Source organism: Pteronotus mesoamericanus, unplaced genomic scaffold (assembly GCF_021234165.1).
Source record: "Pteronotus mesoamericanus isolate MK-2021 breed Mesoamerican mustached bat unplaced genomic scaffold, CSHL_Meso_final contig_78, whole genome shotgun sequence".
Taxonomy (NCBI): Eukaryota; Metazoa; Chordata; class Mammalia; order Chiroptera; family Mormoopidae; genus Pteronotus; species Pteronotus mesoamericanus.
In genome coordinates, this window is record NW_026555258.1 from 5,930,935 (window position 1) to 6,052,830 (window position 121,896).

Here is a 121,896-nt window from a genome sequence, read left to right on the forward strand (position 1 = left end):
TGCAACCCAGGCACGCGCCCTGACTGGGAATAGAACTGGCAGCCTTTCAGTCCACAGGCCGGCGCTCTATCCACTGAGCCACACCAGCTGGGGCTAAAGTCCCACTTTAAGCCCCAAAAGTGGCTTTGCCTTCCTCTGGGACCAGGAATATACTTAGAACAGGCAAGTGTATCATCATAATAATGAGCTGACATTTGTCTCTATCTTTACCATCATCAAACCGGCCTTTATATCTATGATCCCCTTGTGAAGTGGCCGCAGAGGTGTTAGTGTACCTACTTTAGAGATGCAGAAGCTGAGGCCTGGTGAGGTGGAGCCCCCAGACCAGCCTCCTGTATCCTTCTGCACACCCTACTGAGCTTTCTCTGTGCAGCCACAGGATAAAAAAACACACAGAAAACCATAGCCATCACCATGTTATCAACATCTTGATATTCTCTGCCATATCCCATCAGTCCCTCCTTTGAGTACCTCAGCAGGAGCCGTGGGACTCATCTGGGGATGGGCTGGCCAGCAGGAGGGACCAACATTAGTCACACAAAGACATTCCTGTGTGGGTGAGACTGGGCTGGGGATGCTGCCGGGGGTGGTGGGGGCTGATTAAGAGACAAGCATCAAGTGGGTGGCTCAGGCGTGTGACTGGAGGGGCGGCGGGGCTGTCCCGGAGCCCTCCAGCCTGCTTGTGATCAGCCAAGAAGCCTGTGTTCAAAGTGATTACTCCCCTACCCCGGCCCAGAACCTTGTGGTCCCCACCCCAACCCCTACAGGCACGATCTGAGCCCCTAACAAGCCAGGATGTAGAAGAGCCTTAAGATGGCAAGCAGAACGAGCTCCTCCCTGGCAAACCAGCTGGGCAGGTCTGCAGGTGCCAGGGAGGAGGGTGGAGCAGCAGGTCAGCGCCAGCCCAGGAACTGGGCTGACAAATGTCTGAGCCTGGAAAAGGCCCTGGGGAGAAGCCAGAGGAAATCCACCTGGGTTTGATTTAGAGCTGGCTCTGAGGGGCTGATCGGTCTGGAAATGGGTTTAAAGATGACTGGTTTGGAGGAAGGATTTGCTCAGATGTTATTACTGGTGTTTAAAAACAATTGTGTCAATTATGAAAGACTACTGACCAGAGAGGCCCGGTCTTAAGAACACCTGGGTTGCTCATTAAAAAGACAGGCTTGCAAAATCAGGATCCCTCCAGAGGGGTTAGGGACCCAGATCTTTATCTTTATAAGCCCTTTCATGTAATTGTGATACTCAGAGGTTTAGAAACTATTTCCGGGTCTTTAAAGACCACATCCAGCCCTGGCTGGTGTGGCTCAGTGGATTGAACGCTGTCCTGGGAACCGAAAGGTCACTCACCAGTTTGATTCCCAGTCAGGGCACAGGCCTGAGTTGCAGACCAGGTCCCCAGTTGGGAGTGTGAAAGAGGCAACCAATTGATGTTTCTCCCCTTCTCTTTCTCCCTCCCCACCCCTCTCTGAAAACAGATAAAATATTAAATAAATAAAGAGTATATCCTTGGAACCTTCAATCTCTGAGTCTGCCACTCAGCTGTGTTTCTTTGGGAAAGTGACTTAACCACTCTGAACTTCATTTCCTTCATCTGGAAAATGGGGATAACGATATCCCTCTCAGGGCTGCCATTAGGAACACATGCAACAGTCACACCAAGCCCAAGGCTTGGGGCCTGGCACAGGGCATATGCTCAGCTGCTAGGACTACTATTGCAGTTGAGATCCTTTGGCATTTTGGGATGAATACAAGGAACTGAAGGAGCTAAAGGTCAGGAGAGGATCTGTTCCTGCTCATAGTTCCTGACGTTGGGAATGAGAGACTCAGTGAGAAGAGAGCAAAGCCTCTTATTCGAAGAAATTAGGAGACAAGAGCCAAGGTCAAGCCCAAGGCCAAAGCTGAGGCTGTTCATTCCTGGCCATTGGCTTGGCTGTAGGTCAAGGGCCTTGGGCAGATACGACTTGTAATAAGCACAGCAGGGATTTTTGGTTAAGACATTGGGTTTATTAAGGGTTCTTAATTTGGTTAAGGGCTCAGGGAGCTTTGGGTTCAAGCTCTGATTCCTTTCATTGACACATGACCTTGGGTAAGAGACTAGAGGACAAGCCTCTGCTGTGGAGGCGGGACAATGCACCAGCAGCCAGGCTCAGGAATTTGGAAATGTGACCTTGAGCAAGTGGCTCCACTTCTCTGAGCTTCAGTTTGGGGACACTGGGCTGGGGACGCTGGAGAGTACCTCGCCTAGCCACACTGGCTCACAGTTTTGTAACTGTTATTACTACCATCAAACCCTTCTCCGGGGAAACCTTTGCTTGGAATTGGGTCCCTGGCCTGGCCTTCCTCTCTCTCCGTCCCTGAGGTGTCCTCTTTTTCTGAGCAAAGCAAAAGTGGGGTGTAATCGGGTGACTCTACCTTGGTGAGGTCAGGCTACCCGCAAATAACCCTTCTCGGTTTCCAGGGATGAGTACGTGGGCTATATTGCCTTAGTGGTTTGAATTTCTGTATGTGCCAGGTGATAGATATCTTCAGGTCTCGTTTACACTGTATGCGGTCAAACAAATTGCACACTTGCAGTATCAGAGTTACCCTGGATACTATCAGGCAGGCCCCGAGAAACGTCACTATTGCATCTCACAATCAGTTGGCTTCTTACTGCCCCGGGTGGGTGGAGGGTTTTTGAGAAAACCGTCTCTCCTCTCTGGGGCGCTGGGAGAATCTAGTCTGTGGCTAGCGGTTTGGCAGGCCAGGACTTTCCCAGCAAGACCCTCCCCGGGTAGCTTCGTGGCAGTGGCTCATCTCCGAGCACACACTGCCCCCTTGAGGTCACCTCCACCATGACACGTGGGAGAGGGGACCTTGCACAACGAGGAAGTGGATCCAGATGATGCTTTCCTTCCAAACATCCCATTTAGTGCCGTAAAATTGGCCCCAAATGAAAAGGGTCTTTGGGGCACTGGCAGCGTATTCGTTTTCAACTTGAGAATCTGGAATCTACCCGAGTGCCATTTGTTGCACCTCAGGGCAACCCCCAGAGGACACAGCCACATGACATCTTCGGACTCTTGGTTATCTGTGATTTGTAAAGAGATGAAGGGCTTAGGGAACAATCGACAAGTGTGCTTGCTTTCTAGTGGGATTAGGGTTGAGGACAAGGTTAGAATTAAGCAGAGTAACTAGTACAGAGTTGAGGGAAAGGTATTTTGCCACAAATTTTGATATTAGATACCAAAAAGGGGGTGGGAGGAATAAAGAAAATAAAAGAAAGCATTAGTTACAGGAAGGTCAGGATTAACCATCTAGCTTGAGAACTCAGCGGGTTGAGAGGTGCTGTGGTGGAGGCGTGGAGGCGTGGGTCCCACACCCGCTATATGGCCAACGGTGTAACAGCATCGAGTGCTCCATAGACATATGGGAAAGGAAAAGACCATCAATAACCCTACCCTCTTCCATAAGCATTACTATTACTTTGGCCCACTCCCTTTTATTTTTTCCCCTGCATGTCAGCCTTTCATGTCTTTATTGGATTTAATACCTTTATTGGATTTTTTAAATCATAAAGAGTTAAATGATCAAACACGTAAGTTGTAGAACATAAAAACCACCTCCCTCCCCCTAAGAAGACTGGTCCAAAACGCAGAGCTGGGGTACAATTATAGATGAGGGGTGCTCCTTTCCTGATCACTTTCCAACTGAGAATGAGGAACTGAACCCCTTCACATGCTGGGCCACCCAGTCTTCGTCTGGGCCTTCGCAAATGCCACGTGCCCTCCTCGAAGACTGTCCCACGTGCTCGTCTGGCTGACTCCTAATGTGCCGACATTGATGTCTCTTCTTCAGGGAGTTTCCCCAACATCCCCAGTTGCTTAGGTGCCACTCAGATGGGTTCCTATAACCCCATGGCAGCCTTTGATCAAACTGCATTGTCACTTCTTGGCTCCCTGACTCCCTGCTGGCAGGTGAGCAGGGCCCCAGAGCCTGTGGCTCCCCAACTCCTGGCACTGGCTTTTTGTGAGGACAGAGGCAAGCCAAGCCCACTGTCTATGGGGAGGAAACGGGGTGAGGCGGGGGAACCTGAGGAAGGGATTCACGTCTCCTGGGGTTTCCTCCCTCCAAGCCTGGCTGTTCCCTCTCCTCTTCTTCCTCCACTACAAAATGATGTGACCCAGGGAGTTGAGAGGAGAGCGGGTCAGAAGAGGCAACAACTGTGTGGGGCCTAAGGAATGTGAGAACCTCAGGAGGCCACTCCGGTACTGGCTCCATCTCTAGTTAACTCTCACCCAAGCCCGGAGGCGACAGGATCAGGGCCACATTCAGTGGGGCAAGTACCGAGTACGTGAGGGGCCGGTGGGATGGGCATCATTCGAGATAGATGACGGTCTTGTCCTCAGAGGCTGCTTGGTCTGGTAAGAGTCCAGGGCAAGGCCTCATGGTGTAGGGTCCACGTCAGAAGCCTGAGGTCAGGAGCCAGAAGTGCCTGGGCTGTTGTCCCGGCTCTGGGCTCTGCCACTGTGTGACTTTGACAAGTTGCTTTGACTCTCTGAACCTCAGTTTCCTTACCTGCCAAATGGGGACAATAGAACCTATGAAAACCTGGTGACATTATGATATGGAAGTTTAAGAAAGAGCCAGCCCCGGGACCGGTGTGGTTGGGTTGGTTGGGCATAATCCTACAAAGCGAAAAGGTCCACCAGTTCGATTCCCAGTCAGGGCACATGCCTGGGTTGTGGGCCTGGTCCCTGGTTGGGGGCGTGTGAGAGGCAACAGATTGATGTTTGTCTCCATCTCAAAAAATAAATTTTGAAAAAGAAATGGCCAGAAAAGCCTCCGAATAACACAGGCAGGCTTTCCTGGTGAACCTGGAAGGGCATACAGAGGTGGCCGTGACTGCAGCCTGGAACAGGACCAGAGCGCTGCAGAGGAGGGGTTGCTCTTCAGCGCCAAAGGCAGCAGGACACACCGTCCTCAGGCGCTGGGGCCTGTGCTGTTGTTCACCAAGCCCTTGCAGCGCCCTCTGGAGGTGGCTGCTCTTGGCTGAGACAGCAACAGGTGCCCATCAAATACCCGCGGGTTCACTCTCATTTCCCAGCCTCCCTCAGTCAGTTTGGGCCACAGGACTGGTTCTGGACATTTATCTGTGAGCAAAAGTGACGTCTGCTGATTTGGGGTCAGTTCAGGGTGAGCTGGAGATGTGTCTTCTCCATCTTTTCTCCTGCTCTGCGTTCCAGAGGTGAAGCTCCGAAACCGGAGGGCTACCAGAGCCTCATTGGACTTTGTGAGACCAAGAAACCTTTCCTGAGGTCGGCCATGAGAACTGGGGGCATCTGTTGAAGGAGCTGATGTTGACGGATGCCTACAGTGCTGCTGTATGATTTCCACCTAGAGAGGCCAAGGCAGATGCGCACGGCCGCACGGCTTACAAGTGGGCAGAGCTGGAACTCAATCACACCCAGGCCGGACTCTCACGGCTGGTTTTTAGAAACTAGTCTTACTTTACCTCATGACAGCCTGACCCCAAGGGCTGCTGTCACATCTGCAATTTTATGAGAATGTCCAGCAGGACAGGGCCAGAGGGGCAGCTGGAATAGTGAGAATCCTTAGCAAGTCTGGTGTGAGGGAGGGATTGAGCAGAAAGGACAAAGGACTCGTGGACATGGAGAGCTGTGTGGTGACTGCTGGTGGGAGGCGGGTACAAGGGCACTAAATGGTAGTGGAAAAACACAACAACCAAGTCCGGTGTGAACCCTGCCATTCTGGATTGCACTGAGCAGTTGCTCCATCCGGTTTCGCGCCCGCCAGCGATGGTTGGTCATGATGAGCAACGCCCAGGGAAGAGGTGACAGCTCATCCTTGCTTGGCAGAGGTTACAACTGGGGACCAGAACTGCACTCTGTAGATGGATTTACAAGGGAAGAATTCCTCCCAACGTTGCTCTTTTTACTCTCAGCTCTTACCCGTTTGTCCCCCAACCCAGAAAGGCAGTGCTGCAAACCGTCAACTTCAGAGTTAGACTTGGGCTCAGATCCCTGCTCTGCTACTTACTGGCTATGTGACCTCGGGCAAGTCACTTTGCTTCTCTGAGCCTCCATTTCCTCATCTGAAAATTGGGGATAGCAAAACTAAATCCCCATAGGATGGAACTTAGCATTAGAGATCGTGGATGTAAAGCACTTAGCACAGCCCCTGGCCCATGCAAGGCTGTTGTAACAAAGCTAGGCTCTGTCCCAGGAGAGATGGGGGCTGTCAGAGGGGAGCGAATCAGCGCACAGATTCACGTCAAGATCGTTCCGCTCTGGCTGGTGTGGTTCAGTGGATTGAGCGCTGGCCTATGAACTGAAGGTCGCCAGTTCAATTCCCACTCAGGGCACATGCCTGGGTGGCAGGCTAGGTCCCCAGCTGGGGGCGTGAGAGAGGCAAAGGACTGATGGATGTCTTGTATACCAATGTTTCTCTCTCTTTCTCCCTCCCTTTCCTTCTCTCTAAAAATAAATAAAATCTAAAAAATTTAAAAAAAAAAGATTGTTCACATGTTTACTCACAAATAGGAGCATATACACATACACAGGTGTCCCTCTGGGACATCTTGGGAGTCTGGGAGCTGGGCACACACCTTCCTCCTGACTCAGCGCGGGCTCTGTACAGAAGGGCTCCTGTCTGGCTCAAAAGTCTGCGGTACGCTGGGTGGGCTCTCACAGCTTCTCTGCCCACATCCGGCCGCCCCCGCGGGCCGCTGACAGGGGGCTGTGGGTCTTTGCTCAGTCACTCATGTCCAGGCCGAACTCTGGATACAACTCTTTGGTGGTGACTCCTCGGATCACGGCTGAAAGGAAGGATGACTGTCCAGCGGCAGGAGTGGGAGAAGGGCCAAATCCCTGGCCACTCACCTTCCTCCTGCTCCCCTAGTTGCCAAGGTAACCCTCCTGCGACTCCTGCCTAGCTCCCCCAAAACTAGACTCACTGAACCCTCAGCCAGCTTTGCAGAGGAGTCAGACGGAGCTCCCCTCGCATCCTGTCTCCACACAGAGCGGCTGGAGTCTCGCCTGCTGAAGGCAGACGTGCACATCAACGTGGTGTCCAGCACCTGCTGAAAACCTGGACTCCTCCACCTGGCTCAGGTGCCATGCCCTGGCCATTTGGTGGCACTACTCCCGCTCCCTCAAAGGCTTCCCTCTCTGCCCACGGAGAGGGCTCTTTTCCGAGGCCCCTTCTGGCCACCTCCCCTCCGCTCTACCTGCCACCCTGTTCTGCCCTCAACATTCTCCATCTTTGCTCTTTGATTCCTTCATAGCACTTGACACTTTTTTTAATTCCTTCGTTCATGTTCTTGAGGTTCCCTCCCCCAACCCAACACGGAAACAGAAGTCACATGAAAACAGAGCCCTTCAAGTGTCTGGTTCTCCAAAGTGTCCACATGCCTTGTAGAGCAGCAGAGGGCAGGTGCTCAGTAAATATTCACTGAACAAGTGAAGGTGGGCAGGCTGCCCACTCACGCCCCACAGCCTGGAAAGACAGGTCTCAGGCTGGGGTCTAACAAACAAGAGCTCATGCCCCAACCACCAGGATATGGACACCCCACATGCCTTTCCTTCGGGGCCCTGCTCAGCCTCCTCTCTTTGTCCACCTCTATTTCCCTCCTCCTGTTTCCTCCTTCCCTCCTTTGGGGCCCATTTCTCACTGGATCACAGAGGAGCCCTCCTGGCCGGGGAGCCCTGGGCGCTCACAGACAGTTCTGCAGCAAGTGATAAAGCCCACGCACAAGTGGACAGACAGTCCTAGCTCTGAACACTGTCGTCAACGGTCAGGGGCCGCTGACCATCCGTGTCCACCAATCCGAGCCAGGTGGTGTAGCTGAGGGCCATGACACAACTCCTCACCTGCCAGGCGGGCTGTCCGAGCCAGCCCAGACACACAGGGGCTGGGCCTTGGCTAAGTCCTCTGCAGAGCGAGACTGGGTTCAAGGAGGGACAAAATACCCCTTTAAGCCACACAGAGTCACCCTTGCACTTTCTGCTTCTGTAGCAAGTCAGTCCCTTGAGGCAAGGACATGTCTCACTCAGTCTGAATTGGCTCTGGAAGACTGGGAGCCTAGTTTTCGGTCCAGCAGGTGGGCGAGCCCAGGGTCAAACCTGCCTGTAGCCTCAAAGCAGGCTCTACCCACAAGGGGAAAAAAACAAAAAACAAAAACCTTGACTCAGGGAAGAGCTGTACAGCTACTTTGCTAGGTGCCATGAAGGGCAGGGGCATTCGGGGAGCGGGGCAGCTGAGCAGGGAGGGGGGCTGGCAAGTTAGAAGGCTCAGGAGCAAAATCCGACCACTCCTGGGAAACAGGGACGCCTTCTAAGCCCTGCCTGCTCCTCCGGAGCCCCGCTGCTCACCTAGTTTGCCCAGCAGCATCTGGCCCACGTCTTTGATGTCATTATACTCGTGGAGCTGGGAGATGTGGTCCTCCAGTTCATCCACGCTGTAGCCTCTGGGGTAAGGGGTGGAGGGAGAGAGAGAGAGAGCTGATGAGGATCCAAGGTTCAGAGAGTAACAAGGCAGCACTAAGGCCTACTAGGTGCTCAGCACTGGGGACAGATGGCAAAAGAGACCCTGTCCATTAAAGCTCAAAGTAGTAGGGGATTGGTCCCTGGTAAATGCTCCCCGCACACTTAGCCACGGGTTCCAAACACACTGGTACTATGTGACCCTGGCCACAGCTGAGGGACTCACAGATGGGCACAAGAGTGGCCAGTCAGATCCCCTCAAATATGAAATGCACATTTAAAAGTTGCTCAGTCTTGCCCTGGCTGGCGTGGCTCAGTGGATTGAGCACTGGCCTGAAAACCAAAGAGTTGCCAGTACGATTCCCAGTCAGGGCACATGCCTGGGTTGTGGGCCACGTCCCCAGGAAGGGGTGCACAAGAGGCAACCACACATTGATGTTTCTCTTCCTCTCTTTCTCCCTCCTTTCCCTTTCTCTAATAATAAGTAAATGAAATCTTTAAAATAAAATAAAAGTTGCTCAGTCTGCCAAAGGGTTGCTGGTTTGATTCCCGGTCAGGGTACATGCCTAGGTTGCGGGCTGGGTCCCCCGTGGGGGCGTGTGAGAGGCAAACTGATTGATGTGTCTCTCTCACATTGATGTTTCTCTCCCTCTCTTTTTTCTTCCCTTCCCCTTTCTGCAAAAGTAAAGTTAAAAAAACAAACAAACAGCTGCTCAGCCTGTGCTGTGTGGCTGGAGCACGGGGCATGGGAAGCCCAGGAGCTGTGGAAGAACAGCTTCCCCCAGGCACTGAAAACCCTGCCTCCAGAGAGGAATGGAGTCCGGGTGCAGGCAGAAGCCAAGGCAGAGAATGTGCGCCCCTGAGAGCAATCACCTCCATTCCTGAAAGCTTTCCGGTTCCTACTTCCTGGTGCTCCCAAGCCTGAGCACGCTCTACCCGGGGGAGGCTGCTGCGGCACCCTGAATCCAACGGTGCCTTCCCGTGTGTATGCTGAGCTAGGATGACTGGGTTGCAGTTACTGGGCACAAATTATCTCAAGTATGCTGAGGAACCCAACAAGACTTACTCAGATATTAACTGGGAGATCTCCTTCTCCAGCAGGTCCCTCTTTTCCTTCAGCTTCTGAATGTCAAGGTGCGAAGAATCCTCACTGGCCCCATCAGCCTGGCCAGACTTGGAAGATGGTCGCTGAGTGGCACAAAAAGTCACTAGCTGGACTGACCAGTTATCCACAGTTCAGGACCTACAAGTTGTCCCCAAAGAGGCGCTCCCTGCTTCTGCTTTGCAGTGCAAGTAGACACCACCCAACCCCAAATAAGACTACCCGTATTTTGCCATGTATAATGCACATTTTTTTTGCCCAAATTTTTGAGGGAAAAACATGGATGTGTATTATACATGGATAGTACATGAGATACCTTGTATCTGTTCTTGTGTTTTGTAATTATGTTACATAAAATTTCTTGTACCATAATGCTTAAAAATAAATGCTAAAATTCCTTTATAATACAAAAACAAGTACCTAAATATGTTAATTAAAAGATTAAAACAAAAGGTTTTTTTCCTGAATGTTTGAGCCAAAAACATGGGTGCTCATTAAACACGGGAGCACATTATACATGGCAAACTACGGTATCTTTCTCAGCTTCCCTTGGAATTTGATGTGGCCCTATAACTAAGTTCTGGCAAGTGGAACTTAATCAGAAATGCTGAACACTATGCCTGGGAAGTGTCCTTCCAGGGAGAGGCAGGCCTTTCTCTGGCCTCCCTCCTTCCTGCCAGCTGGAATATGGAAGTAACGGGGACTGCACAGTGTCTTGGATGATGAGGTAGAAGCCATGCTGAAGATGTAGCGGAACAAGATGGAGACATGGGTCCCCCAATAACTGTTTAAGCCACCGTTATTCCGGGTTTTCTTTCACTCCCAACCAAACCCAATCCTAACTAAAAGGCCTCTCCTGGCCCCCAATGTGACCCCAGAGAATCTGTCTCAGATCTATATGGATTGTTAAGTCAGCGATGTCACTGTGTTTATAATCTCATTGGATAACAAAGTCTTTTCTTTGGGCTACAGTTCATGTTTGCCGTTTCTGCTCCCAAAAGCTGCAAAGGCCAGTCCCTGGCACACTGCTTATCTTCAGGAAATGTGTGTTGGATCAACAGCCTACACGTGATGCAAGAAAGGACCAGGGAAGACGTGGTTCCTATTCTTTGGATGGGACGTATAACCAGTCAGTCATCAAAAAGCGAGCAGTCACTGTCTGCCAGGCCCTGGCAAAGGCTCCGGGGTTCAGCAGTGGAGAAGACAGCAAGCCTGGTTCTTTGCCTTCGCGAACAGAGAGCCAGTCCCAAATATAAAACACCGACAACGGTGCTCTCCAGAGGCCTTCACTTAAAGCTCTACTCACAGGTCATACTTCATCGGAAAGGCCTTCTCTGACCACCCCATTTAAAGGGTCCCTCCTCGACCACTCCCCTCCCCTTTCTCCTGATGTTTTACGACATCTATCACCACCTGACATGTGATACCTTTCACTGACAATATTATTGTCATTGTGAGGCTTATACCACCAGAGTGTAAACTCCACGAGGGCAGGTACTTTGTTGTGTTTACTGCTGATGACACTGTGTCAACTACAGAACCTGGCACATAGGAGGTAGGCACTCAACAAAATTGGTCAAATGAATGAGTGAATGACAGGTTAGTAATCAACAAACTACAAGTCTGCAAAGTGCTTTGAAGTGGAAGTACAGCGTGCTAAGGGGGTGTCTAGCAGGGTCACCGGACGGAGCCAGAAGTGAGGCTTCTCGGAGGAAGCTCCATTCTAAAGGACATGTAGACATCAGCTGGTCAAAAAGCAGAAAGAAAAGTATTCCGGACAGGAGACAGGAGACCCAAATGCCCTAAGGCAGGAGACTGCGCGTGTGTTTGAGGGAACCAGGGTGGTCTCTCCGTGGGTGGGATGGGTGGGGGAGGGGCAGTGGTGCTGACAGGAAGGAGGACAGACAGAGCCCGCTTGGGGTGCCACTGACAAGGACAGGCCACTGCTTCTTCTTGGAAGCTTGGCGGACACGAGGCAAAAAAGGGGGAAGGACTGAGAAATGACCTAGAGTTTTTCAGAAGAATAAGGTTGGCTGGGGGTGGGTCAGCTGCTCAAGGGACGGAGAGGGGGCGGGGAGCAGCAGCGACATAGGGGGGAGGGCAAGAGTGGGGAGGGGTGCACAGGCATACTCACAGGGGATCGGAAGGCCCCGCGGCAACTTTTGGAAAGTCCTGGTTGAGTCCTGGAGAGGAATCCGAGGGAAAAAAGGCTGAGTGGACCTAGAGTCCGATCCCGGAGAGGAGGGAACTGTGGGAGGAGGGTTGGGAAGTAGGAGCGGCGGGGACTGGATCCGGTCGGGAAGGGGCACCTATGCTCCCGGGATCAGGGTAGAAACCCTCGAGGAAGGGAAGACACCGATAGGATGGAGTTTGTGGAGGAACGGCTCGAGGTCTCCAGAGGTAAACTCTGGGACGAGAAAGTCTGGGGCAGAGCTATGGGGAGTCAGGAAAGGGACTGTGAAGGGATGCACTTTCCCCTTGCTGTTCGCTCCTCGCCCACCTCCTGAGCCCTGGGGTCCGCGGCCCCCGTATCGGGGGGCTATGCAGTGCTGGAGGGTCCAGGGTGGGGGCAGGAGAGCGGCCTCTCAGGTCCACCAGATAACCAGGATCCTGCGATGGAGACCAGGAGCAGTCAGTCGCACAGCAAACTGCGCGCGCACCCAGCGAGGTCGGGCTCCGCCCCCAGATGGGCGGAGACAGCTTTCACTGTGGATGGCTCCGCCTGTTCCTTCAGGCTCGCAGCAGCGTGGCCACGCCGTTTCTCACTTTCATCTTTCTTATAGACCAATGGAATTGAAGGATTAAGGCCACGCCCACAGAACTGCTGCCTATAATCGCCCTCGACCCTCCTTTTCTGGCTTAGTCGCAAAGATGCGTGGTGGCTGCCGGAAGCAATTCCGAGGTGGTTTCCGGGATCGCGGTGATGTGGCCCCCCTGCACCCCTCCCCTTCCCGAGATGTCGGAAGAAGTCCGACAGAAAAAATTGGCCGAGGCCAGGAAAAAGGTAAAACGTGCCGAGTCGCGGCTCCCTGACTTAGCCCAAGGCCCCTCGACGGCCGGACGGTGGCCAGAGTCTGTGCTGCTTCTGAGGCTCACGGGGCGAGTCCCTCAGCGCCCCTTGGCGTCCCCCTCCCCAAAGTCGTCTCACCGGCCCCGCCCCCCCAACCCCGCCGGTAGCCCAGCCCCCGCCCTCGCTCGTAGCTCCCGGGTGACTTTGGATCCCAGGGTTCCCCACTCCAGGCTCGGCCCCCGCTTTCTGCCTCCCAGAACTGGACCTCCTGGGCTCCATGGGCTCCCTGGGCACCCTGGGCTCCCTCTCCAAGGACCTGGGTCCGGGCCCTGCGCTCCCTTCCCCCACCGCGGAGCGGCGACTCGGGCGTCGGTTGGGAGGAGTGGAATGCAGTTATGTCACAATCCCCCTCGAAACTGTCATTACCCGGCGTTCGAGTTTACGACCTAGTCCCCTAATGTTTTCATCCGCTTTCCGGTTCTGTGGTCATGGCGCAAATTTCCTGCTCAAAGGGGACTCGGGACTATGGGACTTAGGTTGGAGAGGTTTCCGGCTTTCTTATCCTAGAGTCTACCCCGTCCATAGACACTGACAGCGTAAAAAGCCTACATTCACTAGCGATCCCAAAACATTCACCACATCTCTGGTGTCAATGAGGAGAATGTGCTTTGTTTAGTTTAGTTTTCTCCCAGGTTTCTACTCTCCAGAGAGACTTTGAAATTTTTAATCTGAATTCTCTAACTCATGTTCTAATTCTCTGTGGCTCTGGGACCAGGTTGGCCTCAGTCAGTGCCCTTTGGAGTGAGATCTGCATTCCCTCTGTGGAGCAGATCCGGGGAAATTGCACTTCACAGCTGGCAGTCGGCCTCTAGTCATCACCGCAGCACGGGTGGCTCTGAGTGAGGATAAATACGGGACTGAAGCCTCAGTTTTCCTGGATTCTCTTGGGAGAGAAAATGCCGTTTATGTTAGTGTGCTTCAGGGTGACACTGACATAGATTTGTAAGGTTATAATAGATTTCTCTCTGAAATGGTACTTGGGCTGTCTTTTTTCTGTTACCATCCCAGATTCACTAGGGATGTGCTTTCACTGCCATTTGGCCACACCGATGTAAAAGTTTGGGTAGTAGCGGTGTGCATCTCTAACAGACGTGTAAAAAAGGACCCTTATGTCTGATCACTTCAATGTTTACCACCTCGACTTCTGGTTTTGTCCCCTGGCAGCTACTGATTTATGGCATAACCTCCAGAACTCAGAGTCAGAATACTGAGTTTAAATTGCATTATTGCCTTTTTTTAAAAAAAAACTGTTATCAGTCCATCTCTGCAGTCATTAAGTCAGAATTACAATACCTTGTAGGCTTGTTGTGGCATTTAATAAGATGGCAAATGTGAGTATTTTGTGAACTATAGTGTAGGGTGTGAATACAGGGGTTTGTAGTTGTCCCGAGTCTCACTGCTTTTCCCCTTTGCAGCTGAGAGAATTCCAGCAGCAGCGAGGCATTAGTGTTCCTGCAGGAGCTAAGAAGAAAAAGAAGAATAAAAATGGCAGTAGTCCCGAGACAACCACTTCTGATGGTTGTCACTCGCCTGAGGATGTGAGTCTTGACCAGCCAGGCCTGGGGGATGGGGGTGCTCAAGGGGCAGTAGAGGCTTAGAGATTAAGATTGTGGAAGAAATGTCAAGTACTGGTTAAGAATTCAGAATTTGACTTCTCAATTCTGCCTTTCCCTCTGCTAGGGGTACGGTTTGGGGCAAATTGTTTAAGCCATTTGGGTCTCTGTTTCCACATCAGGAAAATCAGAGTAATATTGTCTTGCATTTAGGAAGTTTAAATGACGTTTTTATATTAATTCCTAAGTACAGGGCATGGTGTGGAGTAAACATCCAATAAAGAGCAGCTGCTATTGCACTTACTGCTGGGGGCTTTTGCCTCATCCCCAGCCTCCGGGGGGGGGGGGAGCAGGCTGTGAGAGCAGCCCCCCGCTTGCCCTCAGCTCTCCCTTGAGGAAGCACCCACAGAGCCCCAGGGTGTGATGAGGAGAGCCCCAGGCACTGGACTGGGAGTTTTGAGTCCATCTCTGGGCAACCTCAGGAAAATCATTTCCTCCCAGGGGGCCTCAGTTTCCTCATCTGTAAAAGGATATTGTTGGATCACATCAGTATCTTTCAAACTTATTTTTAGCTGTAATCCCTTTTGTTCAAGCAAACCTTTGCTCTGAAGTCTGGTTTTACTTATTTTTATTTTTTTTTTCATTTTTAAAAATTTTATTTATTTTTAGAGAGAGGGGAAGGAAGGGAGAAAGACGGAGAGAAACATCAATGCGTGGTTGCCTCTCATGCACCCCTTACTGGGGATGTGGCCCGCAACCCAGGCATGTGCCCTGGCTGAGGATCGAACCAGCAACTCTTAGGTTCTCAGGCCGGCGCTCAATCCACGGAGCCACACCAGCCAGGCCTGAAGTCTGGTTTTTAAAATGGAGGTGGGGGTCTGGAGCCCTGCCAGATTCATCCCTGGCACCTTGGGATCTAAGGAACGTATGTAGAGTTTGCACTGCCTAGGGGACTGCTCCATCTGCTCATTTGCGTTGATTTCTGCCTGTGGCAAGGCAGCAAGTGGCTGTTGGGAAAGATGGCCTAGGCCATGGTATTGATCCCCTTCTCTCTTCTCTAGCATTTAATTTCCCTGAACCCCTCTCTTCTTCCTTCCTTGACTCTCTTGCCTCTCTCTAAGCCACTTTTCTCTTCCCCCCCCGCCCTTGTTTTTCCCTTTTCGCTTCCTGTAGATTCAGGACATTCTGAAGGTGCTGGTGTCCGACCTTAACCGTTCCAATGGGGTAGCGCTCTCCCCATTGGACAATCGGAAGGTGAGACAGCGCCGAGACCCCTCTCTGGCTTGTTCTCTCCCAGCTGTGCATGTCCCGAGGCTTCTCTGGTTTGGGGGGTGCTTTGCCTCTGGCTTATTTTACGTTGCTATCAATAACCCTCGTCCTGTTCATGTCTGCTTCTTCACCTGCTTGGTTGATTGGGTTTATTTTTCTTCCCCCACATCTTTGATCATCTTGGAGAAGGTGAGATGCACTTTGAGGGTTAAAGGTAATTTGGGAACAGCTTCCAGAGCAGGTGTGTTGGATTTGGGCTTTTTGAACCTCAAGCTTGGATGTCCAGTAGACTCTCAGACTAGGAGAGATTAAATAAAACCAAACCTTCAGGTCTTGCCCTGTGGGCATCAGTCCCCAAAAGATGTATAGACCACAGAGCAGTTTATGATTTTTTTTTTTAAAGCTTAGAACCGAGGTCCTTGATTCAGTTAAGTGTGGGAAACTATTTTTTTTAAAGGTTTTATTTACTTATTTTTAGAGAGAGGGGAGGAAGGGAGAAAAACATCAGTATGTGGTTGCCTGTCACACTCCCCCTACTGGGGACCTGGCCTGCCACCCAGGCCTGTGCCCTGACTGGGAATTGAACCGACAATGCTTTGGTTCGCAGGCCGGCACTCAGTCCACTGAGCCACACCAGCCAGGGCCAATTTATGATTTTATAAATTAATTAATTTTGGTTTGGGAGTCAGCTACCTAGGGTTAAGAGAAGGGGAATAAAAATCAAATATGGACACTCAACCCTATTCAGTGTACCTGTGACATCAGAGACACTTGGGTGGGCCTCAGAGAAAAGTGGGGACCCAGACAGAATGTCCCCTGAAAGTGGCAGTCCCCGCTGGAAGAGGCAAGATAGAATGCAGCAACATTCCATGGGTGCCACTGAGGGAGAAGTTGGTTTTCAATGGATTTGAGGTTGGAGGGGGTGGCATTTGAGGCCAATTTGAAGATCAGAGGTACGTAACACCCATCCATCTGGAGAGAGGGGAGAATGGGAGTTCCAGGCCGAGGGCGCGGTCCAGGTAACGGCACTGTCTGGAAAGGCGGGGAGCCTGGCGTTCACCGGGACAGGAGGTGACGTCCTCCGGACATGATGTTGGCACTTCCTCCTTAATTGGCTTCCTTGGGGGACATCTGCCAGGCCGGAGGAGGAGGGCTGAAATGGGCCCAGACGGAGTTGGAGGTGGGGAGGGGGGTTGGGCGGGTGCTGCTGGCTGGTATTCGAGAGCACATCAGTCATCAGAACTGCTCACACCCAGCCGGTCCGGTGTCTCCAGCTGTGACTCACCTGGTTGGCTCGAGCAGCACAGGGAGAGCAGCGCAGGACTCCCGGAGCTGGGTATTCACGCCAACGGCCTGTGCCTGCGTCCCTCTGCCCTTCTGCAAATGAAGGCACGGGTTCCCATGGCCCCTACTTGTTGTTTTTTAAGTCCTCTTTTTACAAGTATCGGTTTCCCACTTAAGTTTTCTACTCCAGTAATGCAGGCCTCTGATTGCAGTATCCTGGGCAGAAGTATAGCATTTCCAGAAGTGGGGAGTAATGGAAAAATAAAAAAGCTTTTTAATGGAATGGGGCATTAATGGAATGGGGAGTGGACAATGTTTTTTAAAAACTCCACACTTAGCTACAGGACTTAAAATTATGAAATAATTGGTTTGCTCACCAAATAGTCATGTTATATATAAGTTCTTAGAAAAAATACTTTGTTTCCCCTTCTGAGTTTTTTTTGTGCCTAATGCTAGGGAATCGTTGGGAATCCAAGATGCCAGGGTGCCCGCCTCCCCTCAGAGTCTTGCGCAGCCAGCTCGGAATCCCTGCTCTTACCTATGGAGTCAGTTGCACAGGTTGGCAGGGCAACACCAGGTTCTGGGGCCAAAGCTCACAGCGTGAACAGTAATGCAAATAACTTGACCCAGCCGCAGCTCCCCCAGGTTCTGCAGCACTTGCTCTAAAGAGGGTGAAAGATTGGGATTTTCAGAGGCCAAAGCTGAGGGTTCCAAAGAGCAGGCGGCCCTCTCTGCACCCCAGAAGGGTGCAGCCTCTCCCTCCAGGCCTCAGCTTGACTGGACATGCCACGGCTCCCCAGCACTTTCCCTTGTCTAGCTTCAGTTTGTAACCCGTTTTCCCCATCTCTTTGCTCATCTAGTCTGTTAGACATTAGCTCTCTAGAGCCAGAGGCTTGGGTTGAGCCTCAGCCTGGAGAGAGGCTGGGTGGGGCGCTGGTCAAGCAAGCGGGTCCAGTTGGGGTAGACAGAGCAGCTTCCCTATGGCTCCTGGTCCTCGGTCCAAGGCTGTTCTCCAGGAAGCCCACGGTCAAAGGGTGGATATCTTACTCTGGCTTCTCAGGTGGTTTCTTGGCTGGATAGTTGTTTTGGAGCTAGGAGGTTGGGGTGGGGTTACTTTTTACCTCCAGGAACAGGGAGAGGTTACTACTTGGGCAACTTCTTTCCCAGAAATGACCTGAGTCAGGCCAACACAGCCAGTGACTGCAGGGAGGACGGAAGGGAGGAGAGGAGAGTGAGTGGAAAGAGGCAGAGAGCCGTGCTGACCACATCTGCGTCTTCATCGCCACACCCTCTGCCCAGCGGGGGCCCGTGGGGGGTGTCACCCAGGGCACAGACCGGCTTTGTGGAAGGACAGAGCCTCCCTCCCCCTTGACTTGGCACATCTTCCTTCCCCTGCTGTGGCTGCCGCAGGTCAGATCCTGCTACTGTCTTTTGCTGGGCTCCGGGGAGAACAAGGCCCCTTGGCCTCTTGTATTCCTGAAGGAGGTCTTGCAGTCCTGCTTGGAGCTCTGGCCGGCCGGAAGGCTGCAGCGGGGCCCGAGCCCTGGGCGAGCCATAGCCACGCCCCGGAGTGGCTCCCAGCATGTGTGACTGTCACTCTGACTGCAGCAACACCTGTCCCACCTGCTCTGCACCCCTGCGCCAATGGTAGGGAGAGGCCTTTCCCACATGTCCCCCTAAGCCCCTCTCTTCTCTGTGACAGGCGCCCAAAGACCATGCCGCTCCTGCAGCACTGCCTTCTGGTGACACCATGTCACCCGGCAGCGTCCTTTCCCCCAGCGCTGCTTCATCGACTCAGGTCTGTGTCTGTTCCCCCATTGCCCACTGCCCTACTCACCGTTTACCCTCCTCCTCTCCAGAGGCCTGGGCCCACTATGGAGCCCCGCGGTGTTCAGGCGGCTTGGCCCTTCCTGAGGACTGGGGTGGGGGAGGCCAAAGCCAGGTTGTTCCTTAAGTTTTGGGCAGAGAGAAGGTTGTCAAACTGACCTTGACTTACCTTGCCCCTGGGTTGTTCTCACTTTGTGTATTTCTTCCCAAACAGAACTATGATCCCGAAAGTGGTCCTTTTGTTCTGTCTGAAAGCACGTGAGTGTCTCCTGCGGGGGCAGCGGTCCCTAGGCTGAGGGGGTTGGGCGGGCCACTGCCCGTGACCCCTTCTTTTCCATCAAGCCTCCTGTAGCCCTGACTCCTGTGTCCATCCCCAGATTCTCATCCACCGAGAGCCTGCGTCAGCTTTCCCAGCAGCTCAACGGTCTCGTGTGTGAGGTACCCAGGAATCGGAGCCCAGAAGGGGCGGGAGCGGGGAGGTAAACATGATAGAAACTGAGACGGAGGTCCCCAGGAGGAAGGGAAGATGCTGGGAGCAGTCGAGCCAGCTGGGTAATGCTTAGCTAGTCGTTCCTTCTCTGAGTCTCCTCTTTGAAGCTGTGCACACCAAGGAGGTGGACCATGAGGTTGGTTACATCATTTTATCCTGCCGCAGAGAGCACAGAGTGACGAGGGGTACGCGGGAGGGGTGGGGCACCGGGGGGTGGGTAAGAACCAGGAAAGGAGGAGGAGGCCAACTTGTGCAGAAAAGAAGATTTCGCTAGTTGATGGGGAAGACAGGAAGTTGGTGGCTTAGGCCTGGAGGGACAGGGGGCCTCTCCATGTGAGCTCTTTCTTCTCTCCTAGTCTGCGTCCTTCGTCAATGGGGAGGGACTAGCGTCTTCTGCTAATATAAAGGCTCTGGAGGTGAGTGGCCCTGGACTGTAGCCCAGGGACCCTGCAGGCCAGCCCCCCACCCCAGCAGAGGGGGCTGGGTGCCCTGCGGCCAGCTGAGACAGCCCAGATACCCCCCAACCCTAATGTTTGCTCTCTTTACCTCTCCCCCATCCCTCCTCCAACCCTTCCTCCTCTCTGCATGCGCCTCAGAGCCGGTACCAAGAGCTCTCTCTAGCCCTGGATTCCAGCAATCTAACAAACAAACAACTCAGTAGCGAGATAGAGGAATTGGTAAGAGTCCGGGGGGCAGGGGTCCCCTGATTCCATGCTGCCACCCTGGGGCTCTGAAGAAAGGGGCTGGGGCCCCTGGGGCCAAGGGAGAACGGGGTGCCCGGGGGCCTAGATCTCAGCTGGAGGGACCCCAGCGTGCGGAGCATGTGGCATGGCTCTTTCCGTGGCTGCCCTCTTTGCCTGCTCTGTCCTCCCGACCCCCTGCTTGCCGGGTCCCCTCCACTCGCCTGGTGGCGCTGTTGCCCCTAGGCTGTGGGGAAGCGCCAGCTTGACTGTTGTGTTCTGGCCTGACCCTGCCTCTGACTTGCTCTGTCTTTGACCTTGAACCAGTCACTTCTCTCTGGACTTCATGAGGAGGTAGAATTAGAGGGTGTCCAAGGTCCCTTTTAGCTCAAAAAAATCAAAGGTTTAAAGGTCCTTTTCATTCCTACATGTCTGCTGCCGTATGGTGTGTGCTCAGTAAATATCTGTTGAATGAATGAACGCTTCCAAATCATGAGCTGGCAGAAGGGCGGTCTTTCCCTTCCCAAACCCCATTTCTAGAGGTCTTTGTCCTCCACGGGAATCCGGATGGAGACACTCATGTCTGTAGCGGGGAGCAAAACCACCCTAGACTCGAAAGTCTCTTTGCTTGGGAGCTTTGAACTTTTCCCTTTAAAACCCATTCCTGGGGGGAGGGGAGTGGGCGGAGGTGGAAGAGAGTATGGGGGGATAAATGGTGAAACAGTGATGGGAAAAAACTAACTAAATAATAAATGTGATTGATATGTTGCCCTTAAAAAATAGTACCCACCCCTGGTCCCTGTCCACCCCTCCTGGGTCTGGGGCGTGCAGAGCAGGGGATAACCTCAGCCACTTGCCTTTGACTCCACAGAAACGACAGAACCAGGAAATTGCGGATCAACTGGAAAAAGTAACGTGATGTCTTTGTCTGCTCACACAGGGCTGAGGGTTTGGGGGAGGACTCAGGCAGAAAGGCCCATCCTTGGCTTGCCTGCTCCCCGCCTGGGGAAATAAAGGCCCCTCCCCATTGATGATCTTCCTCTCCACGAACCGGCCCCTGGCCCCGCCCCTGCCACCAGCCTGGTCTCACTGGTGGGCCACTCACTGGGCCATTGGTGGCATTCTGGGGCATGTTTTTGCTGTTTCATTTCTTCCTTCTCCCAGTAAGAGAGATTTCCTCTCTCCCCCAACAGGAGAAGCAGGAATATAAGCAAAAGTTTGCGAAGGAGCAGGGGGCCCTGAGAGAGCAGTTACAGGTAAGGGTACCGTAGGGTGTGCCCACTTGTTCCCTGGATGTTTCTTCTCTTGTTTTCAAGCACCTGTTTGGCTTTTCTCCCAAAGGTTCATATCCAGACCATAGGGATTCTAGTGTCTGAGAAGACGGAATTACAGACAGCCCTGGCCCATACGCAGCAAGCAGCCCGGCAAAAAACAGGTGGGAACGTAGGCGCCCTGTCACCCCCCAGCCTGGCGCGCGTCGGGCCTTCCGCGGCATTCCTCCTCTGGACCCTGTCATTCCAGGGGAGGCGGAGGATCTCGCTGGTCTCCTGCAGTCTTCGCAGCAGCGCGTGGGAGACCTGGAGCGGACGCTGTGTGCTGTCTCCACACAGCAGAAGCAGGCGGACAGGGTAAGCGCAGCATCTGCCCTCCGGGGCGAGTGAGCCTCAGGGTCCCCTCTTTGGGTTGGAGGGAGTGTCTGCTGCCCGCAAGGCAGCACAGCCATTTCTCATTGCTTTAAAATTGTGTGGCGGTTAGGAGCAGCCTGGGAACAAGTCGGTGGCTGTGGGCGGCGGGGTGTGCTGTCCAGAGCCAGCGCTGGGTGTAGAGCCCGGAGCCTATGGGCCAGCCCTGCCCTTGACTGGTGATGGGCCTCGGCCAACTGCTGGGCGTTTGTGGGGCCAAGGTACAGAACAGTATTGTTAACATTTATCCTGCGTGTAGAAGGGGGAGAAGTATGTGTGTGTGAGAGAGGGAGAAAGAGAGAAAGAGAGAAGCCACGTCTGAAAGGATTCATAAAAACCCAGGGTTGAGGAACAGAGTGGCTGGGAGACATGTCATTTCTGTGCCTTCTAAATTCAGGACTATGTCAGTGTATCATCTATTCAAAAATATGAATGAAAAAGTACAATAAAAATGTAATCCCCCCCCCTTATATTATGCTCCCACCCCAGGAAGAAAATGCTGTTAAGGAATCAGACAGACCTGAGTGTTCAGCCATAGCTCTAAGTGATTTTAAGCAAGCAACTTAACCTCTCATGCTCCGTGGCGTTCACCTATAAAACGGAGATGATAATATAACTCCGTCCTGTGGTGATGGGAAGGAGTCAAAGGGTTAGCGTGGCGCCTGGCAGAGCGCTCAGTAAAAGCTCAAGAGTGATGAGGCCCTGGCCCGTGTGGCTCCGTTGGGTGGAGCGTTGTCACTGACTGAAAGGCTGTGCGTTGGATCCCTAGTCAGGGCACGCGCCTAGGTTGCGTTTTGAGTCCTAGTCAAGATGCGCGCAGTCCCCGGTCTGGGTCTGGGTCTGGGTGCGTGCGGGAGGCAACTGACTGATGCTTCTCTCTGGCATTGAGGTCTCTCTCTCTAGAGTCCAATGAAAAAATGTCTTCAGGTGAGGATTAAAAAAAAAAATTTTCAAGGGATGATGATAATAGTAGTAATGATAGCAGCAGTGCCTGCTCTCCTGGGCCTCTGGCAGCCAGCTGTGGATTAGACCCCTCTACCTGCCTCTTCCAGCCTAGCTGAGTGAGTCCTTACTAAAAGCAAACGAGAACATGGGCTTGGCAGTGCTGTGGGAAAAATGGGCAGTCGGGGTGAGAGAGTGCTGCTGTCGCTGTCGCTGCCGTGGCTCTGCCAGCTCACCTGCTGCCCGCCCAGCGCTGACCTCACCTCTCTGTGTTTGCAGTACAACAAAGAACTAATCAAAAATCGTGATGCCCTGAAGCTGGAGCTCTACAAGAGCAAGTAGGATGGGGGTGGGGGAGGGCCGGGGCCTAGGGCCGGGTGTGTGCTGGGAAGTGGGAGGGGTGCAGGCGGCATGGTGAGGAGGTCGCCCAGGTTTGGACACGTGCAGAGGAGGCGCCGGTCCCTGCTGTGCTGACTCATGCTTGACCTCACGCAACTCATGTCCTCTTTGGCCTGTCACTTGTGACTCTTGGTCCTGGGGTCCTTTCCACTGCCCGTAGTCTGTGGTGTTATGGCGAGGGCGGTGGGTTGACCATCAAAGCGATCCTTCCTGTTCTTTATTCATGCCTTTCTCCACTGCCTCTGGCCACAGCAAAACCAATGAAGACCTGAAGCAGGAGAACTCGGAACTGCAGGAGAAGCTACGGGTCCTGGTGACGGACAAGGACGCTGTGCAGCTGAGGGTGGACGAGCTGCAGAAGAAGCTGGAGATGTCAGAGCTCCTGTTGCAGCAGGTGAGGGCCAGGGTCCAGGCTCTCTGGGGCCACTGTGGGTGACACCCTCAGCCAGGAGCTGCCCAATTTGGATCATTGTTCTGTTCCTGCCATAGAATCCTCTAGATTTTGATAAAAATCTACAACTTGGGGCCCTGCCCAGAACTGTGGAATCAGAATCTCAGGGAGAGGACTCTTTCAGTTTTGTTTTTCAAAGCGTCCTGGTTGAGAACCGTTGTTTCATAGATGACATTTATCAGGCTGGCCCATGAGGTTGGTTTCCTTCCTCTGCAGGGGCCAAGCCACCAGGGCGCCAAGGGGCCTGGGCCAGAGAGCTCTTCCTCTTCAGTTTTCCTTCACACTGAGCAGTTCTCTGCCTTCGTGGACTTAACTTCCTTCCGCGGGGTTTTCTTTCCTCCAGAAGAACACGGGAAAAGTCCTAACTCTGGCCCATGACAGACCTTCACATCCTTTGAAAGGGGGAGTGTGTGAGTCCCCTGTCCTTCCTAGGATCTCTTCTGAGCTAAGCAGCCCCAGATCCTTCAAGCGTTTCTCACACTGTCACTTGCCTGATTTCTCTGTCCTGGATGAGACCTGCTTGTCAGGGTTCCTCTGTGATCAGGACCCCAGAGTGAAACACGAGGCTCCAAATTCGGTCTGGCCTGGGCGGCAAATGGATCTCAGAAGGCCCCTCTGCACCTTCCCCTCCTCCACCCCCCAGGGCACCCTTTGCGCCTGTTCCTGAGATAGGCAGTCTAATCGTTTGCGCCTGTCCCCAAGATAGGCAGTCTAATCAGTGGCCTCCTGGAGATCTAAGAAGTTAGAGCTGAAGGTGCTCTGAAGCTCAGATGGCTACTTACACTTTTGACCCGGTCACTCCATTTTGAGGACCGTAGCCATCGGAAAGGTCCACAGTAAGGGTGTGGCGGGAGTATGCTGTGTTTACACACTATACTGGATGACTCTGCAGCCATAACAGAAATTAAATACAGCCTATATCCAATGAAGTGAAAATAAGTTGCAGAGCCCTATATGACAGGACCTTAGGACAGTGCGACAGTAATGTGTACGAATTAAACATGTTTGCATATGTGTAGAAAGGGTCTGGAAGGACACACACCAGATTGGTAGGATTGGGGGACTAGAGGAGGGTTGGGAGGACTTTGAACACTCATTGTTTGAATAGTTTACAAGGACTACTTAGTAAATGTAAACACCGTGGACAAGGTACTGACAATATCAGGGTAGAGTTCTTTTTTGACCCAGAGTTGCATGTTGATCCTAGTCTGAACTGACCCTTTTGCGGGGAGCACTGTATGGCACCGCCGGGGCTCCCCAGGGCTAACTGCATTGTTTACCATTCAGTTTTCTAGTCAGTCTGAAACCCCTGGTAGCAAGGAGCAGCTACAGCGGGCCCTGGAGGAGCGGGCCCAGCTAGAGGCGCGTGTGGAGCAGGTGAGGCACCGTGGAGGGAGGGGTGTGAGCGAAGGATGACCCCAGGTGACCAGGGGCAGGTGAGGCCCGGTGCCAGCCCCTGCTCACTTCCGCACCCGCTCTGCAGCTGAAGGATTTGCTGAAGCAGCTGCAGGTGGAGAGAGACCAGTATGCAGAGAATCTGAAAGAAGAGAATGCCATTTGGCAACAGAAGATGCAGCAGATGTCAGAGCAGGTGAGGTGTGACCTTCGGCTCCCCCACTTACAGGTCACTTGCTCTTTCTGGCCATCTGTAAATGGCAATCACGTCATGTGCCGTGTGCAGCCAGAGGTGGATGTGTGTGTTTTGGAGGTGGGGGTAGAGAGGGAGACGGTTGCTTGGCCATTCCTCCATCCCCGCTACCCCTGCATGCTTTGGCCAGATGTGCAAGCTGAGGGAGGAGAAGGAGCACAGCCTGGGTCAGGTGCAGGAGCTGGAGGCCAGCCTGGCGGAACTGAGGAGCCAGCTAGGTAAGGAGGCTGGGTGGATGGGTGGGCACCAGGGCAAAGGGAAAGAGGCCTGTACCAGGAGTGGGCAAGGCTTGCGGTCTCCCTGAGCCTCGGTGTCCCCGTGTGGAAAAAAGGGGTGGACTGCCCACTGTCAATGGCCCAGGGTTGTCTTGAGCATAAAGATGTAAAGAACTCTATTTGAAAGTGTCTTGTGAGACCGAACATCATATGAGGGTGAGGAATTATTAGCCAGGAAGCCAAGATGTGGGGATAGGAGGCCGAGTTAAGAGCGATGGGCTAAGAGGATCATTTTTTTTGAGACTACAGAGGCAGGAGGTCCTTACTGTATGCGTCCTTTCTCAGCTGTCCCCCCACCCCAGGAGCCCCTGGCTGGGCCCTCAGAGGTGGAACAGCAGCTACAAGCCAAAGCAGAGCAGCTGCAACAGGAACTGGAGGTCCTGGCAGGGCAGCTGCGGGCCCAGATTCAGGACAATGAAAGTTTGAGTCGCCTGAATCAGGAGCAGGGGCAACGACTGCTGGAGCTGGAGCAGGAGGCCGAGCGCTGGGGGGAGCAGGCAGAGATGCGCAAGCAGATCCTGGAGGACATGCAGAGCGACCGCACCACCATCAGCCGCGCGCTCTCCCAGAACCGCGAGCTCAAGGAGCAGCTGGCTGAGCTGCAGGATGGCTTCGTCAGGCTGGTGCGCGGCCCTGCCTGTCCAGCTCCCTTGCTGAGTCCTTTGGTGCAGGGCAAGACACCTAGAACCTTGGGGCCTTTGTTTTCCCACCTTTAAAATGGGGTGGTGTGGTGCATACATGAAATGGAGCCAATGAAGGCGTCCTGTGACCCACAGGGCCCACACTGATGAATGTGGGCGGAGGGGGCATTTTTCTACCCGCCCTGAGCTGTAATCTGGTGTCTGCAGCTACACTGGGGGGTCACTGATTGCTTCTCTCCGTCCAGACCAACGAGAATGTAGAGCTCACCAGCACACTTCAGACGGAGCAGTATGTGAAGAAGGAGCTGGCCAAGAAGCTGGGCCAGCTGCAGGAGAAGCTGGGGGAGCTGAAGGAGACGGTAACCCTGCCCCGGCTGGGAAGGGCTCTGAGCCAGGCACTGGCCCTGGGGAGCGGGGCGCTTGGGCACAGCTGCACTGGGTGCCAGGGCCAGAGCAGAGGCAGCGCCAGCGTGGGGAGGCAGGTGACCCCAGAGTTCTTCAGAGCCTGTGACTACTTGTTGCACCCTGCTCCCTGTCCTTTTATATATTTGTTTATTTTTTAAAAAAGATTTATTTTTAGAGGGGAAGGGAGAGAGAGAAACATCGATGTGCGAGAGAAACATCGATTTGTTGCCTCTCGCATGCCCCCAACTGGGGATGTGGCCCGCAACCCAGGCATGTGTCCTGACTGGGAATCAAGTGGTGACCTTTCAGTTCACAGGCCGGCACTCAACCCACTGAGCCCACCAGCCAGGGCTGCCCTGTGACCTTTAGAGGTGGGTAGCCCTGTGCTGTAGGTCATCATGGCCAACAGAGGCACTGCACTCGATTAGAGGGGAAGCGATGTGAACGGTGGATGGCGGGCGGCTCATTGCTGTCAGCCCTGTCTTCTAACCTCAGCCTGCTAGTCACTATTCACATCGCATCTCTAAGCCTCCGTTTCCTTAACTTAAAAGGGAGATTAGTGTTTCCCTCGTAGAGGTGTTGAGGATTAAATGAGAGTCATGCATATAAAGCATCAGGCCTTTAGTGTGCACTTAGCAGATGCTGGTTGGCACTCTCTGCTTTTGCACAAGTCTGTGGCCTGAAGTTGAAATAGAAGGAGGGTTGTCATGAGGTGTGAGGCTGGGTGAAGCGGCATGTGTTTACAGACTAGGAAGGCAGTTGCTGGGGCTCTGGAGGGAGGAAGCCAGGGGGGTGGGCCAGCAGCTGTGCCCCTCAGTGTGTGGCCTTTTTTTTTCTTTAAATAAGTTAAATTTTTTTTTTAATTAATTTGAAAAAGAGAGAGAAACATTGATTTGTTGTTCTACTTAATATGTGCCCCAACCAGGGATCCAACCCACACCCTTGGTGTATTGGGACGACGCTCTACCCAACTGAGCCACCCAACCAGAGCTCAGCACCTACAGTAGGCACAGGGATCTTTGCCTGATCTTAGGCTATGGGCTCAGAATCAGGGAGCAATGGGCTCAGAATCTGGAAGCAAGCCACTACTTGCCCTCACTCCCAGGGTCTTCCTGCAGGTGGAGCTGAAGAGCCAAGAGGCCCAGAGCCTGCAGCAGCAGCGGGACCAGTACCTGAACTACCTGCAGCAGTACGCGGCTGCCTATCAGCAGCTGACCTTTGACAAAGATGTGCTGCAGAAGCAGGTCCTGCTGCATTCTCAGCTCATGGAGCAGCAGCAGCAAGAGGAAGCTCAGAGCAAGGAGGAGGCCAACATGGCCCGCCAAGAGTTGCAGGAGACCCAGGTGAGTTGGAATGCTGGGCCCTGGGACCCGCCTGGGAAGGCCTGCAACTTGTGTCCCTTCTCACGCTCTTTCCTGGCCCCTTAGGGGCTCCTGGAAGCTGTCAACCAACAGAACCAGCAGCTACAGGCCCAGCTGAGCCTCATGGCTCTGCCTGGGGAAGGTAATTGGAACTGCCCAGAGGGAGAGGACAAGAGCCCAAGGAGAAGGGGGACTTTTAGCAGCGTAGAATTGAGTTAGAGACCTTTATTTAGGACAGCAAGTCATCTTCTGGGGACTGGGTTGCACAGTGAGGTGAGGCGGAGCTGCGCCCGAGCTGTCTTCCTGGGCTGCTCCACCTCCCTTGTGGGGTTGTCTGAAGACCCTTCCACTGCCCCCAGCAGGAGATGAGCTGGACGGAGAGGAGAAGGATGAGGAGGCTCCCCGGCCAAAGCTGACCGTGCCAGAGGACCTTGACAGCCGAGAGGCCATGGTGAGCTGACCTCCCTGCCCTCCCCTGCCTGCCTTACTGCCTCCGTCTGAGGTCCTTCCCAGACACCCTGCTTACTTCGCGGTTCCTGCCCTCTAACTTCCCTTTATCCCCAATCTCCCCTGGGAGCCAATGGTCAGATACCACGCCATCCTTGAACCACAGGCGTGTCCACAGAGGCCCCATGCGGGGGGCTCCTCTCAGCCTCCATGCCTCCCGCCTGTCCTGAGTGTCCCCCACAAGAGTACACCCAAACCTCTTGTGAGCAGGTGGCGTTTTTAAACACGGCCTTAGCCAGTGCTGAGGAGGAGCAGGCACAGCTGCGCAGGGAGCTGAAGAAGCAGAAGCTACGCTGCCAGCGCCTGGCTCACCTGGCAACCCCATCTCAACACAAGCTGGAGGAGGGGACCCCAGTCTCGGCCACCAGGGGGGACAGCATGCCTGCAGAGAACCACCAGGCCCTCCAGGTGGCCATGGACAAGCTGCAGGTGGGTGTGTGGGGCCCCCTCCCGCCCCCCTTGGGCCAGGAAGAGTGGGGATGGGTGGGGCAGGCAGCTACTGACGCTGCTTTTTGGCTGCAGAGCCGCTTCACAGAGGTCATGCAAGAGAATGTGGACCTGAAGGAGCGGATTGAGGAGCTGGAGCATCGCTGCATTCAGCTCTCTGGAGAGACAGATACTATTGGTGAGCAGGAAGGACAGCGCAGGGGGTGCTGAATAGTGGGTGGGGAGCCCCAGCAGCTGAGCCCTGTCTACTGCCTGCCCTCCCCCTGGCTCCTGGCAGGAGACTACATCACCCTTTACCAGAATCAGAGGGCAGTACTGAAGGAGCGCCACCGGGAAAAGGAGGAGTACATCAGCCGGCTGGCTAAGGACAAGGAGGACATGAAGGTAGGAGCCCCGACCATCTCTGCTGGCGGGGCCAGGGGTCGGGGGGGTGGCTGCTGAGTGCCTGTCTCTCCAGGTGAAGCTCCTGGAGTTGCAGGAGCTGGTGGTACGCCTGGTGGGCGAGCGTAACGAATTGTATGGCAAGTTTCTGGGGGCTGCACAGAACCCTGCCGGAGAGCCCACTACAGCCGCCCCAGCCCCTCAGGCAGCTGGAGCTGCTCACAGCCAGGGTGGTGAGTAGAACTGCCGAGGCAGGGGTGGGGGTGGGGCAGGGGGCGGCGCAGAGCTCACACATCACTCAGAGCCCTGCCTTTCTCTCTCCAAAGATCTTCTAGAGGTGAGCCTTGCCGACAACATGGAGCTGGGCCCGGCTACACTGGAGAACTCCACCGCACAGCAAATCATGCAGCTGCTGTGCGAGATGCAGAGCTGCCAGGAGTACCCGGGCTTGAGCAAAAACCCCTGCATCCCCTTTTTCTACCGGGCCGATAACAACACCGGGGTGAAGATCATGGTGATCTAATAACCTGACACTACTCTGGAGAAGTGGCGTGGGGGCTCTGCCCCACTCAGTCCCCCTGCACCCTGTCCTTGTCGCTCCTATTATTATTATAATACAAGAATAAACTTATTTATTGATTACATAGGACAGAGTAAGGAGGTGGGGATGGGGCTGATTCAACTCTATTTGTTTTATTTCAGAATAAATGGATTTAGCCATACTGTGTGGTCTTGTGCGTTCCCATTTCCGGTCCCTGGGTCCTGGGTCCTGTGCCTCGGGCACAGAGCAGGAAGCGGGTCCTGCCAGCAGAGGGCAGGCCTCTGCGTTGTGTGGAACCCCAGCATGTCTGAGTGTGTCCAGTGGGGCTGTCAGAGATCTGAGTCTCACCTACAGGCTGCTTGGTAAAGCCTGGGGAACCCCAAGGGGTTGGCCACAGGGCTTTGAGGGACAGTCTTGCTCTGATTGACAGCCTCCTGATTTAATCCTGGGCAGGAAAAGCAGGGTGCCAGCAGCCAGGAGTGGACTTTCAGGCCAGGTGGTTTCCATGTCATGGCCCTGCCCTCTGGTGGCCTGTTCTGTCCCTCCACAGTGCCAGCCCACACCCTACATCCGCCCTCCAGGCTGGGATGGTGCTCCTGCCCCCTAGTGGCCAGAGCAGGATTCACAGGATGAGGACCCTCCAGGTGCTTTCCCAGGAGGCCTTGGAAAGCAGGGGGCCTTGTTTCACCGTTCCTTACAGGACTCTAGCAGTGGCCGGGCTCTTCACCCACCCCTGCACCCCAGGGGTTGAACCATCTCTCCGTGAGGGGCACAGAGAACACAAGCCAGCAGAGCACACACTGTTCCCCATCGTCCAGAAATGGGTTTTATTCTCAGCCAAGAGACAGCAAGACTGGTAGTGGTCGGAGAACCACGCAGCCGCCAGTACAGCACCCCCGCACACGAGGGGGGAGGGATGGGAAGGTGGCAGAAGGGGGCTGGCTGTCCACAGGCTGGCATGACAGGGAAGCTCATCAGAGGTGGCACGCTTTGGAGGAGGATGGCAGGGTGACAGTGTTTCCTTGTCGGTGGGCCACAGGACTCCTCAGAGACAAGCACGGTAATTCCCAGCACAAGGGCTGAGGCTGTGGCAGCCATATATATTTGTGTGTGCGTGTGTGTGTGCGCGCGTGTGTGTATATATATATGTATATATATATAAGTATTTATAGATATTTATAGAACAGGGTAGGAGAAATACCACAGAGGGGCACAAGTTTCACCAACGTCACGCTGGGTGTGTCAGCTCACCACTACAATAGACTAAGTCACAGATGAATGGGGGAGGCTTTGGGAGCCACTGTCAAGTCACAGAACAGCCGTCCAGGCAGGCTTGGAAAGGGAAGTCTCCGAGGAATAGAAGGGATCTGGTTAGAGGTCGAAGGGGGGCCTGGGGCTCTCAGGACGGGATGGACTTGCCTGACCCGATCGGCTGGCAGTTGGAGAGGAAGCAGAGAGAGAACAGGAGAGAGGAGGGAGAGAGCTGGTAAGGCAAGGGCAGCTGAGCCCAGCAGGGGTGCGAGGGTAGGCAGGGGAAGAAGATGCAGGTGAGGGTGTGGGCGAGGGTTCTAGAGGACAGACAAGAAAGCGAAGGTGGGAGGGAGGAGCTGCAGGTGGGCGGGGCCAGAGCTTCATGGGGGTCTGGGGTGGGGGGTCTGGGCTGGAGGCTGGGGTGGCCCTTCCCCGCCACACACACTGGCCTCTCACACACCATCAGGCAGTGCACCCACAGCTCCAGACACATGATCAGCCCCTCTGGCTTCCCCCTTCTATGGCCCCCCTATCTTTCAACCCACTGGCCCAGGCCACTGCTAGCCTCAGAGAGCATGGGGCCGTGAGCCCCATGCAACAGCCACCAGGCCTGATGGAAAAGACAGGAGCGAGAACACTGTTTGAACCAGGAGGGCAAAGCTAAAAGGACGGCTGGAGGGAGCCCTGGAGGCCCCTCTGGGTGGGCAGAAGGCCCAGGAGCCCTCTGAAGGGACCCTGGGGAGGCAGGGAGGACAGGCAGCTGGATGCCAGTGGCCACAGGCTTATAAGTCTAAGAGGGGAGCCTCAGCTGGTCGGGGGACCGCAGGTCGTGTAGGTGAGGCAGGGCCCTTCCTGCTGGGGAAAAGCAGAAGAACGAGAGTCAGCGGCAGGGGCAGAGTGGGTTCACCTGGCGAGATCTGCAGCTCAGCCGGGATGCAACTCGGAGAAGCTGACTTGCCCGGGGCAGCAGCAGACACTGTCATCCCCTTGGCTAAAAAGTGTAGGCCACCCCTAGGAGCAACAGGCCCAGGTCTATGAGCCTGTAGGCTGGCTGTGGCGCTTCGTGTGGGGCTGAGAGCACTGCCTTCCACGGTGCACTAGTGGGCGTGATGGAACCAAGGTGACAGGGGAAGGGGCTGTGGGACCCTGCCTCGCCTGTGAGGTATATTCTGGGGTGAGGGTGTGGGTGGGACCCTCAGGCTTTCTGAAATCATCAAACGATGAGAGCCTTTGCTCCAGATCGCTGCTCAGTGGAGGTGGGACTCTGACCTCCTCGGCCCTATGGTGAGTTCGGTTCCTAGAGCCCCTAGGCTGCAAGCTGACTGTCCTGCCCGAGCAGTGCAGCTCAGGTTGAGGAATGAGTATGGCACCCCCAGGGTGAAGTTCCAGGGCCTCTGGCTGCCTTAGTCCAGTGCCACACAGAGCTCTCTCCAAACTCCCTGCCCCTACACCATAGACCACGGGCCCTCTGCCCTCTGACAGCTCTGGAGAGCACCCATGTCTCCCAGCTTGGGTGCGGAGCCTGTCCCAAAAGCTCCCCAGGCTCAACCATGGAGATCTTGAGAAGTGGCACTGAGTCCCGAGGCTCACTGAGAAGGGAGGTGACAGAGCCAGCTGGCAGCAAGGACAGAAAGAGGACAGAATAAGTCTGGAGCTGCAGAAGGGAGAGGGAGGAGAGCCTGGCTCTGAGGTCCTAGGTGCGCCCCCCAGTGTGGAGCTGGTGCAGCAGGGGCAGACACACCTTTCATGCAGCAGGCTGAGAGGCAAGTACCTACCGTGGCTGACGCTCCTCAGGGGTCACTGATAGTGATTCTGAAAGACAGCACGAAATCAACATGGCAGTTCACTCACACGGACAGGGCAGGCCTGGGGCTGGGGGACGGGGACACGCACACGCACACGCACACGTCCGGGCGTGCACACACAGGCTGTGAGGGCCCGTGGCCCCGCATGCACACACTGACACACATGCCCACAAACAACACGCATACACCTCCCCCACTCCCCACTGCCCAGCACCCCCGCTGGCTGGCACGTGCAGCACGGATCTGGGGCATGCAGCCACTAGGCACACTGAAGCACACGCGTGGCCTGAATCACAACACAGAAGCTTGCCCGCATACAGGAGCATTTGCACCAGCTCCCTGCACACTCATGCCTGGCGTGCTCAGAGGGCCACCTGCAAATCTCCATGAGAAACAGGTTTTGCTTTCTTAGGGTCCAGCTGTCATTTTTCTGCCCAAGAGCCATCCGTAGCTCCCTACTGCGGGCTTTGAGGGTTCTCCAACCTGTGCCACCGTACCTAGGGCAACCTTTGCTTATTCTTCCTCGTTCTACCTGCACTCTGCTCCGGCCAGCGGCTCTCCTTAATGCATCCCTCACCAAACCTTTGCCCACACTGCCGCTCTGGACCCGAATGCCTCCCAGCTCCTCACCACCTGAGCCTCGTCTCAATTAGCACCAGACTCACTAAAGTCAAGCTGTCCCCAGACTGCTCTCTTCCCCATGGCAGGGCCATGAGCTGCCAAGTGTTTCCTGTGTGTTAGCAAAACTGGAGTTAGAGCAGGTATCAAGTCTTGAAGTTCCCATATGTCAGACCTCAGCACAGATCTGGGCATGGCAAAGACTCTTAAGAATCTGAACTCACGTTGGAAGTTAGCCAAGTGCTCCTAGAGCCCCATTTCCAGCTAATGTGGCATTCCTCTAGCCACTGTCTCCCTTGATCCCCACACCAACCCTGAGAAGAAGGCAGAATGTTAATTACCATTTGGTAGATGGGAAACTGAGGCTCTGCAAGGGAAAGTGACTTGCCTAAAGGGCAGGGTGAACCAGAACTTCTGAACTCTGGAACAGTGCTCTTGATCAACACCATGCTGCCTGCTTTACCCCACCTGCTTTGGCCACCAGGTCACCATGCAGCAAGTCCCGTCTCTGCTTCATTTTGGGTTCATGGAGGCTAGACCCATGGCCCTACCCTTCAGCCATCTGGAAACATGAATAGATGCTATTGGTCTGATGTGTCCTTCCTCAGAGAATATGTCCAGTAGGAACAGGGCAGACAGTTAGATATCAGAGTGATCTTCCTTAAAAGAGGGTCATGGATCAAGAAGGCAAAGCCAGGGGATGAAGTAGAATCCTTTTCCCTGGAAATCTCTGGGAAAGGGGCAGCCTTCAATCCCTCCTGCCCCACCCCACCCCCATGTGGGCCCCGGACAGGTAGGGCCAGAGGCAGGGGAAAGAAAGGAAGAGAGCCATCAGACTGCCCCATGGCTCCCAGGCCCTTTCCCAGCTGCTGCCTGTCCTCCCCCTTGCCTGGGTGCCATTCTTACACTCTCACACCTGTGTGCACGCCCACACACACATCACACACCTTCCTGGTCACAGTCACCGCCTGGCCTCTGTCCTGTGGGTCAGAGGCGGGACATTCTTCTGGGACAGCTCAAAAGAGTCAGGCCTGGGAAGTGGGGACATCAGGGTAGCCCTGAGCGTAAGTGAGCAAAATGTACACATCCGAAGAGCATTTGGATTCAGATCCTCTGACCTAAGGTAGGCTCCCTAGGGACTGGGTGAGAGTAGAGGACAAACAGAGAAGGGGAAAGGAGGAATGCAATGTGAGGGAAGAGTGGAAAAGGAGGGAAGCGCCATGCAAGTGCTTGAAAGAAAGGGACAGGTAGAATGAGCCCCACGCCCCACCCCCCAAGAAACGACCACCTCCGGGACTCAGCGCTCCCTGGGGAGCAGGCTCCGCCAGCCCTCGGCCACACCTCCCGTGGTTCTGGCACCCACGAGAGCCTTCAATGAAGACGGCCGGCTCTGGCGGCGAGGGCCGATGCTGCAGAATCCAGCCCCATCTCCCTCCCGGCCACGCCCGCCCGTTGGTCTCTTCCGCCGCTTTCAGCATCTACTCACCTGGGAACCCCAGGCGGGGCACGGTTGGGGCGCGAGGGCACCTGAGGGGGAGGGCCGAAGGGATCAGGGGAAGCCCCCGGCCTGGAGGGCACGGGGGGCGCCGCCCCCAGGGCGGACCCAGCAGGCGGAGGCCCAGGAGCAGGGCCCCGCGACCCGGGCCGGGCTGGGGGCACGGCGGGGGCTCGGCGCTGCGGCGTTGGGCTGGACGTGGGTGACCTGCGAACGACAGGGCGCGGAGGACAAGGCGAGGAGAGAGATGAGCGGCTCCGCCCCACTCTGAAGCCCCGCCCATCCAAGCACAGGCCACGCCCAAGAGCGCAAAGCCCCGCCCCAGATGATTGCCGGAGCTTAAGCCACGCCCCCAGTGGCTCCCACGTTCCAGCTCTACCAAGCTCCGCAGCCAGCGCTCCATGGCAAGCCCCGCCCAGCGACAAGCCCCGCCCTCTCTAAGATCCGCCCCTCGCTCCAAGTGGGAGCGGCCCCGGTGACGCGGGCGCGCCACTGCCCGGTCCCGGCCCTCCTCCCACGGGCCCCGGACTGGGGGGCTTTGGGGCCGTGGGGGCCGGCCCTGGTACCTGCGTCCAGCCGGTACACTCTGCACCTGCAGCCAGGAGTCGTCCACGGGAGGGGGCATGGGCGTGCTGACGGTGGTCGTGTTGATGTCGCCGATGATGCTGAGCGCCTCCTTCAGTGCGTGGTACATGCGCAGCATCTCGTCCCGCCTCTGTGCTTGCTCCGCTGACTCCTCCATCAGTGTGTTCTGGTCCCCGCACGAGTACAGGTTGGCCAGCAGCTCCGAGAAGATGAATTCCTTGGTCTGCGTGCCAGCAGGTGAAGAGAGGAGAGGGGTGGGACCTGACGCCTGTCTGCCTGCTCCACCCTCGGGGCCCTGCTAGGACCGTGCGCTGGGCTGGAAGCATTGGGGGGCGGGAGGATTTACCTAAACTCGGGTATCTCCTCTGCCCCCGCCCAACCCCTGCCCCTTGCCCTTATCTCAGATGGTCCAAGAGGAAAAGTGACCTCTACAAGGTCACGGCTGAGAAGTACACTCAGGGAACTCCCATACATCTAGGACACCCCCTTCCTCAGCTTTTTTCAGCCTCACTTTCCTCATCTGTAAAATGTATTAGTTAAACCCTTTCCAAGGACTTGCATGCTCCCCTGGACCAAAATAAGGAAGAGAGTTTACAATTTTCTGAGCCCTCTAGTAACAGGTTGTGAATATGTGCCTGGATTGGGGGAGATGTGAGTCTCCCTGTGCGGGGAAGGAGTGGGTTACCTGGCCTAGACTCTGGGACATTCATGGAGAGATGCTGAGGTTTATTTTATTTTATTTTTTATGCCATAGGCCTATTTTATTTATTTGTTATTCAAATATATGTTGAGCACCTCCTATGTGCCAGGCACTGTGTTGTTATACACTTTATATTCATTTACTCTTCAACTCTATTGTTATCCATATTTTACATATAAGGAAACAGGCCTCAGAGAGGGTAGTTTGTTTGCTTAAAGTCACACAGGGAATTTGTGGCAAAGCCAGGATTCAAACAGTAGTAGTGGTTCTGTGGACTGTGTATTTCAAAACACGATTTGGTGTTCTTGAAAAATGCAGATTCCTAGCCCCTTTTGTAAAATTTTCAAGCATGTTTGGAACAACTTGAGTATGTGAATCTACGAAATCATATATAAAAGTCACATTATACGTTTTTCTACTAGATGGTTCTGGTGTGGACGCATTTCTCTCTCCCTAGACCTGGTCCCACTGGCCTGGCTCATGCTTCCCCCAGGCCAACCTGGCTGCCCACCTCCTCGGTCCCACAAGAGCACCTGCCAGCCCCTCCCCCATGGGGGTGCACTCACATTGTTAATCATGAGGTGCATGATAGTCTTAGGCATAAGGTCCCGCACAGTCTTGTTGACGATGGCCATGTATGAGTCTACCAGGTTCCGGATGGTCTCCACCTGCCGCTCCAGCTGCGGGTCCATGGAGTGCATGAAGCTGTCTGAGCCATTCTCCTCGGTCTCGCTGGCCTACCATTGGGAACAGAGGGCATCAGCATGGCTGGGCCCTTGAAGCCAGGTTCTAGGCATCAGCCCCTTCCCCCCCAGGGTACTTGGAACACTGAGGCAACTGGCCTGAACACCTGGACACCAGCCCCCCCCCATATGCTCTGGGTCTCTGGGTTCTGCTCATCCCAGGACCTCTCAGGATCCCAGACCCTTGTTTAATCTTGTCTCTGATTCTAGGGCCTAGAATTTGCCTCTGTTTCCCAGTCAATAAATTAGGAAAGGACATCACTAAGGTCCTTTCTTGATTCTAAGGACCTGGCTAGAGGTGGTGCCAGGCTGAACATGCATGGCAGAAGGCGAGGGAGGGGCACACTCACTTTCTCCTTGTCCTGGGAGGCCCACACCAAGATCATCGAGGTCACCGCACCAGCATTGCCACCGCAGCCGGCACCAGCAGGCAGAGCCGAAGCAGATACACAGAGGAAAAGGGGAGGGATTGAGTGAACCCGGAGCACTGCACCCCAACTCTAAGGCAGCTCCAGACACTGCCACAGTGGAAGAGGAGCGAAAAGAGGAGGCAGTCACAAGAAACCACCATCATATGACAGGGATGCCGCAAATGCCACCTCTGGCAGAGAAGTGGACACAAGGCTGCTACTGGAAGATGGGAGGAAGGCCTAACTCTGATCTGGCCCCAGCACAGGGAGGGGGAGGCGGTCTATTACTTTTCAGCTCAGTGAGGGCTCAGAAACATGGCAAGAGTTGGTGTCACTGAGGATGGGACCCCAGATCCCTACTATAAGCAGTGTGCCCCTCCCCTCCCTGCCCTGCCACTCACCCCAACACGCTCGGGGTACACTCCAGCCCTCAGGAAGGACGCCTTCCAGCTATCCACCTCCTCCTGTGTCTCGCAGGCCAGTTCCAGCTGCCGATAATCCTTGTAGACATTCCTGCAAGATGCGGCAGGTGGTGAAGGGAGATGGGGCTGGGGTAAAACCCCTTGACCTTGGTGGTGAAGGGCACGCATGGACTGGAGTCATCATGCTGGGGGCCAGTACTGGCTTTCTCGTGTCCTAGCTGGGTGACCCTGGGCAAGTCCCTTCCTCTCTCTAAGCTTCAGTTTCCTCATCTGGAAGGTAGGTTAACAATAATAATTTCTGCCTCCTAGGTCATTGCGAGAATTCAGTGAAATGAGCAGTAAAATGCTCAGTCAGAAGGGGACTGAGCCCTCATACGAGGGCATCCGCAACAGTACAGCCCCCAGCGTGGGTCTCAGCCCTGCTGGCTCCTGCCCTGGCTCTCTGGGGACTCCTTTGATGGTGGCTATACTGAACCCTCATCTCTGCCTGGTGCTCCCACTGGCCCCCCTGGGCACTTACCAACATGAGAAGGGGACCAGGCCTGACTGGGGCTCTCTTTTGTCCCCAGTGCCTGGCAGAATGTCTTATGCAGGGCAGGCACTAACCAAGTGACTGTGGAAAGACAGGAGGGGAGGGGGAGGCAGGAAGGGAGGAAGGAGGAGAGAGGGAGGGAGGGCGGGCGGCCAGAAAGAGCTTGACGTGATGCTGAGCACGGAGGAGGGGCTCTGTAAGTATTTGTCAAATGAATGACTTGTGGGGCTTGGGCAGGGCCCTCTCCTTTCTGAATCTGTGGGCCCCGCTTCTCCTCGGGGCATGGTGGTTTGGGGCTTGCAGGGTCTGGGGCCCCAGAGCCCTGGTTGGGGAGCAGGCAGGCACCTCTGTTCCGTGTTAAAGAGGGCGAAGATATGCTTGCTCGACATGAAGCCCTTCTCTACGTCTCGCAGCTTCAGGTTGTCCACAGACAGCATGTATTTCTTCTCTTTCTCCTGTGGGCAGAGCCATGGGTAAGGTTGGCACTGTTCTCTGCTACGCCTCACTCCCTAAGAGTGCTCCACATGGGGGGCACCTGGGGCTCTGGAGCCTCACAGTAGCCCTGGGCTTCTGGTACCAGCCCCTTTGCCCTGAGCAGGCGCTGGACCTGCTGGGCACCTCTGCGTACCTGCCAGAGCCTTCGAGCCCAGGGTGGCAAGGCTGAGGGTGGTTCCCACATCCTGCCCCAAGAAAGCCCTGGAGGCAAGCCAGGCCAGCCCCAGCCCAGCCCCAGCCCAGGGACCCACCCCCATCTCAACTCCCCACCCTGGAGCCTCTCTCGCCCCTGGCCTGGCTGCTGGGCCTGCTTTGGATAAGCCTCTGACTTCATTTCCTGATTATAGAGACAGGAAGGGGGGCCACCAGCTCCTCGGCTTCAAAGGGCTGGCTCAGCCCACTCCCCCAGACGCCCATGTGTTAGCAATCAGCACGTAGCACAGGCCTGGAGATGGTGAGTCTGTGTGCAAATGTGTGGTTGTGTGTGTGCAAACACATACAAGCCCAAACACATATCCTGTCACTGTTGTATGTGTGTGTGCCCATGACTCTTTGTTGCATAGATGTGTGAGTGTGAACACGCATCTCTGAGGAGGTGCTCAGCACAGCCTGGCACCCACATGAGCATGTCCGTGTGCCCATGAGGCTGTATGCACACTTGTAGATATGTGTGGCAATCGTAAATGTCTATGTGTCTGCGCGAAAGTGCCTGCGGCACACGGACTGTGGGTTCGCATGTTTACGGGCATACAGTTGTATGTAATGGGCTGGATATGGTTAGTTTATCTGTAGTTGTCTGGGAGGGGCTATGTGTATCTGTGGATGGGCATGTGGGTGCCAGGCCTGCGTGCTCACGTGTGAGCCTGGTGTGGGCCGACAAGCCTGTGTCAAGGGGAGGGGCTCAGAGATTTTGGGAGGAGGGACCCCAGGATGGGGCTCTGGGAGGGGGGAGAGGTTCCTGCTGTGTGTAGCTCATTCGCCCGCCCAGTGCCACAGGACCCACGCTGGGGAGGGGAGGGGTGGTCTGTGTGGGTCTTGGGGACTCAGGACGTGGGTAGGTGCCTCACCCACATCTCAGGTCGGGGGGCTGGGTTTAGAAGAACCCTGCTCCCTGTCCTGGCATCATCCTGCCCACCTCCCTCTGCCCCCTGCACCCGCCTGGCCTGTCCAGCCACATAAAGCCCCCTTTATGCCAGGCGAGTGGCCGGGTGGCCGGGAGCCCCGGAGGGCGGCTGGGGGAGGAGAGGAGGAAGTTGCACATGAGGCCAGGGAACATCTGGAAGCGTTCGAGGGAGGCCCTGCTGCCACCGCCCTGCGCTCTGGGGTTGGACACTAAGCAGGAGTGGCCTCCTCCCCCCAGCCCTCCCTTCCTGCTGGCCGGCCCCCTCCCCAGGCCCCTCCCTCCCAGCACAGCTCCTGCTCACCCCTGCCACGTCAAAGGAGGCAGAAGGGGAGCCGGGAGCAGAGAAGGGACCTGGGGCTGGCTGGGCTGGGGATGGGGGCCTTGGATCTCCAGGAGACGGGCCGAAACTCCCACCCGATGACAGACACTGCCGTCCGGATGGACCAGAGGACACGTCCACTCCGTCTACCCAGTGTTTAGACTATCTGTTCAGGACTCCCAAATTGTACAGTAGTCTGCACATTGGTTAGGCTGGCTGGGTTAGACCCTCGGCGCCGCTGGAGAGCTGGACCGACATCCGCCACCCCAGAGCTGGAGCCTGGAGCTGGGGCAGGGGGCATGGGGGGCTCAGGGTGGGCCGGGAGGAGGTGCAGAGGGATGGGGGTGCCACCCTGCCTGAGATGGGGTGGGGGTGCTGATGGGTGGGGAGAGAAGACCGAGAAGACGGGGGCGGTTAATGAGGGCTGGGGATGTGGGTGGCTGTCTGTCTAGAGGGTCACCCCAATCCCAAAGACCCGAAGGCTGGCGGCTGGGGGGAGCCCGGGGACGGATTACACTCTCCCTCATCTGGGACCAGCTCCATGTCCCCAGATGTTCTAGTGCAAAATTCCACTCACACACCCCCCACGCACCGCCTCACCCCGACACATACACTCCACGACTCGGGCACACGCACCCCCAAACCCGCACTTTGAACCACACACCCGTGCCCCAAGCACACACGCACACCGCGAGCGCACACACGAGTGAGCATACCCCACCCCACCCCCTCCCAGAGGGACGCTGCTCCTCTCCCATCTCACGCCCTACATACATATTCTCAAATATTGCGCACACACACCTTCCTTCCTCAAGCCACCCCCCCCCACACACACAATGACATACTGAGCACGGCACACACGTCCGGTCATGATTCAGGCACACAGTCTGCCCCCAAATGCACACGAGACGCTCCTATATGGAACATACCTAGATGCTTACAGCCGCACGCTCTCCCGCAAAACACCCCCACACAGGCCTCACGCCTCCCCACCTCCCAGCACTCGCTCCCACACCCACGCCCACTCCCCAGTACACTCAGGCCCGGCGTCCCCTCAGCTCAACTCCAATGTACACACAAAGCCCAAAAGCGACGGCCCCCCCGCCGCCCCAGGCACGAGGTGAGGGGCCCCTCGCAGATACGCTCCCCCCTCACCCGCAGTGTAGTCAGCCAGCCCCGGGTCACACTGGACCTTAGGGGGCCCACAGTGGGCACCCCCCAGCTGTGGGGAGTGTCTAGGGAGCCGGCTGAGTGACAGCGCAGGAAGCAAACCCCCCTCAGCCGCCTGCCACGCCACCTCACACTCCATCCCTTGCAGGGGCCCCTGTGCGCAGGGAGAGGCCAGGCCGGAGGTAATGAGGTCCAGATGGCTTGGCGCCCCTGCCAGTGACGACAGAGGGCCCAGCCCAAGGTGGGGACGGGGGCCTGCCCAGGGCGACTTGTAGGGGGCAGAGATCAAGGCGGTGGCGGGGGGCCGCGGGGAGACCAAAATCCCCGGGCCCCACCTTGAGCCCTACTTCCTCATTGAGAGGTGAGAGCGCCCTCTCCCCCAAGAGCGCCCTGAGGAAGAAGAGGGTCCCTTCCCCCATACTGTGGCCAGCTGGAGTTCATTACCACAAGCCCCCCCAGCCCTCCCCGCTCTCTCTGGTCACCTCTGGAATCCAGATGTAGAAGCCAAATACTCATTCTTAAAGGAGACCAGCAGCCAGGGAGGGAGGTGGCGGGGCAGGAAGGGGGTCTATGTGCCCCGCTGGGCAGGGAGGAGTTTTGAGTGGCGTCTCTGTGGGACCCCATCACTTCTGGCCCCTCAGGCTGGGGGCTCCCTGAACATCTCCCTTGGACTGCTGGGGTCCGGGGGACTGGGGTGCAGGGGTTAACAGGGTGTCTGGCGGCTGGACTCTGTGTGTCATGGGCCTGTGGGGGCCACAGAAGAGGCGGCACGCCCTAGAGCAGGAAAACAGGAAGGCCATGGGGCTGGCGGGGCGGGGGCGTCCCGCACCCTTGCCCACCCTCTCCATGGCGCTCAGCCCCAAGCTCCGTGCCCAGCCAAGCCACCTTCCCTATCCAGCTTGGACGAACCCCCAGGACTGCCCACCCTGATCTCTGCGGCCCACCTCTACCCAAGGACCTTTGATGGGATTTAAAAAAAAAACCGACCCTATTGGGTGGTTCAGTCCACACCAAGCCAGCGGTAGGGCCTGAGCCTGACACTGGCCATCAGCCAACTTCCTTGATGACCTTTACTCACCTCGTCGTCCTTGTACCAGGACAGATTCTCGGCAGTTAGCACAAACCAATACTCCTTGGAGCCCCCCTTCATAATGCCGATGTTGTTGATGGTCAGCCAGCCCTTCCGGATGACCTGAGGGGGGAGGGGGCAGCAGGTCAGTGGGCAGAGGCCCGGCTTCCCTGTGGAGGATGGGGTAGGCAAGGAGAGGCACTAGAAAGCTTCCTGCTCCCCACATTCTTGGAGGCCTGGCTGGTCGCGGGGGGGGCACCAGACCTGCCCTGGTTTGAACCACAAGTGAACAGGTGGGAAGATAGAGGAAGGCAGAAATCAGCTCAGAACAAAGAGCCTTCTAACAGTCAGAGCCGTCCGAGTAGGGAACTGGTGGCTGTGGTAGGGGATGAGCTCCCCGCCACTAAGAGTGTGCAAGGAGAGCTTAGGTGGCCAGTAGGGCAAGACAGCTCTGAGCATCTTTTCAGCTTCACATCTAATTTGTTCTAAGTCTTGTCTCTGACCTCGGGGACTTTGCACATGCTGCCGTTGCCTCTGCCTAAAAAGCACTTCCATTCCTGGTTGCCTGGCAAATTCCTACTCACCCTCTGGGTATTGGCTCAAAAGTCACATTCTCAGGCAGCCCCTCCCTACCTCCCATAAAAGTCAGGACTCCCATTATAACCTTTTATCACTCTCTTAAGTCTTCTATGACAATGACTGGTATTTTGAATTAATGTGTGTATGTATGTGTCTGTTCATGTCAGGCTCTCTTTGCTAAATTGTAAAACTCTCTCGCTCACCGTATCCTGGCACCTTGCAGAGTGCTCAACAGTCAGTACGTGATCAGTAAATATATATGGCATGCACACACAATGCTACAATAGCGGGGTTCGAAGGATCTTTGGCCCCAGACCCTGGACACAGGTGGGGTCGTAGGGAGTGGGGGCAGGGAAATCTTAGAGTAAGAGGCAAAGGTCTCCTTTCTCAGTAGGAAGACGCTGTCCCCAGGCCTGCCTTGAGCCGTCACTATAGACCAGGACCCTTGGATTGAACTCCAAGGGCGGACCGCCGCCCAGACCCTGCTGGTGGGCCAGGCAAAGAGGGTAAGGGAGCTGCTCCTTCTGCCTCCCTTGGCCCTGACCTCCCTGCTTCTCCTCTGGCATCCAGAGAAGACCCAAGGAGCCTGGGGCCAGGCCTGCTTCTGAGGCCCTAGAAGCCCCTTTAACCCTCTCTGGCTTCCCCGAGAACATCGAGGAGAACCTGCCACATGGCGGATCAGCAGCTGAGCCATGAACAGGGACACGACAGCCGGTGCCCTGTGGCCCCTCTCCCACCCTGTCCAGTCTAGCGAAGCTTCCTTCAGTTTCTTGTCACTGCCTTTGGAATCGCGTCCAAATGCCACGCCCTGGCGCTCCGTTTCTCAGCATCTGACCAGCAGGCCTAGCCAGCCTGCTGCTTGCCCTGATCTGCAGCCTTTGCCCTCCCTTGGCCACCCCCAGCCCTGCCCTCCTCCCTGCACATCCAAAGCCCCTCCAGAGCCCCTCCCACTGCCCGACTCCCACTCTGCCTGGCCCATGCCTGCAGGCCTAGGTCTCCAAGGTGCAGGGCCCGGGTCTGGCTCTTGCCCAGGGGCCAGTACGGTATAGGCACCAGTGAGTGTTTGCTGAACCAAACTGCCCTGGGATACTCCACTCATTAATTACTTTATTCTACCGAGCACCTACTGTGTGCCAGGCAAGTTTAACAACATGCTTCTTTCTCATCCACCGATCCACCAGATATTTAAGGAGTACCCACTTGGTACCAGGCCCCGGCCAGGCGTTTTCACCCACCCCAGCCCACACGGTCTGCCTCTGGCTGAAGTAATGCTTAGCTCCTGCACACTGATGGACAGGGTGGTGGGGCTCTGCCTGCGGCTAGGCCTTGCCTCTGGCCTGAGGGCACGAGCGCACAGCCTGGGGCTGGTGTGTGCGAGCAGCTCAGGCCAAAGGGTACCCTCTTGCCCCTCCCCACTACGATGAGGCCCTTCCTCCCCCGCACTGCACAAGCCAAGAGCCCCCGTCCTGGTACTCACCAGAATCTCATCCTGTAAAGAGGTAACCATAGCAACCACGAGAAGCATTGGGAGAGAGGAGAGAGGGTTACTGAGGCAGAGTGGGAGGCTTGTGGCTGGCGGCTGGCAGGCTCCCTGGCCCCCGTGGACCCTTCCCCTTGGGGGAGGGGGCTCTCAGAGCTTGGCGTCCATCCGGCACCCTTCATCCCTTGGGCTGGGGCAGCGGGGCTCACTCACCTGGTTCCCTGAAGTCTTCTTCTTGTTCATCTGGTTGCTCCTCTGCTGAGCACTAAAGGGGAGAGAGGGGAGAGTCTCAGAGCTTCTCTTTTCAAGAGGCCCAGCTCCATGGCCCCTGCTGAGTGGGCACCAAACCCAGAAGGTTAACCCCGGCCTGGGTCTCTCTTTCTCTCTCTCTCTCTCTCTCTCTCTCTCACATACACACATACACACAAGGCGTCACCTTCTCTGCCTCGGGAGCACTCACTTGGCAAAGCCTATGAAGTCCTCATGGTTGGTGTTCATGTAAGCGAGCTCAATATCGATGAGGAGCATGACCTAAAGGACACACAGGTCAGGAGGCAGGTGGGAAACATGCCACAGAGTTTTAAAATGTATGAAATACTTACCGCACATATAGGATCCATAACAAAATTAATCCACAATCTATAGTAAATGAATATATATATACACATACGAGTATCTGTAATAAATGAAGAGTTCCTACCCAAGAAACACAAATCAAAATAGTCAAAGAACATGAACAGGTCCATAGAAGAAATGCATATAACCAATAGGATACATAGCTCACCCTCATTAATAAAGAAATGGAAAGTTAAAACCACGAGACCCTTTTAAACCTACCAATTTAGTACCAGACATTGATAATGACCAGTATGGGCATGATTGTGAGAAGGTAAATTCTCTCATATACTATTGGTGGAAGTGCAACTTAGTATCAAATTCTTGGAGGGCAATTTGGTAATATTCAACAACATTAAAATGCACATATTTACTTCTAGAACTATATTGCACAAACTCATCGAGGGAGCAAAGGTACATGTACCAGGGTGTTTGGTGTGGTGTGGTTTGTAAGAGAGAAAAACTGGGAGCAAGCCAATGGCCATCAAAAGGTGAAATAGACGATGGTATGTAAACCATAAAGCTGTTCAAACAAGGAGGACAGTTTCTAGGTTCTGGCCGGGAAGATCCTCTGTGCAAGTGTCTGAGAGCGAGGGCGTTCCTAACCGAGTGGCGCTGAGAGCTGCGTTCCTGACGCAGCCTGCAGGCGTCAGACCCAGGGCCTGCTGCTTCCTGTGAGCCAGGCCTGTCCTCACCGAGCCTCAGGCCCCACAGAGGAACTGCTCCTGCCTCACCGCAGCGGGGAAGACACAATGGGATGCGGCAGGTGGCCTGCGCAAGGTGAGCACCTAATAGGCGCTTGACCGGTGTTAGAGCCTACAATTATCTTCAGAAAAGAAAGCCATGACACACATGTGGCAGGAATGCGGTTCTCCAAGGTTAAGGTGGAATCTGGGACCTGTGTGTGTCAAGGAAAAATGCCTGGACGGGGAAATGGGGGCAAGGAAGGGTGGAGGGACGCTTATTTGTCATTTAATCACATCTATCCTGATTGAATATTTTATTGATACTTATCACTTTTGTAATTAAAAAGAGATCAGTAAGAATTTTTAAAGATTTTCTTTAGTTATTTTTAGGGGAGGGAGGGAGAAAGAGAGGGAGAGGATTGAACTGGCAACATTTTGCATTGTGGGATGACACCTAACCAAGTGAGCCACACCGGTCAGGGGGAGGTCAGTGAGAGTTCACAAGCAACATCAAACGCAAAAATGTGAGTGACTGGGGACAGCACAATTGTGGCAAAGGGATGTGGAAGGACAGAAATTGGGAAGTGGTAGCCAGAGATGGGCCTGGACGGAAGGGTCTGCGAGCTTCACGCGGGCTGTGAGGAGGCCGCCATCTCTGCCCCGCCCCCCGCAGGGCCAGCAGTCAGCCAGGTGTTTGTGATGCAGAGGAGTGAACGAATGAATATTGATTAATGACTACATAAAAGGAAGAGGCGTGGCTATGACAGGTGTAGGTGACCCAGAGAAAGAGCAGATAGGGAGACAGGCCCAAAGAGAGGCGACCAGAGGATAGACAGCTAGGAAGTTGAGAAGCAGGTGGTGGGGACGTAAAATGGTGCGGCTGCCTTGGAAATCAGTGTGGTGGTTATTCAAAAAATCACCAGACAGCCCTAGCCAGCGTGGCTCAGTTGGTGGGAGCATCATCCCACAGACTGAAGGGTCATGGGTTAGATTCTGGGTCAGGGCACATGTCTGGATTTTGGGTTCAGTCCCCAGTCAGGGTGTGTGCGAGAGGCAACAGATTGATGTCTCTCTCTCACATCGACGTTTCTCTCTCCTTCCCTCTCTCTCGAAAAATCAATTAAAAAAGATTACCATACACAGAATTACACAGAATTACCATATGACCCAGCAATTGCATTTCTAGGTACATACACATAAGAATTGAAAGCAGGGTCTCAAGCTGATACTTGTACACCTCTGTTTACAAGAGAATTATCTGTAATAGCCAAAAGGTGGAAACAACCCAAATGGATAAAATGTGGTATATGCACACATTGGAATATTATTCAGCCTTAAAAAGGAAATGCTGACACATGCTACAACATGGATGAACTTGACAATATTATGCTAAGTGAAATAAGCCAGACACAAAAGGACAGATGTTGTACGCTATCACTTATATGAGGCCCCTGGAAGTGTCACATGCATAGAAACAGGAAGCAGAATGGTGGGTCCCAGAGGTTAGGGGAAAGGGGAATGGGGTGTTAGTATTTAATGGGGACGGAATTTCCTTTTGGGAAGATGAAAAGTTCTGGAAATGGATGGCAGCGAGGATTGCATAGCCATGTGAATGTATTTAATACCACAGAGCTGCGTGCTAAATTTTATGAGAGATATATATATATATATATACGAATTTTCCCACAATAAAAGAGAGAAGCAGAGATTTGGTACGAGGACAGAATGCATGAGGGAGAACACAGATGAGACAAAATGGGAAGAAGGAAGGAAGCCCAGGGACCGCCAAAAGCCTCGGGCACAGGGGTCCTGGGCTCACCTGCTCCTTGGTGCGACCCTCTCGCTCCCGGATGTGGGTGGTCACGATCCGTTCCATCTCCTCTCGCAGCCGGGGGTACTGCTGGAGCTGGGGAAGGGCCGGAGGGGAGAGAGCCACGTACACAGGGGGCACGGGCAGGAAACACCCCAACCCCCCCAGAGCCCAGCGATCCAGGAGCGTTGGGGGGAGGCACCCACAGAATGCCCGAGGGGTGAGGGGCAAAGAGACCTGGGGTCCCAGGAAGCTGATGGCACCCAGCCATGGCCACCCCTTTCCTCCAAGAATGGCTCCCAAATGGCAATTCAAGGGTCTCCTGGTTCCAGCCCTTCTTCACTGTCCTATCTAGGCAACCAGGGGTGGGAGGGCGGTCCCGCGGGCAGAAATGCCACGGGAATCCGCTTGCTCCTTGGCGCCGGCTCCGGTGACAGCCATCTTGGAAACGGACATTCCACCGAGGCCTTGGCTTGGCGGCCTGCTAGCTCCCAAAGCGCTCCCTGACCCTCAGGGCTCCCCCTTGCCCAAAGGCTTGGAGGGACAGTCAGGCGGGGATTCTCTATCCAGGAAGAATCTGGGGAGGGCAGGGCCCAAGGTGCCAATTGGCCTCCTGAATCAGGCTGGGGACAGGCAATGCTCCTTGTCAGAGCTGCGAGGCAGGGGAACCAGCAATCACACAAAGGACATGCAGGAGCCACAGACGCGGGCATGCAAGGGCACGGGGGCGGGGCATGCAGAGCGGGGGGTGCCAGCAGCATGAGCAGGACCCCGCGGGGGCCTGGCAGGGCCCCTGGCCCTCTCGGTAGAGTCCACCCGGTTTTGTCCCTCTCAGCAGGCTGGAGGCTGGCACCGTCATCTCCAGCCATGTCGGCCTGGCTCCGGGCTGGCCAGCCAACCTGTCCCTACCCCACTGCTTTTGCGTCAGGAGCTCAGCAGTACCCACTTTCTCCCAGTTTTTAATCAATTGAGGCCGAAGGGAAAGTTGCCCCAAGCTTTCGCCCTCTGCCTGTGAACTCTGCTCTCTGCTCAGCTGGACTCTGGTCTAGGCCCAGGTTGACCAACTCTCTTTCATGTCACTGTTGGATGTCACCTCCATCCGAAAGCCTGCCCTAACCACCCAGGAACTGGTACTGGGGGCCTCCCTGTCACATTCCCGCAGCAAACTGTATTCTCATGGCCCTGAAGGCGGGGGCAGGGCCAGGCGCACCACCAGTGCTCAGAGAGGGCACGCTGAAGGGGTGAGGGGAGGAATGAAGGATGGATGTCTTTGCCCTCCTTGCCAAGGCTCCCGTGCCCTCGGACCCGCCATCCAGCAACAACTCAGGGAGGGAGACTCGCTGAGCTGCTGAGGGTGGGAGCCCACCCACAGGAACGTCCAGTCCTGCTGGCCTGCACTCGCCTCTCAGTGGCCGCATGGGAACCCAATGGGGCAAAGCTAGAACCGCTCTTTGTCCCTGGGCCAGGCCACTCGGGAGGGTGCCCCTACGTGGGAAGAGAGCTGCAGGTTAGCATGACTAGGTCACAGGTACTGATTCTGAGGGCAAGATGGAGGCCAAGGAGATGGGGTGGGGACGCTGGGAGAGGAAGGAGGATGGGGAAGGAAGCGGCGCCCTGGAGGCCAGCCCAGGGAGGCAGACGTGAGAGGTGTTGCGTCCTCCCACCCCACCTGTCCGGTGCCTGATGCGGCCAAGGCCAGAGGACCTGGGTGGGGGGCGGTCTGAGACCAGGGGCTTAAAAACAAACCCAAGGCGGGGGGCCCCTGGACCCTGCTGCCCCATGAGGCTCAAGGAGTGGTTCCCATCCCTTCTCAAAGGAAGTCTCCAAGTTGGAGCTGAGATTCAGGACTGAGTCACCCTCACCAGAAGGCCTCCTCTGAGGTGGTCCCAAGTGGTCCCAAGTGTTCCCTCGGAGGGCGGGGTTGCAGGAGAGGTTGGGGGGGCGAGGAGGGAGGAGGAGGGAGCAATTTGCCAAAGAGCATGACCAGCTCTCCCACTAACCGCCTGGTTGTTACATTCGTCAAGTTTTCCACGTGTCATGCACGGCAGGGCAGCCTCAGCCCCTTTGAGAAATTCTCTATTCCTTTTGAGCATCTTTTTCCATTGTGTTGGCCTCTGAGCATTCCCAGGACTTTTAGCCAGTTTTTAAAATGGAACTTTTCTCTCACAAGCCTTGGCTGGAGCCCACGAGTTAGTGTTCAGGCACAGGCCCTGGAGTCTCATGGCTCTGGGTTCAAAGCCAGCCCCTTTCCTGCCGACACTCCTTAGAAAAGTGGCTGGACCTCTCTGAGCCTGTTTCTCCATGTGGAAAATGTGCTAGTAATGGCGCCCACCCTCTGAGGGTTTTTGAGAGGACTGAGCAGCATACCACGTGCCTGACCGAACGCCAGATTTTGTTCAGAGAGGAAAACTAACCCTAGCAGTCCTAGGAATAATTACAGTTGACTATTTTTCAAACCTCTGGCAGGAGCAGGACACTTAGAACATTTGGGGAGGGCAAAAAAAAAAAAAAAAAGTGGACAAAGATAGGTGAATTTTGCCATGTAAAGAAAAAATATTTAGTATCCATGAAATAAACCAAAAGGCAAACCTATTTTTAAAATTAACTTTGGCGATTTCCTTTTGAAATTTTTTGTTGATTTTTTTTTTTTTTTGTGATCTGCTCACAAAAGTCATATAGACTCACCATAAAAAATTTGAAAGTGATTAAAACTTGTGCAATAAAATGGAAAAATTGCTATGTTCTTGCCCTCTCTTAAAGTAATAGTTAACATTTTGGGGGGTATGTCTTTGGAATGTTATCATTCATATATATTTTCCCTCTAAGTACAACACATTCTTTTCTGAGACCTGCTTTTTTCTTTTTCCACAGTATGTTGTGAAGGGAGATGTGAAGGGAAAGAAACATGCCTTGCCCTTTAAGCAGCTGTAGGCATACCCTGTTTTATTTGTCGATGTATATTTATTGTCGATGTTGCATTTTTTACAAATTGAAGGTGAGGCCCTCCACCAGCAGAAAGATTGACTCTCTGAAGGCTCAGATGATGGTTAGCATTTTTTAGCAATAACGCATTTTTAAGTTAAGGTATGCACATTGCTTCTTTTAGACAAAATGCTATTGTACACTTAACAGACTGCAATACAGTATAAATATAACTTATGTGCAGGGGAAACCAAAAAAGTTTGTGTGACTCACTTTATTGTGATTCCTTTTACTGAGGAGGTCTGGGACCAAACCCATAATATCTCCAAGGTGTGACTGTATAGTTTTCAATTGTCTGTGTAATACTTTATATGATCAGTCTCCTCTTGATGGACATATGGGTTGTTTCCAAAATTTTACCATTTATAATAATTACTTCTTTCTATTGGGACTTCAATTCAGCCAAGTGTTCTGTGATGTTTAAATGTTTCTATCTAGTAACTGGTCTTCTGGGAACCTATCCTAAGGAAATAATCCTAAAGAAAATCTTTCTACACAAAGATGTTCATTGCCAGATTATTTAAAGTATTGAAAAGCTGGGGGCAATTTAAATTCACCAATAAGAAAACAGTTAAGTCAACCATGGTGAATCTACCAAATAGAATATTACGCAACCATTAAAAATGATTATGTAGACTATGTAATACTTCTCTAAAAATGCCTATTGGTAATAACTACGTATGGTGCCAGGTGGGCACTAGGCTTATTGGAAGGATCATTTCATAAATTACATAAATGTCTAAGCAGTATGCTGTATACCCAAAACCGATATAAAATAATATTGAATGCCAACTGTACTTGACGAAAAAAGAAAAATTAAAATCCACATTACTAAGAGATAAAGCAGGATGATAATACATTCATGTGTGATTACATAACAGAATAAACAAATCTATGTGTAGGGAAAAGGTTTGGAGAAATCTAAGTTGGTGAACACTTCTCGCTGGGCAATCTTTGCCTAGGATTCGCGATGCAGTGGGATCATGACTCAGGGGTCCCAATACTGGGGAATGGGGGAGTCCAGCCCGGCTTTTATCCCACCTGGAATAGGCACTGAGTGGATGCTAATTTGCTCAGTCTGTCCCCATTCGACACAGAAGTGGGCAAAAGGGAGGCAGGGGTGCGAAAGGGGTGCACGTGACTAACTGAGCTTGAGCCACGAACACTGCTACTTATTTGAAACAGGAAGTTAAGGCAGGTGTGCCCCCACCTCTCCAGCACAGGGAGTTTTTTCAAATACAGGTGAGGCTGGGCTCTTCCCCAGAGGCTGGTTCATCCTGCTTGGAGGGGGACAGCCTTTGAATCCTGGAAAGGATCCCCCAGGCACCTGGTGCGCATGCACTAGTCTGGGACGTACTCCTTCAGACAACCTGGCTCAAAATCCTCAGAATGCCCAAAAGTAGACAAGTACGAAAAAGGCATCTAAAAGGTCACAGATGATTCAGAAAAGAGGCTGACCCTGCCAAATGAGTATGGATTAATGTAAAATGAATAATCCAATATGCTTTTAGGCAAATTGGTTCTGAGGCACTAGGATAGCTCCCCCATCCCAGGAGGCCCCGATCCCAGATGTCTTCCCTCAGCCTCCCTCATCTAAAATGCACTCCGCTTTTCTTCACTGAGACTCAGTTTTGCCATCTGTAAAATGGGACTGTACTACCACCTCCCAGGGTTGTTGAGATATGTCAGACAACAAGGGCAAGCACCCAGCCTAGTGCTTGGCATACAGGAGCGGCCTGCTCCTTGTCGTCATTGTCATCATTGTTACTATTATTGGTGGAAGGGGCCACTGCGCTGAGCAGAAAAAGTCTTCTGGCAGAGATGGAGGCCTGAAGGGCTTGTGAGTGGAAGCAGGCCCAGGGTTATAAACTGGCGCAGAACTTCAGGGCCAGGAATCACCTGGCTGCATGGGTGTCCACGTGGGTGGACGAGAGGCTGCCAGGCCTGCTCAGCAGACAGTTCTGCCCACGGGAGGCCACGGCCATGAGGAGGGGACGGCCAGGCCCAGCCCCACCCAGGTGGCCGCCATACCTTTTCACTACACTTTCTGATGGTAGACGTGAGCTCACTGACTACCATGTCCACACACTTGATACTGGGCTCTTTGAGCTTCTGCACCTGCTTTTTCACTGTGGCTTCAAAAGCGAGGTCAGGTGTGAAGAGGCCCGTCCTGCACCCAGGGAGGAGGAGGGGACAAGGGGAGGGGTAGCCACAGGTGGGCGGGTGGGTGGGGAGAAGGAGGGCAGTAAAAGCCAAGCAGGGCCAGGGCCGGGGCGGAGGATGGCACAGGCATGGGGTAAGAGAGAGAGACACCGACACAGAGAGAGAGAGAACAGAAGACAATGTGAGCATGGGACCGGCCCTCCCTGCCGCCACCCGGGGCTGGCACCTCCCGGGGGCTGCCGAGCGCCGCCCAGATTCTGCGGGTATGAGGGGGTGCTCCTGAAAGACCAAACCCTCTGCTCCGTACAAGGCCCCTTACTGAGTTCAGATCTTCGCCCCAGGGCCTGGCCCCTCACTCCTCAGCTACACTGGGCCTGCCCTCTCTTTTCCAATGCCATCTGTGTCGCCGCCTTGGGTCCTCCTGAGAGGCTGACCCAGGCCAGAGCACCACCCACCCATTCTGTTCAGTTCTAGGTTTCCCAGCACCTCCTGCATCCACTTCACCCTGACTCCAGAGCCCAGCGCGACGCCCTGCTTCCGCCAGCCAGCGCTGCCCGCTGCACTGCGCAGCTGCAGGGGGCTCCCCGCCACGGACCCGCAGTGCAGAGGATGCCTCCCTCAGTCGCAGGGTCGCCGCCCGACCTCCGCTCTCCGGCGCCCTGCTCTACTCCTGCCCTCCATTCCTCCTCAAGGGACATCCTTTGCCTTTCCTCCAAAGGGCTCTGGGGGATCAGCTCGGAAAGACAGAAGAGAGAGAAGAGGAAAGACATGAAGAGTGGCGGTGGTGATAGAGAGGGGCCGGGCGGCAGTGGGGAGCGGAAAGGAAGGGAGGCTGGGGGTGGGATCAAATGAGCACTGGACTTGGAGTCCAAAGCCCTGGCGTTCAGTAACAGCTCTGCCACCTCGTAGCTAACAGGACCTTGGAAAAGTCACTTGATCTCCTGAGCCTCAGTGTTCCTGCTGTGAAATCCGCGCCATCCTCCCTGCCCTGCCCTCCTTGGGTGGCTCTGTGAGGCTCAGATGACAGAGCAGACGGAAGAGGGCGCTGTCTCTGGAAGGACATGTGGATGAGGGGGCAGGGGAAGGCCCCGGGTGGGGGTCCTGGGTGGGGGCGGTGTGAGAATGTGGAGGATGGGGGGCAGCGGGAGTCGGGGTCCCTGCCTGACCTGCATCCTCTGCACCTCTCTGGACATCCAGCCCCCTACAGCAACACCCAAGGAGGTCCTGTTCCTCACCTGTCCCAGGGCCCAGGCTTCCCCAAGACCTCTCCCTGGATCCCCAAAGATGACCCAACTCCGAAGGCGGAGGGTCCCCTCAAGCCCGATTCTCCCTGAGCTGGCAAAGCTCTTGGTGGGCTCTCCGGGCAAATAGCCACCATCCTCCCTGTCTTACCAGCATCTAGTCCCTTGGTGTCGTGGGCCTGGGGGCCAGGGGGGTGGATGAGGCCCCCTCAGAGAGTTCCCCTCTCCTGGTCTGTGGTGGCCTGCCTCTCCCACCCCGCTGAGGTCTGTACATGCTACCGGGGAGACAGTGGGGGGGGGCATGGGAAGGGGCGCCTGTCAGCAGTGCAGGAGCGGGGCGGGGGAGCGGGCTGGCCGGGCCGCCGGGTTACCTTCTTGGTGCACTGTCTAACGGTGCTGATTAGCTCCGAGATAACCATGTCCACACACTTGAGACATGGTTCTCGGATCTTCTTCACCTGCTTTTTCACAATGGTCTCAAAGGCCATGTCTGGGGTAAAGAGCCCCGTTCTGAACGCCCGGAGCGGGAGAAGGGCAGTGTCACAGGCCAGCGCCCGCCCACGCCCCTGAGCTCTGCCCTCGGGGTCGTCCCCCTACCCCTCTCTGGGCTCCAGGGTCCCCATCTGAAGAACGAGCAGGGACTCTAAGGACAAGGAAGGACTTTCAATCATTGCTCTTTGGCGATGGTCTAAGGCAAGGTCTGCTTACCTGCCTTTATGCCTTACTTCCTCTTAAGATTCTGTTCACACTAAAGGTTCTATGGCCAAAAATGGTTTGAAAAGTGCTGACCTGGGATCTCTTTAAGAGCCTTTCCAGGAATAAAGCATTTTATCTTAAGACTAGAAGAGATTTTTTTCCCTGTGCCTTGGCCAATGCAGTTATCGGTCTATAAATTCCATGCCAAACCCTGGAACTGAACCTGCATCAAAGCAGGGGCATTTTGGTCGCTGCCTGGCATATAGCAGGTGCTGTAAATTTTCTTGCTGAAAGAACACACGGTATAGATTTGGGTCCCTGAAGCAAGTCTAAGCTTTTAAGAACAGCCTATTTCTTAGTCCCCCTTCCTGTTCCACAGGCCTTGGGGTTGGCTAGAAGGTGAGAAGTGGGGTAGAATGGACCCACTTAGGGATACTGGGACTGTGGAGGGTCTAGAAGGTCTGGAGGGTAGAGATGGGATGGGGACAGCCCAAAGCTGTCCCCACCCCATCATGAAAGGACACAGACCAATACCAGGATGCTCCGCCCCAGGCCCTACCCAGTGGTTGGGACAGCTTTGTGCAGCCACCTGGGTAGAACTGAGGGAGCTCTCACCATAGAGATGGGCAGGGAGCCCAGGCCCAGAGGGCGCTACCTGGCCACCTGTGTCCTGCCCAGCTCGTCCAGCCTCCAGGCCCTGACGGCAGGGCCAGCAAAGGAGGGTAGCAGGCTGCAGGGAGGGGGGCGGCTCAGGCCTCCCATCCACCTTCCCCAGCAGGAGCCTGTGTGAAGTGGGAGCCAGAAAGTCGGGGTTGAGGGGACTGGGGACCACGGCTCTTGGTCTTTCCTGAGGGAGGCTCACTGCTTCACTCCCTGTGCCTCTGCACCAGACCCCCTGCCTTCTGCGGCTGGGCCCCCTCCCCGGTCCCAATACGTGCCTGATGCCATGGATATTCTTGATGGCATAGCTGATCTCCCTTCGGAGTTCCTTCTCGTCAAACTCCATCTGTGGAGAGGGAGAGGTGGCCAGTCAGGGCCTGCCCCTCTATCTGGGACGTCACGATGGGCCCGCCCACTCCCAGGGCTGTGTAGACACAGGCGCTGAGGAGTGCATCGGAGAGTCCTGGGGGCGCGGGTGTGTGGTCCTGAGCCCTGCTACCCCCCGGGAGCCTGTCCTACCTTGACCAGCTCAAATGGGAAGCGCTCATGGAAGATGCGGTTGATGCGGGCTCCCCCTGACAGCTCATAGGTGTCGATCTGGTCCCCTGAGCCCTCAATGCGCTTCTCAAAGTCCACGGCGAACTGCTGGACCATCCTGAGGGGAGAGTGGTGTGGCCTGAGGGGCTGCAGCAGCCCCACGGAGGGGACCGGGGGGAGCCCTGAGCTGAGAGGCTGGGGGAGGCGCAGCTCAGGGACAGGGAGTTGAGAGTAGGGGAGACCCTCACTGCAGCAGGGCCTTGGTCTTGCGCGCTGGGTCGTCAGGACGGAAGTTCTTGTACTCCTCCACCTCCTTCTCGATGGACAGCAGCTGGCTCTGCAGCTTGTTCCGCAGCCCCGGCAGTGTGTCCCGGATGTGGTTCGTCAGTTGCTGGGGGTGGTCGGGGCCAGACAAGGGTTAAGGCCATGGTCATAAGTGAGAAACCCCAAATGCCCACAGGGCTAGGCAGGGACCAGGGTGCCAGGGAGGCTGCGGACATGGTGAGGGGGAGAGCTGAAGAGGGCAGCCACAGCCCTGCCCACCGGAACAAAGGCTGCCTGAGGGCAGGGCCCGGCACACAGCAGGTCCTCACGGAGGTGTATCAATTGAATTAATGAGTGACTAACTCAATTTGCAAAGGAGCCAGAAATCTAGATTTTTATTTGAAATTACCCGAGTTTTAACTAATACTTTTAGACACCACGAGGGCAGCACAGAACACATCAGAGGCAGGGGCGACTGGCAGGCTGTGCCCTCCTCAAGTCCCGGGGCTCACTCCGGGGCCTGCACAGTATCTCTCTGAATCTTCACAGAGACCCGGTGAAATAGGGTCACCATCATCGCCATTTTACAGATACAGGGACAGAGGCTCAGAGAGCTGGACGCTGTCTCAGTGGGTGAGTGACAAAGTTGGGATTGGAACCCAGGTCTGTGTCCTTAAGACTCCCAAATCCTGTTCCACGCCACATTGCGTCCCCTACTGCCTGCCTTCTGTCAACACACACACACACACACATACGCGCGCGCACGCACACACGCACACCCCTCAGTTTCTGAAGCCCCAGCCCAGATGGAGAACACCCTAGGGGAGCCGCTGGGGTCGCTGTCCCTATCTCCCCACTTCGGAAGGAACCAGGGTCTTCAGCCGAACACACGCCAGTCCTGGTCTCCAAACCCAAGCGCTTGCTGGTGCCACCCGCCACACAAGATCTTGGTCTTCTCTCCATCCAGGGGGGTTCCAGGGCTCCCCTCGGAGGCCCCAGGCAGGGAGAGGTTCATCTGCGCAATGGGGGTGCTAACCGCTGCTGGTCGCCCTCACACAGACGCTTAAATGATCCTGTTCTCATGCTGGTTTTCCCAGCCTTCTCCCGGCCCGAGCCCCTACCTGGTTGAGGACCTTCTGCAGGTACGGTGTGCCCATGCGGTCAGCCAAGTGGCGGTAGGATGGGTGGGACAGGAAGAACTTGCGTTCAGCAGCTAAGGCAGCCGTGATGTCCTTTTTGCCGTCGATGTCCTTCTGGCTCCGGTTCACCACCCCAATGTAGCCTGTGGATGGGGTCAAAGTCAGGGCCAACCCCTTGTGGGGGGCAGGGGTAAAGGGAAAGGACAGTGCAGCGAGTTGCAGGAGTGGCCTGGCTACCTCTGCGCAGGGGGAGCAGCTTGTTCTCCAGCACATCGCGGGCGTCCGTGCCCTCATCCATCAGGTCCAGCTTGGTGATGACGCCGATGGTGCGCTGACCTGCAGGGCGGCAATACGGGGGTGGGCCCGTGCCCCCTACCGCCATCCTGCCGCCCCATCTCCCCGCTACCTGTCACCCACTGCCTGCCCCATTCCTTCGCCACAGAGTGGCCAAAATGATTTGTAATATTTTTTTTTTCTGAAAGAATTTATTTATTTACTTTTAGAGAGCAGGGGAGGGAGGGGGAAAGAGAGGAGAGAATCATCGGATGGGTTGCTTCTCAGACACGCCCCAACAGGGGAGCGGGCCCACAACGCAGGCTTGCGCCACGCCCCGAATCGAACCGGCGGCGGCCTTTCGGTTTGCCAGACGATGCTCAACCAACTGAGCCACGCCGATCGAGGCCAAAATGCTTTTTAAAGGCATAAATCGGATCCCACCCTCCAGTGGCTCTCCCTTACACTGTGAATAGAAGATCCCCAGAGCCTTGAGCTGTCGCTGGCTGTCGGTGGGAACTTACCCTGGGGGTCTACCTCCTTGGCGATCTTGAGGGCATCGGAGTTGGCCAGGTCGGAGTTAGCCGGGGACACGGCCAGGATGAGACAGTTCTCCTTGGTGACGAACTGCATAAGCATGTCCCTGATCTGGAACTCGATGTCGGGAGGTTGGTCTCCCACTGGGACTTTGGTCATTCCGGGCAGGTCCACCAGGGTCAGGTTCAGCACTGGACAGGGAGGATAGAGGGCGGGCCCAAGAGGCGGATTCAGAGGCTTACGCCGAATCCCCGAGGGAGCTGGGCCGCCGGTGGGCGGGGTTAGGGAAAGGCACTGGGTTCCAGCTGCAGCACTTTGAAGGCGTGGCCGGGATGGGCGGAGTCACGGGAGGGTAAGGCTTGGGGTAAGATGCTCAAAGGACAGGTCGCCATGGGGGCGGACTCTGCTGGAGGGGCGGCGCCAGAAAAGGGGTGTGGTCAAGAAATTGGTACTAAGGGGCGGGGCTAAACTAGGGAGGCCCGAACCCGGAGGCCCGGAACGCAGCCTAGTCTCCTCACCGTGCGGCGAGTAGACGCGGAGGTTGATGGGCACCGGCGAGATGCCTTTGTTGGTGCCTGTGACCCGGTCAGTCTCAGCCTCGATCTCCAGGCGCACCTCCTCGAAGTCGGTGAATTTCTTCCCCTTGCAATGCAGGAACTCGGCATATTCTGCTCCCAAAGCGGGGGATGGGGGGTGGTGGGGTGAAGGTGGAGAAGAGGGGGGGAGTAAGCCCGGAACCCACCTGGGTCCCATCTGCCACCGGGAATAGAACCCCATCCCAAACACTGCCTTCTCCTTCACCCCCGCAACAATGCCACCTCTCATCACGGATATCATCATTTTTATTCTCACTGTCCAGATGGGGAAGGAGGCCCAAAAAAGGGGAAGCCCCGCCCAAAGTCACGCAGCAACTAGTTCAGCCGCTGTGCTGGATCTCTCCTTGGGGATGGGGTGAGAGGCTTGAGAGGTCAGCGTGGCTCTGAGGAGGGTACGTACCTGTGGTAGCATTGACCAGCTGCAGGACCAGGGGGCGTCTGGTGACAATGCCAGATCCTCGGGGCAGGAAGTCCCTGCAGTGAGTTGGAGGTGAGAGGAAGATCAAGGACTGAGGAGGCTCCCTCACACCCAGGGGCACCCGTCCTGCCACTAGGGGCTCCGAACCTCCCCTGAAGTGCCTCGCCACACCTTAGCCCAGGTCACTAAGGGTTTCAGGTCACTAAGGACAGACTGCAGCTGAGAAAGGTGGAAAAGAGTGCCTCCAAGTCCCTGGTCACATAATTTAGGCATCTGAGCTGCCAGGAGATGAAACCAAGTCCCCAGGCCTGTCTCACATTTGCCTTATGTTGATTCTGGGCCAACAGGAAGTCCCTGCCCCAACCCAGTTACTGCCATTCAACCCAGAAGAAACTGAGGCATCGGGTGCCCCACACGCACAAGTGTCCAGTGGCCACAGAGTGGATCCCAAGGAAACGGGGCCACATCTCCTCCCCTCCCTTCCGCTGCGGGGAAGGGCAGGATCTCACTTCCCCTTCCCTGAGCCCCATCTGGCTGGGGTTGAGGATGAGGGGGATGGGGGGAAGAAGGAGGCAAGGAAAAGAACTCATGCTTCTTAAGTGCCTACTGCATGCCAGGCTTTTTGTGGGCAACATCTCATGGATGCCACACAACAGCCCCGTGAGGCAGGCACTGTTATTATCCTCATTTACAGGTGAGGAAACCGAGGCTCAGAGATGTTCAGATGTTCAGGTTGCACAGCCAGGAGCTAAGAGAGCAGACCCTGGGCCCACAACTGTCTGGCTCTGCAGTGAAAGCTCCCTGGCCTTCAGCCCCCTGGAAACCCAGCTTCCTAGAAGAACCAGGCTTGGGGGGGGGTGTCTCAAAATCACCCCCTGCCCCCAATCCTAATGTTTCTACTGCAGACATCTGCCCGTGCCGATGTCAACCTCAGCAGTCCTTTTGGCTAACTCTTGGGGTGCAAATTCTCTCTGTCCTGTCAGCTCTTCTCATACCCACCCCCTCCACCCCGTGGCCCCACCCAAGCTGGCACAAGCATGAGGCTGGAGGCCTCTCTGGGATCAAGCTGTTGGGACTCATAGTCATGGGATCCCCAGGAACCCTGGAAAGGGGGGAGCAGGCTGGAACCTGAGGGACTGTAAAGATCTGCTCAGCCACCTCATTCATGGAGGGGTACATGGAGGCCCAGCAAGAGGAAAAGACACACTCAAGGGCATATAGCGCTGGGACAGAGCCAGAGCAAGAACCCCAGCCTCCTGCCTCCCAGCTCAGAGCCTGACCTGGACACACACAGCTTCCTGCATCCCAGGGTTGGGGACAGAGAGTCCTGGGTTCCTGGGGTCAAGGTCTCCTCTTGGAGCCCCGGGGAGGCCTCCTCTATCCCCTGTCCTCACCCTGCCCCTCCTCTGGGGAGCTTAGAGGCTACTGGGAAGGAGTCAGCTACTTTAATGGGGAAGAAGGATGAGAAATCCTGCATTTATTCATCATTCTAGATGCTAGGCAAGTACTTCTCCCTTTTGCAAGACTGTGAGCCTCTGAGGACAGGGCGTGCCTGCTGCTGTCCACCGCTGTGCCCCGGGACCCAGCATGAGGCTTGGCACACAGTGAGTCCTTGATAAAGGTTGCCCAAACCCCCAAGTCCTCAAACAGTGCTCTGGCATGGAGATCATCGCTTTACAGCTGAGGCTAAGAGAGATGGGGTGACTTGTCCAAGACCCCCCAGTTAGGGCTGGCGGAGCTCGGATTCAAACCCAAGTGTCTGAGGGACCCCAGAGCCTGGGAAACTCCCCGTTAAACCCTGCTGCTCACTAAGCTTGAGAAGCCAGACACGGCTTTTTATGTAATTCAATTTAACTCTGTCTCGGACATATTTGGGAGCAGCTGCTCTGTGCCAGGCCCTGTGCTGGGCCCTGGCAATGGGAGATGATGAGTCAGGCAGTCCCCACCCGGAGGAGCTCACAATGTGGTAGGAGAGACAGACAAATAAACAGATAATGCAATGCAGTGCGACATGTGCTGGAAAGGAGATACACCAGGCAGCGCAGAGAAGGAGGTGATTAACCAGGGGGACGGGGCGCTTCCTGTGTCTATCTCTCCCACTCGCCACTGACTCCTTTGGAAGGGTGACTCCCTAGTATTTGGGATCTCCTCCCAGGGTTGTGGAGACAGGACATCTGTTTTTACACAGCTTAGGGTGAGTATAGGGGCCTGGGGTCCACCCTCTTCCCCATTAGCTCTGCATCCAGCGATACCATGGCAACAGTCGTTGCCATGGAAACTTTAGGAGGGGCTGGGAAGGATGGGACTCCCCACAGAGAACCCTCTACGCAGAGACACGGACTTTTCCTGGAGCTCTTCCCTGAGAGGCCTCCCCCTGCACAGACAGGCCCACTCAGGCCTGGCACGGGGAGGGGGCCGGGAGAAGCCACACACAGGGTGCAGGGAGCCTAGGGCAAGGCTGAAGGGGATGCTCTGTGGTCTGGGCCAGCCTGCCCCAAGTCACTGGCTCCCCAGGGCTACTCAAAGGAAAAGCGGCTTATAGGAAGCAGGAGATAAGAGAGCAGGGCTCTGTGTGGGAGCCGAGCCCCTATGCAGACCAGCATCTCCAAGGCCAGGGTGGGGATGGGGGTGGCTGGGTGGGGAGGGACTCCATCTCTGCTATGGCCCAGGTTCTCAAAGTGAGGCCCTCACAAAGCCTGCATCACACTCCCCTGGGCAGCTTGTTAAAATGCACATTCCTCAGACATGCTGGGTTAGAATTCTGTGGGGTGGAGTGCAGGGGAGGGGAGGAGGGAACCTGTATTTTAAACACAATCCGCATATGATTTTGATATTCCCTTTCAAGTTTAAGGATCCCTGGCTTAGTGGCTAGGAACCAGTGCCAGGCAGAGGCTCTGGTTCGAATCCCGCCTTGGCCATTGTCCAGCCTGGTGCCCCTGGGCAAGTTCACGCTCTGGGTCTCAAGTCCTCAGCTATAACCAGCATCATTTAAACTGGGTGCCACGCACTACCTCGTGTCGCGGCGGGGGGATTCACGGAGCCTTCCCATGGAAAGAGCTTAGCCGGGGCTGGGTACCAGCAGGTGCTCAGCAGCTCGAGGGGCTTGCCAAGAACACCTCCGTTCTCAGCCTCCTCCCTAGGAGGACGCTCAGCAAGGGATCCGAGATTCTGAAGAAGCCACTGCCCTGCTTCCTCCGGGCACTGAATCAGAGCTCAGGATACTGACCAAGAAACGGTGGATGGAAACGATGGACATTGAGGAGAAGCTTTCAGAGAACATCTCACCGCCCTGTCACTGCCCAGAGAGTGGGACAGACGCCCAGAGAGGAGCAGGGAGCTGTGAGGCCACAATGATGGGAGAGGTGGCTGAGGTGGGACCCGGGGCCTGTTTCTCAGCCCCGCGCCTAGACAAGCAGAGAGGGACACCTGCTGGTTCCTGTGTCCAGACTGTGAGTCCTCTCTCCTGCCAGCTTCTCACGCTGGGCCCAGGTGCAGCACATAGTAGGTGCTCAGGCAACACTCAAAGGAGGCAGCACAGCCCAGGCCTAGCAGCGCCTCAGCACCGGCCTTTCCCCTGGACACACTGTCCGCCAGCGCTCTAAGTGTCCCCTGTCCCCTGCCACCTGGGGACTCGCAGCTGATGCAGCCTCCAGCCAGCGCCGCCCCTGCACCACCCACCCAACTTCTGGTTCGCTTGCGGGAGGACAGAACAGGCGTCCAGAGAAAAATGTGTTGGGCCCACCAGCCTTGGTGGCCGTGTGGGCAGGACGGATGGTGGCATGCCAGCTCTCCCCACGCATTCTGGGCAGATGGTGGTTTCCCAGGGAGGCCTTGCCTTGCCATATGCAGAGGCACCTTTAAGCCTGACGCACAGAGAGGATGAGATAAACACGTCTCAGGACCTCCAAACGTCACACACTCCCTGTCTGAATTGGTGCTGTCATCCCCAGAGGGGTCTGGAGAAAGTACAAAGGTAGCCCTACCCTCGTGCCTGGGATCCAGGCCCAGAGCTCAGGGACCCTGGTTCTCAGATCCTGTTGAACACAAACTATGTCAGAGAGCTCCACGCCCGGTCCGGCGTGCGCCCAGCGGCGCTCATCCTTCTCAGTCTCCTATTTCCCGGGCTCTGATGTCAGTCAGGCCTGGCATTGAATGTCAGAAGCTGCCACTTAGGAGCTGTGTGGCTTCAGTGACCATACCTCTCTGAGCCTCAGTTTCCACGTCAGTAAAATGGGTTGCTGGGGCGCTTATGTGAGTTAATGCCTGATACATGGTAGCTGTTAGGATTAAAATTATGATAACTTGTTGAGCAAGCCGAGAACGCAGGCTGGGCTCCCACAACCACGTCACCAAACGGCACAGCAGGGTGGGACCTGGAAGGTGGGTCAAGAGCGGGCGGTGGGCCAGCATATTTCCAGCCAAATCTTGCCCCTGGAAGTGGGAGGCACGGCCCCGGCGGGCTCTGAGGAGCTCTCTAGGGCAGGGAACTGGGGCGGAGGCAGGCGTGTAGGTGGGCCAAGAAATACAGTTGGGAGGAGGCGAGGCTCCTCCAGGCAACAAGCCCCTCTCTGTTCCTGCGCCCGGAGGCCCCAGGCGTGCCCACATCGCACAGCTCATGACTTTCCAGCAGAGGTCTGAACATTTCAGGGCAGCCTCAGCTTTGCCGCTCCCTGAGGTTCTGCTGTCCTGAGCAGGGCCCGGCCGGTCCTGTTTGCCACCACATCCTCAGCGCCCAGCACGGGCCTGGCACGTACCCGGCCCTCCCGGCACCCCTGTCGGCCGAGAGAATGGTGTAAGATGAGCTCCTCCAGCTTTCCCACCATCACCTTCCTTGGACAGAGGTGGAAACTGAGGCACAAAAAGGGAAGAGTGGTACCCAGGGCTCTGGACGCCAAGTTTGGAGCTCTCTCCACAACAACCATTCTCTCTGTTAAAGAAAATCAATGATGTTTCCTTCTACTGTATTTTCCATCCTTCCTACTTTTCTTCTTTGCTTTTCTTTCCTCCCTCCTTCCTTCTGAGTGTTGACGACTTTATATTTTCAAAATGGAAATTGACTTCTCTTTTGCCTCCTATTTTTAAAAACCTTAGAGCTTCTGGTGGCAGGCCTGGGGGAAGGGCGGTAGGCGCCACAAAGGTGACGAGAAGACGCCCGGAAGCAGCCCAAGAAGCAGGCCAAGGAGCTGGACAAAATAAGGCCCTCGGGCAGGAGCAAAAAGCGCAGCAGGGGAAACCTGAGGAGCTAAAGGCCAAGGGGAAGGGCCCCCTGGCTGCAGGGGGAGTTAAGGAATCTGGCCCCAAGTGGGCTGTTCCTTGTGTCTGGGGCAATGGTGACCCTCAATTCCATTCCTACTTGAACACCTGGATTCCCTGACACGGTATCTCTTGCCACCTAGAGCTAGAAGGAACTAGAATGAAGTGTTGTCTTGGAGCCTGTTGTCCATTTAAGAATAAACTTTTCTGAAAAGTAAAAACAAAACAACAAACTTACGTTCTCCCTTTAAAAAATATGTGGAAGGGGGATAAATGGTGATGGACGGAGACTTGACCTGGGGTGGTGAGCACACGATACAACATACAGATGATGTCGTATAGACTTGTACCCCTGACACCTATATAATTTTATTAACCAACGTCATCCTAATAAATTCAATAAAAATATTCAGAAAACACATAAAATGTTTTAAAAATACAAAGCAGCCATCACCACCCCCCCAACCTGGGGATAACCATCATAAACATTCTGTCACTTGGAATGACAATCATGGCAAACACTGGTGGACGGTGGACTGCCAGCCAGGGACTGTCAAATCTGCTTCGTCACGAGGTTTCTTTTAGGGGTGACAGAAGCGTCCCAAAATTAGGTTGTGATCATGGCTGCACTGCTCTGTAAGCATGCTCACAATCACGGAGTTGTGCACCAAAACAGGTGAGTTTTCTGGCCTGTAAATTATACGTCAATAAAGCTGTTTAAGACTGATCTTTGCAGGGCTGTGTGAGGCTGGGGTGACAGTTTCCCCATCTTAAAGGAGAAGGAACTGAGGCTCAGAGAGACAACGTCAGGTGCCCCCCACCTGCCCGCGCACACGGAGCCCCCCTCCCCACTTAGGTGGCAGCTCTGCCTGCCTAACAGCTCATCATGAACACATCCCGCTGTTCGATCCGGAGCTACATCTGGGTATTTTTTTTCACCAGCAGCTGGATGTGAAGGGCTCTCAGCTCCACCCCTGAACTATTTCCCTGCTGTAAACCTCAGTTTCCCCACTGCAAACCTCAGTTTCCACGTCAGTGAAATGGGACTAGTCCACAGGAGCACGGGGTCCCCAGGGGCCAAGGGAGGTGCCCAGCTGGGGCCTCCGCACCCCTCCAAGGCCTCCCGTGGGCTGTCCTCACTGCTGGGAGGCAGTCCCGGGGCCAAGGGTGGGGGTCCTTTCTGGGGTCCTGGGTGGAGCTGGGCTGTGAGGGCTGGGATGTCCACATGTGAGCCCAGGGGGCTCCCTGTGGTACAGGAGGGAGTGCGAAGAGACAGGGGCAGCCTCCTTATCCTTTCACCGAACTCCAAGGAGTCTGAAATTCTGACTTCAAAACCAGCTTTTCCCATCTTGCAAGATGGCAGATGAAAAAACTGAGAAGCAGGATCGTAAAGAGAAGAAACCTGAAGCCAGGAAGGCTGGTACTGGTGGCAAGGTTAAGAAGGGTCATGTCAAGGCCAAGATGCCTAAGAAGGGGAAGCTCCGCCGCAGCCGAAACGCTGGCCTAGTCCGAGGAATTGGCAGATATTCCCGGTCAGCTGTGTATTCCCGAAAGGTCATGTACAAGGGCAGGTCTTCGGCAGCTAAATCCAGGATTGCAAAGGAAAAGGAGGAGATTCTTGCTACTGTCACAAAGCCAGGTGGTGGTGACAAGAATGGTGGTACCTGAGTGGCTAAACTTCGCAAATGCCTAGATACTATCCTAGGGGAGACGTGCCTCGAAAGATGTTGAGCCGTGCCCAGAAACACTCGTCGGCACGTGTAAATCTGCGGGCCAGCATCACTCCCGGGACCACCCTGATCGTCCTCGCCGGGCGCCGCAGAGACAGGAGGCTGGTTCTCCTGAAGCAGCTGAGCAGTGGCCTGCGACTTAGGACTTCTGTCCCTTAATCAAGTTCCTCTGCATAGAACACGCCAGAAGTTTGTCATCGCCACCTCCACTCAAATTGATATCCGTGGTGTGAAAATCCCCAAATATCTCACTGATGCTTAAGAGGAAGCTGCGCATGCCCAGCCCCCAGGAGGGTGAGATCTCGGACGGAAATGCGAGATTTCAGAGCAGCACGAGGTTGATCAGAAAGCCGTGGACTCGCAAACTCTGCAAAAGGTCAAAGCTGCCCCTCAGCTCCAGGGCTACCTCCGCTCTGGGCTCGCCCTCGCCCGGGGGCTTTAGCCTCACAAACTAGCGTTCTACGTTTCTTACGAAGAACCTAATTAAGGAACCGATCTGTTAAAAAAAAAACAACAACTTCGAAACCAGCCTGCCAGGATGTTATGAAGGTGTATCTGTCAAGTTTGGAGAGCAGAATGTATTGTGCTTAACAATTCCTTAGCTTGACTTACAACTGGAATATTTAGACATAATGCATGTGCGCCTCCGTCTCTGTTCTTGTTCCGTGCCTGTGGACACCGTGCCGGTGACTGACTTCCTCCGCTCCTGGCTCCTGCTCTGTCCCCCTCCATTGGCTCGCCTGCATCCCATCCCCTGGGGCCCTGACCCTCTGACCCCAGCCAAGGCCTGGGAATTCTCCTGGCGCCAGGATCAGATGCAGAAGCTGATCTGTCGTCTGCCAGAGTCACCTTTCATGTCCCTCCGCTGGGTGGGGCGGGGGTGGGGGGGGGGCGCCGGGTTGGGGAAGATGTCCTCTGGCCGGGGCTGGGCACACAAGTCTAGCTATAGGCACAGCTCAGCACGCGGCAGGGGCATGCTCTGAGCATGTAGGGGCCTGAGCAGACTGTGGCTGCCCTGCAGGGCCGCCGGCACCTCCGCGACCTCCCTGGCCCCGCTGCGGTCTCTGCTCCTTGGGCCTTTGCTCAGGTGCGACCTGCGCCTGGAGCGCATTTGCTCCGTGTTGCCTAACCAAGTCCAATTTTTGCTCAGGGCCAGGGGTCAATGCTCAGATTCTTTCTCTGGACCCCTGACAACCACCCCTCCCTTCAATACTGGCCTCTTCGTGCCCTTCCTCAAATACTCAGCAGAGCTCTTTGTGCGATTTAGCGTCCATCTGTCCCTCTGGGCTGTGAGTCCCCAAGATCAAGGATGGGTCCGGCTTGTGCAGAGCTGTGTCCTCAGGGCCTGCCATGCTGCAAGTGCCAAAGAGATGTGGGTTCCCTCTGCCCCCTCTGATTAGTGACTGTCTACCCATAATGCTTCAGTGATCCCCCATTTCTCTTTGGCCTCAGTCTCCGAGTTTGAGAAATGGGACCACTAAGGTGTATTTGAAAGTGTTCAGAAGAAAAGACAAAGCTTCGTAGTGGGGATGAGCTGTCCCCATGGGAAGGGCTGGGGCTAACCCAGAGGGGCTCTCAGAGGCCAGAGGCCAGAGGCCAGTGCCAGTCTGCGCTGGGAGGAAAATGTGGAGGAAGGGGCAGGGGGGTTGGTAGGAGGCAGGGCGCCTGAGCAGGGCTAAGCCAAGTCACTAGGAAACCCCAAACCTTGCCTCCCTGGCTGCCAAACCCCAGGTGGAGAAGATCCCCACTCCCCCACCCGCCCACCTCCCGGCCACCTCCCCGCCAGCACCTATGCCCAGGCAGGAACAGGACAGGCCTTCTCTGGAGCTCTTCACAGGCAGTTCTGAGCGCTCACCACCGCCCCCCGCCGAGGGAGGTGCTGTTATTATCCCCATTTTGCAGGCGAGGAAACCGCTGAGTGGGCTCAAAGTGGCTACGAACCCCCGTCTGGTTCCCGAGCCAGAGCTCTCCGCCTCCCTGCCACACTCCCACCTGCCTGGGCACTGGACTGAGGGTGGCCGGGGCGCCGCAGCTGGGAAGCCTGTCCCAGGACACCCCGCTCTTAGCACTGGAAGGGCATTGCGGGGAGCGGACCAGCAGCTGGGGTCAGACAAAGGGGAGCTGAGGCCACCAGGCATCTGTTCATGAGATGCCGGGGTGTCTGGGGGCCCACGCACACTCCTCTGTCTGCACACATCCCTGAGATGATCTCATCTACTCTACGAGAACGGCTTCCAAATTTATTCCCAGCCCGCCGTCCCCCGGAGCCCTCGACTCGCATTCTTGTACTGCCTACCCCACAGACTCAGACGCCGCATGTTCAAACCCAAACTCCCGACCTCACCCCCACCCCCAAACCCACTCCTCCCAGACTTCGTTAGGGGCACCAACCCCCAGCCAGGGTCAACGACGCTGAAGTCATCCTTGATCCCTTTTTCCTCATCCTCCACGTCCTATCCACAGGCAAGTCTTATGGGACCATCCTCAAATGTGTCCTGAACCCCGCCATTCTCCTCTCCATGGCTACGCTCTGGCCCGGGACCCGGGACCTCTTGCCCTGCGCAGCGGCCTCATCTGTCTCCTCTGCCCACTTCCCCCTCCCCAAGTCACATACTTGCTGGAATCAGCTCAAGTCACTCCACTACTTAAAAGCTTCTGGTAATAATGAAAACAAACCAACTCCTCACCACAGTCTAAGGGCCCTGAAGACGGAGACCCCGCCTGTCTCTCCAATGCCCCGTCCTCTCTGCTCAGCAAACACCAGCCACAGCACTCCCTCCGTCCTTCAGACACACCACATTTATGACCGGCCCAGGGCCTTTGCATTTGCCGTCCCCACAGCATAGAACGCTTCGCCTGGGTCAGTCACTTGGCCTCTCCTCCCTTGGTTCCCATCTCAGAGGCCGCCCCCTCCTGGAGACCTGCTCCGACCTCCCTGCGGACAGCAGCCCTCTCCCCTGCCCGGCACTGGCTGCATTCTCCAGTGTTCCTCCCGTACGGGCTTCCGTGTCCACGATTTCAGCTTCCTCTCTGGAATGCAGAGCTTTGGTCTTTCCTGCCAGAGAGTCCGCAGCACAGAGACATTCAGGGCACTCCATGAATGTCAGCTGAGTGACTGAACAAGTCAGCCTCAGTGTCCCCTTCTGTAAAAAGGGAATGAAGACATAGCACAGACCCAGACCGGCCCCAGCAGGGTCCTGGGCAGCGGCGAGGCCAGCTCCATCAGAGCCGACAACAGGGTGCCCCTCGGTGCCCAGGAGCCTCTGCTTCCTCTGATGCATTTTCCACTTCCTCTCCCTGGGGGAGGTGGCTGCTGGGAAGCCCCAGAGGCAGAGCTGCTGTTTACCATGCTGATGGGCCTGGGGACCCAGCCCTAGGCAGGGAGGTAGGGAGCCCATGAGAGGGCAGGCAGGGCCGGCTGGGGGCTCCACCGAACCTCGGTTTTCCACCTGCTCTACCCTGGGCCTGCATCTCAGCACCTGGTACACCCTCCTGCAGGGCCAGCAGCAAGGGCACTGGGGTGCAGAGGGCAGCGCGAGGGCTCACCACTCCTCAAGCCAACAGCCGGGGCCAGGTTAGCCTGCCGTGCCGCCAAGTGCCGGCACCTCCCTCTGCCGGATGGTGAACTTCAAGAGGGCAGCGGTGGGGTCTGTCCCGGCACACAGGCCCCCAAACCTAACCGATTATCAGCTCCTGCTTCCCATGCGTTTACAAAAGGGGTTTTATACCCCTGGACTCATCGAAGCCGCCTGCCGCCGCCTCAGGAAGGAAGGGCAGCAGCTGCCAGTGTCCCCATCCTGCAGGTGGGGAAATGGAGGCCAGCACACCTGCACATCCACCCCTGCGCCCAGTGCAGGGCTTGGCTCTCAGAGGCTCTGTGGGTTGCCAACACTAGGAACCTGGGCTCTGTAGGCTTTCCTGGCTGTGTGACCTTGGGCAAGACACCTAAGCTCAGGGTTCCCATCTCTCCATCTGCCGGGTGGGCACCAGGGTACCTGCCTCGCGGGGCTGCTGTGGGCCATCCTGTGGAGCACGGCGCAGGCACATGGGGAAGGCTCAGCAGACGGTGGCTGAGGCCACCTTCCCCCCCACAAGCCCTGCCCAGAGCACACAGCCTGGCAGGGAGCACGCGCTCCGCAGGCATTCCACGGGCGAGAGGCAGGGACGTGGCCTGTGCGCTGTGAGGCGCTGGGTATCCATGAGTGCCATTTGATGCACTAAGGCCTCAGGGTTGTATTGTCTCCAGGGTCCCCTCACCCCCTCGCTCTGGGGCTGGGGACTGTTGGGCTGCGGGGAAGGGGCCCATCTGCGTGTCTCTTGCCTGTGTCTCTGCAGCTCTGGGGGCCACATGAGCAGGAGGAGGGTTCTTTGGGAGCCGATCCCCAAGAGACAGACGGCCTCCCCTCTGCTGACCAGATGGACGGGCCGCCCCCACAGTGGCTTCCAACATCCCACGGGCGTGTTGCTCCAGGTGGGACCCTTCTCTCTCCGCCCACTACGGCTGGCACTGGGACCCTTCTCTCTCCGCCCCACTACTGTTGGCACTGGGCTTCCCAGGTCATTGGAGAGGCAGGAACAACCATCCAGTCCAACTGCCCATATTCGAGGTGGGACATTGAGGCTCAGAGAGGGCAAGTGACTGGCCCGAGTTGACACAGCAGAACCTGGGTTGGACCCAGGATGCCTCTCTCCAGAACTGCTGCCCCTCAGAGGGAGGGGCCGCTGCCTCCCTCTCTCACCTGCCAGTGTCTCCCTTCGCCCGCCTGTGAAGGTCACTGGAAGGAAGCGAGGGTTTCTGGAGGTGAGGAAGGGAGATGACCGAGTGGGGAGGGAGGTCAGCATCAACCTGCCTCCTCCCTCAGTCTGCCCAGCGCCCCCCCCCCCCCCCCCCCCCCCCCCCGCCCAGAGCTCCAGCACTGGGGAGAGCGCCGTCCTCTCTCTCTCCTTCTCAGCACCCCCAAAGCCATCTCTGCCTCCCCTTTCTTGGGGGAGCCTGAGGGTCACGACCCTGCCTCCCCGCAAACCCAGGACCTTTTTTGTCTTTGCGGTTGCCCCCCACTCCCTGCCACCTGGCCCTCCCAGCGCCTTGTGGGATCAGAAGCAGGAGGGGGATTAGGTTCTGCAAATGGCTCCCCCCTCCCCGCCATCCTGCCTCCCTGTCTTAGTCATCTGCCCTCCGCAGCCTTCTCCCTCCATTACAATCTCTCTGTCAGGCCAAGGGGAGAACGACATTGACAGGCGCCCTCCGCTTAGGGGCGGCGGCGGAGCAAAGGGCCGGCTCCTCAGAAAAGGCTCAGAAGCGGCTTTCCGCCACCCCCTTCCCTTCCTCATCCTGCAGCCTGCGCCTCCCCCTAACCGCCGCGCTGCGCACGGATGGCGGCGGAGCCGCAGAGGTGTGTGTGTGAGGAAGGGAGGCTGCGCCTGGTCCTCGAGGCCCACGGGGCTCTGTCCTCTGCCTGGGGCTGTGTGTGTGGGGGGGTGTCCCCTGCCGCCGTCCAGGAATTCCCATGGCGGGAGGGAGCTGTCCTCCGCAGAGCCTAGGTTGTGCTCCGTAGAGCGCTGCCCCTCCAAGGGATTCCCGGAGTCAAACGGAGGCGCTGAGTAATGCAGGCCCCTCGGTGCCCATGTGGGGAGCGGGGGGTGGGCAACCCTGTGCAAGGGTCTCCTGGCAGAGCGCTGTCTTCCCTAAAGGATGGGGAGGAGGAGGAGGGGGGCGTGATGCCGTGGCCGGTGGCCTGACGCTGTTTACGGACAAACTGGGGACGCTGCGCCCCTGAGGGGCTCTCATGGAGGGGGAGGGCCGCCTTCCTCTGGCTGGAGGCGGGGTAGGGGGCCGCGGTCCGCGGGAGCAGCGCTAGGGGCTGCGAGGTCACAGCGCCGTCGGGGCCGGGGGCAGAGGCCCAGGGGACTCAAGTGGGGAAGTCCGCGCTCCGGGGCGCGCTGCTCCTACCTGCCTACGAAATTCTCCAGCACCGAGCTCTTGCCCGCGCTCTGGCCGCCCACCACGGCGATCTGCGGCAGGTCGAGGTCAGCGTTCTGGCCGATGGCGGAGAAGGCGTCCTGCAGCCGGTTGACCAGCGGGATGAGATCTTCCATTCCGCGGTTGCCCATGGCTGCGGCGGGCCCCGCGGGCTGCGATCCGGCCGCGGCTCCAGCTCCCGGCTCAGGCTCCGCCGCTGCAGCCGCGCGCTTCGACTGCCTGCGCCGCGGGCCCCCCGCCCCTCCAGAATCCGAGCGGAGCGCTGCAAGGATAGGCCGCCAGAGGGCGCCCGCGGAGCTGCAGGACTGCCTCCGTGCGCAGGCGCAGTTAGCGGCACCATGGGGATTGTAGTTTTCTCCTTCTGCGGGTTTCGGGGAGCTAGAGCAGAGTCTGGGCGGCGAGGATGCTGCACCAAAGATACAATTTCTGGGAATGGGCGAGGGTCTCGCGCCTAGTACCGAGACTCGCGGACAGTGGTTATGGCTGCTTCATTCCATCTTACAGACAGGAAAACTGAGGCTTGGAGAGTAGATGGGCCTTCTCCAAGGCCACTGTCTTCTGAGCACCTCCCAGAAGCAGGGCCTGTCCTAGGCGCTGGAGGTAGAGCTGAGAACACGACAAACGAGGTCTCCATCCTCATTTAGCTTACATCCAGGTGGTAGATACAGACAGTAAACGACCAAACAGATAAATGAGAGTAAAAGCGAAAATAGTTTATACCAAGAGCCACAGAGGAAATAAACAGAGTGTGTGAAAAGAGGTACGTGTGTGGATGCGAAATAAAACACGTTAGCCTGGGAGGAGTCAGGGTGGGGCATGGCCCTGAAGAGGCGACTGGAAGAGAGGGAGATGATGAGAAGAAACCAGTTGTAGGACGATGAGAGGGAAGAGCACGCCAGGCCGAATGCAGAGGCCCTGACACATAGGACGCCATTCTTGGAAGAGTTGGGACTTGCTGTCCTAGAGGGTAGTAGTCTTTGCCCCAACCCATCAGTGTGGTGGTAAAACAGCGGAATTCGAATCCAGGCCTCTACAACCACACCCTGTTTATCCCTTTCACACAGAGAGCCCATGGAGCCCCAGGCCTAGCCATCTGTATTTAAGGAACCTAATTTGGGGCCCCCACGAGGAGGCTAGGAAAGGGAGGCCAGCCTACCCTGTGCTGTTGGGGGTCAGTGGATGGTTTTCTGTGCATGAACAGGGTGGGAGACAGTGACCGGAGAGCAGTGGCCTGTGAATCAGAAACTGCCATTTATTCACCTGTTTAACACATAATATTTGAGCTGATGGCAGAGAAGGCGTCCTGCAGCTGGTTGACCAGCGGGATGAGATCTTCCATTCCGCCGGGGTCCTGTGCTGGACCCCAGAGATAAAGCAGTAAACAAAATGGACAGGAAGTCCTTACCTACGTGTGCCTGCCTTACTGACTAGTGTAAAAAGAGAAACAAAGCACAAATAAGCTAATAAGCATGACTTTGTGACACGATGATAAGTGCTTTGGAAAACAAGACAGCTGGGTGACGCTGGGAGCAGGGGTAGTGTTGCTGTTGTGTGATCATAGTCGTCAGTCAGAGGAAGGCCCTGGTAAGGGAAAACTTTGAGCAGAGACCTGAAAGAGGAGAGAGAGCGACATGGGCAGACACGTGGGGGAGGAATTTTCCAGGCAGGCAGAGGGAAATAAGCAGGCCCTGTCCCGGGAGACTGGCCTGGGCCTTAGACAAGCTGTGTGATCCCGGTTCCTCCCTGTCGCTAAGCCTCAGTTGTCTAACCTGGGTAACGGGGATAATGACAGATCTGGAGGCCTGTGAAGGGCACGGCCCTGGCCTGGCGCTCAGCAGACTCATTAAACCGCTGATTTGAGGATGCCAGGGATGGCAGCCCTCCCGGCAGCTGGAGCATCGACGACACACGACGCCATCCTGAGCAGCCGCTCCAAGCCAGCCCGTGACTATGCTTGGGGAACGAGAGAGAGAGCAGGGATGAAGCCTGGAGCAGGGCCATTCATTTGGGGAGGGGTACAGTTTGTAAACGTCAGCCTAGAGGCTGCCGTTGTGCTGGGTTGTTTTTCCTAATTAGGATAGTGAAAGTTATTGTAAAAATCAGACTTTACACAATATTGGAAAGCCTCTGGTCATCCTTCCACCCAGAGATAACCACTATTTATAGCTTAGTGTTTATGCTCTGGCTTTTATATATATATATAGTTTTGTTTTGTTTCAGTTTGTTTTTACAGAAGTGAGATCATACCATATCTCCTGTACTGCTGCATCACCAAGGCCAGACCAGCAGCCTGGGCATCACCTGGTGTTTGTCAGAAATGCAGAATCTCAGGCCCCTCTCCTGACCTGCTGGATCATACCTGAATTTAATAAGAACCAAGTGCCCCAGAAGATTCCTGTGAGCATCAAAGTCGGAGAAGTTCTGGTATATCTTACCATGTGCAACTTGTTAGTAACAGTATGTCTTGGGCGTCTTTCAGTGTAAGAACAGGTAGTTCATGGCTGTGCAGTTTCCCACTATTTGGCAGTGCCGTGTTTTTGTTCCTTGTCTGCTAAAAGTGTTTGGGTTGAACTTAAAGAATGGGTGAATGAAACGCCACTGCGGCTTCAGACAGGGTTGATGTTCTGGGCAGAGGAACCAGCGTAAACAAAAGCCTGGAATCAGAAAGGAAGTGAACCTGAAGTCCACCCTGGTCTCCGTTTCCCTGAGATTTTGGTGAGGACAGAAGGAGCGCAGATGGTTCTCTCCAAGCACTGAGGAGCTGGGGCTCCGAGGGCCAACGAATTAGATGAGAGTCTTAGAAATGGCTGCGACTATCTACTCTGAGCATCTGAGAGGGCGCGTTCTCTCCAGAGCTCCTGCATCTTTAGCCACCAGTGATGCTGGACAGAGTAACAACGGGAAATTCACTGGGCATTTCCTCCTGGCCAGGTTACTGTGCTGAGAGATTCAACCCTCAGGAGGGAGAAGTTTTTTTATTAGCTCCTTTTGATAGATGAGGAAACTGAGGCGCAAAGAGGTTGATGAGGAAGAGTCTACAGTCACAAGGCCAGGAAGTGATGGAGTGAAGATGTGAACAGCGGTGGTAAGACTCAAGCTTCCACATTTCTATCTTACGCCACACCAGCTCTTGTAACCTGTATATTTTTAATGCACATAAAACACCAGTCTTTCTGATAGGATTTCTGTTGCGCATATAGTAGGTGCTCAATAAATGCTGGTTGTATTGAATTAAACAGCAGCCTTATTATACAGCTCCTGGGTCAAACCATTATATTCAATCACTAAGTCTGATGAGGACTCTTTGGGTTCGTTTGTTCATTTATTCTTCAACAGGTATCGATCACTGGCTAGCTATTTCATGCCAGACCTCAAGCAAGACATAGGGGGATGAAGAGATTAATTAGATGTGGGACATGTCCTGCTAGAATGTGGATTCGCTGGGGAGAGAAAGACAAGCTAAGCAGAGAACAATGGCACCTGGCCCGGTCTGGGGCCAGGTCACTGCTGAGGAAGCCGCTGAGCCAGGCTGGGGTACGTACAGCGCCCTCCTCTGCGTGGCTGGGGGCTGAGCACCAAGCTTTCCCCAGGGCTGCTGGGCATTGGCCGTCCAGGCATCTGTGCTTGTAGCGCCCTGTCTTACAGGGAGGAACCCCTCATCAGCCCAGAACAAGGCAGGCGCCCTTGTGTGCTGATGGTTAAGGTGCATGTGCGTCAAGAGCACAGCACACAAGCTGGCCTGCCTGGTGTTCAAATCCCACCTCTGCCACTTTCTAACACAATAACCTTGAGCAAGTCATGTTCCTGACCCTCATTTTTTCCATGGGTGCGTAGGGGCTAATGATATTACCTAATTCACTGGGTTGTACGAGGAGCATTCAGTGATATAATAGTTATTTAGGTAAAACATGAAACCGGTGCCTGGAACAGTGAATAATTAGAGCTTTGATGTAATTATTGCCACGATCACCATTGTGCTGTCCGAAAAAACTTCAGTTTTGTGAAAGTAGCAGAAGGTGTCATCTCTTGAGGGGAAGAACACGGGATAGTGCACACGCTGGGATTCGTGGGAGACAGAGCGGGGCCTGGAGGCCTGGACGGGGGGCCGGTGCGACCCCTGGCTGGCTGAGCTTGTGGGAATTTCAGGCTTGGGGAGCTCCGGTTGCCCAGTTCCCCCTGTGGACAGAGGGCTTGGAGGGCATATCCAGCAGCCGGTGAGGGCGTCCTGACGTTTGAAATGATCTGGGAAGACGGGACAGGAATTGGCCTGGTGAGGAGTGAGAGGCAGGGGAGAGCATTGTAAGGAAGGTTTGGTTTCTTTGGGGGGCAGAAGGCAGCCACCATGGCTGGATGTGATAAGGGGACAGGAGGAGGAAAAGCCTGCTACCCACAAGGCAGTCACGGTTGGCAGAGATGGCCAGACCAAGGTCCTGAGTCTGGAGGTGCCCCGTTCCAAGTCACCGTGGAAGGTGGGGGCAGCAACAACGCCCATCCTGCCACTTCCCATGTTTAGTTTTAGGTAAAGGCACAGGTGGGCGACAGATACTGGGGAGGCCACATGGTAAGCATATGGCTTGATATTTTTCTCTGCCTCTTGTCCTTCCTGGAGCTGTCACTGTGCACAGCCTGTTCCCGGGGTGTCTGAGTTAGGTGTCGGGTCGTGGGCTCATTCTACTCCTGTGTCGGTGTGCTCCGCCGGGGCCTCGGGGGGACCGCCCCCAGGGATGGCCTCGATGTCCAGGAGGGAAGAGCTGCTGCGGTGAGCGCCAGCCCGAGGGCGCAGGGAGGACGCTGCCTCCCGGAGCCATTCGTTCACTCCTCCACTCATTCACTGAGCTGATCTTCCCCAGGCAACCCCTGGCACCGGGGACGTGAAGGGCTCTGAGCTGGGTCTCAAGGACACGGGGACAACTCAGTAGCTGCTTTCTGCCATTGAGGGGCACATGACGTTACTGAGGGCAGATATAATGCCAGGTAAGGAGGTGGCTGGTTACAAGATAAAGACACCATAATCACTAGCTGGGGAGAAAGTGGGAAAATAGTGACAATAGCCCCCACCCTGTGCAGGTGCTAGACTGAGAAATCTGCAAAATCCTACTGGAACATAAGGCTTAAATAAATGGAGACATTCATTCACCTCATCCTTAAACTAAAAAACTCAGGGTAAAAATGTCAGTTCGTCCCCAACCTAAACACATTGCATGCAACACCAATCGAAATTCTGATGGGATTTTTTTGGGGGGGGCGGGGGGAGAAGATTTGACACAATCATTCTATAATTTACCTGAAAAAAAAATTACAGGAATGGGAATTGGCAAGACATTTTTTATAATGCATAATGGCAGGGGCTTGTGTTGTCAGGCATTAAAATATATTCCAGAGCTGTAATAGTCACACTGTGTGACCTCATCATGGAGTGAGACAGGTGGATTCCTGAAGCAGAATCGTTCTGCACATAGATCCACACAAGCATGAAAGTTTACGTCCTGATAAAGATGCATCTCAAGTTCGAGGCAAGGAAGAGGTTTCCCACTGACGCTGCAGCCTCAGACTTCATTTGGTCCACACAGAGGCGGGGCCTCTCTCCTTCCCCCAAACATCTGCCACGGGCGGCTGCACCTGTGAGGGGCTGATCCAAAGCGATTAACATGAGTCTAACCCTGGCCCGTGTCCTCAGAGCTTTCCTATCAGTGTCTTGTCTGGTCTCCAAGGAGGGAGCACGAGATCAACATTTTTAAAAACGTTCACTCCCTCCCCACGGTAAAGTCATTCAAACCGATCATATTAGGAAAAAAAAAAAGGAGAGAAAGTGAACCCCCTCCATGAGTCCCCTACACACACATTTATTCTTTCCAAAACCAGGACCACCATGTGTAAGCAGTTCTGTAACCTGCTGAGTTCACTTAGTATCATATTGTGTTTAAATATCCTTGGAAAACACAATGTCTGATGGCTGTGTGCCATTCCTTAGAAGCAGATACCATGATTTATTTAGTTGTTCCCCTAAAGTTGATTATTTTCCAGACAGCTATTATAATGTTTTTATAAATCACCTGCTGGTTTTAAAAACTCCTCTCTCTATTATTTTCTTGAGCTAGATTCCTCCAAGTGGGGTTATCAAGTCAAAGGACAGAGCACATTGAAGAGTCTTTATAGAGAATTTGCCAATTGCTTTCCAGAAAGCAGGAAACACAGGAAGCTAGCGCTGGCTTCCCTACCTTCCCCAATACGAACATTATTTTTAGTTGGATTTAAAAAAAAAAAAAATCTTTGGCAATTTGCTAGGCTCACTCGATGCCAGGTGCCGGTGCTAAATACTATGTAATGTCACTCTCACACCCCCTGCGTGCGGATGTCCATTTTATAGATGAAGAAACGGGCTCACAGGGGACTCCCCCAACGGCCAGGGTCGCCTACGCAGAAGGCAGCAGAGCCCCGATTCAAGCCCAGACTTCAATGCGGGCACCCAGAGCCCTGCTTCGGCCTCGCTGCAAGCCTGGGCGAGCTTGACTCGGCCCTCCTCTGTCTTGGTTCTCACCTGAATGAGCTTTATGATCGTGTGACTCTGTTGCACCCGTCCTTAGCGCTACCTGCCCCTCAGAGATAAAGTCCAACTCCTCAGGCCAACTTGCAAAGCCACCATTATCCAGGTTGCCCTTTCACCCAAAGGAGTAACGTTCCCTTGACCCCGGATCGTCCCGCGCTCCGGCCACACTCAGCCACTTTGGCGCCTCTAAGTCGGGCGGAGTTAGGCACCTGCAGGGCGCCCCTCCCTCTCCCCGCCCCTGCGGGGTGGCAGGAGGGCGAGCGGGTCCTGAGCCTTAGGGCAGCACCTGTCACATGACTGCAGATTGCTCAACGCTGGGGTCTCGGCTACCTGAACACGCTGGGTCGGCCTCGGGCCTGTGCGTCCCTAGCGCCACCGTGTGCCCCGCCCGCACACAGCCTGCGCTCAATGTAAAGGAAGCCAATTGCCCAGAGCAGTTAACAGTTACAGACGCCGCTGAGCAAAAGCAAAGGGAACAGGGATTGCTACTTAGCAACCACGGATTGTTTGGCTCAGCGACTCCGTGTAGGGACGGAGGAGTGGGGTGTCGGGACGAGGGACAGAATCATAATTAAAGGACCCTTCCGAACATGACCGGGTCGGGGTCCGGATGAGCGCCGTTTTCTATCATTGAACTCAGGCCTCTTCACCCGTAAAACACTTTCAAATAGACCTCCCGACTTTTTTCTGGGGCACATTTTGTCAGGTTGTGCAGGTCGCCGTCTCGCCGAGTCTCCGTTCCCGAATGTCCAGCGGTCGACTGCACGCCCCTTCCCATCTCAGCCCCACGCGGGACCCCCGTATCGCGGAACAGTGGTGACCGCGGGGAGGTCGGTTGGGGACGGTCCCTCTCGAAGTCGCCCGTGATGTCCCTCCCGGACGACAGATCCCTCTGGACGACAGACGGATCTTGAGCTGAGTCGCCCCTTCCGGATGCAGACGACCGGGGTCGAAGGGTTTGCCCTGCCAAGGGCCCCCCGGCAACCGGGAGTCGCTCGGGCAGGCGCGGGGCCAACAGGTGAGCCGGCACCGCCCCCGCAGCGTGACGTGCGCGCGGAGATGGATCTCGCTGCGCGGCCCGCGGCACCGGAACCTCCGGTCCTCCAGAGGGCGCTGCCCGGCCTGGCCTGCAGACCGGCCTTCTGAGCGGACAGGCCCAGGTGGAGTGTCCGGAGCCCCGGAGTACCGGAGCCCGGAGCAGCCCGGCCACCGTGCGGCCCGCCCTGCCCCTGGGGGCAACGCAACGGCGGAGGGGGTGCGGGGAGGAGGTCTTGCAGTACCCGCGGTCAAAACCGCGCTGAGAGACGAGGTTCGCGGGCCGAGGACGGCGGCGGGGACCAAAGGCTTAGGGGACATTAGAATGGAGGCTGCGGGCTTTGCCGGCAGCGGGGTTACTGGAGGTGATGTGTAACGCTGCTGTATCTGCCAAGGAAGTATTAGCGGAATGGGGGGGGGGGGGGGGCGGGGCCGAGCGGGGAGCCTCTTTCCTACTTTGTTCTTGGGCGATAGTGGAAGGCAGAGGGCTGGGGTGAGAGTTCTGCTGTTTTTGACACCAAAGAGGCACAGGGGAGGAGAGAGTGGGAGTATCAAAGCTGGCTGGGAACAGGAAGGGCTGGAATCTGTGAGCAGTTCGCGCAGAGAAAGGCTGCAGGGGGAGGTGTATTGGGGTCGGATGCTCCTCCTGGAAGGATGGAGCCCTGAGAGTTGGAGCGGCGGAGGTTGTGGTTGAGCCTTTGAAGGGGGGACTGTCGGCAGGATTTGGGGGAATTGGTGGGAGGGTGGTTGACTCCTGTTGCTGCTGGCAGAATTGGGGACATACTGATGGGGCAGCGAGCAAATGTGGCATGCTCTGGGCAGGATTGGGAGTGTAAAGCTTAGCCAGCAGTATTTGAGGCCCGGGGGCTGGGGTGGGAGCCGGGGACGGGAGGAGCGCTGGCTGGTCCCGTGACGGGCAGCCCAGCCTTACTCCCCTTCCTTCCCAGCCACCATGTTCAACCAGCTCCAGCAGCAGCAGCTCCAACAGCACCTGCAGCAGCAGCAGCAGTTGCTGCAGCTCCAGCAGCTGCTGCAGCAGTCCCCACCGCAGGCCTCGCTGCCCATGGCCATCAGCAGGTGAGTTCCCCCACCCCCTTCGGGGCGGGGTTGGACGGCTCTACTCAGATCCACGCCTTGGAGACCCCTCCCCAGCCCTTTCTCCCAAGGGCATGCCTGTCTGAGCTCTGCCTCAAGGAGGGCAGAGAATGGAGGTGAGGGGTCGCAAGAAAAAGGGTAGTTCTAACTCTCCCAGTAACCCTCTGATACCTGCTCTCAACACACAGGGGGCTCCCCCAGCAGCAGCCACAGCAGCAGCTTCTGAATCTCCAGGGCACCAACTCGGCCTCCCTCCTGAACGGCTCTGTGCTTCAGAGAGCGTTGCTTTTGCAGCAGTTGCAAGGTATGACCGCAGCCCCTCTCATTCCTCCTTAGTGGCAGCTTCCCAGCAGCCCCATTGCACTGAACCTCAGCAGATCCACACAGTAACCCTGAGAGGGGGCCACTGTCAGCGTCCTAGTTTATAGATGAGGACACTGAGGCCCCAGGAGGTGCAAGTCCCTAAGTTGCTCCGTGGCACGCAGGTCTATCTGATCCCAGACGTGTGCCCTCGGCCATGGGGCTGGCTCAGCGGACAGCAGCGGGCACACTTTACTGACATTCATATTAGGTGAGACGCTGGATGGAAAGATCTGTTTTGACCATCTTCCTCCTCATCCCATTGGACTGATGGAGAAGCTGACGTCCAGAGAAGGGAAGTCATTTGCCCTGGCTCACACAGCACCAGCAGTGGCTGAGCTAGACCAAGGCCTGGGCCTCCAGACCCCCTGGATCTCTGAGTGGATGTCTCTATCCCTGTGCTTTAAGCCTGTCCCCTTGACTCAGTTTCCCCATATGGAGAGCAGTCTCTCAGCTCTTCCTTCCAAGACACTCCAGCCCCTGCGGGAGGAATCCAGAGACCCAGTGACCCAGGGCCAGCTCATGATCAGGCCCAGCCCCTCCCGCAGGGTTGGTGTGACTTGCGGGGCTGGGCACTGTGTCGAGGCCGTCACAAACCCAATTCCTTGACTCTGCTGACAACCCTAAGGGAGGGTGCACTCATGATCCCATTTTACAGGTGAAGAAACTGAGGCCCAGAGAAGGGTCATGTGCCCAAGGTCACACAACAAGCAGGTGTTGATTAGAGGGAGAATTAGAGCCCAGGTCCTACTAGAGAAGATGTGATGGCCGTCGCCCTTCAGCCCTGCCAGGGCCACATGGGTGTGAATGGCTCTGGGAGCTGACTTAGAAATGACGGATAATATTGTACACCTGAAACCTATATAATTTTATTAACCAATGTCACCCCAATAAGTTCAATAAAAAAATCAACAATAAAAGAAATGACAGATAGATGAGCGGAGAGAGAAAACCACACACAGGGACCCACAACGTGTGCATACATACTCCTGCCTCCCTTTTTTCCCCATTTTAAAAGTTATACTCTTCAAAGACAAGTGAAAAGAATATTTTAGAAAGAGGATTAAAAAACCCCAGAATCATCGTATGCAGACTCACCTCCTGAAGAAAAGAACCGCCTGCCACGGCTCTGGTGCATTGCTCCCCATTTTTTTCTGGGCGCCAACTTGGGGATTTGTATTTGATGTGGTTCTTGATATAAGTGCAAGGCTGTACCTTGTTTCTTTTTTGCTGAAAAGAATAGCATGATCGTTTATCATAAAATTTGACAGTCTCTATAAGGATTATTTTTTAGCAGCTGTTTAATATGCCACTGGAGGGAATGTGCCCTTGTTTACCTAAACCTTCTCAGCTATTTTTTTTTCCTGTTTTAAATAGCACTGGGGTGAATATCATGTTTGAGACTATTTTCTTAGAATGAATTCCCAAGAGGAGGGTGACGGGGTTGGGGGGATGGCTATTTCACGGCCCTTGATAAGTGTTGCCAAATTGCTTTCCCAAAGGACTGGACCAGTTTGCAATGTCACCAGCTACGTATGACAGTACCGGTCTCTCCATGCCCACAGCAACATTGGGTATTATATGCTTTTTATATATATATATATGTATATATACATATAATTTACTAATTCGGTTGGCAAAAAAAAAACATATATCTTCAATGTTTTAGTTTACTTCCTTGGAGTGCTAGTGCAATTTAACATTTTGTAATTGTCTGTTAAGCATTCGTATTTCTTTTTGTGACTTGTCCATGTCCTTTGTTATTTTCCTTTTGGAGTGTGCCGTCTTTCATCTCATCGTAAGAGCTGATTGGCGTTCTCTGCACGTACGCGTATATGTATTTGTTTTAAGTTCATGTTAATCGAACACTATTATATACAAGGTACACTTGTATATGTCATTGAATCCTCATAAAACTCTGTGAGTCAAGCACTGGTATTATCCCAGGTGAGGGAACTGAGCCTAGAAGGCGGTGCTGGTTTGCTCGGGTCACAGCGCTTGTACTGTGGAGCCTGGATTTGAACCAGCTCTCACGGCACGTCGGAACCATGCCCCAAACCCCTGTGCTTCTCATCCCAGCCTTGGCGCAAGCATTTGAACCGGCTTTTACGGTTCAGACACTTCCCGAGCACTGGGCTTCCGAGTCTGATGAGGCGCCTGGCCCTAAGGAGACCCGGTGTGCCCAGGTGGGGAGCCGTGGGAAGCAGTTTAGGCAGTTGCGCAGCTGGTCAGTCATGCGTGGGAAGTCCTTACCAAGCGCCTGGTTCCCACGGTAGCTGGAGGGGGTGGGAGAGGGTCTTATACTTCCAGGGACTGGTCGTCTTGCTCATTTGCCCTGCGGGCCCTGTGCTGGATATTTCACGCACTGGAAGGTGCACCCCTGAGGGTGAGCAGTGTTGCTGGGGCTGCTCAAGCCCCTGACCAGGGAGGCATCGGGAGAGAAAAGGCGGTGTCCCACGCCTCGCCAGCAGGAGCAGGAAACCAGCCCTACCGCCCCTCCCCACCAGTGCCCAAAGTGGGACTGGACTCTCAGCTGTTATCTCTCCCCATTGGCTGACCTTGGGTGGGAAGAGGTCCTTTTGAAATGATCTGTAATGTTCCCGTGGTGCTTTGGGGGTCTGACCCCTGACCCTAGCCCAACCCCAGTTAAAATCCCTCTTCTCCCATGTTCTTGCCTACAGGTAACCTTCGCAGCTACAACCTGGCAACCCCGAACCTGACAGCCCCCAACCTCACACCCCCACAGCTGGCCACCCCGGCTCTACAGCAGTTCTTTCCCCAGGCCACTCAGCAGTCTCTGCTGGGCCCCCCTCCTGTCAGGGTCCCCATAAACCCCTCCAAGGTCATGCTTTCAGGGCGGGCCCCCCAGAAGCAGGCCCGGACGCCCCCCTCTACCACCCCTGACCACAAGGTGAGTGGTGGCTGGGTTGGAGCCGGCGGGGATGGGAGAGGGCTGGCCCGGGTATCGACCCAGCTCCCCGCTCTGGCTCATGCTGGGCCTTTGGGCCGGTCACACCCCTCTTTGTGCCTCAGTTTCTTCATTTGTAAAAAGGGCAGGAGGTAGATGGGATTTGTGTAGTGTTTCCCAAACTTCAAATGTTCCTAAGCGCCTGAGGCAATCTTTGCTGTGTCCAAATACTACCAGTAGTATTATTTACCTAAAATTTAGCTTTTTGAAAAATTTGAGATATAATTGACATATAACACTATACTAGTTTTAGGTGTACTCTAGTAGTTCTCCTTAAAATCAGCATTGCTTAGCCCTGGCTGGTGTGGCTCATTTGGTTGGAGCATCATCCCATAAGCCAAGGGATTGTGGTTTGATTCCCAGTCAGGCACACGCCTGGGTCGTGGGTTCAGTCCCCGGGGCCTTTACGAGAGGAACCGATCGATGTTTCTCTCTGTCTCTATGTCCCTCCCTTGCCCTCTCTCTGAAATCAATAAACATGTTCTCAGGTGAGGGTTAAAAGCAACAAAATGGCTACCCAGTGGAAGTAAAATAGAAGCCATATATATAATTTTATTTTTCTAGTAATCACATTAAGGAAGTGAAACGGAACAGGTGGAATTAATTTTATTCATATATTTAATATAATATATTAAAAATTGTCATTCTACTATATAATCACTATAAAAAATGAGTGAGGCATCTTACAGTCCTTTTTAGGTATGTTTACTAAGTCTTTAAAAATCTGGTGTCTATTTTATGCTGAAGCCTCAGCTTGGCTCGCCACCTTTCAAGTGCTCCAAAGCCACCCGCCTGTGGCTGCTGGCTCCTGTCTGGGCTTGCTTTAAGTGAACTAGCCTATTCTCAGTTATTTAAAAAGGAAACATAGCACAAGCTAAAAAATTCAAAACGTGTAAAAGAAAAGTCATCAGGGTGAAACAACAGTAAAGTTCTGAACTCGAAAGGTGTTGTTCTCTGACGGTTCTGAGCCAGCGCCCCTGCCCGCCCCAGGGCGGGAGAGCTGGTCAGAGGATCAGAGGGAAGTTCCCCCCACATAAGCACAGAGATTACAGAGACTTGCAAAGGGAATAACGTCCTCCCTGAGACCGTCCTGTCCCTGGACGTCCTGGCAGCTCCTCACACACACCAGGCCCCTCAGAGCGTTCTGGCTCAGGCTCCTCAGAGCCTGCTCTGGGGCAGCCCCTGGCGGGAGGCGGGGCATTTCCCCCCAGAGGGGGGTCACAGCCTCTGACCTGCCAGTGGGCCTCTCCCCACTTGTCTATGGTCTTGTCTATGACCAACCTCTCCCTCCATTTTATTTTATTTATCTTAAAGATTTTATTTATTTTCAGAGAGAAGGGAAGGGGGAAAGAAAGAGAGGGAGAGAAACATCAATGTGCGAGAGACACATCAATTGGCTACCTCTCACATGCCCCCAACTGGGGACCTAGCCTGCAACCCAGGCATGTGCTCTGGCTTGGAATTGAACCAGCAACCTTTGATTTGCAGGCTGGCATTCAACCCACTGAGCCACACCAGCCACACACACACCCATTTTACATATGGGAAAACTGAGGCACAGAGTGGGGTGGAGGTTGCCCTGGGCTGCACAGCCATTGAGAAAGACCCTGACTGGAAGGCTGGCTGGCGCCCGTGTCATGCAGGGTGAGAGCTGGGTGGTTCCCGAAGAGCAAGGAGTCCTCACAGGGCACGTGGTCCAGCTCAATACTCAGCCCAGCTCAGTACTGGTTCCTGGGGCTGCCTTGGGGGGTGGGGCTGGAAACATTTGTTTAGCAAACATATGTAAGTCCCTGCAGGGGTCTCAGTGGTCTGGCCCTCCTGGAGATCCTGGGCTGGGAAAGAGAGTAAGACATTAATGCAAATAACATTCCCACCAATTAATTAAGACTGTGGAAAGTGCCACAGTAGGGGAGCCAACTGCCCTCTGGGGACCTGTGCTAGGGGTCTGGACCTGCTCTGGGGTCAGGAGGGCTTCCTGCAAGAAGTACCTTTGAGGCTCTGGGTGAGGCCCTGGCTGGGCTTTGGGAACCAGACAGGAGGCCAGTGTGGGTGTAGAAGGGGGAAGAGGAGAATGGGGAGAGCCGAGGCTGGAGGGCTGGGTGTGGGGGCAGAAGTCATTTTGTGTAGGAGGTAGGGTATGTGGTGTCAGGCTTGGGGTGAAAAGGGGTGCTCCAGGCCTACGAGAAGTCGGGGGGGTTTCAGCCTGATCGCGACAAGAGACATGACCAGGTTTGCATTTGAGAACGATCCCTGTGGCTGCTTCGTGGAGAACAAGGTGCCAGGAGACGGCACCGCGGCCAGGAGAAGGCTTGCATCCCCCAAAGCTGGGTTCACCTCACTGTCAGGCAGCTGGTGATACTCCCTAGACATGATTCCCGGGGTGTTTAAGAACATCTCTCGGCAGCTCTGGGGCCAGGCCCGCGGGAGGTCCCCAGGCCCCTTTGTGTCCTGGGGGCCTGTGACAGCTGCTCTTGGGCAGGAATGTGTTCACAGGGGTGGGTGGCAGATGGCAGAGACGGTTTCTGACAGGAAGCAGGATTCTTCTTCTCAGACGATGCCTATGGAAGACAAGGCAGACCCCCCAGAGGGGTCTGAGGAAGCTGCAGAGCCCCGAACGGACACACCAGGTGAGGGAGGCTGCCGGCCCTTCGGAGGGGACGTGGGTTGGTGCGGGTGGGCGAAGGGCTGGTAATGGAGGCGGGTCTGGGAGGCAGGGATCTTGGTGGGGGCGGGCCCTGTCTCCCAGAGATTGACTGTGCTTAGCCTGTCGTGGCAGTCTCTCATCTGCCCTTCGTTCTAGGCCAAGATTCTGCTCCCTGCCCAGATGACGTCACTAAGGAGAAACGCACTTCAGCACCTGAGCCAGAGTTGCAGGAGGCATCGGAGCCTCCAGCAAAAAGGTCAAAGAGGTAATTGATTCTGAACTCCTGCTGGGGCTCAGGAGCCCTGGGTTCTCATTTCCACAAAGGCAGGGGGTGGGTGTAGGTGGGGGCAGGACCCTTCAGGGGAGCCGGAGCAAGGGAGGCACCTTGGCCCCTGGCTTGGAGGAAGGTCAAACCTAGTTCTGCACCTTGCCAGGGAAGGCCCCAGGCCAGACAGACCCTGGCGTCCTCACTGTGACTGAGCCACCTGGAGGCAGACAAGGTGGCCAAGTTGCAGGGGGGAAGATGTGCCCCTGGGACCTCAGGGTGGCAGAGGGTGGGTAGTCTTGGATATATATTAGAAGTTGTGGGAGGTGGGAGCGAGCCATCCTGCCAGTTTGTTTAGGTAAAGCCCCTGAGAGCCAACGGGCTTGCCCGGGAGCCCGGCTTGAACATGGTGGAGTGATGATGGGAACCTGAGTCTCGGCCTTTCTAGGGAGCCCCTTAAGGCCACTTGGAAGACATGAATTTGATCTCCTTCTGGTCCTTCCTAGCTCAGAGGAGCCCACAGAGAAGGGACCCTCAGGGCAGCTGCAGGCGAAGGTCCAGCCACAGGCCCGGCTGACAGCTCCGAAGCAGACGCAGACACCGGAGCTGCTGCCCGAGCCCCCGGAGGCCCGAGTACCGCCACGGTTCCCACCGCGGGCTCTGCAGATGCAGGCCCAGGTGCAGCCACAGACTCAGCTGCAGGCGCCGCCACCGGTGGATGCCCAGGTGCAGCCAAAGCTGCAGAAGCAGGCACAGACACAGACCTCTCCAGAGCACTTAGTACCACAGCTGTTGCAGCCACAGGCGCAGCTGGTGCAGCCACAGGCGCAGCCACAGCCCCCAAGGCAGGCGCAGCCACAGCCCCCAAGGCAGGCGCAGCCACAGCTGCAGAAGCAGGCACAGACGCAGACGTATCCGCAGGTCCAGCCAGGAACACAGGCAAAGGCCCAGCCATCGGAGGAGCCACCGGAGCAACCTCCAGGGCAGTCGCCAGTGCAGCCATCGGACCAGACCCAGGGGCAAGCTCAGACGCAGCCACAGGTGCCAGCATCGGAGCAAGCACCTGTTCTGGTTCCTTCTCCTGCGCTGGAGACACCGCCCAATACTGTAGAAGCTGGAGCAGGTAAGGGAGCACTGGTTCCCAGCTGGCCTGGTGATGGGACAGCTCTGCCCAAACCCCTCTTGCCTCCCCTGGCACTGTCCAGCCCTGACCGAGCGCTGCCTGGGACCAAGGGTTGGACCCAGAACCAGGGTTTGGGAACATTCACACCAGAGGCTTCAAGGCAGGTGGCCCTCTGGGTCAGGTGGGAGATGGACCCTGGGAAACGGAGCACATCTGTCATTCCAGGCCTGGAGGAGGCCTCACCGGAGCCAGTGGGCGCCCAGGTCAGCATGGAGGAGAGCCAGGAAGAGCTGACTAGTGGCCTGGATGTGGGAGAATGTGAAAAAAGAGCAAGAGAGATGCTCAGGGTAGGTAGAGATGCTAATGCGGCAGCTTAAGGACCGCAGTGCCCAGCAGTCGGAGGGCCGCCTACTGTCCCAGCCCCGCTCAGGGCCCTCGCGTTTCCCCACATGGAACACACGACCACAGCCCTCCACCTGGGCTTGTGCGCAGGCGAGAGCGGGTCTGACTGTGGTTCGTCAGACACTTGTGCTGTTGCATTGCCTTCACATGCCTTTGCTTCTGGGACCTGGAGGTGCTTTGGTGACAAGAGTCCCTTCCAGCCTGCTCACCCCAAACAGAGCCCCGAGCACCCTCATGTGGGTAGCATCGCTCTTCGGAGAGAAGAGTGGCAGCCTGTGCTGGGGCTTTGGGTCCTAGCTGTGCTCCACAGTGGATTGTGGCCGAACCCATTCCCTTTGTGTTTCTCCACCTGTTGTGCGTGTGGGTGGGTGGGCTTTAGATTTAGGCGGGCCTGGGTTTGAATCCTGGCTGTAGTGCTTCCTAGCTGTGTGAGCTTGGGCAATCACCCAAGAGCTCAGAGCCTCAGTTTCCCCATCTGTAAAGTGGGCTGTTGGGAGGGCTTGATGAGACCGCGCTCACAGGTATTTAGTACCGCAGCTGGCTCACCGTAAGCACCCAGCTGGTGGTAGCTCTGCTTCTGCTCCTGATGCAGGCATGTGGGGCCGGGGGCTCCCTGAAGGTCACGATCCTGCAGAGCAGTGACAGCCGGGCTTTTAGCACTGTATCCGTCGCCCCTGGACCCCGTTCCAGCGACTCTACCTCCGCCACCCCGGCTGCCACCGGCACGTCCTCTAAGCAGGCCCTGCAGTTCTTCTGCTACATATGCAGGGCCAGCTGCTGCAGCCAGCAGGTACAGCCACCGGGCCTGGGCGGTGGGTCAGCCGGGTGGAGGGTCCGTGTGGGATGCCCAGGCCCACGGCCGCACGGGGCCCCGTGAGCCCTGCCCCGGCAGCCGGGCATCTGCTCAGGACACATTTTCCGACCGGCCGTGAAGGCAGGATTTGTCAGGCAGAGCTGGTTTGAATCGGCCCGACCAGCTGTGTAGATCTCGGAAGGCGAGTTCGCCTTTTGTGCCTCAGTTTCCTCATGGATCAGGTGAAGAAACATTCAGAACCCACCACGTTGGGCGATTTGGAGGATTCGGTGACTTGACAGTAAAGTCCTGAACCCCAGGCGCAGCCTGGAGCGAGTGTGGCATCAGTAACAGCACTATACTCGTGTTATCGCTCCTGGTGCTGCTGGTGCCCTGGCTCTCTGTGCCCTGTCAGAGCAGAGCCGGGGCACCTGGAAGTTCATCAGACGCCTCCTTGTCTTTGAGGCGCGCACACAGGCTCTGGGGGAGCAGGGGCTCTGGGTGGTGTGTGCTCACTCTGTGCCTCAGTTTACCATCCTTCTCTGGCACCCACAGAGTTGCTGTAAGAGAAACGGCCCCGCGGCGGTGCTGGGGCGGCCACGGGGCTGACCGCGTGCCGGGGCCCGGCCCTCATGGCCAGCCCTCATGGCCAGCCCTGATTCCTTCCCGTTGTAGGAGTTCCAGGACCACATGGCGGGGGCCCAGCACCAGCAACGGCTCGGGGAGATCCAGCACACAAGCCAGGCCTGCCTCCTATCCCTGCTGCCTGTGCCCCGGGACGTCCTGGACAGAGAGAACGAGTGAGTGCGGGAGCTCGGGGGCCCGGTCCGGGGGGTGGGCAGTCTGGCAGGCTGGGCGAGGCCGAGAGGGGCCCCCACCTCCTGTCTGCTAGGTCTGCGTTTGTGTCAGGCCTTGCCCTCCCCCAGGGGCCTCTGCACACCATTCACTGTGTGACCTTGGACCTCAGTTTTCCCCATCTGTAAAATGGCCTACTATGGAGTGTGATGCAGGAATTCAGGAACTGGACAGCTTCTTAAGGTTCCATCTGGGCGGGAACTGTGTGACCACCCATGTGGGAAGGCAGTGGGTTGTGGCACGGGGCTGCTCCCCTGATGTTTGTGTGGACCCACCCACAGGGGCATGATTTTAAGGGTCGGGTCATCCTGTGGCTTGAGGTTAGGGCTACCCTGTGTCTCCCCCTTTCATGGTCACGGGTGCTTGGTCAAACAGAGGTGTCAGCCCTCCTGGAGTCGGAGACTCGCTCTTGGGGTGGGAAGGCGGAAGCTGAAGGACCTTTTGTGCCCCTACGAGCAGTCACAGAGGCTTGGGGGGCCGGGCGGCATCATCCGCAATGGCAGCAGGTCGGCGGTGGCTCCAGCCACCCTGGGGGACCTGGGCTCTGTCTCATGGGACAGTGGCCCCTTAGCTTCAGGTCTCCCAGTTTTTTCAGAAGAATCCAGAAACTCGGATTTGTATGTGAAATCTCCCAACTTCAAAATAGCTAGTTCAGAACGGAAACAAAACAAAGCCTGTGGAGGCCAAAGGAAACCCTTTCGCAGGCGGGACAGGCCCCGAGGCCGAGGCTGGGGTCAGGGATTCGCCCTGAGCCCTCACAGGGGGTCGCAGCTTGCAGTTCCCCCTGCGGCTGAGCAACAGGGAGCGCCCTCTCCGAAGGCGGCTCTGTCTCTGCACCTGTCTCCCTTTGAGAAGAGCTTCCCCGTGTGCCTTTGCAGTATGTTCTCGAGCTCCAAACCTCCCCCTGTGCACTGACCTTTGGGTTACACTTGGGAGAAATATTCACCAGCACAGACGAAAGGTGACCCACAAAGATGTTCTTGCAAAGTGAACGTAATAGTGAAGCAATTTAATTGGAGTTGATCTAAAATATCCAACTAGGGGATTAGTTAGATCAGTTAAGGTTTATCCATGTGGTGGAACAGCTCACACAGGACCATGGCAGGAATTTATGGTAAGGCAGAAACATGTCCAGCGTGCAGCGTTCAGTGAGAACAGGGTTCCCAGCTGCATATGCAGAATGGACTTGATGATATCAAGATAGATCTCACGACACAAGGACACTGGGTAGATGTAGCCCAAGCTGTGAACAAGCTGCAGATGGAGGGGATTCGTCACGTGGTCTCCTGGTGGGCTCCCCTGGATCCCGGCTTGGCCCCCTGAGGCCATGATCAGAGGCCTGTGCTTCCTTCATCCATCCACCAGGAGCTCTGGGCCGGTCCTGGGCCAGGCCCTGGGGATTCCGGGCGGGAGTCCTGGGCGCCCCAGAGCTCACTGCAGCCCCTTGCGGGTGGAGAAGGGGTTCGGTCTGACAGTTCTCTGCGAACAGTGCTGTGGCAGTGTTGCTCTGGGGCCTCAGACGGGGGTCTGGCTTCCCTTGATGGGGACAGGTCCAGGAATGGGGCGCGGGGCAAGAGCAGCTCTGGGAACCCCAGGGCATTTAAACTGGAGGGGAAAGAGAGGTTTTCAAGGCCAGGTATTCTCAGTTGTGTCACTGTCCTGGTGACCTTTTGGCATCCCAAATGCTTGTAAATCTCATTTCTCCCCCAAGACTCCTCGGTGGTTCTTATTAAGTGTTCTCCCAGATGAAGCGCAGAACCATTTTGTTGTTTCCGGAACAGATCCTGTTGGAACTGTGCTCCATTTTCGGAGTATCTGGGAGAGCTACTGTCTTTCCGAGAACATAGTGTCATACTGTGCTTGTTTTGATTGTCATCATTCAGAGACCCTCCTCTGAAGCGCTGGTGCAACACCTGCCAGGTCTACTACATGGGGGACCTGATCCAGCATCGCAGGACGCAGGACCACAAGGTGCGGGGGCCCACGTGCTGCCAAGCCACCCACACGTGCTGTCTCTGAGCCGAGGGCTGGGGAGGGGCGAGCCCAGGGTGGGAACACAAAGTCAGTGTCAGTCTTTGTGTCCGCCAGTGTGGCTTCTCTGCCACGTTTCCTCTTTGGGCCTCCATCCCCCCGTCTGTCCACTGTGGGCAGGGCACCACCTGCCCTGCCATTCAGCCACTGGGGCTCTTTGGGTTCCTATTGGCAGTTGTCTTCTCTCCCTGTCTTCTCTCTGTTGTCCTCTGCCATCCCATCTCGGAGCCAGTGGCACAGCGGGGGACATGTTTGCCCATGTTCTGGTACAGGAGCAGAGGGCAGCCAGCTGATGACAGATGTGGTGGCCTGCCGGTGGCCGGCGAGGCCTCACTGGGTACGGCCTGGCTGCTTCGGGGGACGTGGCCCGGCACCCACTGGGCCTGCCCTCCCTTCCCCAGATTGCCAAGCAGTCCCTGAGACCTTTCTGCACTGTTTGCAACCGCTACTTCAAAACCCCCCGCAAGTTTGTGGAGCACGTCAAGTCCCAGGGGCACAAGGACAAAGCCAAGGAGGTAACCCCAGCTTCCTCAGAGGACCTGGGCCCAGAGGTACAGACACTTGGCCAAGGCCACACAGCAAGTTGAGATGTATCCCAGCCGTAGCGCGTAGCAGGAGTTGGGACCCCCAGGGGTGTGGGGTGGATGCCGTGTGGCACCTTGGCTGCCCAGAGCTGACCTGAGCCCTGGCCCACCCCCCTGGGCAGCTGAAGATGTTCGAGAAGGAGGCAGCTGGCCAAGATGAGGATCACTTCATCACAGTGGATGCTGTGGGCTGCTTTGAGGACGACGAAGATGAGGAGGATGACGATAATGAAGAAGAAGAAGAAGAAGAAGAAGAAGAGATCGAGGCTGAGGAGGAATTCTGCAAGCAGGTGCTTGGTGGAGGAGGGAATGTGGGAGGCAGGGTGGAGGCTGGACCCCAAGCCCAGGAGGCCAGGAGGCACTTAATGCTTGCTCCAACTTAGTAATAGTAGTGGGAATATTCTATGTGACTATGAAACTGCGTATCACCATGACTATAGGGTGGCAGGGGACTAAGCAAGGGCTCTGAAGCCTGGCTGAAATTCTGACCTGTATCAAGGAAGGGAAGGGGCATCCTAGGCCGAGGGAGCAGCATCAGTAAAGGCAGGGATGGGGGAACGAGGCGGTGCACAGGGGAAACGTCAGTGCGAGATGCTCTTAGGATTATAGCTAGAGCAGACGACATTTTTGGAGCACCTACTGTATGCCAGGCATGTACCAAGCACGTTCCTGGTGGAATCTCACCAACTTAGATGCCAGGTTGTGCTGGAACACCGCTGCTACTCTGCCTCCCATGAGCAAGGAGCTGGGGCAGCATGGATTCTTTTCAGTTTAACAAAGGTTTCCTGAGTACATGTCCCGGGCCAGGCCCTGGTGCTGGACAGCAGGGATATGTGGGAACAAGGCCCAGCCCCTGCCCTCATAGACCTCGCCCATCATGAAGGGGCAGCAGAAGGCAGTGGTGGGACTGCGGATGGAGGGTCGCAAGGGTGGCTTCCAGCCCCAAGCAGGTTAGGGGTGAGGCTTTGCTACTTAGTGTCAGCAGAGGTGTCTCAGGTGGGCCCCTGGCATCTCTGAACCTGTTTCCTCTGCTCAGAAGCAATAGTCTCAACTCAGGCTGTGAGGAAGGGTCGCAGGAAGGGTGGCAAATGGCAGCGGTTGTCACCCTTAGAAGCCACGTTTATTTGCCTGCTGTGTGGTGGAAGGCACTGCTGGGCATGGTGACGCTGACGTGGCTGGAGTTGGGTGGCCTCACCTGGAAGGGGCTTATGTCCAGCAGGCGAGGCGAGGGGTCCTAGATCACCTGGAACCCTCCCCTGGGACTGAGGTCACGGCAGCATCAGGTAGGAACTCGGGGAGCTGGCAGGGTTTACTGCCTTGCCTCTTCCTATACCAGCTGTATGGCACCGGGCTAGTGAGTTCATGTGCCTGGGCCTCAGTTTCTTCTTACGTAAAACTGGTGAACTGTAGACGGTTGTGAGGATTCAATGAGATGTGTGATGCGTTGGGCACCCCTGGCACGGATTATGGCCACTGCGGGAGCAGGAGGGCCTCCTGGAGGACGGGACTGATTGAGCCGGTCTACGAAGTATAGGCTGGGAAGGGTACTCTGGGAGGCAGGATCAGCATGTGCAAAGGCTCAGAGAATGCCACCCACAACCTTCTCGAAGTCAAGGGGGACTGTGTTCAAGAGCATGAGTGGGTTCCAGGGCATTCGGGGGTGGGAGGTTCTGGGGAAGCCAGATCCGAGGCCCCACTTGCATGTTTCCAGGTGAGGTCCAAAGGTATATCCATAGAGGAGTGGAAAGACTCAGAGACCTACAGCCCCAACACTGCCTATGGTAAGACCCCAGCTCTGACCCCAGCCTCAGGCGACCCCCCAGATCCCAAGCCACAGCATCCTAGCCAAACAGCCTGTCCCCTCGCAAAAAAGGCAGATCCATTTTTAAGTTTTCGAGGTATCTCCGTACTGCTTTCCACAGTGGCTGCACTAATCTTCATTCCCACCAACAGTGCAAAAGGGCTCCCCTTTCTTCAGTCCTCAACAGCACTTGCTGATTTAGTGATGACGGCCGTTCTGACAGGGGTGAGATGGTATCTCACCGTGGGGAGTGAGGGGGCCCCTGGGGCGGGCGGTCACCCGGCTGGCGTGGGGGATGTGAGGCACACACCCTGCTGTCCCATAGGCGTGGACTTCATGGTGCCCGTGATGGGCTACGTCTGCCGCATCTGCCATAAGTTCTACCACAGCAGCTCGGGGGCAAAGATCTCCCACTGCAAGTCTCTGACCCACTTCGAGAACCTCCAGGTGAGCTGGGGCTCCTCCCCACCCCACCCTGCCCAGAACTCTGACTCCATCCAAGTTGATGGGGGTGACAGCCAGTGGCCACCTCCCTCCTGCGCTTGACATCAGCCCCCAGGCACCTCCTCCCAGCAGGGGGGCCCTGCGCACAAATGGAGTAGGAAATCAGGGTGGGGCGGGGCTCTCGCCGTTCCTGTGCTGGGAGTGGGGTGGGGAAGGGGTGCTGAGGGGCCAGGCTGTTCGCCACAGAGCTCCGGCCCAGGGAGGCTGAGCGCCACACACACGGTCACACGGTCACACGGGACATCCAGTGCTGTCTTAGCGGGGCTGTGGAACCAGCTGCTGGCCAGGAGCGAGTGCCTCGGGTAGGGAGGGAGCCCTGCCTCACCTGCACCATCTGTGTCCAGAAATACAAGAAGGCCAAGAAGAACCCCAGCCCTCCCGCCAGGCCGGTGAGCCGCCGGTGCGCCATCACCGCCCGCAACGCCTTGACGGCTCTCTTCACCTCCAGCGGCCGCTCACATTCCCAGCCCAGCCTCCAGGACACCGCCAAAAGCCCCAGCAAGGTGACGGCCCAGCCTCCCCAGCCCCCGCCGTTTCGGCGCTCAGCCCGCCTCAAAACTTGATAGGAGAAGCTCCCCACACCCACCCGGTCTGGGCCCAGATCTATGCTTTTTAGGAGTCTGCATGGCAACTTTGACATGGTATTTTTACTCAGAATCCAATAAAAGAAGGTAGTTTGGCTGTCTAGTCCCCACCAGCATGTCTGTCTGGGTGGATGGGGGAGGGGGAGCACCCCGGCCAGCCTCGGCCAGCGCCCAGCCTCCCTGGGCACAGTGTGGGGACAAACCGCATGGCCCAAGACAGGTTCCCCAACCAGGGACTCTGGGATCATAAGGCACTTCACTTCTCTGAGCTTCAGTTTCCCTCTTAATAATGTATCAGGGCTAGGAGAGTGCCCTCAAGTAAGATCTCATTTAATCTTCACAGCGACTCTAGGAGGAAGGTCTTGTTACCCCCAGATTCCAGATGAAGAAACTGAGGCCTAGCAAGGCCAAGTGACTTGCTGAAGGTCATACATCTGGTGAATGGCCAGGATTTGATCCCGGCCTGAGCTCTGGACCCCTGTGCTAGCCTCTCTCCAGCCGGATACTGTGGAAGCTGAAGTGCAGGACAGGGGGCTCTGGCTGCTCCTCTGGTTCCGAGTTCATGGGGCTCCAGCGGGGACTCTGCCCTTCCCGTCAGGTGACCCTGGGATGAATCATCAGTGGATGGAGCATAGGCTGAGCTGGATCTTTAGTTCTGCTATTTCCCCATTTGGAAAGACCCTTACGGATAGTCCATCAGACCAACTGGGGACACGGAGGCCAAGAGCAGGAGAGTGGTGCCCAAGGTTGCACAGCATGTCTTGGCATCTTAGTGAAAGGCCCTAGTCCCCGGAGAAGCTAAGCGCATCACACAGGGTCACCCAGCGTGCCCGATGCTGTCTCGGCCTGGCTGGGGAAGCAGCTGCTGGCCAGGAGTGTACCAGGTGGGCAGGAAGTCCCGACTTCACCCGTACTCTCTGTGTCCAGAAATAAAGAAGGCAAGAACCCCATCCCCACCTCAAGGCCCGTGAGCTGCTGGTGCATGAGCAAGGCCTGGAACGCCTTGACTGCTTGATTCACCTGTCGGCCACTGATGTTCCCATCCCAGGATACGGAGAGAGGCGCGGTGGTATTGGAGACCCGTTTAATGAGGACATGGAAGGCCTGGGCGAATGGAGAGCGCCCAGGAACTGGGCGGGCAGGCCAGGGGTTGCAGGCCCACACCTGGCCCCAGGCGGGGAGGCTGGGTGGTGGGGGTTGGCCCACACACGCCAAGGGGAGTCCCTGAAGAGTGGCTCGGGCAGGCGGAGCCACTGGGGGACCTGTAGGCCAGCCCTTGAGAAGGTGTCTAAGTCAGGTGGTGTGCGTCCAGCCCAGAGCCCAGCCTGGGGAGGCAGGGTTGGGGCTTGGTTCGGGGCTCCTGTAGCCTAGGGGCTGGCGTCACTGGGGGCCTCCCCCAGCTGCTGCTGGAACTCCAGGCGCGTCTGCCGGTTGGACTCAAGCAGCTCCTGGAGGCGGGCGTGGAGGTGGTCATTCTTCTCTTCCAGGTGGTCCAGACAGGAGTTGATCTGGTCCAACATGGAGTTGATGGCAGCATATTCTGGAAGGAAGGGGAAGGAGAGCCAAGATCCCGCATCTCCCCAGGGCTCACAGACACCCTTCACCCCCAACCATTATCCCCTAGCCTGCCCCCAAGAGGGCTCTGGCAAGCCCCTACTCCTTCCTAAGCCTCAATGTCACCATCTGGAAAGTGGGTGGATATCAAAAGAGGGCAGGCTTTGGAGAAATAATACCGTAGCTCCCATGCTATTTTCTAGGGTTTGCGTGGTCGGGCGGGTGAGCCAGGGCCTGCCTGGGAAGACCTGCCAGCTGCCAATCTCCTTTCCACATCCTTCATCTGCCTACAGGCCAGAGCCCACATTCCCGAATCAGGCCACTCAGGCCTCTGCCCCCAGGCCCAGCCATGTTTCCAGTTCTTCCATGGCCTTTGCCCTTAGGATCAAGCACCCAGAGGACTCCGAGACCCCATTCTCCTCTCCGGCCCCGCCTCCCATGCCTTCCCCTTTCCTCGCTCATATTTGCCTTTGCCCACCTCAGGCCCCTTGAACACGCTGTGGCCTCCGCCTGGGCCGTCTCCTCCCGTCTGTCTTCCCTCCTTTCCTCCTGGATGAGTCCTATTCTTCAAGTCTCAGCATGGATGTCACCACAGGGAGCCCTCCCAACGCCCCAGGCTGGATCAGGCCTCCATGCCCGATCCCTCTCCTCACACCTCCATGGCCCCCACGTCCAGATCAACTGATGCGGTTACATGTGTGCTGATCTGCCCTCCCTACCAGACTACAGGGCTCTGTGAGAGTGGAACGGTCTTGTGCTCGCTGCTGTTTCCCTGAGGCCCTCACTATCACACAATAAGCATTTGTTGAATGAATGAATGAATGAATGAATGAATGAATGAAGCCTCTAACTTTTCAGTTTTTCTGCCTTTGCTTAACTGTCCCTGCCACCCAACATGCCTCAACCACAACAGCCATTTAAAGACCAACTCAGAACATCTCTTCTGAGAAGCCCTCCCTGGTCTCCACTGGAAACCATCACTCCCTCTTCCGCAGCCACTGCTGACCTACCTCTCAGCAACACAAAGTCCCTTAGGACCCAAGGGCTGAGCCTGTGCCCATTGTGGGAGCTAGTTCTGAGCCAGTCCATGACTCAGATACACTCTGCTGCCAGCTTGGGACAAAGGGGAAGTAGCCGCCAGCGACTGGAAAAGGCTAGGGCTGGAAGATGTCTGGGATATGGATGCAAACGTGTCTGCATTCTGGCAGAAGAGCACCCATCACACCTCGCCGAGGCCATAGTCCTAGGAAGTTTCTGCTGGGTTTTACAGCCCAACCACTTTGTGGTACAGATGGGGAACCTGAGGCCCAGGAAGGAAGGGACCCGCCCAGGGTCCTCCAGCTGGTTGATGGCAGAGCCAAGATTCAGACTTGGGAAGCAGGGTGCTCGGGCTTCCCAACTCTACTCCCACCAGCCCCAGCTCTGCCCACCCCAGGAAGTTACTGCACCTTTCTGGAAAGGGGAATATAAGAACCAGGTGGCTGTGAGGATTCAGAGATACCAAGAACTCAGGGTCTGGCTGAAGCCAGGACATGATCGTTATTACCAACACCTCACAATCTGTGTTATGAGACACAGCGAGGAGGAGGGTGGGGGCGGCGGTGTCTCCACACCACTGGGACCAGGCTTTATCTGTGTCAAGGGCGTTTCCCAAGCCTTTGCCTCCCTCCCCCACACCGTGCCAAGTCCTGTGAATCTGCCAGTGGCCACTCAATGTGACTCCTCGGAGGCCCTTCCTGATGCCACTTTACACACATCCGGCAGCTGTTCACCAGCAGCGCCCAGGGCAAAGCGACCAGCCCACCACTTTCCCCCTGGGGAGGTCTTCTACCTCTATTAAATGCAGTCCCTGGTTGATGTTAAGTGTTCTAAAACTACTGTGGTCATTAGTGCACACTCTGGATATTTTGAAACCCACTGGATTGTACAATTTAAATGGATGAGTTTTATGGTATGTGAATTATAGCTCAATAAAACTGTTACCAAAACTAAACGCAAAGCTCTCTACCCCATGTCTACTAAGTCCTGTGCTCTAAGTTAATAAAACAATATTTATTATACTGAAGGGAATTATGATAACCACTTACTGAACACTTGTATCTTGGGACCTCCTAAATATTTCCCATTCATTTTCCCATTTAATCCTGACACATCTCAATGTACAAGACACTAATCATTATTTTACAGATGGGGAAACAGGCTCCAGAGGATGAGAAGGGAGTTGATGCCTCTCCACACCTCATTTCCCACCCACTGCAGTGCTGGGCACACAACAGGCTGCTTTGCAAGCAAGTCATTCGGCAGAGCTCCAGACCACACCAGCAAAGGTGGCTGAGGATGCTGACTCAGCAAGGCACGCGCGCCCACCCAGGCAGCCCCTTCTGCTGAGCCAAGGCCCACTGGCCCCGCTCCCTCAGTCAGGAGCCTCCGTCCCTACAGGGGAGAAGTGGCTGGAGCAAATCCCAAAAGGGCGAGTGTCCCTGAAGCGGCCTCAGTTTCTCCATCTGTAAACCGGGGCCGTGCGCACACAGTTCTCAAATGCTGCGGTTTCCAGGGCTCCACTCGCAGGTGCTCGTCCTGAACTCCGAGACGGCGCCTGCAGCTGCAACGCACCCAGGGGCGGGGGGTGGAAGGGCTCCTAGCCTCCAAACCCATGTCCCGGTCCCGATTCCCCCTTTCCGTAAGGTACCCTTGAGAAAACAAAGGTCGTTTCTGCCGTCCCCCTGAGTCACCTGCTTCCCCGAAGCCGTCATCCTCGCCTTCCACGTCCGCCTCCACCGGCATGCCCAGGTCCCCGTTGGGGCCCGACATTGCAGGCTCGGGCGCCGCAGGGGCCACGAGACGCAGAAACAAGGCGACCGTCACGCCGATAGCCGGTGCGGGGTGTAAGGTGGAAGCGGTGGCTGGAACGCAAGGCCGGAAGGGTGGAACAGCGCGGACGAACGCAGCCGGCGGCTGGTCAGCCGGGGCCCCGCCCACAAGGCAGCAGTCTGGCAGCCGGAGCTCCGCCCCAAACTCGCCCCCGCCCACAACAAGAACCCCGCCCCTGCCCTCAGTCGGGCCCCGCCCCATACCCTGAGTCCCGCCCTCACAGCCAGCTCCGCCCCCTCCGCCTGCGCGGGGCTGCTCCCCTACTGCCCGCGGAGGAGCCTAGGTGGCGGAGGGTCGCGCGAGCGCGCTGGGCAGAGGGGCGGGGTCAGTCTGTGACACCCTCCAGTGTCTCCTCCCATTCTGTCCCCGTTTTGCCCCGTCCTGCTGCTGGAGACCTGCATGTGGACCAACTCGCGCCTCCGTGTGAGCGAAATCTAAGACGCACGGTTTCTAAAGACCTCCTGTGGCTTCGGACCAGTTTTGTTCACAGCGTCCTTGAGAATCAAGGACTGTGTGGCAGACGGCTGCATGTGGCTGTGGGTCGAGGAAAGCTGCGGGATAAGGTCGGCCCAGCTGCCCTCATCCCCGACCTGCCCAAAGTCACCCAGCTAGCAAGTGTCGCTCCTGAGCTGGACCCAGAGGTGTGATCTTCTTCCGGGCTCCAGACGAGAGAGTCGCATGTCCTAGGGGACAGGGTTCACTTACTGGGACCGCTGTAACTATTGCCACCAGGAGGCAGCCTGATCCTGTCACATTGGTTGTTATCAGGCCAGGGGTCAGGCCCAGTTATGCTTCCTTACTATGACAGTTGGGAGGGATCTTCTCTGTCCCAGAAGTTGTCCCACTATTTCACTTGAGAAGGAGAGAGTCCACAGCCTGTAATAAGGGCCACCACTGACTTGCATATGGACAGTGCCACCCTCTTCTCTCTGAACCAGGTTGAGTTCAGGTGACGCCTCAGCTGAACCAGTGCCTGAAGAATTTTTGTGACCTGTCCCTCACACAGGTCAGCTGACCCCCGACTATAAGATGTGGACATCCTTCCTCCAGTCCTCCAATCAGCCACCCTCCAGCCAAGCCTCCACTCCTTCCCACGCGGGGCTGACCACACCCTCACAGTCCCCTCAGGAGATGCCTGTGCCCATAGACGACGGAGCAGGCGGCGGATAGCACTTGGGCCATTCCTGGAGAGGGATGGATCTTTGGCTCTGAAAGGGTGCTGGGAACGTGCCTGGGAGCAGCTGGGTGCTCAGATAGGTGGACATGTGCATCATGCATCTGTGTAGGTTCCATGCAAGAGCATTTGCATCCACCTGCTATGTCTGCGTGGCATGTATCTGTGCATGCCTTGGCATGTTTCTGGGAATCTGTTATGTCTTCCTGAGGGTCTGTTGCGCATCTCTGAGTCTGCATGTTTTTCCTCTGGTCTCTGGCCTTTGACCTTGCCAGGGGAGAAGAGGCCGGAGAGGGAGTTCCTGTACGCGATACAAACGCAGAGGGGCTACAGCCGCAGCCTGTGGGTGGACAAGAGCTTGTCATGCCCCAGACACAGGCCCAGTCAAGGGGTGCTGCAGGCCTGGAGCCCTCCAGCCTTCTGGAATCTGGATCCCCAGCAGCATGTGCCTCTCTTCACCTCCCCCAGCCCTGCCCCTGGTGGTCCAAGAGGTCACCACCGAGGTGGGGGTGAGGGAGAGTGCTCTGAATGAGGTCAGCATGGACAGTGCCACCCATCCGTGGGGGCAGGAGGCTGGTACAAGGGCAAGGGCCTACCCTGGTGACCCTCTCTGCCTGGCACAGCCTCAAGCTGGGCAGTTCCCCTGCCATACCCACTGTGCACCCCTCCTGGCCTGGCTGCCATCTTCCAGGGGTCCTGGCGAGTTGGGGGTGACAGCACCAGAGCCTCCCCTGCTCCCTGCAGCTCCGCGGCCCTGGCTGAGCCTTGGCTCTAGCCCCTGTTGCAGGTGGCTGAGTGTAGGCATGAGGTGTGGGCCCATCAGCGTTTCCATTAAGCTGGGTACCCCTCAAAGGTCAGGACATGCAGAGGCTCCCACTGACCTGGCGGTAGACCCAGGATTGTTCAGGATTATACTAGGAAGAGTCCCGTCAGAGATGGGCTCAGGTCCTGGGGCCTCCATCCCTCCCTAAGGACCTCAAGGGAGGTCTGGGAGTGATGTTGAGAGCCACCTTTTGCCCTTCCCCCTCCCTGATGGCCCTGGGGGCAAGGAGCACAGACGGGGGCTGGGGGCATGTGTTTATTTAGCAGTCAAGGAGCAATTCCATCAGCAGGGTGGCTGCAGGAGCAGTTTGGTGGCCTGAACTGCGAGAAGCGTCTCCTGGCTCTCTCATTGGTGTCCGGGCTGGTGGGGGCAGCTGGGCAGCATCTGGGGCAGAGGCTGATAGGAAGGCAGTGGGGATGGAGAGAGACCGGAGGCGCCTGAGGGAGTCAGGTGGGCAGCGGTGCCCAGGAGACGCGCAGCAGGCCACCGCACTTAGGCTCCCGTCAGCCCTGTCCCCAGCCGTACTCGCCACATGCTCACTGGTCGTCGATGCACTTGTCTGTGGGGGAGACAGTCCGTCACAGTGGGCAGGGGCTGTGTGTGTGACCCCTGCCCACCAGGATCCCCCTGGACTGCCCCCGGGGTGCCCCAGGCCCCAGCCCAGCAGCAGCAGATCTAGGGGTTCCCTTCCGGGCTGGGGCAGCAGAGGGGCAGATGAGGGTGGGGAGGGAACCTGGAGAAAGGCCTGAGAAGACCTGGCTGGGGGTGGGGGGTCACCCATTCTCCAGAGGAGGCAAATGAGGCCCAGCCACCTGCTTGGGCGCTCAGGTCTCCTGTGTATTAACCTTATGAGCCCTGGCAACCCCTCTGCTGGGGAGAGGCTGGTGGCTCCTTGAGTAGCCTGCCAGATCGCCTGAAGACAAAGGCACCTCCCAAGTCAGTGGTGAGCAAGTTCCAGAGTGAGGGGGGAGGTAGCCCAGAACAGCAGAGCCAGGGGTACAGGGAGAGGTGGCCCAGGACAAAGGGGCCTGGGAGTGTGAGGCCCAGGATAGCAGGATCAGGGGGAGTGGGGGTGGGCCCCGGGCAATGAGACTGGGGAAACTTGGACTTGGGCCTGCGATGCTCATCTGGGTGAGGCCCAAACTGTCCACCAGGGAAGGGCACTTGGCCCCCAATCCCTGGGGGCTCCACAGTCCCCTGGGGTGCAGCGTGGTCTTCCTGAACCCAAAGTGGCTCCCAAGGGGCTCCAGTGACTAGAGCTGGAGACTGATCCCCACCTCTCCCCTTTCCCTGGGGGATGGTCCCCCTGTCCCTTTCCCCTCTGCCCAACTGGCCATTACCGATTGGAACAGGGAAGAGGATGTGGTCATTGTCGAGGCCCAGGGAGTTGACAAAGCTGATGAATTTCTCCTTCAGTTTACGGGGTAGTTCCTTGGTCCTCCCTGTGGTCAAGATGGCCAGTGAGTGGCCAGGAGACACACTGTTAATATTGCGGAATGGATGAATGAGGCTCAGACCCCTTCCTCATGGAGGGTCTTTGGAAAGCTCTCTTCCCCTGGAATCTTGGGGGCTAGGGACAGAGATGGCACTGGAGGGGAGGTTGGGGGCTGGGTGGGGATGGGCTGCTCCCCTCCTTTGAAAGTGACCAGGAGCTGGGTCCCGCTGCGGGAGGGGGTGGCCGGAGACCCACCATAGAGAGTGATCTTGAAGTACTCCCGGCCCGAGGACACCTTCTTGAAGAACACCATAGCGAACTGGTTGTAGTTGGTGGCTGCCACTCGCACGATGTAGCTCTGCAGTCCAGGGTACGCTGTGGGGTGGACAGCGAGGGGTCAGACCTGGCTGGCTGGACGGAGCAGCTCCTTCCTCCCCAGCCCCACATGGGACAGCATCTGTGTGGAGGCTCAGGGAGGTCCGTTCCCCTCCGGGAGGACCCTGAGCCTGGGACCCCGCCCCCAGGGCCCACATCACTCAGGACTCACCCCTAATGTTGCTCAGCGTGAACTGTCCAGGCCGGGAACTTGGGACAAAGGTTCTGGTAAAGTAGTCACAGTGCTGGCCCCTGCCAGGGGGGAGGGTAGAGAGGTGCAGGTGCTGGGGAGATGTGGGGGTCGGGGAGACCCTCAAGCTTGGACCCCCAGGGTTGGGTGAGGTGGGGCCGGGGCTGCAGCTGGAGGGGCCAGAATTCTGCCGCCCTGGGTCCAGCCCAGCCCCCCCCCCCCCGCAGCAGGAGGCCTGGATCTCTCCCCACCCGCACCCCCGACCCCCGCTGAGCCTGTCCCTGGCTGTTCCTATGCGGGCTGCCCCTGCTCAAGCCCTCCCTCCAGCGCCCACCGTCCTTCCCTCTTCAGGGCTGTCTCCCCTTGATGGCCTCCCCGGCACGCTGTCCTCCGCACCCTGGGCATTTGTCCCCTATTCTTGTCTTGCTGTCTCCCTGTCTATAACCTCTTCTGGGGAATTGACCTGCCAAGGTTCCCGGTCTGCCCCACATGCCAAGGACTCCCCTGGCTCTTGGGCCATCCCGGAAGCCTCTGTCCTTGGCTCCCCAAACCCACCCTTGCTCTGCCGCCCACTGCACAGATGCTCCTGCCCCTCCCCCTCAGGTGCCAGACTCAGAACCCTCGGGAGCCGCCCGGCACCCCGCCGCTCCTCCCCCCACTGCAGCCAGAGGGCTCTCTGCTCCTCAGCAGATTGTCTGGGGGCAGGGACGGAGGCCCTGGCAGTGTGGCGCCCCTGCCCCCGCCTCCAGGCTGCTCACGAGCTCATGCCAGGGAGGTGAATCCCTTGCACCTCCTTCAAGGCCCAGCCCTGAGACCACCTCCCTGGAAGCCCCCAGTGAAGTCCTGGGTGGGGTTCCAGGCTGGGCCCAGTGACCCTCCTCCCACTCCAGGACACCCCTGCACCCTCTGTCCTGCTTCCTGAGGGCTCTCTGTCCATCCCTACTGTTGCCTGCACAGGAGTAGCCGATAAATGCTGCTGTAATGATTGAAGAAAGGAAGGAGCAATGATATGAATCTAGTACTGAATATTAGGGTGAATGACTATCTGTCAGCTTCGGTCATGCCCTGGCCATGATATCCGTCTGCGCCTCAGAACCACCTCCCCACAGGCAGCCCCACATGCTCCATGCTCCCCCAGGAGGCGGTGGCTCTCACTTGAGCAGGGTGGATGTGACATTGTAGCTGTGGTCTTCTTTCAGCTCATAGGTGGTGGTGTACATCTTAAACTGGCCTTCTTCTTTTTTTGAAAATGCATTCCCCGCCAGGCCCACGACGTACCACTTCCCCTGGAACTGCAGGGGGCCGGTGATAGGCAAGGTGGGCCCGTGAGGTGCCCTCCTGCTCTGTCCCTGCATGCACCTCTGGGCAGCAGGGCCAGGAGCCCCTCTCCCGGGGCCACAGGCCCTCTGACTGGGCGCTCAGGCCTGGCTGGGCCTGCGCTGATGAAGCCAGCGGCCGCTGGAGTCAGCGGGACAGGAGGAAGCCCTGAGTCTGGCAGGGATGGAGCGACCCGTGGCAGTGGCAAGTTGGTCCCCCTGAGCCTCAGTTTCCTCATCATGCAGAGGGACTGAACATGTTCCCACCCTGCGTAGCCCGTGGAGATTATGGGAGAGAGTGTGAACTTGGGCAGATCAGCACGGCCGGGGTGGGGATGGGGGCACGGGGCACGGCTTCCTTCAGCGGTGCCAACGGCAGGCTGAGCTGAAGCCCGGCCCCTCCTGTCCTAACACGCTCCCTAAGACGCTGCCTCTCCCTGCTTCTTCTCCCACTGTTCCTGGGGGCTTCCCTGCACCTGCCCCACCAGGCCCCTTACCTGGTCATCTTGGAAGTTTGGCTGCAGCGGGACCCGGGACAGACGCGGGGCTGGGATCAGGTTTGCAGTGGAGTCCTGGGCCTGGACGCGCAGGGCGCCCAGCAGGGCGAGGCCCAGCCACAGGAGAGCTAGGGGCATGGTTTCAGGGCCGAGGCAGCTGGGCAGCTGCTGGGCAGGCAGTGGAGGAGGAAGAGGCAAGTGAGGAGGCCGGCCTGGGGAGCCCTACTTATGGTCCTTCCTGTTCACCGGCTCACCCCAGGGCGGAGTGATTTGTCCATTGGTAAATTTGGGAAAGGTGAGGTAACTTCCAGCAACTTTTGCTGAAACATTTGGTAAGATTTCTTCCCCTTTCCCCCGTGGCAGGGTTGTGCAAGACGGAGGGGCAGGAAGGCCAGGAGAGGCACGAGGGGACTTTCCCCAGAGCTCCACACCTCTGCAGGGACAAGAGCTTCCTGAACACTCTCTGTGCCCCTTCCTCTCACTCTGGGTGGCCCTGTTTGTGTTCAGTAGTCCTGATCCAGACTGTCACCTCTGACCTCCAGTAGTCCCTGCTCTGCCCAAGGCCAGGGTGGGGATTGCAGTGAGGCTCCCCTCCCCTGCACACAATGAATGCAGAGAATGCTTCACCCCAGCAGATCATGCCCTGCTTCCTGCCTCTCAGAAGAGACAGGGAAGGGTGGGGCACCTAAAAGTGGAAAGGACGTAGTGTATTTCCGGAGGTCTCAAAGCCCAGCTCCTGGCCCTCTAGGGCCCCAGGACAACCCCGGCACGGGGGAAACCCTCCTCGGAGCCAATCTGGAAGGGCTGCCCCCTGGGGCGGCCCCTCCCCTCTCCCGTGCCCCATCTGCAGGAGGGCACCTGAACCGAAGCGGATCCCTGCGGACTTGGCCCTTCCAGTGCGCCCAGTGGGCAGAGACCCCACGTGGGGTGCTCCTGCTGCACACGTGGCTGCTCAGCGAAAGCATGGAGGCTGCAGTCCCGGCTGCATCCCGGTGCGGGGATGGCGAGGGGCGCGCACCTGCGCTGGGTGAGGGGCTGGGGTCTGGAGGCCAGCTCTCCACCGGACTGCTCTGGACACCAGGTGCTTTGGGTCACAGGGAGCGCAGGGACGTGGCCTTGTCCTTCAGAGGTGGCTGAGACCATTCACCATCTCTGGCCGCAGCCTGGGTCCGTGGCGTCCAGTGGCCCCGGCCTGGGTCCCTCGATGCGTTCTTGCCACGGCCAATCACGGCTGTGTCCTGCAGAGCAGTTTCCTCCCTGGGCGGGGGCCGGGGGCTGTCCCCGGGGGTCAGTGATGGGTCCCAGCCCCTGGGCCGTGTCTCCCAGATGTCACCATGAGGGCGGAGGCTGTCTGGACGCCTGACCTGAGGCTGGGCTGAGGGTTCGCTGGCCTCAGGAAACTGACAGGGACCTCATTGGCTCTACCCTCCTGCTGCTCAGCCTGGGCTCCGGGTCAGCGGGTGCCGAGGGAGGGCGCTTTGGATGGGGCTCTGAGCTGGTGTGCAGGGTGCAGCCTCGGCCATCCCGAGGCAGAGAGGCCCCCCCCCCGGCCCCTGCCCTGCCTGCCTGTTTGGGTGACGAAATGGCAGGAAGTGGAGATGGACAAAGCTTCAAGGATGTTGCCACCAAAGCTCTCACGCCGTGGCCACCCTTACCCCCACTAGCAGGTCCAGGGGCTCCACCCCCGCTACTCTCTTTGACCTTAAAAGGCATCTTCAAGTCTTCGGTGACTATTGGGTGTGGGAGAGACTGACAGCTGAGCCCCAGAGAATTTTAACTAGGAGACGGGCAGTGCCCTGGATCACCAAGGAGTCGCTGGATGGACTAGTCTAGGCTCTTCAAGTCAGGGATCCGAGTAGCCAGTGCTCCCTGCGATGACTGGGGCGGTGGGTAGGAAGGGTCTGCAGCATGAGAGAGCCAGGGCCAGGTGCGGGAGGGGAGGTGGCCCAGGCCAGGGGCGCCGCTGGAATCCTGGCTCCTCCAGGTGCCTGCTGACTTCTGCCCACCCCTGCGCCCCGCCAGTGCCCCTCTCGGTAGCAACAGCCGCGCTGCAGACTCTGAGGCCATGCACACGCTGCACACAAGGGCGGTCTCCACAGGAGGTCATCTCAGAGTTTCCCTCCGTCCTCATCTCTGCGTGGTCTTGCCCTTGACCGACACCTGCTGAAGGTCGTCTCATCATTTCTTCCTCACCTGGCTGCCTCCGGCCTTCTGTCCTGGCCCGGACCTGGGTGCTGGGCTGGCTGGAGCTGGAGGGCAGAGGTTTGGCCGAGGCTTCTTGCCTTCTGCCTCAGGAAGAGAGAGGTCCTCGCAGGCTAGGCTGGGGTTAAAGGCACCAAGCCGTGTCCACCCTCCTCAGAGTCCAGCAGGGCTTCGGTGGGAGGGTCAGCTCAACACGCACACCTGCCTCACAGATGCTGAGAAGGTACCGGGAGGGCAGGTGAGGAGCGTGGGGTAGGCTCCCGTTTGGACTCAGGCGGACTCTCAGGGCTTCAGGCCAGACAGGACCCTGGCTGTCCCCTTCTTCGCCCGCCCCCTTCCCACGGGGGCTGGGCACCTATCTGGCCCAGTGGGGGACTCTCGGGTTCACCCTGGCCAGAGCTGGGGGCAGTCCCTGGGCCCCAGGGCTCTCAGAATGGCCAGCACTACACTTGTGGCGCCTGCTTCCCCTTGGCCCCCCTCTTGGTTCCCAAGGGGTGGTCCTGCAGGACCACCCCACCAGCTTCCCCCTCCCTCTTTAGGAGCTGCAAACGTCCCCAGTGGGGCCACAGCAAGCCACACAGAAGCCTTGGGGCCAAGCCCTTCCTGGGATGGCTGGGCCTTCCAAGTCCCACTCTGGGTCCCTTTAGCAATGACAGGAACTTAATGCCACCCACATGTGGGGTTGTCTATGGCAAGAAGCCAGGAGAAACCCGGCGCCCCCGTCCCCGCTGTGTCTGGCAGGTGGCTCTCCACTCTCCACATGCCCCAGAGGTGAGGTTCCCAGGGACCACCGTGGCCGGTTCTCCCACGCAGGGCCCCGGGCCCTGCGCCTGGCCTAATCCCCCCAGGAAAGCAGCCAAGTATCCTCTGTGCTAATTGCATCTGAGGAGTCCCTTCTAAGCCCGTGGACTGGTTTCCGGAAGCTTGTGAGCAGTGTTCAGCCCGGCCACGGATGACGGGTGGTTGGGGGAGCAGCAGCACCCTCTGACTTGGCGGAAGGGCTGGCGAGAGGTCCCCGGGCAGCGGGTGACTAGGCTTCTCAGAGCCCGGGCAGCACCGAGGAGCAGCTTTCAGGCAGATGCCTCAGGAGGCCAGTCACAGCAGCAAGACCTCTTGGCGTCCACGGATGGGCCCTCCTTAGCCACGGCAGGACCAAACACCCAGGAAGGGGAAGGCCTGTGCCCCTGGGGCCTTGGCTTGATTCTCTAGTTTCCAGAAGCAGCTCTCCAGCCCCCACACCCCATGGCTCATGCTGGGGCTCGCCAGGGCTCACCTGAGCACTCCTTGGCTCCTGTCCCTTCCCCCTGGAGGGGCCCCTGCTCATGGAAAAAGCTCTGAAAGGCATCCCCTCCCATACAGCCCGTTACACACCCGCTGGATTCCTCCCACTAGCGGGGTCCACTGGGCAGTGGGCAGTAGGTTCCACCACACGAGGTCTGGGCCCCAGACGGTCTCTTGGTTCTGGGGCTTGGGTGCCTGGCCCAAGCATGCCTCTTAGAGGGGTGCTTCTGCCTCTCACCCTAGGTGGGAGGATCCATGAGGACCACGAGGCGGGGACTGGAGGCCACTGCTCTGAGCAGAGTCTGCAGTGGGCTTCAGGCAACCAGCTGGTGGTGGGTGGATGCTCCCAGGTCACTGCCTTGCCCCATGCTCCCTGGGCCCACGGCTGGGTGTCTATTGGACGCCACCAAGGCAGCTTATGTGAGGAGGGGTCTGCCTCTCACAACAGCCTGTTTCTGTCTTTGTACCCTGAGAGCCCAGCACACACTAGGAGAGTGCCCAGTCCAGGGGGCAGGGTTAAATGAGAACAATGTCTGAGAGGCGCTCAGGCTCCTGCCTGGGTCCTCCCTTTTGCCCCTCCCCATTCTTCTCAGTGGTTGAGGAAGGTAGGGGTCCCAGCTGGGCTCCTCCTGGGCACGCACTAAGTGCTCATTTCAGATGGGATGGGGTCTGTGGCTGAGCCTTTCCCTCTCGGGAAGGGGCGTCATGAGCAAGATTTGACAGGCAGTAAGTAGGACAAGGTCAGGCTTTGAAGGGAGAGCATGTCCACCTTCACAAGAAGAAGGGGCCGACCTGGGCCAGTGAAGAGTAGGGCGAGGGACAGGCTGGGGCAGCCCCGGCTGGAGAGTAGAGAAGGGGAGGCTGCTTGGGAGGGGTACTGCTCTGCAAGGGCAGGCAGGGAGGGGTGGCTTGTCTTCCGGTGGCCTGAGAGGACCTTGGTGAGGATCTGTCTGAACAGCCATCTTGGCTGGACAGTAGTCTGGGCATTCTGGAGGGCTTCCCTTCACCAGAACACCAGATCTCACAGGAAACAGACTCTAACGCCCTGCTGCGCTCACAATAAACAAGGGACATGCACAGCTTTCATTGTGTGTTTTATAATGAGAAAGGCTCAAAGTCATGAGCAAAGTGTCCAAAGTGACATTTTAGAAACCACAGAATAGCCCTGCCTGGCGTGGCTCAGTGGAGTGAGCACCAGCCTGCGAATCGAAGAGCTGCCTGTTCAATTCCCAGTGTAGGGCACATGCCTGGGTTGCAAGCCAGGTTCCCAGGAGGGGGTGCAAGAGGCAACCACACAGTGATGTTTCTCTCCCTCTTTCCCTTCCCCTCTGTCTAAAAATAAATAAATAAAATCTAAAAAAAAGAAACCACAGAATAAATCCAAAGAAAATACAAGAAAGGAGTAAATAACTTCTGAAGAGCAGAAATTAATATAAGAGAAATATACAATAGGAATATCAAAGCAAAAAGTTGACTCTTGGAAAAGTCTAGGTAGAAATTTGGAAAAATCATAAGCAGAAATTTGGAAAAATTTCTCAACAAAGATATGAGACATGAATAGAAGTAGGAATTTTTAAAAGGCTATAACTATAGATTCTATAAACATTAAAGGGTAAGAGAATGCTATAGTTAATGAACTGGGAAGTTTCCCAGCATACTGTAATTTATGGATTCAAGAAGTAAAAGAGTGTCCCTATAACATCATAGAAATTGGCATGTTATTAACAAATCTTCCCACAGAGTACACCAGCCATGCACTAGAGACTGCACATATTCAAAGTGCACAATTACACGAGTTTTTAAAAATAAACTTTTAAGTTTCAGATTTACGGAAAAATTGTGAACATAGTTTGCAGAATTCCCATGTAACTGGAATTGTTTTATTATTAACATTTTATATCAGTAATGATACATGTTACAATTAATGAACCACTACTGATGGATTATTTTTAACTAAAGTCCATACTTTATTCAGATTTTTTTGATTTGTATACAATGCCCTTTTCTTGTGCCAGGGCCCCATCTGATCCTGTGTTACATTTAGTTGTTCCATTTCTGGAGGCTCTTCTTGGCTGTGACAGCTGTTCAGACTTGACTGGGTTTTGATGATCCTGACAGTATTGAGGGACACTGGTCCCATATTTTGTATAGAATGTCCCTCTATGGGGACTTGCCAGGTATTTTTCTCATGATTAGAATGGGCTCATGTTTTAGGAGGAAAGTCACAGAGGTAAAGCGCCACTTGCATCGTACCCTATCAAGGTCACATGCTATCCACGTGGCTGATCACTGCTGATGTTGACCTTGACCCCCTGGCAGAGGTGTGCTGTCAGGTGTCTCCGCTGTAAGGTTACTCTCCTCCCCCTCTGCACACTGTTCTCTGGGGAAGGAAGTCGCCCTGCAGGGCCCAGAGCTACGGGGAGGGGGTTGCGCTCCGCCTCCTAGAGGGCCGGGTGGCTACATAAATTATTTGGAATTCTCCTGCCCGGGAGATTTGTCTTCTCCTGATTTATTTGTTAAGTCAATCATTTATTTGTATCAGAATGGGCATGTGGGTATTTATTTTATACTTTGGGTTATAATCCTGGTGCTTTTGACATACCTCCTTCATTGTGGTTTTTCAGAAATTTGGTAAGTTTTGGCAATATAATGCCCACAAAACCAAGACCACGACCATGACAGTGACCCTGTTCACCACCCCCGAGATTCCTCGTGCCCCTTCCCTCCTCTCCTCTCCACCACACATCCCTACCCCACCCCCAAGCAACCCCCAATCTGCTGTCACCATATGTTTGTATTTTCTAGTTTTATGTAAGTAGAACCAAATAGTATATAATCTTTACTGTCTGGCCTCTTTCATTCAGCCTGATTATTTTGAGGTTCATCTCTTCAGTAGGTTCTGAATGAGACGAAGGGGCAGTGGGACACTTGGGTAGAACCCCCTGGGGTCACAGGGTCAAGAGAAGTGGGGAGTGGGGACTGAGCAGTCAGGGAGGGTGAAGAGGCTGACAGCACTCCTGGTTCTCCCTTGCGGAAGGAGAAATTGGTGGGTGGGACAGATAGCCAGCTGGGTGGTTGTGCCAGAACCGAAGTGGGTTCCCTGGCGGGCATCCTTCCTGACCCAGAGGCAGTTACAAACCCAGGCCTGGAGTCAGGATAGGGCTGACCTGAATCCACAGGCTAGGTACCCCTGACAAAGATGGCAAAAGAAACCAGGGGAGGGAGGGAAAAGGTGGCTGAGGTTGTGTGCATGTGGCCTGGAAGGGTCAAGCCCAAATCCTGAAGAAGCCGATTCTTAAGAGGCAGGGCTGCAGAAGAGAGGATGAAGGAGACAGAGAAGCATGTTCAGAGGGGTCAGTTTAAAAAGACAAGAGGCCCAGAATGATGTCACTTGTGCTAAGCCCACATCACCAAACTGAGATCCGATACCTAACCTAATTTTGATCGCAATCTTCCCCAGAAATGTAATCTTAACTGGGTCAATCTGGCATTTCCGGGTCAGCAGTAATGAGGTAATACTCTCTTCTGTCCCTGCCCTGTCTTCTGCCGGAAAAAGTCTCCCATTTTGTTCTTGTTAGATGGGATGCTACCTAATTCATGAATCACTAATTAAAACCAGTTTGATCTTTCAATTCACTCAGCTTTGTTTTTCAAAAGATATAAGGGGGGGTAGGGTGCAGTCTGTCATAGAGCCATAGAAGGCCATGTATACTCAGACCCAGGAGGAGGCTGGCCACCAGATACTGAGGGCAGGTCACAGAAGTCGTAGCCTGGCACAGAGCTTATGGGCTGGCCAGACCTGGGCTATGCCTGGACAGAGGCTCCTTCCCTCATCCATGTGAGAACCCTGGACCTGAGCCACCTGTCCCGATGCCCCACAGCAAGAGGGAAGAGCACAGCGATCCCTGGACTTGCTTGGCCACAGCTGGCTCCCCAGGCCCGAGGTCCCCTGGGCATTAAGCAGGGCTGTGCTCCGCGCTGGCCACTGACAGGAGGCCTGGCTAGGACGCATCAGTAAGAGGCAGGGTAGGAGGGCAGTGAGCCCTGGCCACATGCCAAGGGGCATGGGCCTGCCCCGACGTCCTGCCCACTCTTGGCCAGGAGAACAAAGGGAGAACTTCCCCACGTATTTTTGGTGGAGGGGCTGGTCACTGGGTTTCCTTCCTATTACTTGGCAAAGCTGGAGCGGCTGCCAGGTGGGCAAAAAATAGGGGCCTCTAAGGCAAGGACCTCACTAGCCTCCAGCTTCTCCTCATTAATTTTCCCACTTATCCCTGACACCTCTCAAGGCAGGAGACACGAATAATTATTTTTATTTTACAGAAGGGAAAACAGGATGGAGAAGGTAAAAAGAGTGCTGATGGTTCTCTCTTCATAAGCCACATCTCGACCCTTATCTTACCCCCACGCGGGCGGGGCTGTGCACGCGACAGGCTGCTTTGTAAGCAAGTTACATTCGCCTGGGCTCCAGAACACACCGGTAAAGGTGGCTGAGGATGCTGACTCCGCAGGGCACGCGCGCCCTCCCAGGCAGCCCCCACTGCGGAAGGTCCACAAGACCCGCCCCCTCGGGAGCCTCCGTCCCCAAAAGGACTGAGCGTCCCCAAAAGTGGCTGGAACAAATCCAAGAGCGCGAGTGTCTATGAAGCGGCCTCAGCTCCCCCATTTGTAAAACGGGGCCGGCTGCCCACAGTTCTCGAATGCTGCAGCTTCCGGGTACCCAACTCGCAGGTGCTCGTTCTGAACTCCGAGACGGCGCCTGCAGCCGCAACGCACCCAGGGGCGGGGAACGGGGATGGGAGGGCTCCGTGGTCGATTCCAAACCCCTAACCCGGCCCCGCCCCTCCCAAGGGGAAAGCAAAGGTCGCTTCAGCAGTCTGCGAGTCACCTGCTTCCCTGAAGCCATCGTCCTTGCCTTTTGCGCCGGCCTCTACCGACAGGCCCACGTCCCCGTAGGAGCCCGACATTGCCGGCTCGGGCTCCGCAAGGACCGCGCGATGAGGGAACGCGGAGACCCTCACGCGGACAGAGGGCCCCGGGCGAAAGATGCAGACCGCGGGGGAAAGGTGTCACCAGAGGAGTGGAACCGCGAGGCCTAGGGCTGCGGGGAGGCCGGAGCCCCGCCCCGAAGGCCGGTACCAACTGGCCCGAGAGCCGCCTCTCACAAGACTTCTCCCCCAAGGACCGAGCCCCGCCCCCCGCCCAACACCCCGCACCTGCGGCAGCTAGGCTCTGGCACAAACCCGGCAGATCTCTGTCCCCGCCCCGCCATCAGACTCCACCCCTCCTGACGCACAGCCTGTCTCGCTCTCGGATCTTCGCCTGCTCCCGGATCTACCGCCCCTTTCCCGGCCTCCGGGCGGGGCCACCCTGGGGCTGCCCGCCGAGAAGCCTAGGTGGTGGAGGCTCGGGCGCTCAGCCAGGGCTAGCCAGCCCGGCAGAGGGCCGGAGCAGACTGGGACCCCCATTCAGCCCCTATTCTGCCCCATCCTACCTCTGGGAACTTGTGAGTGGGAGAGCCGGGGTCTGGGCGAAATCTTAGACACATGGTTTCTTTAGGTCCCCAATGTGTACGGAAGTTTTTATGGTTCTGGTCATAGGAGAAACGGTGCAGCGGGGCGGTAGGGCAGAAAGAGCCTGTGTCCCTGGCGTCCGCTGTTGGTGAGGTATGGCCATTTCCGCAGCCCATAAGGAGCTGAAGCCGTAACTCCTTGACACTCCGAAAGGTTTAGTTTCTTTCGATTGGGTGCATGAGGAAGAAATTACCACATATTACAGATGATGTTGGGGGCTCAGAGGCGACACCGGAAGCTACGTGATCGAGTCGAGGCTAGCGACCGGGTATTCCCTGCATTCGGCCCGGGTCACCGCCAAGTTCCGTTACATCTACATGTTCAGGAGCCTGGGAATTTAGCGACTCCCAGACATCCCCGGATGTGTTTCTGCGGCTCTGCTGCGTGTCTGAAAGCTAGGCACCGGGCAAATACGCCCCAACCCGCGAGGGCTATTCCTCCCCACTCGGCGTCACTGTCACCCCGGCAACCTGCTGAGCGCCGGAGACCTGGCCCTTTAAGGGAACCCTAAACCCGGAGGTCTTAGTTTCGCGCTCCCGCCCGCGGCGCCGGCAGAGTGAACATGGCCCAGGCTGCACGGGTGCTGTGGCCCGGCGGGCGCGCTCTGGCCTGGAGGCTGTGTGGTAACCCGGCGCTCGGATTACCCGTGCAGAGCCGAGCTGGCTTTGCGGGAGCGGCGGGAGGCCAGGGCCCTGCAGCCATCGTACCCAAGGGGAGCCGCCGGCTGCTGGGGGCGGCGGCTCTGGCCCTCGGGGGCGCCATGGGGCTGTACTACACCACGCGTTGGCACCTGCACTCCCAGGACCTCCGCGCCGAGCGCTCGGCCGCGCAGGTAAGCCCGGGCTGGACCGATCCGCACACGGATAGGGACGCTGGGGTCAGCGTCGAACGTTGGTACTTCTGGAAGCGGCAGGGTCAGGAATCGCCCCCGCTGTCCCCTTGCGACCTTGGGCGAGTGACTTGGTTTTGACTCCGAGCCCTCAGCTTCACAGTCTTCGTCTGTGAAATGGGGCTGCTACTGATGCCTCCTAACTACAATTGTTGCCTTTGTCTTAAGATTGTTTTTCTAACTTATTTAAAGACTTTTTCAGGGAAAAATTTTGAGGTCACAGAAGAGGGAAAGAAAACCTCTTTGCCTCTTTATCCCATTCCAAATACTGAGGTTGTGTATGTATTTATTAGTATTATTATTAGCATCTTTATGGAACCCATGACCCTTAGACTCCAGGTCCTGAGACAGGAAGGGACACGGCAGTGTCTCCCCACCCAGGTAGTGGCTCAGCTGCCCTAGTAATGCTTTGTGCATGGCACCAGCACAGTCCTTACTTTGCTGCAGCTGCCACCATCCGTCCACAGGTGCTTTTTCCTGGACCCAGGGGGACAAGGGGTGGGTGGGAGGGGAGTAGAGGTCTCTCTATCTCCCTGCTCTTCTCCACGGTCCAGCCTTAGTTTCCCATCTGAGCGCTGAGGGCAATGGACTGGAGCTCATCTGGGCCCTTCCTGCTGAACATGCAGGATCCATGATCCAGACCCAAGGCCCTGAGACAGCCCTTCCTCCTTGGAGACTGGAGGTAGACCACACTCTGGCCAAAGCTGGGCAACTGTCTGGGTTGCACCTCTGCCCCTGCACCCAGAGGTCCCTGGGGTTGGGGGAGTGGGGATGTGCACTCTGAGTTGAGACAATTACTCTGCATCTGGGAGGGCACTCCTGTGGGTGCCTGCTGTCCCCTCGGGACAAGAGGAAGAGGACAAGCGTCTTTCCAGTGTAGGACAGAGACCAGAAGATTCCTTCTGCACAGACTACACTTCCTGTCTGGAAAGCACCCTGGATTCGGGCTGAGCCTGGGCCGTCACTGCAGGAGCCTGCTCCCCACCTCCCTGTATCCCCTTTCTCCCGGCCCCCCGCCCCCATTCCTCCCAGTGTTCACAGGGTCATCTTAGAAGACTCCCCTAGGAACCAAGTTTGCTTAGGGGCAGGCCTGGGGACCAGGCCTCAGAAGCCTCCTCCCTCTGCTCCCCACCCAGCTCTCCTTGTCTGACCGCCTGCAGCTGACTCTGTACCAGTACAAAACATGTCCCTTCTGCAGCAAGGTCCGCGCCTTCCTCGACTTCCACGCCCTGCCCTACCAGGTGGTGGAGGTGAACCCTGTGCGTAGGGCCGAGATCAAGTTCTCCTCCTACAGGAAGGTGCCCATCCTGCTGGCCCAGGAAGGAGAGAGCCTGGTGAGCTCCAGGAGCGCCCTACCATGTCCTGGGTCGTCCTGGAATATCCCCTGAGTAGATATCCCCTTTGCAGCCCTGGAAGCAACTTGGGCTCTTGGCCTCAGCTGAGAATTAGAGGGGAAAGTAGTTGGTATACAGTAGATGCCCAGGAAATGCAAGCTGCCCTCCTGCTGCCCCATCACCAAACACCAGCCAGGTCTGAGGGATGCACACAGAGCCCCACAGAGCTTATCAGTGTGGGTTCTGAAATGAGGGTGGTCTGGGTTCAAGGTGTGGCCCTGCCCCTCACCAGCTGTGTGACTCGGGGCTAATCACTTAGCCTCTCTGGGGCTTCTCCAGTCAACAGAGGACCATACGCTCCAGGTTGCAGGGAATGCCCGGCCCAGTGCTTGGCTGCTAGTGTGTAGCTTCTGGAGTCCACCCTGCTCCTCAGTGCCCTGGAGGCCAGGCCGGTGCCGCAGGCAGGGCCCGGACCCTGGGTCCTCCCACACCCTCCTCCCCATTAGCTGCACTTGGATCTCCCTGAGGGCTTATCATGGGCTTCCCCGGATTGGGGACTGTATCCTGGGGGAAGGGAGAGCTCAGTGGGTGTGGGTTTTTGGGGAAAACCCCCAGGGGTGGGCCAGTTTCCAGTGGAATGCTTGGGTGCCAGTGTTGTTTAGAGCCTCCTATCCCCACCCACGATCTAAACCGACCTTCTCTCCTCTAGCAACAACTGAACGACTCCTCTGTCATCATCAGTGCCCTCAAGACCTACCTGGTGTCGGGGTAAGGAGCCCCTTGGGGCCCAGCAGGCTGCCTTTTATCCCTTCTGTCTCCACTGAGTCCTAGCAGGGAGCAGGGAGGGGCTGCTGCTTACGTTTCCAGAATGGGCCGTGGCTGTCCTACTCTGAGCCTCCCCCTCCGCTGCCCCGCACGTCTCCTCTGTCAGGGGAGTGTTCCTGGCGTCTGCCCCAAATCCCTCTTGCTGCAGGACCTCCTGTGTCACCCCCAAGAGGGTGGAAAAGTTTTGTGAGTCGGTCCTGGCTCCACCTCGGGGCCCGGTCAGGCTGGGGTGGATATGCACCCTCAGGAGGCAAGGGCTCGGTCTCCTGGAGGAGAAGGGAGTTGGGGTGAGACTCTGGATGTGTCCTGAAGGCAGCCCCTGGAAGTCATCATCACCTACTATCCACCCATGAAGGCCATGAATGACCAGGGCAAGGAGGTGACTGAGTTCTGCAACAAGTACTGGCTAATGTTAGACGAGAAGGAGGCCCAACAAATGTATGGCGGGAAGGAGGCCAGGACGTGAGTGGGGCTGGGGCTGCCCGGGAGAGGGCTGGGGGCGGGGTGGTCTTCCCCAGAGGGGCCCAGGCTGAGTGAGACACTGTGAGGGGGGAGCAACACGGGAGACCACCAGGGCTGGGGCTGAGTCTCCCTCAGGACCTGCTGCTGAGACCTCCGCTTCACATACATACACTGGGAGGTCTAGGTTGTGGGTCTGCTCTGCTCCCCACCTCCAAGGCCCTGGCCTGGGAAGCCCACCTGGCCCGCCCCCTGCCCCCCACTTTCCCGCAGGGAGGAGATGAAGTGGCGGCAGTGGGCAGATGACTGGCTGGTGCACCTGATCTCCCCCAACGTGTACCGCACGCCTGCCGAGGCCCTGGCCTCCTTCGACTACATTGTCCAGGAAGGCAAGTTCGGGGCCGTGGAGGGCGCCGTGGCCAAGTACCTGGGCGCAGCTGCCATGTTCCTCATCAGCAAGCGGCTCAAGAGCAGGTGATGGTGCGCGTGTGTGCATGTGCGTTCAACGGTTTTCCCGCCGACCTCACCTGGGCCTGGGTGGGGGCTCCCTGAGGGACTCTTCCTCTCCCTGCCCAGGCATCACCTCCAGGATGATGTGCGTGAGGATCTGTATGAGGCCGCCAACAAGTGGGTGGCGGCCGTGGGCAAAGACCGGCCCTTCATGGGGGGCCAGAAGCCGAACCTGGCTGATCTGGTGAGTGTGGTGGTGGTGGGCGGCGGGGCGGGGGGGGCGGGGGGGGGCTGGGGGGGGCCAGATGGAGCAACCTGGCTCTGGGGCAGGGAAGCCCAGGCAGGGAGAGCCCAGGTGTAGGCAATACCTCCATCTCCCAGCTCCCCCACCTCAGAGGCAGCTGGCTCCATATGTTGTCGGGGGCTGAAGGAAAACCAACTACAAGGAACTGTCTTGGTTCCAATAATGGACAGATTTAGTGGAGGGTCTGGCTTCAGGCCTGGCTGGATCCAGGGGCCCAGGTGGTATAACCAGGGCTCAGGATGCCCTGTTGCATCTCAGTTCCTTGGAGTTGGCTGCAGCCCAAGGTCAGCCTTTGTCCAGTGGTGCACCAGTCCCCCAGCTCCCAGCAAAGTCCTGCTTCCTGGTCCACGGGGAAGCGTTCCTGCAGACCGGCTGAAACACACTGATCGGCAGGCCCCGCTCTGTAGGTGGTGGGGGAGGTCTCTCAGCACCTGGGAGTCAGAGAAGGCATTTTCCCAAAGGAAACTCTGGGTGGGGAAAGGGGGCATTGCCCCAAATGGGGATGTGGGTGTGGGGCAGGTAAAACCTTGCTATAATTCAAAGCCCCACATCCAAAGTTAGCCCTTCAGCGGGGCCATGAAGCTCTCAGACGGGGGAGGTGACAGCCCCAGGGCGCACAGCTGGCAGGTGATGGGGCAGGCCTGCATGCCCGTTCTGTGCCCACGCCCAGGCAGTGTACGGCGTGCTGCGTGTGATGGAGGGCCTGGAGGCCTTCGACGACCTGATGCGCCACACCCGCATCCAGCCCTGGTACCGGCGAGTGGAGAAGGCCATCGCTGAGGCCCCCCAGTGAACTGAGCACCCTGCTGGGAGGGACTGGAAGACTGTGGAAGACTGGCTGCCTGGGACCAGAGGCCGGCACTGGGCGATGCTCTGCAGGGGTGGCAGGATCATTCTACCTCTTGTCCCCCACCTCCACCCCCACCGCATTCTGTTTCTGACACTGGACATCTGCTGGGGGACACGGCCCCCTGAGGGGCATGGAGGGGCGGCCTCCCCCGCCTCCCTGTCCTGGGCTGTCAGTGGCTGCCCTGTCTAACCCTGTGGGTGAGACTGGGATGGAGTCCCGCTCTCTGGACAAGGGAAGGAGGGATACCCTAGGTTAGGGGAGAACCGCATCCTTGGCCCTTTGGGACTCCTGTTCTTACCGACCACCCTTGGACTCTGTCTTGTTTGAAATAAAACAGTTGCTGTCCCCTTGTGGCGCTGCAGTGAGGTTTGTGGGTGCTGGTCGGGCTGGGGTGGGGGTGGCTTTGGATGGGGCCACTCCCAGCTTTGTTTGTCTAGTGTTGCTAAGTGCTACGCCTGAGGCGAAAGGCTTAGCAGGCTTCTTGTCACATAGTCCCTGGGACACCAGAAGGGAAGCTCAGAGATGGCCCAGCGTGTGGTCTCTAAGGGACTGACTGGGACTCTGGGTGGCGGTGGCCCTCTCTGAGCCTCAGTCTCCTCATCTGTCCAATGAGCATAATGATAGTGCCAATTTGAGGGTAAGTGGTGAGGGTTTGAGAACATGTAGAAGTGGCTGCCTCGGTTTCTCCCACAGGACTGGGCTGCCACCCCCCTGTTCTCGTTCCCATCATGGACATCTGTCATTGTCAGCGTGTGTCATGCTGGCTCCTTTGCGGCTGCTGAGTGCTCCTCTGCACATACAAGCACAGCCCAGCGGCCAGGCCCGCACTGGGGAGCCCTGCGGTGGCTCCCTCTCCCTGTCCCCCTGGGGGTGCTGAGCATGTAGGGCTGTGGGGACGGAGAGGAGCCCAGGCCTGAGGCCACGCCAGTCTGGCACGAGGAGCCACGGGAGCTGTCTCCGAGGGGCCAACAGGTGTCAGGGGCTCCAAGCCACCACTGTGTCCAGGAAGCTGTTCCTACATCATTGGTCAGGCCTCATGTCCCAAGGGGCCTTTGCTCCAGGGGCCTTGGGTGGCCTGTGGATGCCAGAGCGTCCCCCAGCAGGACAGGAACGAGGCCAGGAACGCCATGGGGTGCCGAAGGAGGGCCTTTCCTGCGTCCCTGCTTCCCCTGCCCCACTTTCCCTTCTCTTCACAACCAGCCTTCTGCCCTCCTCAAACCTCGCCCAGGTGACGTGGTACCTTCCCAGCTGCTAAAGGAGGCAGACATGCCTCTCCTTTGTCTCAGTCCTTCCTGCTCCTCCTGCTCAGCCCGCAATGGCATCTCGCAGCCTCGGCTTCTGCTTGAGGCCCAGTCCGACGACGAAGGAGGCTCCCGGGTGCAGGCGGTGTCCCTGCTCCCTGCCATCTCCCTCCCCTCTGCCTGTTTCCATGTCTCAGAGATGCTTTCTATTGTCTCCACATTCCGCGAAGGAGGTTATGGTTGGTGGCTGAACCATGCTGGGGACAAGGGCCTGACTCCCGACTGGGGCCTTCCCCTGCGGCTACTGCAGGCGCTCCTGCCTCAGCCTCACCGTCTACTGAATGGTCACCCTGATGAAAAGTCCAAGGACTGCGCTAGCCAGACCCCATCTCTGTGGCTGGGGCTGGAGCCTGGCTAGTCAACCCAAGACCACCATAGGGGACCCACTGAGCCCTGGTTCTTTCACTGAGCATTCCCCTCACACATACTAAAAGGTGACAACCCTGCCTCAATTTTCCTAAGTGTTCCTTGGCCTGGCCCCCTGAGCTGTTTTTCCCGTGACCACCAGAGGGCAGTAGAGGATATGAAATCCTGTAGAAGATGACAACGAGGTCCGGTGCTGCCACCTTTTGGCCCACTCCGGGACTGCATCTGCCGCGGGCAGTCATCCAGGGACTCTATGTGCCCATCCGTAAAATGGGTTTAGCAGTGCAAGAGCCTGAAGATGAGCAGGTAGGAAAACCTACATCTTCCAGGGGAAAAGGCCTCAAGCCAGGAATCCATACTTCATCTTGGTCATGCTCAGGTCCCCTATGGCCTTGATTGTAGCAGAAGGCCTGAGGTGGAAC

General features: G+C 56.5%; 7 protein-coding genes across 18 annotated transcripts; 3 read left to right on the forward strand and 4 right to left on the reverse strand.

Moving 5' to 3' along the window:
* Nucleotides 1-6,444: 6,444 nt before the first annotated feature.
* SWI5 (SWI5 homologous recombination repair protein) lies at nt 6,445-12,357 on the reverse strand. The gene is made up of 6 exons (XM_054584725.1): nt 12,342-12,357; nt 12,086-12,233; nt 11,720-11,768; nt 9,550-9,671; nt 8,373-8,467; nt 6,445-6,817 (listed from the first exon to the last, which is right to left on the reverse strand). Exons 1-6 carry the CDS (start codon nt 12,355-12,357, stop codon nt 6,753-6,755), a joined length of 495 nt encoding a protein of 164 aa, XP_054440700.1. The 3' UTR covers nt 6,445-6,752.
* A 95-nt stretch (nt 12,358-12,452) lies between these two features.
* On the forward strand, nt 12,453-29,619 carry GOLGA2 (golgin A2). 3 transcript variants are annotated; one of them, XM_054584306.1, is made up of 27 exons: nt 12,453-12,589; nt 14,071-14,193; nt 15,382-15,462; nt 18,464-18,559; nt 18,803-18,846; nt 18,966-19,026; nt 19,435-19,494; nt 19,675-19,755; nt 20,630-20,668; nt 20,952-21,014; nt 21,100-21,193; nt 21,280-21,386; nt 22,662-22,720; nt 23,034-23,175; nt 24,520-24,609; nt 24,716-24,823; nt 25,011-25,098; nt 25,441-25,778; nt 26,042-26,155; nt 27,320-27,544; nt 27,629-27,704; nt 27,922-28,013; nt 28,280-28,498; nt 28,592-28,694; nt 28,794-28,900; nt 28,974-29,130; nt 29,224-29,619. In XM_054584306.1, exons 1-27 carry the CDS (start codon nt 12,509-12,511, stop codon nt 29,418-29,420), a joined length of 3,045 nt encoding a protein of 1,014 aa, XP_054440281.1. In that variant the 5' UTR covers nt 12,453-12,508; the 3' UTR covers nt 29,421-29,619. The 3 variants fall into 3 exon arrangements, with proteins under 3 accessions (XP_054440281.1, XP_054440282.1, XP_054440283.1); XM_054584307.1 differs by having other exon boundaries at nt 27,925-28,013; XM_054584308.1 differs by lacking the exon at nt 15,382-15,462.
* Nucleotides 29,620-30,249: 630 nt separating this feature from the next.
* DNM1 (dynamin 1) lies at nt 30,250-72,029 on the reverse strand. 10 transcript variants are annotated; one of them, XR_008530057.1, is made up of 22 exons: nt 71,785-72,029; nt 58,834-58,907; nt 58,356-58,505; nt 57,825-58,028; nt 57,265-57,363; nt 57,010-57,170; nt 55,873-56,015; nt 55,607-55,742; nt 55,366-55,433; nt 54,103-54,241; nt 47,355-47,441; nt 44,695-44,765; nt 44,448-44,499; nt 44,232-44,243; nt 42,185-42,298; nt 38,345-38,454; nt 37,447-37,558; nt 36,459-36,629; nt 35,200-35,415; nt 34,599-34,814; nt 32,465-32,501; nt 30,250-30,870 (listed from the first exon to the last, which is right to left on the reverse strand). XR_008530057.1 is itself a non-coding variant. In XM_054584316.1 (22 exons), exons 1-21 carry the CDS (start codon nt 71,943-71,945, stop codon nt 32,480-32,482), a joined length of 2,544 nt encoding a protein of 847 aa, XP_054440291.1. In that variant the 5' UTR covers nt 71,946-72,029; the 3' UTR covers nt 30,250-31,544; nt 32,465-32,479. The 10 variants fall into 10 exon arrangements, 6 of the variants coding, with proteins under 6 accessions (XP_054440291.1, XP_054440289.1, XP_054440290.1 ...); XR_008530055.1 differs by having other exon boundaries at nt 30,250-31,541; XR_008530056.1 differs by having other exon boundaries at nt 30,250-31,544.
* An 8,319-nt stretch (nt 72,030-80,348) lies between these two features.
* CIZ1 (CDKN1A interacting zinc finger protein 1) lies at nt 80,349-95,486 on the forward strand. Its single transcript, XM_054584318.1, has 16 exons — nt 80,349-80,473; nt 80,680-80,795; nt 82,354-82,425; nt 83,533-83,762; nt 86,356-86,446; nt 86,620-86,728; nt 87,235-87,851; nt 88,077-88,198; nt 88,846-89,043; nt 89,722-89,846; nt 91,785-91,872; nt 92,334-92,447; nt 92,639-92,806; nt 94,228-94,297; nt 94,643-94,764; nt 95,166-95,486. Exons 1-16 carry the CDS (start codon nt 80,349-80,351, stop codon nt 95,382-95,384), a joined length of 2,586 nt encoding a protein of 861 aa, XP_054440293.1. The 3' UTR covers nt 95,385-95,486.
* Nucleotides 95,487-96,473: 987 nt separating this feature from the next.
* BBLN (bublin coiled coil protein) lies at nt 96,474-99,945 on the reverse strand. Its single transcript, XM_054584317.1, has 2 exons — nt 99,692-99,945; nt 96,474-96,945 (listed from the first exon to the last, which is right to left on the reverse strand). Exons 1-2 carry the CDS (start codon nt 99,768-99,770, stop codon nt 96,773-96,775), a joined length of 252 nt encoding a protein of 83 aa, XP_054440292.1. The 5' UTR covers nt 99,771-99,945; the 3' UTR covers nt 96,474-96,772.
* Nucleotides 99,946-102,076: 2,131 nt separating this feature from the next.
* Nucleotides 102,077-105,803, reverse strand: LCN2 (lipocalin 2). Its single transcript, XM_054584862.1, has 6 exons — nt 105,641-105,803; nt 104,983-105,119; nt 103,810-103,889; nt 103,518-103,637; nt 103,168-103,269; nt 102,077-102,386 (listed from the first exon to the last, which is right to left on the reverse strand). The coding sequence occupies exons 1-6, from the start codon at nt 105,776-105,778 to the stop codon at nt 102,364-102,366; spliced, it is 600 nt and encodes a 199-aa protein (XP_054440837.1). The 5' UTR covers nt 105,779-105,803; the 3' UTR covers nt 102,077-102,363.
* Nucleotides 105,804-115,205: 9,402 nt separating this feature from the next.
* PTGES2 (prostaglandin E synthase 2) lies at nt 115,206-120,162 on the forward strand. Its single transcript, XM_054584865.1, has 7 exons — nt 115,206-115,528; nt 116,722-116,919; nt 117,629-117,687; nt 118,057-118,206; nt 118,477-118,677; nt 118,780-118,897; nt 119,628-120,162. The coding sequence occupies exons 1-7, from the start codon at nt 115,259-115,261 to the stop codon at nt 119,748-119,750; spliced, it is 1,119 nt and encodes a 372-aa protein (XP_054440840.1). The 5' UTR covers nt 115,206-115,258; the 3' UTR covers nt 119,751-120,162.
* Nucleotides 120,163-121,896: the final 1,734 nt, after the last annotated feature.

Coding starts and splice junctions, on each gene's coding strand:
- SWI5 (XM_054584725.1), bottom strand. Junction 11,769..12,085: donor CGGACCCCAGGGCTCAGGAG/GTGGGCGAGGAG, acceptor ATTCCTCTCCAG/GACTCAACCAGGACTTTCCA. Junction 6,818..8,372: donor GATGCTGCTGGGCAAACTAG/GTGAGCAGCGGG, acceptor CCTTCCTTTCAG/CCGTGATCCGAGGAGTCACC.
- GOLGA2 (XM_054584306.1), top strand. CDS start 12,509: ATGTGGCCCCCCTGCACCCCTCCCCTTCCCGAGATGTCGGAAGAAGTC. Junction 25,779..26,041: donor AGGATGGCTTCGTCAGGCTG/GTGCGCGGCCCT, acceptor CTCTCCGTCCAG/ACCAACGAGAATGTAGAGCT. Junction 27,705..27,921: donor CATGGCTCTGCCTGGGGAAG/GTAATTGGAACT, acceptor CACTGCCCCCAG/CAGGAGATGAGCTGGACGGA.
- DNM1 (XM_054584311.1), bottom strand. CDS start 71,945: ATGGGCAACCGCGGAATGGAAGATCTCATCCCGCTGGTCAACCGGCTG. Junction 58,908..71,784: donor CTGGAGAATTTCGTAGGCAG/GTAGGAGCAGCG, acceptor AACTCACTGCAG/GGACTTCCTGCCCCGAGGAT. Junction 52,498..55,365: donor AAGAATATCCATGGCATCAG/GCACGTATTGGG, acceptor CCCTGGGTGCAG/GACGGGCCTCTTCACACCTG.
- CIZ1 (XM_054584318.1), top strand. CDS start 80,349: ATGTTCAACCAGCTCCAGCAGCAGCAGCTCCAACAGCACCTGCAGCAG. Junction 80,474..80,679: donor CTGCCCATGGCCATCAGCAG/GTGAGTTCCCCC, acceptor CTCAACACACAG/GGGGCTCCCCCAGCAGCAGC. Junction 87,852..88,076: donor TACTGTAGAAGCTGGAGCAG/GTAAGGGAGCAC, acceptor CTGTCATTCCAG/GCCTGGAGGAGGCCTCACCG.
- BBLN (XM_054584317.1), bottom strand. CDS start 99,770: ATGTCGGGCCCCAACGGGGACCTGGGCATGCCGGTGGAGGCGGACGTG. Junction 96,946..99,691: donor TGACGGCTTCGGGGAAGCAG/GTGACTCAGGGG, acceptor CCTTCCTTCCAG/AATATGCTGCCATCAACTCC.
- LCN2 (XM_054584862.1), bottom strand. CDS start 105,778: ATGCCCCTAGCTCTCCTGTGGCTGGGCCTCGCCCTGCTGGGCGCCCTG. Junction 105,120..105,640: donor CAAACTTCCAAGATGACCAG/GTAAGGGGCCTG, acceptor GGCCCCCTGCAG/TTCCAGGGGAAGTGGTACGT. Junction 103,638..103,809: donor CACGCTGAGCAACATTAGGG/GTGAGTCCTGAG, acceptor TCCACCCCACAG/CGTACCCTGGACTGCAGAGC.
- PTGES2 (XM_054584865.1), top strand. CDS start 115,259: ATGGCCCAGGCTGCACGGGTGCTGTGGCCCGGCGGGCGCGCTCTGGCC. Junction 117,688..118,056: donor AAGACCTACCTGGTGTCGGG/GTAAGGAGCCCC, acceptor TGTGTCCTGAAG/GCAGCCCCTGGAAGTCATCA. Junction 118,678..118,779: donor AGCAAGCGGCTCAAGAGCAG/GTGATGGTGCGC, acceptor CTCCCTGCCCAG/GCATCACCTCCAGGATGATG.